Genomic DNA, 144,179 nt, shown 5'->3' with positions numbered 1-144,179 from the left:
AAGAACATGACTCTTTTAAATCCTTGGTTTTGGACTTCCATCCAGCTCAATTTTCTGATGGATTGGGTGATGTTTGTTTTGTAGTTTAGTTGTAATTTTTTGCAGTAGCTGTGCATGGAGGGGAAGTGTGTCTACTTATGCCTACATCTTTGCCAGAAGTCTCTTAATCTGCCATGGCTAGCTGGGTAGTCTGGGCAGTGGCCCATCGCATGTACCATGCTATCAAGGTTATTATTGATAGGTCCTTATTCATTGCCAATTTTTCCATACCTGTGTTCCTCTCTCTGTCTCTCTTTCTTCTTCTTATAGCATTCCCTCTAGCATCTCTTGCATTGCTGGCTTGGTGGAGATGTACTCTTTTAGCTTTCTTTTGTCTGGGAAAGTCCTTATTTCATCTTCCATTTTAATTGAGAGCCTTGCTGGGTTGAATATTCTTAGTTGCAGGCTTTTGCTTTTCATTACTTGGGATATATCTTGCCATTCCTTTCTGGCTTGTAGTGTTTCTGTTGAGAAATCATCTGATACCCTTATTGGAGCTCCCTTGCATGTTATTAGCTGTTTCTTCCTTGTTGCCTTTAAGATTATCTCTTTGTCTTTAAATTTTACCATTTCAATTATAATGTGTCTTGGAGTGGGCCTCTTTGGCTTGATCTTGATTGGGACCCTTTGTGCTTCCTGAATTTGCATGATTTTCCCCCTCACCCAGTAGTTAAAGTTTTCTCTCATTATTTTTTCAAACATGTTTTTTATCCCTTGCTAGTTTTCTTCTACTTCTGATATTCCTATGATCTAAGTGTTGTTACTTTCATATTGTCCTGAAGCTCCCTTAAACCATCCTCATTATACTTGAGTCTTCTTTTGTTTTGTTTCTCTGACTGGGTATTTTTTTCTACCTTGTCTTCCAGTTTGCTGATTATGTACTCTGATTCATCTAGCCTGTTTTTAATTTCTTCTAGAGTATTCTTCATTTCAGATATTGTATTCTTCATTTCTTCCTCATTCTTATTCATAATTTCTATGTCCTTTTTCATGCTACTGTAGTTACCTCTATGTTCCTTGTAGGTCCAATAAAGTTGCTTGTATTTCTCACTGAGTTCCTTGATCATCTCTATAACCATTATTTAGAATTCTATGTCTGATAGATTGGTTATCTCACTTTCAATTTTCTATTTTTTCCTGGGAATTCCTCCTTCCCTTCCAATTGGGGGTTTCGTGTCCCCATTTTAGATGACTTTGTTTGTTTGTTTCTGCATCTTGGATTGCTCTGACTGCCTGTCTTCATTGGGTGGCTTTATGTGTTAGGAGCTCTGTGGGTCTTAGTAGTGCAGTCTTTTTTATCTCCTCATCTGGATGCTTTAAGGATGCCCTTTAGCATTCAGTTTATGTGGACTGCCTTATTGTGCTTTGGCTTTAATTATTGATGGCTCATTTGTTGGTGGGTTCTCCCATCCATCTGTCTGATTGAGAGTCACAACTCCTGCCACGTCTTATATGCTGTTGTCAGGTGCTGATTTACAAAGCAGTACTACCCAGAAAACTAAACCCTCACCAGAAAAAATACCCCTGTACCACATCAGCAATATCAACAGCTAATGAGCAAAGATTAATAAAAGTGGAAAGAGTTGAAGAATATGAGGTTTGAAATAAAATTTAAAAATAGTATATAATCCCAGCAGTGGAATTGCTGGGTCAAAAGGCAGGTCGATTTTTATTTTTCTGAGAAAATTCCATAATGTTTTCCATAATGGTTGTACCAGTCTGCAATCGCACCAACACTGGACTAAGGACCCCTTTTCCCCACAACCTCTCCAACATTTGTTGTTTGTTGCTTTGTTTATGATAGCCATCCTGACTGGTGTAAAGTGGTATCTCATTGTGGTTTTAATTTGCATCTCTCTGATAGCTAACGATATTGAGCATCTCTTCATGTGTCTCTGAATGTTCTTTATGTCCTCCTTGGAGAAGTGTTTGTTCAAGTCCTTTTCCCATTTTTTAATTGGGTTGGGTATCTTCTTAGAGTGGAGTCGTGTAAGTTCTTTGTATATTTTGGAGATTAAACCTTTGTCTGAGGTATCATTGGCAAATATGTTTTCCCATACAGTTGGTTGTCTTGCTAATTTAATACTGTTTTCTTTAGCCATGCAGAAGCTTTTTATTTTGATGAGATCCCATTTGTTTATGCTTTCCTTTATATTCCTTGTCCTAGGGGACATATCAGTAAAAATGTTGCTGAGTGGAATATCTGAGATTTTCTTGCCAATGTTCTCCTCTAGGACTTTAATGGTGTCCTAAAACATCAATATCAAAGGACCTATGCACCACAATGTTCATAGCAGCACAATTTACAATAGCCAAGAGTTGGAAGCAACCTAGGTACCCATCAGTAAATGAATGGATCCAAAAATTGTGGTACATATACACAATGGAATTCTATGCAGCAGAGAGAAAGAAGGAGCTACTACCCTTTGCAACAACATGAATGGAACTGGAAAGCATTATGCTGAGTGAAATAAGCCAGGCATTGAAAGACAAATACCATATGATCTCACCTTTAACAGGAAGCTAAACAACAAAACAAACAAGCAAGCAGAAAAAAAAAACCAAAGACACTGAAATAGAGAACAAGGGGACAGTTACCAGAGGGGAGAAGGAAGGGAAGTTAAGGGGAAAAAGGAGGAGGGATTTGGAGGAACAAATAGGAAGGACACAGGGATGAGAACTAAGGGGGTGGAAATGGGAGGGAGGTGGGGAGCAAGGGGCAGGGGAGGCTGGGATGGGAAAAATAGACAAAAAACTGTACTTGAAAAATAACTGAATAAAATTAATTAAAAAAATAGTGAACCAGCAGGAACAGAATTAAAGAAAAACCACAGCAGGGTCAATAACAATGAGAGATGAGCAAAGATTCATAAAAGTGGAAAGAGAATAAGAATATTATAAGAAAGTAAAAAAAAGAATATTATAAGAAAGTGAAAAGAGAGTATGACATGTCTATAGAAAACAAAAATGATTTTGAGAGGATAGAGAGAAGAGAAATAATAAGAGTAAGGAATAGAATCCAGGCTAAGAAAGGGAAATGGTAGAATTCCAAACTCAAATAAGCAAAGGCAAGATGAAGGCAAAATGGAGTAAAACAGGGAGAGTAACTTATGAGATCTGAAATAAAAAAATAATGAACAAGAATACAATTGAAGAAAAAACAACAATAATTGTAATATCTGTGCCAAACAAGCCATAATGAATAAAGGTAGTAAGAAAATATGAATATGATAAGAAAGGAAAAAAGAATGTGAGCTGACTAAAGGAAGGAAGAATGATTTTGAGAGCTTAGAGGGAGTAGAAATAGTAAGAGTAAGAAATAGGAGCAAGGTGTAGAGAAGGGGAAATAAAATTTACAATGAAAATAAGAAAGGGCAGGAAGAAATGCAGAATGGAGTAAGACAAGGGAAGGGTACAATGTGAGATTTGAAATGAAAATAAAATTTAAAAATACATACATCTAAATAAAAAGAATGAAAATAAAACATGAAATATAGTGAACTAGTTGTAATACAACTGAGGAAAATGAAAACATGTTAAAAGGCTATATGAGAGAAAAAATATAATGCAAATTCTGAAGAACAAGGTGGAATTTGTCTCAGTAGAGGTTGGTGTTTGTCTTCTTTCTTCTTCTGGATCCCCCTCTGACTTTTTATCAGTCCAAGTGTGAGTCACCCAACACTTGCAACACCCTGTGTACCACCTTTGCCTGACTTTAGAGGGAGCTTCTATTGTGAGTGAGGGGGTGAGACACCTTTGTGTCCCCTTGGAGGCACTGTTCAGTCTTCTGGGGAAAATCGTGGTTATGTTCCCCTGCCCCTGTGCCACCTGCCTTGGTCTGTCCCAGCTTATTTGCAATAATGTATAGTTTCTGATGAACTAGCTGCCCACTTCAAGGGAGGGTCAATCTGTGTAAGAGGGTCAGCAATTTCCTGCTTGGTGCTGATGGCAACTCTGTATGAGAGCCAAGTCTGGGCAGGGTCCTGATTCTTTCTTGCTGCACCAATATCTGATCTCCCTGCCTTGTTGGCCTTGGTGGAATTGGGGTCCTAGGAGCCAATGTATTTTTGTCTGCCTGAGATAAGTTCAAAATGGGTCTTTTTTGGAGATTCTGTTCCCTTTTTTTCTTGTGGATATGAATCCTATAGGGGGTTCTTGAGCCTGTCCTGCCTGTTCTGTAGAACTTTTCCATTGGATGTGGTGCTTGTAGTTCTGCAGGATGTAGGGGCTGGGTAAGCCTTTCCCTTTCCAGAGATTTGAATTCTGCCAGGGAAGGGGCTTCTGCCTAGCTATAAATAATCTCAGGTGCTCAACTCTTGCCTGACTAATTCTCAACCCACTGCCCTCATAGTAAGTACAGTGCCGAACTCTCCATTTTGCATAGCCCCCTGGCTTGCTAGCTAAGTTGGGCTGGGGCCAGAAATCCCTTTGCACATTTCTGATCTTCCTGCCTAGCTGTACTCAGTAGGATCAGACAATGCTTTCAGTCTTATTTTTTTGTTTTCAGGGCATCTGTGCACGAGGTCCCTGCCCAACATGTTTCAGGTCCCCTTTTAAAAAGCCCGTCTGTGGCAAACCCACTGCAGCACCAAGTCACTGTCCAGCTTTCTGTGCACATCACCTTTTCAAAAAGCCAGATTTCTCTCATGGTTTCAGCTGGCTGCAGCCTGCGTCCACCCAACTCAGGTGCAGAAAAAGTCCCTTTCTCTTTCTGGCACTGTCCTGGTTGGTTTGTGGTGCTGCAGCTATGGACACGCTACTCACTGTCTGTATGTAGACTGGATCTCCCCAACCTCACTCACCCTCCCCAGTCAGAGATCCTAAAGGTCTCTGGTCTCCCTCCTTGGGACTGGGGCCCCCTGCCCTTAGAGGGGAGGGAGTCACAAAGCTGCAATTTCTGATTAGTCTGTCTGGAGCTACAGGTGCCAGATATGGGCTATTTCTCCTTCAACTTGTAAAATCTCCTTATCACCAGTTGTGAAGCATCTTCTATACTCCTTGGTTCAAAACTTCATATCAGCTAAGATTCTGCTGATTGTTCAGGTTATTTGGTGTAAGATCAGCTGAGAATTTGAGTTGGGGGCAAGAGCAAGTGGACTCAGCTTCTATCTACTTGGCTGTCATTTTTGAGATCCTGCATGTTTGGTTTTATAAGCAACTGCCAAACGGTTTTATTTTTCTCCCAGAGGTGTTGTAGCATTTTGCATTCTCACCAGTGTGTGAGTAACATAGTTTCTCCACAGCCTCTTCAGCATTTGATGTTGTCACTATTTTTTATTTTATCCATTCATCAGAATGGTTACACTACTAAGGTCTGCAGTGATATCTTATAATGTTTTTTAAAAATATTTTATTTATTGCTGAAAGATAGAGAGAGAGAGAGAGAGAGAGAGAGAGAGAGAGAGAGAAACATGAATTTGTTGTTGCACTTATTTATGAACTTATTGGTTGATTTTTGTATGGGCCCTGAGTGGAGATAGAACCCACAACCATAGCATATTGAGATGACATTTTAACCAACTGAACTACCTGGATAGGGCCTCTTATGGTGGTTTTAATTTTGCATTCCCTGGTGGATAATGATACTGAGCATCTTCTCATGTACTTATTTATCATCTGTGGATTATCTTCTCTGAAATGTCTTTCTATACCTTTTGAAAATTTTCTTATAAAAATGAGCTTTTTTTTTACTGTTTGTATTTGAGAGATCTTTATATATTCTAGATACAAGATCTTTGTTAGATATGTGGTTTGTAACTATTTTCTCCCACTTTGTAATTTCTGTTCTTATCATCTTAACAGGACCTTTCACAAAGGATTTTATTTTGATGCAATTCAATTAATCTTTTTTTATTGTGGTTTTGGTATGAAAACTAAGAATTCTTCAAGCCTTAGGTTCCAAAGATTTTCTATGTTCTCTTCTGAAATTTCTAATATTTATATGCTTTACATTTATATCTGTGATCCATTTTGAGTTCATTCTTATATTATACGGTATGGAGATTAAATCTAGATTTATTTATCCTCCTTCCCTCCTTCCCTCCCTCCCTCTCTCTCTTCCTTCCTTTCTTCCTTCTTTTTTTTATTGATTATGCCATTACAGTTGTTCTATTCCCCCCCTTCATTCCCCTCCACCCTGCACACCCCCACCCCCATCATTTCCCCCCTTTAGTTTATGACCATGTGTCTCAAGTTCTTTAGATTCTATATTTCCCATACTATTCTTGCCCTCCCCCTATCTATTTTCTACCTACCATCTATGCTACTTATTTTCTGTACCTTCTCCCCCCTTCTCCTCCTCCCACTCCCCTGTTGCTAACCCTCCATGTGATCTTCATTTCTATGGTTCAGCTCCTGATCTAGCTGTCCTTTTAGTTTGCTTTTGTTTTAGGTGTGGTTGTTAATAACTGTGAGTTTGCTGTCCTTTCACTGTTCATCTTTTTTATCTTCTTTTTCTTAGATAAGTCCCTTTAGCACCTCATATAATAAGAGCTTGGTAATGATGAACTCTTTGAATTTGATCTTATCTGAGAAGCACTTTATCTGCCCTTCCATTCTAAATGAAAGTTTTGCTGGATAGAATAATCTTGGATGTAGGTCTTGGGACTTCATGACTTGGAATACTTCTTTCCAGCCCCTTCTTGCCTGTAGGGTCTCTTTTGAGAAATCCGCTGACAGTCTGATGGGAACCCCTTTGTAGGTGACTGTCCCCTTATCTCTTGCTGCTTCTAGAATTTTCTCCTTCATTTTAATCTTGGCTAATGTACTTATGATGTGCCTTGGTGTGTTTCTTCTTGGGTCCAACTTCTTTGGGACTCTCTGAGCTTCCTGGATTTCCTGGAAGTCTATTTCCTTTGCCAGATTGGGGAAATTCTCCTTTGTTGTTTGTTCAAATAACTTTTACACTTGTGGCTGTTCCTTTCCCCCTTCTGGTACCCCTATAATTCAAATGTTGGAGCGTTTAAAGATGTCCTGGAGGTTCCTAAGCCTCTCCTCATTTTTTTGAATTCTTGTTTCTTCATATTTTCCTGTTTGGTCATTTTTTCCTTCCTTCTGGTTCGCTCCCTTGATTTGAGTCTCAGTTTCCTTTCCATTACTATTGGTTTCCTGTGCAATTCCCTTCATTTCAATTAGTTTAGCCTTCATATGTTCCTCTAATTTGTGACTAAAATCAACCAGTTCTGTGAGCATCCTGATCACCAGTGTTTTGAACTGTGCATCTGAAAATTTCAGTATTTCTTCGTCGCTTAGAGTTATGGGCTCTGGGGCTTTGAGATTTTCTTGAGCCATTTTTGGTCTGTTCACGCCTGTTAAGTATGAGGAGTGGAGGCTTAGGTGTTCACCAGGGCGGGGCTTCCCAGGTAGCTGGGTTGTGATGCTGTATGTGGGGGTAGGGTCAGAGAGGGGGAATGGCGGCCCCCTCTGCTGCCTCCCACTGCTGTGGCCTGCTAGGTCCCATCTCACTGCCCACTCCTTTGCCGGTCTATCTGTGCAGAAATGAGTGACCACAGTCAACCTGCTGCCCTGTGCCCTCGCTGGGTCTGTTGGTCACTCACTGGGTCGCTCACTGTGTCTACCCATTGCAACCCCATGCCTGGGATCTGCATGCCTGAGTCCATCTGACCAAGTTTTCCTGTGCAACCCCGCTCCGCCAGCTGCTGGCTTTGCCCCTCTTACTGGTCAGGCTGAAGAATTCATTATTATCAGACTTCCGAAAAGTTCAATTTTCTGTATTATGGCTGTATTTTCTGTTGCTAATATTTTGTTGTCTCTAAACTTGATTGTGTGAGAAAGCACAGCATGTCCACCTACTTGGTGGAAGTCTTCACCACTAACTCCCTTCCTTCCTTCTGATGGGTGTCCACTTGCTCCAACATATTTTTTGAACAGACTGTCCTTCCTCCATTGAACTGCTTTTGCACTCTGTGAAAAACTTGTTAGATGTATTTGTATGGGTCTATTTCTAGGTTCCCTCTTCTTTCCATTAATCTATTTGCCTATCCCTCTGCCCAAACCACACTGCCCTGATTACTATGGTTTATACAATAGACCTTAATATTGAGCAGAGTGATTCCTTCTTGGTTTTTCTTTTTCAAAATTGCTTTAACTATTTTAGTTCCTTTAGTTTTTCATGTAAATTTAAGGATCATGTAATTTATAGTTACAAAAAAATCCTGTGGGGATTTTGATAATAATTGCATTTAACCTGTATATCTGTGGGGAGTACAGACAACTTTACTGTTAATCTCTGAGCACTCTATGTCTTTCCATTTATTTAGAACTTGAGTTTCTGTCACCATTGTTATGTAGTTTTTAATATAAAAACATTATATTTGTGTCATTAAACTTATAGAACTATTTCTTTTTTGGATCATAAATTGTATTGTGTTATTTATTATAGTTCTTATAGGCATGTTGCTATTATATAAAAATAAGATTGATTTTTGTGTGTTGAACTGGTATCCTGCAACACTGCTGAACTCATTCACTACTAATTTTACCAGATACCTTAGGATTTTTTTTACATAATCATAAAATCTTCAAATAAAGGTGGTTTTATTTCTTCCTTTTTTATATATACATATGTTCCTAATACCTCCTTTTCTTGTCTTATTGAGCTGGCTAGGACTTTGAGCACTATGTTGAATAAGTTTGATTTGTTCTTGATCTTAGAGGGAAAGTATTCACTCTTTTACCATTAAGTGTGATGTTAGCAGTAGGTGTTTTGTATACGCTCTTTATTGAGTTGAGAAAATTCCCCTCTGTCTTAGTCTGCTTGGGCTGCTATAACAGAATACCATGGGCTAGGGGACTTAAACAGTAGACTTATTTTCTCACAGTCCTTCAGGCTATAAATCCAAGATTAAGGTGCCAACAAGGTTGGTGTTTGGTGAGGGCTTTCTCCTTGGCTTGCAGATATCACCTTCTTATTGTGTTCTCATGTAGAATTTCTTCTGAGCACATGCCAAATAGAGAGAGGGGGGAGAGAGATGAGAGAGAGAGAGAGAGAGAGAGAGAGAGAGAGAGAGAGAGAGAGAAAGGAAGAGTAGAGAAGGGAAGGGAAGGGAAGGGAAGGGAAGGGAAGGGAAGGGAAGGGAAGGGAAGGGAAGGGAAGGGAAGGGAAGGGAAGGGAAGGGAAGGGAAGGGAAGAATCTGGTGTCACTATTTTTATAGAGACATTAATCCCACCATTAGATAAGGGTCCCATCCTTATGACCTTATTTAATATTGATTATCTCTTTGAAGGCCCTTTCTCCAAATGTAGTCACATTGAAAGTTAGACCCTCAACATATCAATTTTAGGGGGACATAATTCAGTCCATAGCACCCTGTATTACTAAGTTACTGACAGTTATTTTTTTAAATCATGAATGGCTGCTGCATAATTTTTTGTATTGATCATTGTGATTTTTTTCATTCTTTAGCCTGTTGATATGGTTTATATTGATCACAAATATTGAACCAGCTTTGCACAGAGAATAAACCCTACTAAGTGACAGTATATATTTTTATGTATTGCAGAATACATAAAATTGCTAGTATATATTTTAAAGAGTATTTGTATCCACATTCATGAGGGATATTGGTATGTAATTTTGTTGTTTGTACTGTCTCGGGTTGTGATACCAATGTAAGACTGACTTCATAAAACGAGTTTGAAGTTTTTCTCCTCTTCTATTTTCTGGAAGACACTGTGTATAATTTGTGTTAATACTTGAATCCTTTGGTAGAATGCACCAATTAAACCATCTAGGTTTGGGACTTCTGGCCAAAATGGAGGTGTAGGTGGAAACACTGTACCTCCTCGCACAACCAAAATTAAGGACAACAAAGATTTAGAAACAAAAACATAACCAGAACACACAGAAAATTGAACTGTATGGAAGTCTAACAACCATTCGATCAGACCAGTAAGAGGGGTGGAGTTGGAGACCAGCAGAGAGGAGTCACAGCAGGAAAAGGCGGTGGCTGCAAGACCTGGAAGCGTAGATGGTGTGGGGCTGACCGTAGTCACACATTCACATGCAGACAAACTAGGCAAAAATGGTCAGTGAGACAGACTGCACAACCCAGGGCCCCAGCAACAGGAAATAAAGCCTAAAAGAACCAATTGAAAAGGTGCCAGGAGAGACTCCCGGGCTCACAGGAGAGTTTGTTGGAGAGACCCAAAAGGTCCTAGAATGTACACAAGCCTACCCCCCAGGAACCAGCACCAGAAGGACCCAATTTCCTTGTGGGAAGCGGCAGAGGTGACTGAAATCCCAGAGAGAGCAGAATAAGTGCCATTGTTCCCTCTCTGACCCTGCCTGCACATACAGGATCACAACCCAGCCACTGGGTTGCCCCACCCTGGTGAACACCTAAGGCTCTGCCCCTCATACATAACAGGCACAACCAGACCAAAAATTATGGCTCAAACAGAAGAACAAATCCAAGCCCCAGAGCCAATGCTTTTAAGCAACCAAGATCTAGCCAACCTATCAGATGCACAATTCAAAACACTGGTGATCAGGATGCTCACAGAACTGGTTGATTTTGTCACAAATTAGATGAAAAAATGAAGCCTACACTAAGCAAAATGAAGGAAAATGCACGGAGAACCAATACTGATGGGAAAAGAACTGGGACTCAAATCAATGGAGTGGACCAGAAGGAAGAAAGAAGCAACCCAACAAAAAACAATGAAGAAACAAGAATTCAAAATAATGAGGAGAGGTTTAGGAACCTCCAGGACATCTTTAAATGCTCCAACATCACAATTATAGGGGTACCAGAAGGGGGAAAGGCACAGCCACCAGTGGAAAACTTATTTGAACAAATAATAAAGGAGAACTTCCCCAGTATGGCAAAGGAAATAGACTTCTAGGAAGTCCAGGAAGCTCAGAGAGTCCTGAAGAAGGTGGACCCAAGGAAGCACACACCAATTACATCATCATTACATTAGCCAAGATTAAAATGAAGGAGAGAATTCTAGAAGCAGCAAGAGATAAGGGGACAGTCACCTACAAAGGAGTTCCCATCAGATTGTCAGCGGATTTCTCAAAAGAGACCCTCCAGGCAAGAAGGGGCTGGAAAGAAGTATTCCAAGTTATGAAATCCAAAGACCTACATCCAAGATTGCTCTATCCAGCAAAGCTTCATTTATAATGGAAGGGCAGATAAAGTGCTTCCCAGATAAGGTCAAGTTTAAGGAGTTCATCATCACCAAGCTCTTATTTTATGAAATGTTAAAGGGACTTATCTAAGAAAAAGAAGATAAAAAATGAACAGTGAAAGGACAGTAAACTGACAGTTATTAATAACCACACCTAAAACAAAAGCAAACTAAGAGGACACCTAAAACAGGAGTGGAGCCACAGAAATGGAGATCACATGGAGGGTTATCAACAGGGGAGTGGGGAGGGGGAGAAGGTACAGAGAATAAGTAGCATAAATGGTGGGGAGAAAGTAGACAGGGAGAGGGCAAGAGTAGTATGGGAAATGTAGAAGCTAAAGAACTTATGACACATGGACATGAACTAAAGGGGGGGAATATGGGTGGGAGCAGGTGTGCAGGGTGGAGGGGAATGAACAGGGGAAATAGGACAAGTGTAATGGCATAATCAATAAAATATATTTAAAATGCAGGTAAACCATCTGGGTTTGGAGGTTTATTTCTTAGGTTTTTAAAAATATATATATTTAATTTCTTTAATGGTCATATGGCTATTTATATTATCTGTTTCATGTTGGGTAACATTTGTTAGTTTGGTTTTTCAAGGACTTGGTTCAATATATCTAAGTTGACAAATTTATGTATGCAGAGTTGTTATTCTTTTGGATGAATGTGGCATCTATAGTTATATCTCCTATTCCATTTCTGATATTGGTAAATTGTGTCTTCTCTTTTTGTCTATTAGTATTGCTGGATGTTTTTCAACTGCAGCAGTATTTTCAGAAAAGTAGCTTTTTATTTCACTGATTTTGTCTTAGTTTATGTTTTCAATTTCATTAATTGCTCTTATTTCTCCCTTATGATTTTTTTAGGTTTATTTCGCTCTTCTCATTTAAGTTCCTTTTAAAAAAATATTTTATTTATTTTCTGTTTAGAGAGAGGAAAACGTAAGGAGAAAAACAAGAAGAGAACCATCAATGTGAGAGAGAAATATCAATCAGTTGCCTCTCACATATCCTTGACTGGGACCTGGTTTGCAACCCCGGCATGTGCGCTGACTGGAATCAAACTTCAAACCTTGGTTCCATGGGATGACATTCAACCAACTGAGCCACACCTTCCAGGGTTTTCTTAGGTTCTTAAAGTAGGAATTTAGACTATTTGTTCAAGACTATTCTTTTTCTCTAATATATACACTTGATGCTATAAATTTCCCTCTGAGTACTGCTGTAACTGTCTCACAAATTTTGATATGTGTATTTGATTTCTACTTTAATACCATTGTGGTCACAGCATGCATTTCACACATTTTCAATTTGAAATTTGTTTAGGTTTGTTTTATAGCTCATAATATAGTCTATCTTGGTGAATACGATTAAGACACTTGAAAAGAATGCATATTCTGCTGCTGTCATGTGAAGCATTCTATAACTGTCAAGTAATTCATGGTGAGTGATGGTGTTGTCGAGTTCTACATCCTTGTTGATTTTCTGTCTAGTTTTTCCATCAATTATTGAGAGATGGCTGTTAAAATTTCCAACTATAATTATGGATTTGTCTATTTCTCTAATTGATTCTATCAGGGTTTTTTTTCACATATTTTGGAGTGCTATTGTTTGGTGTTTAAAGATTTAATATTATAATGTCTTTTTGGTGGATTGACCCTTTTAATATTATATAATATTCCTTTCTCTCTTTCTCTCTCTCTCTCTCTGGTAAATTTCTTCATCCTGAAGTCTACTTTATCTGATATTAATATAGTCATTCTTGGTTTTCTTTGATAAATGTTTGCATGATGTTTTGCCATCCTTCTATTTTTCAACATGCCTATACTGGTATATTAAAATGAGTTTCTTGTAGACAGCCTATAGTTGAGTCATATTTTTCAACCTACTCTGTCAATATCTGCTTTCGAGAATTCCATTTTGGCCCTGACTAGTGTTGCTCAGTGGGTTGGGGCATCATCCTGCAAACTGAAAGGTCACTAGTTCAACTCTCAGCCAGGGCACATGCCTGCATTGCAGGCCAGATCCCCTGTTGGGGGTGTGTAAGAGGCAACCAATCAATGTTTCTCTCCTTCCCTTTCTCCCTCCCTTCCCCTCTCTCTAAAAATAAATAAATAAAAGCGTTAGAATTCCATTTTGATTTATCTATAATGGTTTTGAGAATATCTATTTGTATAGCTTTTAAGTGGTTGTATTGCCTTCTACTGGGGTTAACACTTTACTAGTTAAAGTAAAATGGAGAAACCTTACATCCATTTATGTCTCTTTGCTTTCCCTCACTTTATAGTGTAGTAATCTTAAATATTTTCTCTGTATATGTTTAGAATGTTATCAGACAATATCATAACTTTTGCTTCAATCATGTAACATAATTTAGAAAATTTAAGAAAAAAATTTTTATTATTTTTACTTGCATTGTTATTCTTTCTGCTGTTCTTCATTCCTGGCCTTCCAAGTTTTCTTATTCTATCATTTATTTCTCATTTAGAGAACTTCCTTTAGCCATCTTTTAGGGTATGTCTGCTGGTGGTATATTCTCTTAGTTTTCTTTCAACTGAGAATTTGTTCATATCATTTTCATTCCTTAATATTATTTTCTTTGAGTATGGGATTCTAGGTTGACAGTTCTTTTCTTTAGCACTTGAAAAAAATGTGCCACCTCCTTCTTACCTCCATAATTTCTGAAGAGAAATATTCTGTACTGCAAATCATTGTCCTTTGCTACGGACTGAATGTTTGTGTTCTCCCCCACAACCCATTCATCTACTAAAATTATAATCCCCAATGTGATAGTATTTGGAGGTGGGGCCTTTGGAAGGCAATTTTTTTCATGAGGTTAGAACCCTCATGAATAAGATTAGTGCTTTTATAAGAAGAGACATGATATAGATGATGTCTCCCTTCACCATGTGAGAACACAGCAAGAAGACAGCCATATGCAAAATGGGAGCAGTGCTCTTACTAGAATCCAACTATGCTAGCACCCTGATCTCAGATTTCCTACCCACTAGAACTGTGAGAAATAAAATTCTGTTGTTTAAGTCTTCCTGCCTTTAGTATTCCGTTATAATAGCTTATGTATACAGAGACATACCTTTATAGGTAATGATTTATTTATCTTTAGTTATTTTTTAAAAGATTTTATTTATTTATTTTTAGAGGGAAAGGGAGGGAGAAAGAGAGGGAGAGAAACATCAATGTGTGGTTGCTCCTTGTGCAGCCCCTACTAGGGACCTGGTCCACAATCCAGGCATGTGCCCTGGCTGGAAATTGGATTGGTGACCCCTTGCTTCTCAGACCCACACTCAATCCATTGAGCCACACCAGCCAGGGCAATTTTTAGTTATTTTTAAGATTTCTTTTTTGTTTGGTTTTCGGAAATTTTACTTTAATATGTTGGCATAGATTTATTTGAGTTCATCATGCTTACATTATGTTTAATTCCTGAAATTTGTAGCTTTATGTGTTTCACCAAATTTGTTTTTTTATACATTATTTCTTCCAATACTTTCAGTTTCTCTCTCTTCCTCTCTTTCCCCTTCTGAGACTTTGATTATATGAATGTTAGTTATTTTTATAGTTGCACATGTTCCTGAGTCTGTTCATTTATTTAAATTTATTTCTATAGTTCAAATTAGGTAAATTTCTACAGCTCTATCTTCAAATGTACTGATCTCTTTCCTCTGTCTCCTCCATTCTGTTGAGCCCATCTACTGAGATTTTGATTTCTGTTATTGTATTTAGCAGTTCTAAAAAGTGATTTGTCTTTCTTTGGTCTTCTATTTCTTTACTGAGACTTCCTATTTTTAATTTGTTTCAAGAATTTCACATTTTCTCATTAAAACATTTTTACTAGGGCTACTCTCAAATCTTTGTCAGATAATTCCAACATCTTTGTTGTCCAAGTGTTGACATTTGTTTATTTTCTTTTCTCATCTAACTTATTATATATCTGGTTTTAGGTATTACAAGTGATCTTTGGCTATATCTCAGGCATTCTGGGTGTCACGTTGAGAAATTTGGGATCTTATGTAATCTTCATCTCTGGAGGCAGTCACAATATTGAGGCATACTATGCAGGTCCTGTGGTGGTGGATGCTCTGTTCCCCAATGGGCCCTGATAATACCATACTTGCCAAAGCAGAGTGCCAAGTTATACATTTGCATTGGCTTGTTGCCATCAGGTAGGAGCGAAAGTTCATCTTCTTGCTGGATCCCACTGACTCTACCATGTCTGGGAAACTGGAGTGCCAACCAACACCACCATTCACTGTCTCATTCCACCTCTTTTTATTGGGTAAAGACATAAATTCTGCTCCCCACTTGACATTGCTGACACAGCATGGAGGGAGTAGTTTATCCTTCCTTGTGTGGCTTAAGTAGGACAGGTAACATCAAAAATATTTCTGTTTTGTTAGGTCATCTTTTCCAGAGTTTTTGGCTAGAGGGAAAAGATTTTTTCTTGGGTTGCTTTGTCTGTGCCTATTGAAAGTTTCAGGTTGAAAGTATCTAAAGCATTCTTTCTGGGATATATGGGATGCAGTAAGGAAACCCAGGGAACTTTGCTTTCATGTTATCCTTCAAGTTCCAAGTTCCCTACATAGTGTTCTTTTTTCTTTTCACATTTTGGAGCCTTCCTATGTTTGTTGTATTATGTCCAGGGTCCACTGCTTGTCAGAGATAGGATCTTGGAGAAATAAGGCCATTCCCCCTTGGCCAGACCTTGAAGTCCTTATATTTATTAAAGTAATGACAGCAACAATAAGAATAATAAAATCATATTAAATGTTTAGTATAGACCACATACTCTGTCTTCTATAAGCTTTCTGTATATCATCTCATTCCATCCATAGAACAATGTTATGAATCAAATATTAGCATTCCCATTTGACAGATGATAAAACTGGGTCTCGGGGTTGAAATGACTTGCCCTGGTCACAGAGGTAGTACATGACCTAGAGCTATCTGGCTTTAGACCTCTGTCAGTCACCTCAATGATGACAGGTTTCTTAGATCTAAGAACAAGCAAAGCACATTTGGAATGTAAAAAAGGTGGGATTAATAATTCTTGAGAAAGGAGTAGTCAGCAAAGGGAATGGGCACAAAAATTTATTTAGCATGTACTTCAGCACAAGCATTGTATTAATCAGTTTACATATCATGCCATCAGGGAAGGGTTTTTAAAGGAGTTGGCCTTAACAGATAAGTGGGATTTATACAGGCATAAAATCAAGTGAAAGAAATTACAGGTAGAAGGAATAACATAAGCCAGGTCAGATGGTTTGGAAAGCACATAGAGAACTGAAGGAATGGAGACCAATCCTGGCTGGGGTAACTGAAACATGGCGGGGGGTATAGTTGAAGAAGTAGGCAGGGTCACATTACAGATGGCCTTTATTGCAAGGCATAGATAGGTGCTTGAGTTGGGTACATCTGGACAATGGGAAGTAAGGATGAGTCCTGGTCAAATGCAAGGTCAAGACAGTCTTGTGGGCAGCCTTATGCCTATTTTCTTGCCTGTTTCTTCTATGAAGTGCATTTTTGTTTAAACTGAAGAATTTAATGCTGAATATTAAAGCTTTGAGTAAATCTAATAATTTCAGATTACTGAAAGAGAAAGCCCAAACATTGGGAAAGGCGTGATTCCTAGAGACAGGAGTAGAGAAAGGGACAGCAAGTCCATCTGGGAAGGTTGGGCATTCAGATTGCTCAACTCAGAACCCAACCAAGAGTGAGTCAAGATCTGCACCACCTCATTCTCCAATCTTTCACATGCTGTTACCCCAAGGGAGAGGCAGAAGGTACCTTCAAAGAACTTGAAGTCTCTGTCCCAGCCAAAGGTTTTAATTCAATCCAGAAAGGGTAACTCAGCTGCTCTCACCTCTGCCTAGAATCCTCTACCTCTGTGGGTATGGGGCATATCTTCTCTCACAGAAACAATGGAGGTGTAAGAGCTGGATGGATTCAGCTAGGAAATGTCCCCAGAGCCCAGCCTAGTGTATGTAGAAGGGGCTCAAAAAAGATTCCTTGAGTGACTTATTAGTTAATTGCCCCTCAAACTGGCAATATGTAATTCCATGCACAGCACATTTCTCTATCTTTTGAATTCTCCCCACAACATGTCACACAGTGTTTCTAGTACCACTTCATAAATGAGAAAGTCAAAGCTACTCATCTGCAGGAAGGGGCTGGATTTGATGCAGCTGAGCCTCTCTGACTTTTGTTTTTTTGTGTACACCTAATAAGACCTCCTGCCCATTTCAATGTCTCCATTGGACACTTTACCTTGCCTGCCCACAAGGTCCCTAGCCTCTGCTTTCTTGCCCTCCAACCCACCTTGGGAGAGATAACCAGTTATCATTGGTTCCTTACTTGGCAAAATTACATCCTCTTGGCTTCTCCATACTCAACATCTTTGCTGCCCCCTGAGCTGCTTGGTGCTATACTTGCTGATGTCTTGGGTGATTCCTGCATTTGGTCCATGAGAGGATCTCAAATGTAGCTCCTTACTGTTCCTCAGCATTAGGATGTTCTCATGATGAGGTTTCAGTAGGCCTGCCCAGTCTAAAAACAGCCCCTGGAACCCATCCTGCAGTTACCACTGACCAACCATGGTGTAGTGGAACAAGTCTTGTTTTTGGTACCAGACAGACATGGGTAGAATTACAGCTTGGCATCTTGGTTAATCATTGTACTCAATTCCTCTGAGCGTGGTTTTCAGAGAGGACCACAAACTACAAGACATTTAGGTACCTCCTGCTCTGAACCTCATTCCTTCCTGGAGCCATTAAGTAAAGAGAGCAGCTGATGGAAGAATCAGCTGTGGCCAGTGGGGTCTTGTTCCACCACCACCTCCAGAAGTCACCTGAGAGACATGTGTCCAGCTAGTGTGATATTCCAGTGTGTGATCAGGACACAATGTAGTAAGTTGCTCAAATGATTAGATAGTAGCATGCATTATGTCCATTCATTTTCTATTTCAGGCACTATAGATGGTTTGCCCAGCAGAGTTCCTGATTACCTCTCAGATTCCCAGGGCAAAGGCACTGAGACCCCTAGAGTATTTGATAAGTGTAGGAGGGGTAGAGAGAACAAGAGGAAGGGACTGCTGCCAGAAACCCTTTCTGGGAAACAAGGCAAACTAAGAAAGGAGGTGGGCAACAAGAGGGGCTATAGAACCTCAGAGATGAGGCCTGATGAGGCCCCAGACCTGGAGGGCAAGGTGAGTCCTGCTGTAGCCCCTCACCACCCCCAGCACAGAGCTTCACCAGACCTTCTCTGTAAAAAGAGTCATCTTCTCCAGGAATCAAACAGGAAAAAAATCCCTCATTCTAAAAGAACAGCAGACCACTGGCTGGTGTGGCTCAGTGGATTGAGTGCTGGCCTATGAACCACAGGGTTGCTGGTTGATTCCCAGTCAGGGCACATGCCTGGGTTGCAGGCCAGGTTCCCAGTGGGTGGTGTGCGAAAGACAACCACACAATGATCTTTGTCTCCCTCTCTTTCTCTGTCCCTTCCCCTCTCTCTAAAAATAAATAAATAAAATCTTTAAAAAATAAAAGAACAGTAGAGGTAAAATCTGAAAAGAAAAAATATTTTAGCAGATCTGATGTGGGTTGTTTGAGCTGCTAGCTGATATCTGTAAACTAATTTCCAAACAAAGAGAACAAAGAACCAGCTGGGCTCCCAGGAACACATATATTTTATAACTAAAAAGTACATGAAGTTGGATGAAAGTAAACAGATGCACAATCACAGCATGATCATGAGCAAGGCAGGAGAGGTACAGGTTCACAGGGGTTGTGGACAAGGAGGGAGGTCATTGTCAGTAATGGGTATACCTGGCTCTTTGCCTCTAAGAACTGGTTATTTTCTAAATACTCCCTTCCCAATGTTTCTGGGTTCACACAAACAAGCACCCCGACGAGGAGTGCTTGACACATATTGGCAGGGCAAATTGGGCCAGAGACCTGGCTGCGGTGTTTGAATACTTGGAAGTGAACCCTGACTCTGCCATCCCTTCCCTTGTCCCGACTAAGCTGTGTGACTTTGGTAGGACTCTAGACCTCTGTACTGGATTCCACCCTTTCAATCTTCCAGGGCTTTGGTAAAGAGCAGAGGAATAGAAGTTAGTGACATATTGGAAGCTGAAAGGGCTGTGCCCTGATATACAAGAGCTTCATGAGTATTTATGGTTTCATAAGAGCAACCTGCAAAGTACTCCACAAGTCTACACAAAGCCAGTGCTGCTTTTCCTACCCATTCAACCAACAGAAGAGCCATGTTACCTGCAGCATTTCCAGAGTTCCCCTCCAACACTTCTGGTTTGGGAAGGCTTGCTCCTCCAGCTTGTCCTGCACATTGCAGCCAAGGTGTGCCCCACCCATAGTCCTGACCATGTTGTTTCTCTGATCCAAACCCTACCATGGGTTCCTATTGTCCTTAGGATAAATTCCAAGCCCCCTAGAACAGCATGCAAGACCCTGCAGAGTTTGACCCTGCAACAACTTGGCCCTTGTGGCCCACCACCTGCCTACCAAGCTACCCTGGTCATCTTTCTTTAGTATTTTTCTCATGTTTCCTACCACACTATTGGGATAATATGTTCCTGTGGTTGTCTCCCCCATTAGACTTTGAAATTTGATTACAATGACTGACTTTATTTCTGCCTGGATCCCTCTTTGCCTAGCATGGAGATAAAGTAAGTACTTAGAGCAGCTTCTTTGTGGAATGGATCTCAGGGACCATGTTTCCAGATGGACACAAATTGGACACGAAGCCCATTATAGCCTATGCCACCAAGGGCCTGCCGTTTATATCACCTCTTCAACCCAAGGGACTCAGGACCTCATTGAGACATATGAAATTTGGATTCCTGGAACCTGGATCCCCTGGGCTTGTGAGTATCCCATTTAAGAAGCCTGCTATTGTGCCCTGCAAGAAAGACAAAACCTTAAAGGCACCATAAGTGACTCCTTGTGGATAATCCAGTTGTTATCCACTCTGGGGTGGGAACCTCTACCAAGTGCTTGTTCACCAACACACTGGGTGGAGTGCTGTGCGCTGTTAACATTTCTGCCATCCTTCCCTTTCCCCTCTGACTTTGGTCAACATTGGTTAGTGAAAAGTAGGTCCTTTTTCCAAGAGGGCTGGCACCTTCAGGCCACCATGGGATAGCCTCTGGGAGAAATCTCTCTTGCCTTGAGCATAAACCCCTTAAGGCTTGATTCCTGTCTGTATTCTGTTAGCCTGTAGGACCTAGTGGATGCTGACCCTTTCAAATGCAGACTGACTCCAGTCATTGAAACAAATTGCTATTAGTTACCAACCCAAAGTGAAGGTGATGCATTTGTCCAGGGATAATAATTACCCTATTTGGGGGTACCATACAAAGACAGCCATATGGCAGCACATTCAACTCTGAGCCAAAAAGGCCAGGAAGACCATCAGCCCAGCTTAGGCAGAACTATGCCTCTGTAGCTCTGCTTGAACACTGAGCCTTAGGCTTGGTTACCAAATTGCTCTTAGAAAAAGTCTTATGAAAAATCTTCTGAATTTGCTCTGAAATTCTTGACAGGTGATCCGCTGAGTATTTTAACTCCAAATATCCAGGTTAAAAAAATGCCTTACTGTCTGAATTTGGGACCATTAAGGAAAAAAAATGTCCCTATGAAGATAAAAATATCTTTTTTTTCTGATGATGAAAACTCTGGAGTTCTACATGTTTTGTTTTGTTTTATTTTTTCTTTTTCAGTCTGGCTGCCAGTAAGCTGCTGGCTAAATTTTATGTTTAGTCCCCAAATTTGTTTAATCTTAGAAGTATCAAATTTGTTTCTTCCCTTTTCCTCCATTTAAAAATTTTTCTCAGAGTTCCTATTTTAACATAGGACAATGCCCACCCTACCCTCCAAACTTTCATAGAGTCAGGATAAGATTATATAAATAATACCAAAAAGTCTTTCTAAAATAATAATCATGACTCAGGTGTGTGCTCATGGAGTGGGATTCTAGGGGGTCCCCTTAGAAAAGGTGGCTGACTGACTGAGACACTGGAAGCTTGAAGCATTGGCAAAAAGACCAATACTCTCCCTCTTCCTTCCCACCATACAGTTGGGGAAACTGACCCTGAGGGAAAAGAGCAGACTTGTCCAAGGTGATGTCAGAATTAGAATGAGTCTTCTGATTCAGTTACCACTGTATCTCATCACAGCCCACTTGCCTTCCAGTTTTCCAAATAGTAAAAAGGAGGCTTAGAAAAAGTAAGTAGCTGATTGTAACTTTCCTTAGCCACAGAGTCCTTGAAATCACAAATAATGTGCAAATTTTAATATAACCCTGTTATGTCACTGATGTATGTGTTGCAAATGGGAAAGGAAAGGATGTGTTCTGTTCTGTAATGAACCATGCACTGGTGTAGGTAGGGACATGGTTTAAACTATGAAATAGCCAATGTAGCCTAGTGAAGTGTTTATAGCAGCCAAATACAAGCAGGGTATTCTGGGAAATCATCAACAATAGATTTAGGGTCATTAGCTTCAACTACTTGGGAGCCACTGCCTGAATCAGCCCTCCAGCTTGTCTTGGTGCTAAATATAAGACATTCTAGGTTGTCCTATTCACTCCTGACTCAACAGCATCCCATATTTATCTCATCAGATAAAGTCAGCTATGCCAACACCCGTCTATCCCAGGCAACAGACCTCAGCAATGTATCTAAACACTTTCTGGGATTCTAGCTGGGGCCTTGGCAAATAGAACTCATTCTCTCCCCGCATTGTTCTTGTTCTAATACTCAGCTAGAAGAGTATTTATATCTCCTGAAGGATCCCAAACACAGGGAAAGACACCACCAAAACTGGGAGTGGACTTTGGCACTGGAAAATGGAGACTCTGTAGTTTACTCCATTATAATCTAGGAAAGAATTTATTTCCAGTGATTAGCTGGGTCTATTTATAGACTATGAGGCCAGAACTGTGATATTTATAGAATGTCATTGCATTTAGAAGTAATAGCACAATTACATGCTTATGAAGTAATAGTTTTGCATTTTTCCCTAGAATTCTCTGACAGATCTGGACATTTTACATTTTAACAAGCGAAAACAACAGCTATTTATTTAAGGGTGAACAGTAAAAATCGTCTTCTCTGTAACTCCTTTTACTCCAAGAACCTGCAAATCCCCCAATTCATTTTGTTTTTACATATGAAATAAGATGATGTATAGAGAATAATATATCTATTTTTTTGTGGAACTCTGATTTCCTTTTTAAACAGTGCCTTTCATTGCTTGGGATTCTTACATCCCTGAATCTTCCTCCTTGGAATTTGGTGTTGTCATGTTTCTCCTTTTTCCATTATGATCTAAACCCAGCTAAAAGGCCAACAGATGTGTTCACCATCCAAAGTACTATAGTGGAAATGAAACGAGGTCCCATACACTGGAAAAGTTCCTCTTTGCCTAACTCATAACTGAAAACTTGGTGTGGCAATTGGGGGAAGTGGAAATTCTCTTTGGGTTATTGACCTCAGCAGTAAACAGCATGACCAGTTGGGTGTCCCTGGAGTAGGTGCTAGAAATACTTTCTAAGGCCAAATACTGAGTACTAACCCTCAGATCCTTTCATCATCTAATTCCAAGGTGGAAATTCTGCACACACAGCTGACCATAACTTACAGCACCCTAGTAGTGGGCACAGCCTTAGGTGCTGAAAGATGAGTGACCTGGGGCCAGCGATGTGCTGGTAGCATTTGTAGATTTTCCTGGTATAAATACCCACATCATTGTTGATTTCAATCTACTAATATGACTTCAACTGTCAAGTGGCTCCATAATTTTTGAAAATCACAGGATCATCTTTGAGAACCAGTACAGACCAGCTACAGTACACCACTTTGTGAGGCTAATGGATGAAATGAAAAATGCCCCAGGCTATGAAGCAGGAGTTCCAGGTCCAGGGCCAGTTTTATTGAACTGGATTCATTACATCATCCTTGTGAACTGGCATTTCCTACCCTGAACCTCAATTTCCCCAGCTGTCAAATGGTGAAAATAAGCCTTGCCCTGCCTGCCTATAAAACACTAAGATGTCAGGAAACAATGGCCAATATGGTGCTAGAAAATGTGGGTACTCTGCACATGGGAGAGGCTTCTTTCTTTCTCCCATCTCCACTCTGGACACCCTCAACAGCACCCTGTGTCCCTTATTAAACTTGCCCACATCTAAAGATGGCAAATTGTATCACTCTATTATCAGCAAGCACTTTTTTTTTAATTTTCTGGGTGTCCCAACATTTAAAACATGGATATTGTGAGAAATAACTATAAGATGCTTGACCATGGAGGACTCAGACCTGACTGGAAGTTTTAAAGAGTTGTTTTGGATCATAGAGGATGCTTCTGGAGGTGGAGACAGGATCCAGGTGTTCAGCTTCCTTGGTCTTCTACAATGTCACCTTGGGCAGGGCATTGTGCATCCCACTTTTGCACATCACACTGTGCATTCTCACTTGGTAATTCATCAACTGATTCACTTGACCTTTGCCCAGGAACTGATGTGGACATTTCAACAAATTACCACCTCCTCACAGGGGAAGTAAGGGTTAAAAATGGCAAAATCTTCTGAGTCAGTGGAAGGGTCCTCTGACCCATGGGCCAAATGTTGTAAATACTTTCCATGAGTAGGCCTCTCTCTTTGTGGTACCTGATTGTTTGGTGCCTATGTGAGAGCTGATGAAGATGCTGCAGGCTTCCCTGTACCCTACCACCTGCCTGTTCTGGGCATGGGGTATTGGCTATGAACGTTTTTTCCCACAGGAGTGCCCACAGGCCCCTTACAGTTAGCAATATCCCCTTCTGCCTGTTTCTTCTCAAGTGCTCACCATCTCAGTAAATGGCTCCTGCTTCATCCTGTCACTCAAGTTAAATACCTTGGAGTCATCCTTGACTTCTCCTTTGCCCTCATTTCCCACCATCAACCAGTCATCAAGTTTGGTCCACTCTACTCCTTCATGTCTGGGAGCTGTTTCTTCCTTCCCAGCCCCAATGCTACCACCATCTATGTAAACTCCTGACTGGTCTCCTGCAGTATCTCTCCCTCTGATTCATCCTCCACATTTCATGACATGACATTTCTAAATTACACATACAATCATGTTGCTTGCTAGTCTGAAACTCTTCTACTCCCTGCTGCTCTTACTGTACCTGAGCAGTTTCATTCAGTCCCATGATTTCAATTAATATTTCCTCTGCTTATTAATGACCTCCCCCATCTTTCTATCCAGCTCTAAACTTCTGCTCTAAGCCACTTCCCTGATGCTCTCTCTGGGGGAGCAATGGGTGCTTCCAGCCCTGCAACCTGACTGCTCTTGGGCAGATGCTCCTCTGGACCCCCAAATGGCGATCAAACTTACTTGAGTTCTAATCACAGCTCTTTCTCTTACCAGCTGTACAACCTGGACTCATTAGCCACTCATAGCCTCAGCTTCATCCACAAAATAAACAATTATTATTTTGGCACAAGATGAGTTTTGGTTTTAGAATAAATAATTAAAATTTCATAAAATTATTTCAATATGCAATGATTAGACACCTACTCTGCTAGCCAGGCTGTGGGCAATAATAATCATTAATACTGGTTGGGTGGCAGCTATTTTATGTGTTCTCACCAGTGCTAGGAGGGACATACTGTTTTTTCCTCATGTTATGTATGGACAAGAAAACCAAAGCACCAAGAACTAAGGTGACTTGCCCAAAATTAAACAGCAGATGGAGGGCAGAGCCTCTATGCCACAGAAACTGTCTCTTCTTCCTACTAACCCTTTGTGGCTGGAGGAGGACCCAACTGGCTGTAGGTCACAAATAGTGTAACTACCCTGCCAGCTTAGGGAGGAAGGGCACATGGGCAGCATCTTTTTGACAAACACATCTGTAGTCCAATGGACTGAGCTATGTGATCCTTCTCAATACTCTTGAGAACAATGGGCAAAGGAACAGACAGATCTCAGGATGGCTCCAGGCCACTTCCTTCTCCTTTGGTCCCACATGTAAGATCCCATGGTGATCACTTTAGTCATATCTAAAAAGACCATCCACTCTTCCCCATCCTCCTCCTGGCTGCTGCCTGGCAGATCCTGTGTCCGATGTGGTGTTAATGATTAACATGCAGTGGTAGGATTTCAGAGTTGCTGAGAGTCCTGTGTCTAAGAATGAACTGCATTGCAAAATCAGTGAAGATAGTTGCCAAGGTAACCCCCATGTAATCTATTTAACCAGCTCCCTAAACACCAATCAAGGTCAGATAAAGCACTCGAATACCACATGAACACATTCAGATGGCATCAAGATTTTTAGCAAGACAGCAGAGAAGGAAGAAACCTCATTAAGAAGAAAGAAAGAAAGCACCCTAAGTTTCATTTTGAAAAGTGTTAGTTGGGAATATAGTTGGCTTGGATATGGGCCAAGTCTACCACTTGGGACATGTTCTAGCCACAGAGGAAGTCACTGTGGGCCATGTTAGAAGCTGCTAGTCTACTCACTTAGGATTGAAACAAAATGTATCAGGCTAGACTAAATTACCCATTTAAATAAATGTTTTATTAATGCAAAACTTTTATGTACATTTGAGCCTAACGGTGATTTTTACTCCTTTTAGAGGTCCCTTATCTGTCTTTCCCATTGAAGCAATTACTCCTTCTCCAGCACTTCTGAATAGGTCTTTTAAATTTCTTAAAAGGTTCTGAGAAGGCACTGAAATTGATTTTTCTATTCCCTAACCCCATCAACCTTCACAAAGAATGACCAGGGGGAAAAGTCTACTTTGTAGACTTGGTGTATAATGCCGTTTTATTTCCTCTATCTTCTATTTTAAAAAGGTCCTGGGCAGGAGGGGAGGAGGGATAAGGTGAGACATGCAGTGGGTATATGCTCCCGTCTCCAGAAGAAGATTTCAATGACAAGCCACAGTCATGTTACTCATCCCTGTCCTGAGATGGCACTGGGAAAGAAAGAATAAAAGTGTTTTGCCTCAAAAAGCATGCCTGAATCAAATCTCCAAGGTGCTTATTTATTTATTTTTAGAGAGTAGAGAAAAGAGGGAAAAAGAAAGGGAGAAAAACATCAGTGTAGGAAAGAAACATCAATTGGTTGCCTCTTGCACGCCCCCAACTGGGGACCTGACCCTCAACCCAGGCATGTGCCCTGACTGGGAATCTGACTGAAGACCTTTCAGTTTGAGGGAAAATGCCCAACCCACTGAGCCACACAAGTCAAGGCTAACACCCGACTTCATAAACTTTCCTATGCTGGTATCTGCCTCTTTCTCTTCCCATCATTGGACTTTATATATTGAAGGGCTCCACTTCAGAAACAACATAAATGTCCATGGACAGATGAATAGATAAGCAAAATGTGGTCTATCCATACAATGGAATAGTATGGATAGTCTCTTTTACTCAGCCTTAAAAAAGACGGAAATTCTGCAATAAGTTGCAACATAGATGAACATTGAAGACACTATGCTAAGTGAAATGAGCCAACCACAAAAAGACTAATACTGTATCAACACACTTTAATGAGGTATCTAAAATAGTCAAATTCATAAAATCAGAAAGTAGACATTCATATGTGGAATATGAAACTGAAACTCATAGACACAGACAACAGTATGATTGTTGCCAGAGGGAAAGGGACAGCAAGTTGAAGAGGTCAAAGGGAGCCAAATATATGGTGACAGAAATTTTGACTTTGGGTGGTGGGTACACAATGCAATATACAGATTATGTACCATAGAAATGTACACTTGAGTTCCAGGAAAGATGGAGGCATCAGTAGAAATGTTGTGCTTCCCTGCACAACCAAGGGAAGGATAACAATGAATCTGAAAACAATAAACAACCAGAACTGCCAGAAAATCAAACTGCATGGAACTCAGACAACTGAGGAGTTAAAGAAACATTCACCCAGACCAGTAGGAGGGGCCAAGTGGAGAGGATACAGAGGAAGGCTGGCTGAATGAGAAACTCGAAACTAGCTGTAAATTACTGCAGGGGTTGCCATGGTGAGAGAAACTCCCAGTGTCACATGTGAGAGTTCTTTGGCAAGTGGGGCTGGACTGGAGTGAGAAAGCAGTGTTGTTCCTTCTCTGACCCCTTCCCCACAGACAGCAAAACAACGCACCAAAGAGGGTTGCATTGCCCTGGCGAATACCTAAGGTTCTACCCCCTTACAACATAATGGGTGTGCCAAGACAAATAAATATGGCCCAAATGGAAGAAGAAATCAAAACTCCAGGAAAAGCGCTAAGTGATGAGGAGATAGCCAACCTATCTGATGCAGAGTTCAAAACACAGCTAGTCAGGATGCTTACAGAACTGACTGAGCTCGGTCACAAAATGAAGGAAGAAATGAAGGCTACTCAAAGTGAAATAAAGAAACATATAGAGGGAATCAACAGTGAAAGGAAGGAACATAGGACTCAAATCAGTGACGTGGAACAAAATGAAGAAATAAACATCCAACCGGAACAGAATGAAGAAACAATAATTCAAAGAAATGAGGAGAGGCTTAGGAACCTCTGGGATCACTGTAAGCACTCTAACATCAGAATCATAGGGCTCCCAGAAGGAGAAGAGGAAGAGCAAGAAGTTGAAAACTTATTTGAACAAATAATGAAGGAAAACTTCCCCAATCCGGTGAAGGAAATAGACTTCCAGTAAGTTCAGGAAGCCCAGAAAGTCCCAAAGAAATTAGACCCAAGGAGGAACACACCAAGGCACGTCAACATTAAGTTACCCAAATAGAGAATCTTAGAAGCAACAAGAGGAAAGGAGAGGGTTACCTACAAAGAAGTTTCCATAAGGCTATCAGCTGATTTCTCAAAAGAGACCTTACAGGCAAGAAGGGGCTGGAAAGAAGTATTCCAAGTCATTAAAGGCAGGACCTACATCCAAGATTGCTCTATCCAGCAAAGCTATCATTTAGAATGGAAGGACAGATAAAGTGCTTCTCAGATAAGGTCAAGTTTAAGGAGTTCATCATAATCAAGCCCTTATTATATGAAATGTTAAAGGGACTTATCTAAGAAAAAGAAGATAAAAAACTATGATCAGTAAAATGACAATAAACTCACAACTATCAACAAGTGAACCTAAGAAACAAAAACTAAGAAAACAACTAGAACAGAAATAGAACCAGAGAAAGGGACATCACATGGAAGGTTTTCAGTGGGAAGGGGGAGGGGAAGAATGGGGGGAAAAGGTACAGGGAATAAGAAGCATAATTGTTAGGCACAAAATAGGCAGGGGGAGGTTAAGGATAGTATAGGAAACAGAAAAGTGAAAGAATTTATATGTACGACCCATGGACATGAACTAAGGCAGGGGGAATGCTGGAGCATGGAGGGATGGTGCATGAAGGAGATGGATAAAAGGAGTAAAAAATTAGGACAACTCTAATAGCATAATCAATAAAATATACTGAAAAAAATAGAAATTTCCAGTACAAAACTTTGCAAATCACTCCTGACACATTTGATCAGTCACTGCACCTTCTTTATACACTGCACAAATCTATTTTTGCATTTCAGTTGCATTTTTACCTTTCATGAAACAATAAAGCATAAGATGCTGAAAATGTTGTGTATTTTCTTCCATCTTCAATGTTAAAATGGCTATGCAGAATTCACCAATTTTGATTTTTTTGAATGCATGCTGATATGACAGCTGCTAGGATACAATGTAACAATATTGTTTATTTTTAAAAATATATTTTATTGATTATGCTCTTATAGTTTTCCCATTTTCCTCTCTTCATTCCCTTTTATCCTGCACACTCCCTCCCACCCACATTCTCTACCTTCAGTTCATGTCCATGGGTCATACATATAAGTTCTTTGGCTTCTATATTTCCCATACTGTTCTTACCCTCCCCCATCTATTTTCTACCTACCATCTGGGCTACTCATTCTCTGTACCTTTTCCTCCTCTCTCCCTTTCCCACTCCCCTGTTGATAACCCTCCATGTGATCCTCATTTCTGTGGTTCTGTTCCTGTTCTAGTTTTTTGCATAGTTTGTTTTTGTTTTGGGTGCAGTTGTTAATAATTGAGTTTGATGTCATTTTACTGTTTATATTTTTATCTTCTTTTTCTTAGATAAATCCCTTTAACATTTCATATAATAAGGGCTTTGTGATGATGAGTTCCTTTAAATTGACCTTATCTGAGAAGCACTTTATCTGTCCTTCCTTTCTAAGTGAAAGCTTTGCTGGATAGAGCAATCTTGGATGCAGGTCTTTGCATTTCATGACTTGGAATACTTCTTTCCAGCACTTTCTTGCCTGTAAGGTCTCCTTTGAGAAATCAGCTGACAGTCTGATGGGAACTCCTTTGTAGGTAATTATGTCCTTTTTTTTTTTTTTTGCTGCTTCTAGGAATCTTTCCTTCATTTTAATCTTGGGTAATGTAATTATGATGTGCTTTGGTGTGTTCCTTTTTGGGTCCAACTTCTTTGGGACTCTCTGAGATTCCTGGACTTCCTGGAAGTCTATTTTCTTCAACAGATTGAGGAAGTTCTCCTTTATTATTTGTTCAAAGAACTTTTCCACTTGTTGCTCTTCCTCTTTTCTTTCTGGTACCCCTATAATTCAGATGTTGAACGTTTAAAGATGTCCTGGAGGTTCCTAAGCCTCTTGTCATTTTTTTAAATTCTTGTTTCTTCATTGTTTTCTGTTGGGTTGCTTCTTTCTTCCTTCTGGTCCATTCCATTGATATGAGTCCCAGTTCTTTTCCCATCACTATTGGTTCCCTGTACATGTTCCTTCATTTCACTTAGCATAGCCTTCATTTTTTCATCTATTTTGCAACCAAAATCAAGCAGTTCTGTGAGCATCCTGATCACCAGTGTTTTGAACTGTGCATCTGATAGGTTGGCTATCTTTTCATTGCTTAGTTGTATTTTTCCTGGAGCTTTGATCTGTTCTTTCATTTGGGCCATTTTTTTTGTCTTGATGCACCTGTTAGGTAGTGAGGGGAAGAGCCTTAGATATTCATCCGGAGGGGTAACTCATGTTGCTTTATTGTGACATTGTTTGTGGGGGAGCAGTCTGAGAGGGAACAGTGGTTCTTTATCCACTCTTTGCTGGCTTTCAATCGCTTCCCCCACTTCCCACAAGCAAACTGGGCCCTTCTGGTGCTGATTCCCAGGTGGGTTGGCTTGTGTGCATTCTAGGATCTTATGGGTCTCTCCAACAAACTCTCCTGTGAGGCTGGGAATTTCTCCTGCTGCTGCCTCAATTCCCACAGGTGTTTTTAATCAGTGGTTTGAGGCTTTATTTCCTGGCTCTGGAGCTCTGGGTTGCATGGTCTGTCTCGCTCCCCAATTGTTCTTCCTGGTTTATCTGCTTGAGAATGTGGGATAGTCTGCTCCAACAGCCACTGCAGTAGCCCTGCCAGTCAGCTGAAGTCTTGCACGCCCCACTCCACAATGCTGCGTTGGGTCCACCAGCTGCCACCTTGCCTGCCCTGGTCCTTCACAGCTGCTTTGCTGTGAGTCCTCTCCACATGCCTGTCTCCACCCCTCCTACTGGTCTGGATGAATGTGTATTTTTTAACTCCTTGGTTGTCGAACTTCCATACAGTTCCATTTTCTGTTAGTTTTGGTTGTTTTTTGTTTTTAAATTGTTGTTGTCTTTCTTTTGGTTGTATAAAGAAGTGCAGTATGTCTACCTATGCCTCCTTCTTGGCCAGAAGTCCACAATATTGTTTCAAATGAACTCAAAGACAGCTAAGCACTGCTAGAGCCATCTTACAGAAAAAAACATGAACTTTTTGGCTCACCCAATAAGTGAAAAATAAATCCCTGAGCCTCAGCAATTATTCAACCAAATACTCCAGAAAGAAGAAAGGGCAATGCTATCTGTAGATAAGTATTGTTATTGTGTTTTGACTTTACAAGTAAGAAAACAGAGACACAAAGAAAGGAATTAATGTGACAAGTGTTTCTACCCAAACAGACTCCTCAGGAGTTACTTGTAGAGTAGGGACTACAACCCAGGACTTCATACCCGGGCTCTTTTTTCTATACCCACTGTTTCAGGACCATTAAATACTTCTGAACAAACTTGCAATGGCACCCTGACTGGTGTGGATCTGTGAACTGAGTGCTGGCCTACGAACCAATGGTTTGCTTGTTTGATTCCCAGTTAGGACACATGGCTGGGTTGCAGGCCAGGTCCCCAGTTGAGGGCACACGAGAGGCAACCACACATTGATGTTTTTCTCCCTTTCTTTCTCCCTCCCTTCCCCGTTCTCTAAAAATAAATGAGCCCTGGCTGGCGTAGCTCAGTGGATTGAGTGTGGGCCTGTGAACCACACGATCTCGGTTCGATTCCCAGTCAGGGCACATGCCTGAGTTGCAGGCTAGTTCCCAGCAGGGGACACATGAGAGGCAACCATACATTGTTATTTCTCTCCCTCTCTCCTTCCCTTTCCCTCTAAAGATAAATAAATAAAATCTAAAAAAAAAAAGAAAAAAATCTTTAAAAAATTGTAATGGCAAATAGAGGGGCTATTCTGAAAAAGCTGAAAGGAGTAATCCTGCTTCTTTCATTATTGTGATCTAATCAGGTCTACTCCCTAGAGGATGGGATGGGAAAAGGTCATGATCACAGTGCCCCTGTGGGGTACATGGTGACAGGCTGTGCTCAGTTGGGCCAGCCCTATAAGTGGCTGTGTCTAAAATACCTGAAAACTCACCTCTGCTGTGATTAACAGGGGGAAGCAAAAAGATGTGGCCAGGCTGGCTGGCTGGAATTGAGAGAACTTTCTGTGCCCAGTTTGGCCTTTATCTTATACACATCAGAAATATGAGATGCTCCATAGGTGGCATCACTCTGGCTGCCGGCCATGAGGTCCTCATGCATATAAGTTCTACAACCTTTACCAACAGAACACAAAAAAATTCAGGGGACCTTGGGATGAACCTCCAAAGAGAACATGGACTCCTTAGAATAAGGCCATCTCAATGTTGACTAAGCATGCTAGTTACTCACATGTTTCATAATCCCTTTGGTATTTTAAAACAGAAGGAAATAAGACAAGGATATTGCAGTGTTTCTATTTCCCTTTGCCACATTTAATACCAGAATCAGCTGGGCCCCTTTGCCTCATCCTTGACTGCTTCTACAGCAGCCATTTCTGTCTTCCCTTCTTTTTTTAAAAATTTTTTATTTAGTTATTTTTCAAGTACAGTTTTCTGTCTATTTCTCCCATCCCAGCCCACCCCTCCCCCATGCACCCGACCTCCCTCCCATTTCCATCCCCCTTAGTTGTTGTCCCTGTGTCCTTTATACTTGTTCCTCTAAATCCCTCCTATTTTTCTCTCTTCCTTTCAGTGCCCCCAATGCCTCTGGCACCCAGGAAACTGGGCTTCTCCTCTGGCCTTCCCCAATATTAAGTTCTCCTTGTTGGCCCTGGCATCTGGACATGTAGGTAGTGATCTTGCCTACTGCAGCCTGCCCCAGTTTTGGCTGATTTTGGTTCCACCCTTATATCTCTGCTTCTCCCTTCCTGGGACTCCCATAGCAAAGAGTACCCTAAGCCCTCTTACCTTGTTGCCAGAACACGCATAGACATCCCAAGGGAAGGAGTGGTTGCAGTCCAATTGGACCTCCTTATCCAGCCCAGGGTGAGAGGGGATCCCCAAGATACACACCATCACCATTTAACCAAGGCAAATAAAGATCACTGATTTGCTATTTGAAGCAACTCAGAGATAGTAAAAAAAAAAAGGCAACAATTGCATTTTGTATAAGTGATTTAACTGACTTTCAAAAAGTGAAAAATATTTGGCATCTCATCAATTCATGAGGCTCAGACCTTTAGCCTCAAAGCATCTGGCCCTGTCAGCTCAGTGTCCACACTGCAGTGTTGTCACACATAACATGTTCAAATCAGAGATGGTAAAAGCAAACTTTGAATTATTATCAGCAGGCACCACTGAACTGCAAACAAACCCATTAGATGTGTAAAGTCAGCCCCTTATTTACAGCAACCCCAAACCGGAAGTGAAAGAATCTGAGGTTCCAGTTCAGTATATATCCTTAAATTAACATTGATCATTTTAGAGTAGTGTTCCCTTAATTGATTAAAGTAAGGATGGCAAACAAGTGCTTTGCCCTGCTTGGAGAGGTACCCATTCGGCCACACTGTGGACTTTCTAGGATGAGACACGAAGTACTAGAAATGACCCAATGGCTGAATTCCTCCACAAACACGCTAATTATTACAAAGTCAAAAGGAAGAAGACTTGTGGAAGTATGGTGTGTCAGACACCTTTTAAAAAGTGGCCCCTTGCTTAGTGGCACTGGACTATAAGCAACTCATTCTGACCTCTGCACCCCACAGTCAGAACAGGACCCCAAGCCAGTGGTCTCTAGTAGCTTCAATTTACCTATTGTGCTCTGCTCCCTGCATTCTCACCAATCCCAACCTGACATCAAGTTTCATAAAAGAAACATTTAAAATATAAATAAAATGTGTGCCTGAAAAGCCATGTTACCCCAACACCAGACAAAAAGAAGAAAACTTGATTTTAATCAAGGTTTTGCCTCATCATAGAAGAAGCACCATGGAAGCTGAGGATGAGACAGCAGTGTTAGGGATGGAGACTGGCCCTCACAAAGGAGCCCCCAGTGTTCTTCATTCATACTGTAAGGCAAGAAAAATAATTTCTCTCTACCCTTCTAGGTTCTTGGTGGAGAGCTGCTCCATAATAAAAGACAGATTAACACAAGAAAAACAAACAGGAATTATGAACATGAATACCTCCTATATACACAGGCGAAACCAGGGAAAACTAAGTAATTCCCTCAAATGGCCCAGGCCATCACCTTAAACACCATCTCCAGCTAAAAACAAAAAAGATGGTGGTGGTGGGGAAAGCCAACAATGGGAGATTACTAAGAAAAAGATCAGTAAACAAAGGAATGGCTAGTATGCAGATTTATGTCCTGTGTTTTGCCTCAGTAAGAGTTTCTGGAGAGAGTGACATCTTCACAAATGGTGATTTCCATTGTAAATGTAAATGTCCTACAAAAGGGTAACTTCTACTCAGTTTTCAGAGGCTCTCCTAAATCTGCTGTTTCTTAAAATTAACCAGTGTAAAATAATTTTAAACGAAAAGGCATATTTTAGGATGACATATTTGATTCTCCTTCAATGTCCTGTGCATTCCCAGGCTTTGGAGCCTAGGTGTCCCTGAGAAGGGGAAAAGACTCATCCCCCAGGAAATGCTGTCCCAGAACATCCTGATTCTAGATAAGGCAGCTGCCCAGGACACTGTGTTTCATGGCTGGACAGTCCCTGCCCTCAGGCCCTACCTCAGAGATACCAAAGCAGCCAGGCCTTCACCACAGACCTTATGGGTTTGGGCAAAGGTGGTGAGTGGGCAAGTTTTTTTTCTAGATGTGGAGTTTCAAGTCAACAGAACTCAAACAACTGTCCCAGTTGGCAGAGGGCATCCACAGCCCTCCCTGTGCCTTTGTCTGAAGCACGATTTAGCTTCTACTCTTTTTTTTGTTTATTTTTTTATTTTTTTAATAATTAATTTTATTTAGTTATTTTTCAAGTACAGTTTTTTGTCCATTTTTCCCATCCCAGCCTCCCCCACCCCTTGCTCCCCCCCTCCCTCCCATTTCCACCCCCCTTAGTTCTCGTCCCTGTGTCCTTCCTATTTGTTCCTCCAAATCCCTCCCCCTTTTTCCCCTTAACTTCCCTTCCTTCTCCCCTCTGGTCACTAGCTTCTACTCTTAAAGGACCTAAGAACTTATAAAACAATCCCATCATTCCCAAGGGAGCAGCAGTCATGAGCAAAGCTGAGGTTAGGAATATTCTGAAACAGAGAACAGCTTGCCCAAGATCACACCAGTAGGAGGAAGAGAAGCCAGAGTTATACCCCAGCTTTCTGTCTCTCAAAGACAGGGTCTTCTCTGCTCTGCTTAGTGTATGACTGAGAGATGTTGAGCTCCATATTGGTCCTTGCAGTCTAAGGTGTCACATATCCTCACTCTTTAGCAAGAGAGAAGAGGCACTGGGTTATTTGTTTTTTTTATCTGAGGAAGCGACTGGAAGGTTAATTCTGATGACCAGTAAGAAGGAGTGGGCTCTAGGCTCCCTCAGTCCTTTCCACCCACCTCACTGCTCTGCACCTAGCCAAGAATAGGTTGAAATCCTAGCCCCTTATTTTCTAGTTATGTGACCAGGTCTGAGGCTCAGTTCCTTCATGGGGAAAGTAGGTTTAATAGCTTATGCCTGGTAGAATGGATATAAGGCTCTGGAAGAAAGCATGTGAAATGATGGAAGGATGGTGAAGTCCTGTAGGTGTGTCTTATGGCATCCTGACTGTTAGGTATGTCCTGAACCCACAGCTGTGTGTGCGTCTGTGTGTGTGTGGCTTTCAGTGGGAGTCCCTTCAGCTGAATTTGGAAGCGGGGTATAGTGAAGTCTGCATGGGGCACTGGGCAGGGAGTGCGCTGGAGAGCTCAAGAAACCTGAGAATGACCTCTTTCAATCTTCACCTTGTCAGAGCATTGCTTCTTGGTCTTTGAGGCCCAACTTGTTTGGGATTTTGCCCGCCTTTGCAAGTGTTTACTGAGTTCCTGCTTTGCACTGGGAATCCAGTGGGAAGTAAAGCAAACCTAGACTCTTCCTTCCTAGGACTTCCAGGCTTGGGGTTTCTGTGCTCTGCCTGCTACACACCATGCTGAGATTTGGAGGCTTCCCTGCTAATCTAAAAATCATCAGGTAGCAACTGTGCCCTCCCTTCCGTGGGCCCTCCATGCCTTGCTCTACACAAGTCTCTGTAAGAAATAAAGCACCCAGCCCTCCTTTTTAGGAGGTGAGTGGCTGAGGAAAGTTTGTCATCAGCAACTGAATGCCTACTCTTTGCAGTGTCCAGGCTGGGCACCAGATATGGACACTAAGATAGAAAACACAGAAAGTATGTGTGCTTTGTCCACACTCATGTCTTGAGCTGGTGGAGCAGATGGAGAGCAGACAGAAGTATGGCTACAACAGAGGGCCCACCAGCAGTAGCAACAGTGGAGTGCCGGCAGAGCAGTGACAGGGCCGAGGTGCAAGGTGTTCTGAAGTTTTCAGGGTGGGAAGGGAACACATGACAGTGTGGCCACGAGACCCCACAAAATGCAAACAATTTGTTTTGTTCTTTAACTCACTGATATTGAAGCTGCTTTCCTATTTTTTTTTGCAGGGGTTTTTCTACCACAGCTTGACTTCTCCCCTACCTAATGTGAGGGTCCAGAACAAGTCACCCTAAGATATGCCTCTGTAGTATGCAAATTGTTTTGAGCTAAAGGCAATTTTAACCACAGGTTCAGGAGAAAGTTCTGCCGCCCACTCATACCTGCCTAGAAGAATTTGAATTAGAAGCCTTTGCCCATAAGAAATTATCAGAAGTAACCCTTTTCCCTCACCTACGTGGTAGGGCAAAATTTTATTTACTAAACATGTTCTTATCACCCTGCAAGGACCCTTTGAATCCCCCAAAGTGCATTATCACATCCCTAGTTCAGGATGTCTTATATACCACAATCCCTCTTTCTATCTCGAAACCTCTCCTACATGTGGGGTCTCTGACTCTCTCATTTATGTAGAGTTCACACACATATGTATGTATTAAATTTGGTTATTTTCTCTTGCTTATCTGTCTCCAGTCTATTTGATTATTAGATCAGCCAGAAGAGCCTTGAAGATAGAGGAAATTTTCTTCCTTCCCCATACCAGAATGCTTTGTAACCACTCTCTCTCCAGCAGATTGGGAATGCAAACTTAAATAACAATAAGAATGTCCCACTTCCTAGCTCACTGCCTTCCCTTTCCTTGAAAGGGCAAGCCCTGGTCAAGGGAGGAAGACCTCACAGAGGCACAGGAGCAGCCCTCAGAGCCTTGGGTACTAACCTGGGTTGTACTCCCAGGTCACAAGGCAGTTTCCTGGGCTGAACACTGTACCCATAGGAAAAGCTGAAATTTTTTTCTCCTAGAAATCCAACTGCTTAGAGTGAAGGTAAGGAGTATCCACTCAAATTTACCTCCTGCCCATGCCCACTCCACACAGAAGCAGGGAGGAGCTGGCCTCTCACTTTACTCTACACTGCCTTTGGAGATTGAATGAAGGGGACAAATGCCCAGGCACTTCACACACTCAGGCAAGTTTAGGCCAGAAAAATAGCCACATTCCTCTCCATTTCATTTACATTCCTTTGGGGGCCCATCTCCTCTGTGTTTGAAGCAACGGATGTGAATTTCCCTGCTTTTGTTAATGGCCTGTAGGTTAATGGCCTGCAGGTTTATGACCTGAAAGGCAAGAACTGCAGTCACAAGTAACAAAATGGACTTGGGGGAGGGGAAGGCCTGTGGACTTTTGAGCCACTTTAGTGTACCCTGTATTCAGTTCTCAGCCACTCTGCAGTTGTCATTAACTATGCTTCCCCAGTGGGACATCTGAAGCTCATGGAAATTCAGCAAACTTGCCCACAGTTGCAGAGCTAGTAAGTGGCCAGAGATTGGAGTCTAACTCAGACTGTTTCACTTCAAAAGCCCATGTTCTTTCCACAGCTCTACCATATATCCCTGGATGGATAATTCAAATCTTCCCTATCAAACCTCCCCTGGGAGTCAGCACATATTTATCTCAAACCAATTACACTAAGCAGCTACACTAGCCAGGTCAGGGACCAGAAGCAATATTAGACCAGAACTTGTTGATTGTTATCTTCCTGCACTAGAATATGAGCCACATGATAACAGGCATTTTTTGCCAGATTTGTTCATTTTCACTCACTATTGTTTAAAATTGTACTGCCCCATCTGATAGGTGCTAGTTACATGTGTCTACCTAAATTTAAATTAATTAAAATAAATAAAATTAAATATTTAGTTCCTCAGTTTTAATAGCCACATTTCAAATGCTCAAGAGCCACATGGTGGTTGTGCTAGAGAACTGTGCAGATATGGGACATGCCTGTCATCACGGAAGGTTCTATTAGACAGAATAGCTCTAGAACAATGCTTGGTGCACAGTAGGCACTCAATAGAGCTCTCCTAAATGTGGACTGAATAAAAAGACTTTGAAAGATATGGCTTTGCAAAATAGTAACTGGGGGAAGCACCATTCCAGGTCAAAGGAACAGCATAATGGAAGCTTTATTGACTTCTACTTCTGATAATTCAGATCATTCTTCTCAATGAAAGAACTAGAAAAGCTGGATAAAAGAATAAATTTATAGGTAAACATAAATGAGCACAGGTTTTATAAAACAATAAGAAAGCTATTTATGGGGGCTTTAAAGTATATATAGAATTAAAATGCACTTGTACATGGCATATAAATTGGAAAAGGGAAAGTAGAATTAAAGTATTTTAAGGTACTTGCATTGTGTGGGAAGAGAGTAAAGGTACAAATTAACATTACACTGTGTTATAATTTCTGGAGAAGTGCTTCTCTGTATGTAGTGTGGGGACACCCAGAGTCTCTAAGATGCTTTCAGCCTCTGAGAGATTAAAATTATTTTCTTAATAATAGTAAAATGTTAGCTGCCTTTCCCACTCTCCTCTTAAAAGGCTATGTGATGTGTGATACCACAACAGATCGAATGCAGGAGAAGCTTTCTTCTATTAAGCTAGAAATTAAGGACTTTGCAAAACTGTAAAACAATATCACTTCTCATTACAATTTTGTTTAGAAAAATATAGTCCTTTTTATAAAATAAATGTTACTCTTGTTGACATGTAATGGTGTGTTAGGGTTCTGTAGGGATACAAACCAATAGCATAAATATTTCTATTTCTATCTCTATCTGTATATCATATATCTGTCTGTGTATGCATGTATGCACACACAGGAGAGACAGAGAGAGATTGATTTACTGTAAAAAAATTGGCTCGTATGATTATGGAGGCCAGCAAATCACAAGATCTTCAGTGTGAGTTGGCAATCTGGGGACACAAACATAGTTCCAGTCTGAGTCTGAAGGTTTGAGAACCAGTAGAAATGATGGTGTGATTCTAGTCTGAAATCCAGGAGGCTCAAACTGAAAAGATCTACCTTTCAAAAGGCACTGCTAAGAGAAGTAAAGACAAGTCACCACCTGGGAGAAAATATTTGGAAATCATTTATATCACAGGTGACAAACACAAGGCCTGCAGGCCAAATCCAGCCCTCCACCTTGTTTTATTTGGCCCAGCACCTTGTTTCTACCCTGAAGCAGTGCCGAGTTCCTTGACCCTAGTCAAGGAGTAGTTACATTTATACAGTCCTAAAATTACATTCAGTCCTTTGAAGGGAACTGAGAGGCTGATGTGGACCCCGGTGAAAATGAGTTTGGCACCTGTGATTTATATGATAAGGGATGTGTATCTCAAACATATAAATAAGTCTTACAAGTTCTTTTTCTCTTTCTTACCTTCTTTTAGATTATTTTTATTATTCCATTCTCTCTTCTACACACTTATCAATCGGTGGTTATAGCTGTATGTATTTTTGCTAGTAGTTACCGATCTTCAGTTGAAGCTTGAAAGCAGAGAAAAGCCTGTGTCCCAGGTAACAACAGTCAGGCAGGAGGAATTTTCTTACTTGGGGGAGGGTCAGTGTTTTCTTTTATTCAGGTCTTCAATAGATTGGATGAGAGCAATCAACATTAGAGAGGGCAAACTGCTTTAGTCAGTCTACCAATTTAAATGTTTTTAAATCATTTTTTATTGTTGTTGGAATATAATTATCTCCACTTTCCCACCACCACTTTCCCCTGCCCCACCCATCCCCACCCTCAATCCTTCCCACCTTTGGCTTTGTCCATAAGTCCTTTATACATGTTTCTTGACAAGCTTTCCCTTCTTTCCCCCTTATAACCCTCTCTCCTCCCCTCTGGTTACTGTTAGTTGGTTCTTTATTTCAGTGTCTCTGGTTATATTTTGTTTGCTTGTTTCTTTTGTTGATTAACAATAAATGTTAATCTCATTCAAATTCACCCTCACAGAAACACCCAGAATAATGTTCAACCAAATGCCTGGGCATTCAATGGCCCAGTGAAGTCGACATAAACTTTAACCATCATAAATGGATTTTTAAAAAATAAATAGATAAATGTTTTTATTGGTTTATTTTTTAAGATGTTATTTATTTATTTTTAGAGAGGGAAAGGGAGGGAGAAAGAGAGGGAGAGAAACATCAGTGTGTGGTTGCCTCTTGTGTGCCCCCTATTGGGGACCTGGCCCTCAACCCAGACATGTTTCCTGACTGGGAATTGAACCAGTGACCCTTTGGTTCACAGTCCTGCGCTCAGTCTACTGAGCAACACCAACCAGGGCCATAAATATTTTTAAATGATCTCAGTTTTAATTTCTGGCATATTAAATATTAATAGATATGATGATCATAAGAATGTAAAGGGAATCCAGAGACCACAATATTTGAGAACCTCTGTTCTAGGGTAACCACTATTATTGGGGATGAGTAGAGATTAATCCCCCATCCTGACATTTGCCTCCTTGTCTATGAATCTCAGTTGTGGAGGCACAGCTTTATTTCCTGTGAATATGAGGCTCTGTCCTACCACTCTTCATGGCAAGATAGGAGGAATGAGAAGTGTGGAGAAAACGCCATGGCCCCCTAAAAGACACTTCCCAAGGTACCCCAGCCCAAGAGAGCTCTACTTGCCAGTGGATTATGATTGTACTAGAACAGCCACCTTCAATTCTCTCGTTTTATATGTGTGTATATATACATAGATAGCCAGAACCACATGGAGCATTTCAATCAAACATATACACAGTTTGAAGGTTGATGTTTTCAAATGGAGGTAGCAATATGATCATTTGCAATGGTGCAGCGGGGTCATGAGTTTGTTACTAGCGTAGTAAATAATTGTACAAAATGTAGTAAGGGCAAAAAAGTAAGCATTTAAAATGGCTGCCTTCCTCCAGCCTTTTGAATAATGTTAGGGTATTTTATTTTTTATTTTTATTGATTGATGAGAGAAAGAGAAACACATCAATTTTTTTTGTTCCACTTATTGGTTGATTATTGTATATGCCCTGACCTGGGATCAAACTCACAACCTTGGCATTATCAACCATGCTCTAACCAACAGAGTTACCCTCCCAGGGTGTAAATGAATTTTAAAGTGTCAGTGGAGCCCTGGAGGTGTGGCTCAATGGAATGAGGACCAGCCTGCAAACCTAGAGGTTGCTGGTTTGACTCTTAGTCAGACCACATTCCTGGGTTGTGGGCCAGGTCCCTGGTTGGGGGCATGCAAGAGGTAACCTATTGTTATTTCTATGCCTCTCTTTCTCCCTCCATTCCCCTGTCTCTAAAAATAAATAAATGAAGTGTCATTGGAAAAATGGAAATGCTGCTGAGGTATAAAGGTTTTGGAGACAGAATTCAAAATACAGCCAGCTCTTTAAGAGCTTCCAGTTTACACAGTAAAATTAAGGCAGATGGTACCTGGACAAACAGTTACTTGGGAAGAGACATAATGGAAGAGACATAATGGGCCCCACACCTGTCTACCAATGAGCTCTCCAGTTGCTTCTTTGAGATTCATACTTACTTTCCTAACACCATAATTTCCTTTGCAAACAATAAAAAGTCCTTATGTCTGCACAGAGCTCAGGGTTCCTAAAACATTTCTCCATCCATCTTTGCATCTGGACCTCCCGACAACCATGGGAGTTGGTAGCACAGCTATTACTCACAGCTCTGTCTGTGGGTGGGGAAATTGGCATAGCCAGGGCCCATGACTAGTGAGAGGCACCCATGAAGGGACTCGCACCCAGGGTTTCCTTCCCTTCTTGTCTCCTGTGATATTTGCCTGCTATATACTTACAGTTAAAAGAATTCTACCTACAGGCAAAGTCCATTGTTCCTTCATTAGACAGAAAATTAATGGTGGCTCTAACCACTTAACTCCTGTTCACACTAAAATGTGATCAACATAAACTGACACTCTGAATTTCCAGAGACAAGAATTAACAGAAGAGAGAGACCCCTCTCTCTGTCTGCCTGCCTCTAACTCTGTCTGTCTGCCTCAAGCCTCAGATGACAGGCTGGCAACCTGGATCTTCTTCAGCTCACTGACGAAGCAAGCTCTTTACTGCCAGAGGACAGGTAGTTGCCCTGCAGCCAAGCCAGCTCTGGCAGCCCCAGACAGCCCTGCCAGAGCTGGCTGTTTTTCATCTAGAAGCCAGGTCTTGGTTGGCCCCAGGTAACTTTTATTCCCAATGAGCATGTGCAGTTTAGCAACCAGACTCTTTCTGGATTATGAGTGAGAAAACAAATAACAAATAAACTGCTAGCATGTGCCCAACTAAAATGTGGCTGGCAAAGGCTTAGCAACCACATGCATGGATGGTTGGGGACCCAGTAGGCTTTCCTGCCAGCTGCAATAGCTTACAGAAGAGATGCTTCTGGGTGAGATGAAATGCCAGGGGCCTGGGATAGATAAGTGGAGAGGGATTTGGTGGCTGAGGGGCAATGCAGAAGACCACCTGATGCTTTTACTAGGAGTTTAAAGCCCATCTTAGCTGCAGCTCAGGTAGCAGCTCCCCTGCCAATCTTCTCTGATTATTCCCCTTCCTCCATACATGTACACACACAGAGACACACTCTCACAGACACATGTCGTCTTGTACAAGGTGATATACATGCAGGCATATGACCCCAAAGGTACCTCAGTTCACAGGGACACATAGACCCATGCTTACGCTAACATGCACCAGCTCTGTTCTCTCACAACCTGGGCCCATAGTCCAATGGCTTAGAAATGTCCATTCTCAGCACAAGTGCCATAATTCCCTTAAGAGAAGGCTCAGAGAGAGGAGGGTCAGCACATATCTCCCAGGCTCCACCTGCCATTCATTCAGCCCTCCCTCCTTCTGTGTCCCCTTCTCCCAAAGCCAGCCCCTGGTACCCAGTGTTTCCTAGCAACCTCTGCTCTTGCTCCACACTATCCTTATGAGAGGCTGTAGGGGACCAGTTTATTTTGGTCTGGAAAATGTGACTCAGCTCTGTATGGAAAACCTACAGAAGCGAAGTGGTGGGCAGGAGCCAGACCTCCAAACCCAGTTTTCCCATTTTCTAGGAATCAGGCCTAGAAAATGCATACAGATTGTTATGGCTTGCTCTTGCTGAAACTCCATCACCCTGGTCTAAAACAACAAGTGTGTATTGTCTATCTTCAAGGTAATTTCCAAAGCCTCTGTGAATTTTTCCAAGGACAGAGCTAATCAGTTAATCGCCATTCCCTTCTGCATGTCATTTTCATTTCCTTGATTATAAACAATAATATTCTGTATAATAGATAATAAATCTTTCTCTGATGTAAGACCCGAGGAAAATAATAAAAGCCTATCTAGGCAAGGGTCGAGACACTCCCCTCTTGAGGGAGTGGCCGAGGCATCCATAGGCACTCTCCCCTTGAGAGAGTAGTCGTGCTGTTCCCTTTTTCTCCACAGGATTGTTGTCGCCTGGGCATTCATTCTCCTTGTCAGCCACAACAGGCAGACTCTGCAGGTCAGGGTCCACCACAAGAGGCCTTCTCTGCACTGTGGTCCGGGGCCTCTGGTGAAAAAGGTCTGTCCCAGGCAGAACACTGCTCACAGGCCCAGCCTGGATGGAGCAGTTAGCTTTGTTTCACTGTTGCTCTCCCACGCCAGGAGGGGTCCCAAGAACTTCTGTTCATATTTGAGGCTAGTTGAATGGTATGCCCCACCCAAAAGATATTGGAGTCTTAACACTCAGTAACTATAGATGTAACTTCATTTGGAAATAGGGATTTTACAGAGTTAATCAAGTTAAGGTGAGATCGTTAGGCCAAGCCCTAATCCACTGACTGATGACCTTATACAAGGGGGAAATTTGGACACAGAGACAGATGTACATAGAGGGGAGACTATATGAAAACAGAAATAATACCATCACATGTTAAGAAACACCTGAGGCTGCCAGAAGCTAGACAAGGGGTCTGGAGCAGATACCTACTCGAAGTCTGTTTTGATTTCAGACATCTAGCTCCCAGGTGGAGCTCGGCATGGGCCACCTTACTGGTGCTACCCTAGTGAGTTGCCTTGAAGTGCTAGGCAGGGACCAGGTTTTACTGGCTCAGGCCTGATAGCTCTATCCCTCCTTCTAGCTGGTGGAAATTGTTCCTGAGGAACCTGCTTGACTTTCCCTATCATTCATCCGGTCTATCCAGTAACCTTTAGATGTTCACAAATGCAACACAACTTCTTCCTCAGCTTCCAACCCTTTTGCTACTCATGATCCTCAGATAAAGCCCAATCCCCTGCCATGGTCAGTGGAGTTTGCCTGGCATGGCTCCTTCCCACTTGTACAGCCTCACCCAGTCATTTACCTTAGGAATCTAGATGTCATTCTTTGCTCTTCCTTCCCTCTCCCTCATGCCAATCCACAACCAAGTCCTGGCCAGACTCTCTCCAAGTAGCTCACCACCTGTAGCTCCATACCCACTGCCACCCTCACCTTTGGTGTATGCTTCCTCCACTGCCTGGATAGCTGTACCAGCTTCTGCCCTGGCCTCTTCTCTTCCAAACTGTATGCTTTTCATTCTGCACAGGGAAGCCAAAAGGATCCTTCACAAATCTGACCACACCTCTCCACTACTTCCAACTTCTGGTTGGCACCTGGTAATACTGAGCATAAAAGCCTAGCTCCTTAGCAAGGCCACAGGCTCTGTATCATCTCAGCCCCACCACCCTCCCTAGAATGGTTTTCTGATTTCCTGCCACCTGCTATTATTGGTCCAGGAAAGCTCCCAGGACCCTCTGGAATGGTGGCATGGGTTCTTCTAGAGAAAGAACCACTGGCTTGACAGGTGAGCTGGGAAGCCAAGGGAGCCACTGATCCCATTGCTTTCTTAGGAAAGGAAGGAGAGGCTTATCCAGCTGGTTGTCATCACTAAGAGTTCTAGGGCTGAGGTGAATAGGGAGCATGTATTATGCTGACTTCTCAAGACTTTCCTTACGCCACAGATTTCTAGAAAGTGCCCATTGTGCTTAGCAGTAAAGATAGCTTTGTGGAAGTGAATGAGTGTGAGTGTGTACATACATGTTCATTATATATGTGTGTCTGGGTATGTGAGTATGACTGTGTTAAAACATTTGGATATGTATGTACACCCTCCACATAAACATACATATCTGTTGTGTATTTTATTCATATATATGTATGTATATGTGTACATGCTGTACATGTATTATACATGTGGATGTGGATGCTTATTTATATACATGTATGTCTGTTTATGTGTGTGTTTATGTCTGGGATGATGGTATGGGTAGATATGCCATTTATATATGGGTCTGTATGCATATATAAATGTTTGTATGTATTGATGTGTGTACGCATGTGCATATATATGTATATAGATGTGTGTGGGTGTGTATATAGTATGGATGTCTATGGGTATGTGGATTTGTCTAAGTTTATTTGCACAGGTGTCAATGTGTGTATATGTGTCTATAGGTATATGAGTACATGGGGTTATGTGGGTGTGCATATACATGTTTGTATTTCGATGTGCAGATGTGTGTTTGTATCTGGATGTATCTGCATCGGAGTAGGTGTGAGGAGGAGATGCAGCTATGTGTATGGGTGTGGATATGTGTGTGAGGCAGATGTATATGTGTGTATGAATTTGTGTCTGCATCAAATGCATCTTCATAAGTGTGGGTATGGAGTTTACAATTTGTGTTGGATGCAGATATGTATATGTGTTTGTTCATATATCAGTGTATTGAGGTTTGCATGCATGTATGGGAAAGTATGGGTATGTATGAGTGTGTAGACTTATGTCTGTGATTTATGACTGGGTGTATCTGTACAAGTGTGGATGTGGGGAGAGTGTGGGGGTGTAGGGTGTAGATATGTATGGGTGTGTGGAGGTGTGTCTATATCCAGGTCTATGTGCACAGGTATATGTATGTATATTTGACTGGGTATATGAAGGTTATGTATTTCAGTGCATGTATGTAGACATGTGTGTTGGGAGTTCAGTTGAGTGTGTAAGTGTGTGTCCATATCTGGGTGTATCTACACAGTGATGTGGGTGTATGTATATTTACATGTATGTACGTGTTTGAAGTGCAGAAGGGTGTGTGGATCTATGTATATATCTAGGTGTATCTACATAGGCATAGATGTGGGGAAAGTATATCTGTGTGTGTGTGGAGGGCATGTGTCTGTTTTGTGGTGGTGTGGTGATGGTATCTGCTGAGGTGCTTGCTTTCCACAGCCCTCTAGGCCGCTCATTACCCCTTTTTCTTTTGCCTAGCTTTCCAAATGTGTGAAATAGAAACGGCAACAGTTCCTATCTCACATTAAATTGGCTTTCCCAACATCAGATCTCTTCCGAAAGACCAAAGGAGAGCCCTTCCTCAGATTCCTGAGAGTGAAGACTCTGACTTATTTTGTGCTTATAAGATGATGCAAGCCAAGGCAGGGAGACTATGGTCCTGAGTTCCCTGTTTTGGGTACCCTGGTCCCCATCTCCCTTCAGTCTGATCTTCTCAGCCTGAGTTCCCTGTTTTGGGTACCCTGGTCCCCATCTCCCTTCAATCTGATCTTTCAGGACCTCAAAACTGGCTTCAAAACCATCAGGACAGTACAGCTCCTCAGCCATCAACTTCTGTAATTAAGCATGTCAGAAGAGGCTGAGAGAAGATAAAGCAAATACAATGAAGCACAAGGAATTGGGAGAGCTCTCTAACCCAAATCAATCCTAGATGTATTTTTAATTGAGTTATAGCCCTTGTGATTAGAGAGTGTGAATTTCATTACTGTGACTATTTATCAAAGAGTGTGCCTGCTGAATCTTTCCAATACACAGGGAAAAATACTTTTTATTTTCAACAACACCAAGTGCCCTGCTTGTAACTCAACTGATGGACTCATCAGGGAGAATTGTCTCCCCTCCCAAGCTGCCACCCATTTGGTAATGACAAATCCATGGCCACCAACCCTCACATTGCTTGTCAATAGGCCAGTGCAGATGTGTGAGAAACCTCTGATTCTGTTCACCTGTTCCTCTAACCCCTAACCCCTAACCCCTAACCCTCAACCAGGCAGCTTCCCTGCTGCCAAAGTCCAGCCTAGGCCTCAGGAATCAGGATGCATAGAGCAGGGAGCCTAAATAGTCTCAAAGGTTGGGCCTGGCCTGCCTTGAAACATGCTCTGTTTCAAATGTTGTCCTGGACACAGCTTATGGGGCTATACTGATGAATGAGGATTGGAGGGGTGGAGGAAGGACAGGGGTTACCATACTGAATATAGGCAGTTGAAATACCACCTCAGGGATTGTGTCTGAGGTGAATAGGGAGAATGTAGTTTCCAGATGTCTGTGTGTGTATATGTTCTTTATGTTTTTCAAGACTGTTTTTACTGTTACATACAGAAATATACCCAGATCATGTGTGTGCAGGAATTCTTTATATATTCTATATAGTTTTTAATATATATTATATTCTGAACATATATTACAAAGGACTATTCAGAATATATATTTAAAAATTTCTACAAATCAATATGAAAAAGACAGACACTTCAATAAAAAATTTGGCAAAGGACCTAAATATATATATTGCAAATATCTTTTCTCCTCTCTAAATATTACCTTTTCCCACTCTATGTTTTTTTGATAATCTAGAATTTTAATTTTAATGTTGTCTAATTTATTATATTTGAATATGGTTAATACATTTAGTGTTCCATTAAAGCTATCTCTGCTCACTATAAACTCATGAAGATGTTCTTCTATGTAAAAAAAAAAGTAAAAAGAAATTACTAGAATTGGTTTGGGTATATGGCATGAGATAGTAGTCATAGTGTATTTTTTCCATATGATAGTCAATTGACCCATAATCATTTATGGAAGAGACAATCTTTCATCAATCAGGTGATAACATACATGTGGGTCTGTTTCTGGACTGTTTATCCTGTTTTATTTTCAAATTGATTTTTGACTACCCTTGCACCAATATCACATTGTCTTATTATAGCATTCTTGATGTCTAGCAGTGTAAAAAAAACTATTTTTTAAGGCTGGCTGGATTTTTATTGGGATTGTGTTGAATCCATGAATTAATGTGAAGAAAATTTATATATTTACAAAATTTGGTCTTCCAGGTTAATAAATGATATATTCTTCTTTTTATTTAGACTGTCTTAACTTGTCTTGATGTTTTCTTATTTTCAGTGTAGAACTTTTGCAAATTTTTCATTCATTTCTGGGATTTATTTCTAAGTATTTGATGATTTTTGATATTATAAGTAGTATCTTTTCTAATTTTACTTTCTATTTGTTTGTTGCTAATATATAAAATGTAACAATTCTTATATATTGATTTTGTAACCTGCTCCTTTATAAATTCTAATAGTTTGTGTGTAGATTCTATTTGATTTATTATATATCCAATTATGTACTTTGCAAACAGCAAACTGATTTATTTTTGGTGAAACTAGATTAGATCTCTGGTATAATGTGGAATAGAAGTAATGATAACAGGCAACTTTTTCTCATTCTTAATCTCTGGAGAAAATTTTAATATTTTATTGTTGATTATGAGGATTGCTGTAGTTTTTGTAACTTACTTTATTAGATTAGAAAGTTTCCTTCCATTCTTAGTTTGCTAACAGATTTTTGTTTGTATGTGTGCACGTGTGTGTGTTTATCATGGAAGGCTGTTGAGTGTTGTCAAATGCTCTTCTGCATCTATTTAAATAATTGCATGATTTTCTCCTTTTCTCTGTTAATATGTTTAATCACATTGATAAATTTTCTAATATTAAACCACCCACTCATTCCTGGAATAAACTTCAGTTGGTTGTAGAATTAGGTTGTATTTCCCCAGAAGCAGACACTAGGTAAAGATTTGAAATATAAGGAGGTGACTCCTAAAAACATCAGAAGGAATATGAACATGAAGTTCTCTCTCCCTCTCTCTCCTTCTCTCCGTACATACGCACACACCTGAATGGGTGATAAGTATATATAAATATATATCTATGGACATATATATGAATGGAGTTTAAATGGAGGATAGAGCTATATGTATATATTATATGTGTGTATGTAAACAAATACATTATATATATACACACATAAACACACTCTATTTTAATCAGCTAACATTTTTTAAGGATTTGTAAAAGTATGTTCATGACAGAAATTGGTCTATAATGTTCCTTTCTTGTAATATCTTGTCAGGTTTTGAAATCAAGGTTATTATAACTGCATCAGAAAAGGAAGTGCTCCCTTCTTTTCTATCCTTTGAAAAAACTTATATAACATTAGAATTATTTCTTTCTTAAATACTTGGAAAAATTCTCAACAAAATATATCTGAATCTAGGGGGTCTTTGTGGGATGACTTTTAATTAATACTCAATTTGTTTAATAAACATTGGACTATGTAAATTTTCAGTTTCTTCTTCTGTCAGCTTTAGAAGTTTTATCTGTTTTGTTTTTTAAATACAAGAAAACAAAACCTCTAAGCACATGAGAGCATCAGCCTTGAGATATCACATGAGATAAATGACTGTGCAGAGATGTGGCTATTTTCTTGACTTTGTAATGGGATGCAAAACATTAAGTTATATTTATGATAGGAATGGACTTACCAAGTCTTCCTAAAGTAAATAATAATAATAATAATAATAATAATAATAATAGTAATAATATTTTTTACTCCCCAGAGTAAAAAACTATCTGGAGGCAAATGCTAATGCATTGACTCTAAAGCATATCTGTGTTATCAACAGCCCTCTATGATTATGTAAATTGGAAATAAATCAATTCACATTTACAAATGTGCCTCAGAGCACACATGGATCACTAGAAAAGCACCAAGGAAGCCAGTTGTAGAAGGCAATTGTAACAAATCCACAAAAATAATGACTCTCAATTAATAGTTAATGATATATATCAGGGACGGTGAAGAAATTGAGCCTCTTCTCTTCCACAATATGCTCTTCTTTCTCCCTTCAGCCAGTCCTCCTGCAATGCTGAGCTCTACTGACCCACTGCCAAGACTGAGAAATTGAAAATTGCAGATCATGATGCCACAAAAGTCTACAGCAAAGGCAGACTTAATAGCTCCCTTCTCAACTTGCAAATGGGATGGAAGAGCACCAGCAAGAATGCTCAGATGTCAAGCTTGTTTAAAAGCTACAATACTTAATGAACACTCAGCTGCTGCCCTTTCATCACTAGCACAAACCCTCAGTTAAGTACCCAAGTCTAAGCCCCTCCTTTCTCATCTTTGGGTAACAATTCATAGAAAGTGCATGTCAATCCTGCAGCTCAGACAATATGATGTCTAGAACATATGGCACCAGTGCTATTAAAATTAAATGAAGTTTAATGAAAAGATCCATGGAGCATGGAGACAATCCTTTTTAGCAATCTGTGCATACAGGTTATATGGTGGTGATGTGGAACAAAGCATTAAAGAGAATTACCTGGTGTGTGTAAATTTCAGGCACTCTTGCGCCATGAGATATTCTGTGTGGGTGGATGTGTTTAAATAAGCTTCCACTCCTGGAATGCAGGAGCAATTCAAATAAGTGAGGTAATATGTAACTGAAACCTCTCCTGGAGAGGGCTGTGGTAAGAGTACTCACCCTCTTCAAGAACCTGCAGTTTAATGATGAGCTTTGTTCAATTTTAATACCTTTTTTTTTGCCCAAAGAGGGTCTTTAGGCAGTCTCCAACACAACTTCTGTTATTTTAAAGCCTAGATCCTAGTTCTGTTGGACCACTGTCTTGTTGCATGGCCTAGGTGAGGTTCTCCCCTTCATCATAATTCTTCCAGGTGGTAGTTGGGTAAATGCCCTTGTGGGTGAAGAGCTAAAACCCACTGGTGGTGCAAGTATTTGGTAGCTGGAGAAAGTATGTTAGTGTTGGTTCATTTAGGTCTTTGCCCTTTAGCCAAGTCCCTGAAGCTTTTGACAAAAAAAAAAAAAGGCTAGAAATTGAGACTTGGATCTTCTGAAGACCTGAATTGAAGTCCCGTTTCTGTCAATAAATCACTAGGTGACCTTGGGCAATTTCATGCCCCACATTGTGTCCCTGAATGTCCAGTGAGAGGGTGCTCAATTTCTAGGATAGCAATTCTGAAGTTTTATGGCTCAGGGCCCTTTTACACTCTTAACAATTATCAAGGACTCCAAAGAGTGCTTGGTTAGATAGGCTCCATCTATTGATATTTACAGTTTTAGGGATTTAAACTGAGAAAATATAAAATATATATTAACTCATTTTAAAATAACAATAACAAACCCATTATATATTAACATAAATAACTATATTTCTAAAACCAGTGATCAGTGAGAAGAGTTTTACATTTTTACAAATACTTTTAATGTTAGGTTTAATAGAGGACAGGTACGTGGATTCTTAAACCTGCTTCTGCATTCAATATGTTGTGATGTCACATTGTAATGGGGTACAGACCATGGGCCCCTGAGGGCTGGGGAGCCCCACATTACCCCCAAATCCTGCAGTGGGGCAGGAAGGGGCAGGAGAGATGCCCACAGAGTGGAAAGTATTGCATTTAAGACACAGTGCATAACAAAGGCAGGTTAACAGCCCATACCTTCCTCAAAGGAAGATTTCAGAAGCTGCAGAATTGTGTTCGTGACTGTGAGAATGTGCAGTGACTCACGACATAGCCAGGTGGGTACTTCATACAGCACCAATGTGAAATATGGGGGTGAGGACAGATGCCCTCCCCGGATGCCCGTGTGGCCCTGGGAACTCTTGCCATGACTAAAGATGGCAGCCAAAAAGAGTTAAAGACACTGGGGACCTGACAAAAAAAATGCACCATAGGAAGAACCAGATGTTAGATGATGCAAGAAGTTGTACACCAAGCATTTAAAGTTGGAGCAAAAAGTCAGAAGGTCAGTCAACCATGAGATCTGTAGAAATGTCTGTAGAAAGATTTGCAGAGAAGGCCACCATGAGGTGTGGAGGTCTGCTTGGAAGTCTGCCTGCAGAAGACAGCTGCAGAGTTGGAAGTGCAGTGGGGACCTGCCCAGCCACCCAGATTTGTGAAAGATGCTTAAAGCTGAACTGTGATTGGAAATGCTGAGCTGCAGACTTCTGCTTTTCTAAAAAGCGGTACCTGAGTGGTATATTCCGAAACTAGCCTAGTTTGGCAAAGGAAGGCAGAACTATGTATTTTGGGATGTTTTTAAAGGGAGTGTGACTTAATGGCAGAAATCCACCATTATTCTAAATCTATATAACTTTTTAAATAAGATTTTATTTATTTATTTGTTTTTAGAGAGGGGAAGAGAGGCAGAAAGAGAGGGAGAGAAACATCAATGCATGTTTGTATCTCACACACCCCCTACCAGAGACCTGGCCTGCAACTCAGACATGTGCCCTACACTGGAAATCAAACTGGGAACCCTTTGGTTCACAGGCTGGTGATCAATCCACTGACCAACTCCAGCCAGGGTTAAATATATATAACCTTTAAGTAAACAACCCCCTTACTTTTTTACCAAAATCTTGCCTTGGGAGTCATGCTTCTTGGTGGTGAGCACTGCTCCACCAATTCAGATCAATTTCTGGACCAGGTATGCTACTCCTAGCAAGGTGTCTGTACATTGGTGCTTGAGCTTTTTCTGGAAGAGGGCAGCATCCCCACCTTCAGATCCTGAGGGAGATGAGTTCTTTTATTTCCAGAATCTTTACCTGTATTACAGATGGGCCACAGAAATGAATGTGTCCACCTACCAACTCAGGGTCTGTAACTGGTGCCAAGATGCCTTACACAGTTCATGAAGAAAAAAAATAGAAATAATCTAACAAATATGCAGAAGGTGTATTCAAGTTCCTGTTCTAGAAACAAAATACCTAATTCATACATCAAGGTAATTTGGCATGTTACATTGAGTGGACCTTTGAAATGGTGGGGTTACTCTAGAGTACAGTTGTATTCAGAATGCATGCAGAAGGAGAGTAAGCCAATAATGCTTTAGCCAACACTGCTGTGTGGCCTCCTGCATTTGGAGAAACAGAGAGTACTTCATCAAGTACTAGACTATGATCTAAAGACTTAGGTTTGGGCAGGGGGCAGTGAGCTGCTGGGTACAAGTATGTGTGCATCCTGGGTAACTTAATTCCCCCTGATTCCAAACCTCCATCTATAAAATGGAGGAGTGTCATCGAGCTGCTCCTATTTAGGGTTGTAGGGTACCCCAGAAGCAAAGCTGGCTAGAAAAGGCCCTGAGAAATGGTAGTATTCTCTGATGGTGTCAAGGTAATCTCAGAAAGAGGCCACAAACCAAGACTGGAAAGCTGCCAGCCTGGCTGTCTTGGGGAATAATAGCCAAGTTACCCCCACAGTTCTCCTCCATCACCCCTGCTTCACATGGATCCAGTCTCCATACTGGCATGATGAGGGTGTGACAAGGCCATGTTCAGAAAGGGCCTTTCTGTTCTCAGTTTCTCACATGCTTAGCTGAAGCTCCACCTCCTACCCCCACCACAAGGTAATAGCAGATGTGATTTTCCTGGGTTTGAGTAGAGAGACAACTGATTTACTTTGGAAGCTTGCTGGTAATCTCCATGGTCTTCAACAAGCCCCAGGAATCAGATGTGGCCTTGAGTTCAGGTGGTTTTGCCAATATTTCTATTTGGAGATTTGTTGCCCCTTACCTACCTCTTATCAGCTTCTGAACAATAATGATGACCTGCCTGCAGGTCAGTTGGCCAACTGACATTGATAGTAGGGCCTGATCCATCAAAGTGACTGTGGAAAGCAACTGGCAGAGGGCTGGAATGGCACCAATTCCAAGGCTGCTTGTTCTAATCTTATGATACCTTACAGAGGAAGAAGTAAATGATGGTTCCTTCTAGAGGTAGCAAAAGGGGGATGAGCACAAACTGCTTTAACTGCTACTCAGAAAATAATCACTATGGGTTATTTCCTCTGTTCCAAGCACTGTGATGAAAACTTTATACTGATAATCCTATTTACATACACATGTATCTCATTGTAACCACAACACAGCCAAGTGGGAACGGAAATATTAGGCAATTGAGATGATCACTAGCTTATGCCTGGGATCAAAGCCAGAATGGCTGCTACCCACCCAGGGACATTCCACCTTCCAGTGTCACTCACTGGGACAGGGTGTGAGGAGAGAGTCAGCTTAAGGACACGTTCAACTTGGAGAGCACTTATCAAGACATGCTGCAGGAGGGCCTTGGAGTCAGAGTTCCTGGGTTGTCGGTGAGGAAATCTTGGCTTCATAGGAAGTGCAACAAGAACCAGCCTCAGTGGTGAGGTTTTTACTCAGCAACCTACAAAACACCATGACATCTACCATTTCCCTGGAACTTCCACTAAGTCCAAGAGGTTAGCAGGGCAGAATCCTCATTCCTTTTGTAAAATGAAGAAACTAAGTTTCAGATAGGTGTGGTGACTCAGTTTCCCAAAGACCCATACTTGAGGTGGGAGGCTGAATACTGGCCCACAAAGATATCCATGTCATAGTCTTTGGAACCTGTAAGTGTTGTATTCCAAAAGAGACTTTGCAGATGTGATTAAACTTAGGATCTTGAGAAGAAGAGATGATCCTGGATTTTCTGGATGAGCCCTAAATGCCATCGTAAGTGTCCTTATAAGAGGGAAGTAGAGGGGGATTTGACACAGACAAAAGAGAAGGCAGTGTGATGTCAGAAGCAGAGATTGGACTGATAACACTTAGAAGTTGAAGGAAGGGTCCACAAGGCAAGGAATGCAGGTGTCAGTAAAAGCTGGAAAGGGCAAAGAAATGAATTCTTCCCTCAAAGTCTCTAATAGCAACCAGCTCTGTTGATAACTTGACTTTAGCCTTGTGAAACTGACTTGAGGCTTAAGCCCTCCAGAACTGTAACAAGAGTAATTTACATTGTTTTAAGCCATTAAATTAGTGGTCATTTTTTTTTACAGCAGCCACAGATAACTCATATAGGTGGCTAGTGGCAAAGCTGGGACAGAGGTAGAAGCCCGCCTCCACCCTTGGAAAAGTTTCCCTAGGGCCTGCTTGTGTGGGAGTTGGGAGGTCAACACATGGTCCTCCCTGCTCCCATGACTGAGGCCTAGTCAGAGAATTTCTGGCCAGAAGGAATGTATATTGTTTTGGGAATGGATTGTAACTCATTCTTTGTCTCCTTTTGGGAGAGGCTTCTTGTCCTGTGACTGCTTCTTGACCATTTCCCTCTGCACTACACACTGATATAGTATAGCTCTGGGCCACACATAGGTTTGTGCAACCTGAACCCGCGCTGCCTTTGTCTGGGATCCCTTATAAGGAGCCTCAAACTGGAGGAGCATCAACCTGCCATCATTGGTGCACTCCCCTGTAATGTGAATAATAAACGGCATGTTCACATTGGTTAGCCTATCAGATGTTTTTTTTTCCCCAGGATATCATGAAAAATTAGGTAGCTCACTGCTTTGGAGCTCCCATGCTATAATCGGCATCATGAACAACATGTTTAGGAAAATAACCCTGCCTGGTGAACTGCATGTGATGACGTACTGGGTGGGGGAGTCCACCCATGGGTAACCCTGGAATTAGCAGGGGGAATCCCAGAATGATGTACCAGTATTGGGGTGGATGGTCCCAGTCTTCCCACAGGCCTTTCAAAGGACCTTCATGGGGGAAAAAGAAAGAAGTAGCTGAAGCAAATGTATGGCAGTTAGAGAATAAGCTTATGTTAGAGAGAAAAATAAGGACATGAGATTCTAAGTTTAGTCCTAATCTCTTCTTGAAAATTTATCTTTGCTTTAGATTTTGTCTTTGTTTCTGTTTTGGAAAGGAGCAGCTTAGGTTGCATTTTAGACTTATTACACTTGTTTTGCCAAGGGTCTAGTATATGGGGTAAGATTTATGCAATGTATTCATGAATTTGTCAATCTAAAGAATGCTAATTACTGCCCTGGCTGGTGTGGCTCAGTGGATTGAGCACCAGCCTGTGAACCAACGGCTACCAGGTTAATTCTGGGTTGGGGCACATGCCTGGGTTTTGGGATGGGTCCCCAGTAGGGAGCATGCAAGGGGCAGTTGCACATTGATGTTTCTCTCCCTCCCTTCCCCCTCTCTATAAACAAATAAATAAAAAATCCTTTAAAAAAGAATGTTACTTGCTTACATTTCAGTTGGAAAGAAATTGTATGGTTTTAATATTAGGAAGCATAAGGGATGGGGATGCAGTTTTGAAGGCCAAGGATTGAAAGTGCATTATTCTAAAGATGTTTATTTCTGAATGGATAATAAAATTTGTGAAAGTTGCATGAAGGTTGTGATTAAATTTGTAAAGAGAAAACCTCTGTCAGGTTCCATTACCCTTTCCTCCACCTAATTTCTCTCTGGGGACATTCTTTGACTTGGGTGGGACCTAGAATTATTTTTTATTACTGCAACACCATGTCCTTTATATGCAGCATTTATCTTTTGTCACCAGGTTTCTTTTTTTCAAGTATATTTTATTGATTATGCTATTACAATTTTTCCAATTTTTCTCTCCTTTATCCCTAGTCCACCCTGCACCCCCCAAACCTCCAGCATTTCCTCCCACCTTAGTTCATGTCAATGGGTTGTACATATAAGTTCTTTGAATTCTGTTTTCTATACCATTCTTAACCTCTCCCCATCTCTTTTATTCTGACTAGTTATGCTTCTTACTCCCTGTACCTTCACCCCTCCATTCTTCCATGCCCCCTCCACACTGAAAACGCTCCACATGATCTCCATTTCTCTGTTTCTGTTTCTGTTCTAGTTTGCTTATTTTTTGTTTTTTAAGCTTGGTTGTTGATAGTTGTGACTTTGTTGTCATTTTACTGTTCATAGTTTTTGATCTTCTTCCATTTCTTAGATAAGTGCCTTTAACATTTCATATAATAAGGGCTTGGTGATGATGCACTCCTTTAACTGGACCTTATCTTAGAAGTGCTTTATCTGCCCTTCCATTCTAAATGAAGGCTTTGCAGGATAGAGTAATCTTGGATGTAGGTCCTTGCCTTTCAAGACTTCAAATACTTCTTTCCAGTCTCCTCTTGCCTGTAAGCTTTCTTTTGAGAAATCAGCTGATAGCCTTATGGGAACTTCTTTGTAGGTAACCCTCTCCCTTCCTCTTGCTGCTTCTAAGATTCTCTATCTTTAATCTTGGGTAACTTAATGACAATGTGCCTTGGTGTGTTCCTCCTTGGATCCAATTTCTTTGGGACTTTCTGGGCTTCCTGGACTTCCTGGAAGTCTATTTCCTTAACCAGATTGGGGAAGCCGTCCTTCATTATTTGTTCAAATCACTTTCAATTTCTTGCTCTTGTTCTTCTCCTTCTGGCACCCCTAAAATTTGGATGTTGAAGCACTAAAAGTTGTCCCCTAGATTACTAAGCCTCTCCTCATTTGTTTGGATTCTTGTTTCTTCATTCTTTTCTGGTTGGGTATTATTTCTTCCTTTTGTTCCAAATCATTGATTTGAGTCCCAGTTTATTTCCCTTCACTGCTGGTTCCCTGTATATGTTCCTTTATTTCACTTTGGGTAGCCTTCATTTCTTCCTTCATTTTGTGACCAAGCTCAGTCAGTTCTATGAGCATCCTGATTAGCAGTGTTTTGAACTCTGCATCAGATAGGTTGGCTATCTCCTCATCACTTAGCTCTTTTCCTGGAGTTTTGATCTGTTCTTTCATTTGGGCCATATTTATTTGTCTTGGTACACCTGTTATGTTGTAAGGGGGTGGAATCTTAGGTATTTGCCAGGACGGGGCAACCCTCTTTGCTGCGTTGTAGTGCTCTCTGTGGGGCAGGGGTCAGTGAGGGAAAAATGATGCTTCATTGCTCTGCTCTAGCCCCACTTTCCAACAAATTCCCCTGTGAGACTGGTAGTTTCTCCTGCCATGGCAACCCCTGCTAGCTTTGAGTTTTTAGTTTCTCATGCAGCCAGCCCCACCTCACTCTTGCAATCCAATGCCTTGCTGCATCCTCTCTGCTCCACTGCCTGTCTCCTATCTTCACTCCTCCTATTGGTCTGGGTGAATGTTTATTTAACTCCTTGATTGCTGGAGGTTCACACAATTTGATTTTCTGACACTTCTGGTTGTTTACTGTTTTTAAATTGGTTGTTGTCCTTCTTTCGATTGTGTGAGGAAGTGAAGCATTTCTACCTATGCCTTCATCTTGAGAATTGTCACCAGGTTTCTGACATTTCCAGAGTTCAAAGAGCCCTACCCAAGTTTCACCCTGCTGCTTGATTCCTTGGATTGAAGATAAGACTTTATTTCCACCACTCTTTCACAGTCTTAAAATCTTTCACTGAGAGTCTCAACAGGTCTTCTTGCTTGGCATTTAGCACCTTCCATTCCCTTTCTAGTCTTCTTAAAAGTTGCCCAAAGCAAATGAGAAAAATCTTGTTCTTTCTCTAAAAATTAGTAATTCATTTTTTAAAAGTATATTTTATTGATTATGCTATTACAGTTGTCCCCATTTTTGCCCTTTGTCCCACTCTGCCCTGTACTCCCCTTCCCTCAGCATTAGTTCCCTTAGTTTGTGTCTATGGATCATCTACGAAAGTTCTTTGGCTATTCAATTTCCTATACTATTCTTAACCTTACCTATCTATTTGTACCTGCCAAGTATGCAACTTATTCCCTGTACTTTTCCCACCATTTTCTCCCTTACCCCTCCCCACTAATAACCCTCCAAGTGATCTTGATTTCAATGATTCTGTTCCTGTTCTAGTTGCTTGCTTAGTTTGTTTTTGTTTTTAGATTCATCTGCTGATAGTTGTGAGTTTGTCATCATTTTAATGTTTATAGTTTGGATCTTCCTTTTGTTAAATAAATCCCTTTAACATTTCATGTAATAATGCCTTGGTGATGAAGAACTCCTTTAGTTTTACCTTTTTTGGGGGAAGCACTTGATCTGCCCTTCCATTCTAAGTTTTTTTTTTTAAGATTTTATTTATTTATCTTTAGAGGGGAAAGGAAGGAGAGAGGAAGAGAAACATCAATGTACGGTTACCTTTCGTGCATCCCCTGCTGGGAACTGGCCTGCAGGGAACCAGCCTGCAACCCAGGCATGTGCCCTGACTGGGAATCGAACCTGTGACCCTTTGGTTCACAGACTGGCATTCAATCTACTGAGACATACCAGCCAGGGCAGTTTTCAATCTCTTGCTCTTTCTCTTTTTTTCTGGCACCTCTATAATTTAGATGTTGGTATGTTTAAAGTTGTCCCATAGTTTCCAAAACCTCTCCTTGTTTTTTTGAATTCTTGTTTCTTCTTTCTATTCTGGGTGAATGTTCGTTTCTTCCTTTTGTTCCAAATCATTGATTTGAGTTCCAGTTTCCTTCCCTTCATTGTTTGTTCCCTATATATATTTCTTTTTTTGCTTTGTATAGCCTTCACTTCTTACTTTATTTTGTGGCCACACTCAATCATTTCTCTGAGGATCCCAATTAGCAGTGTTTTGAACTCTGCGTCTGATAAGTAGTCTGTCTCCTCATTATTTAGTTCTTTTCCTGGAGTTTTGATCTGTTCTTTCATTTGGGACATATTTCTGTGTCTCCACAATTTGGCAGCCTCCCTGTGTATCTGTATATTAGATACTCCTTCCCCCTCCTTCCCCTATAAAAATAAATAAACAATATCTTTTAACTATTTTTTACTAAATTGCTTATTTATTTATTTATTTTTAAAAATTTATTTAATTATTGTTCGAGTACAGTTTTCTGTTTTTTACTCCCATCCCAGCCCACCCCCCCCAATGCTCCCCACCTCCCTCCCATTCCCCCCCACCTTAGTTTTTGTCCATGTGTCCTTTATACTAGTTCCTGTAAATCCTTCCTCTTTGCCCCTGAAATTCCCTACCTTCTCCCCTCTGGTCCTTGTGAGCCTGTTCTCTATCTCAATGTCTTTGGTTGTATTCAGCTTGCTTGTTTGTTTTGTTGTTTAACTTCCTGTTAAAGGTGAGATCATGTGGTATTTGTCTTTCAACAACTGGCTTATTTCACTCAGCATAATGCTTTCCAGTTCCATCCATGCTGTTGCAAAGGCTAGGAACTCCTTTCTTTCTGCTGCATAGAATTCCACTGTGTATATGTACCAAATTTTCTGATCCATTCACTTACTGATGGGCACCTAGATTGCTTCCAGCTCTTGGCTATTGTATATTGTGCTGCTATGAACATTGGGGTGCATAGGTTTTTTTGGATTAGTGTTTTAGTGTTCTTAGGATATAATTCCAGCAGTGAAATTGCTGGATCAAAAGGCAGGTCCATTTTTAGTTTTCTTAGAAAATTCCATACTGTTTTCCACAGTGACTGCACCAGTCTACAATCCCACCAACAGTGGGTTAGGGTCCCCTCTTCTCTATAACCTCTCCAACACTTGTTGTCTGTTGCTTTGTTTATGATGGCCATTCTGACTGATGTGAGGTGGTATCTCATTGTGATTTTAATTTGCATCTCTCTGATAGCTAGTGATATTGAGCATCTTTTCATGTGTCCCTAGATCCTCTGTATGTCCTCCTTGGAGAATTGTCTGTTCAAGTCCTTTGCCCACTTTTTAATTGGGTTGCTTATCTTTTAGGGTGGAGTTGTGTTAAGTTCTTTGTATATTTTGGAGATTAAACCCTTGTCTGAGGTATCATTGGCAAATATGTTTTCCCATACAGTTGGATCTCTTTTTATTTTAATACTGTTTTCTTTAGCTGAGCAAAAGCTTTTAATTTTGATGAGATCCCATTTAAATAAAATGTTTTTAAAAATCCTTGGCTGTTGGACTTCTATACAGTTTGATTTTTTCTGGCAGCTCTGGTTGATTTTGTTTTATATATGTTGTTATCCTTCTTGTGGTTGTATGAGGAGACAGAGCCTGTCCACCTACACTGCTGTCTTGGCTGAAAGTCCTCAAATGGTCTTTACATGTTTAGTCTTCATGTGTATGGTCTTCATGCGATATATGTTTGTCTGTACATTACATGTGGTATGTTTTCTGCCTCTGGATGGCATACCCAGGGGATAATATTTTATTGGCCTAAAGATATTAAGTATGTATATAACTTAAACAGGATCCTGTGGTCTGGACAAATTATTTTATGTGAAAACCAGTTTTAAATTTAATTAATGTCTCTTGAAGTTATTACTATAAAAAGTGTGTTGTTTTACAAAAGTTTACATAATATTCTTTTGGTTACGTTTGTTTAAAAGCCTTCCCTAAATTTATATTTTAAGAGACTTTTTAACTGAGAAATGACTTTGAGTTATTCCAGTGGGCCCCTGGAATACCTCAAGAACTTGTTTTTCCTTTTTAAAAACTTTTTTAATTTAGCCCTGGCTGGTGTAGCTCAGTGGATTAAGCGCAGGCCTGTGAACCAGAAAATCGCGGATGGATTCCCAGTTAGGGCACATGCCTGGGTTGCAGGCCAGTTCCCAGCAAGGGACACGCGAAAGGCAACCATACATTGATGTTTCTCTCCCTCTCTCCTTCCCTTCCCCTCTAAAGATAAATAAATAAAATCTTTTTTTAAAAATTAAAAAAATTAAATTTAATTACTGTTCAAGTACAGTTTTCTGTCTTTTACTCACATCCCACCCCACCCCTCCAATGCTCCTCACCTCCCTCCCATTCCCCCCACCTTAGTTTTTATCCATGTGTCCTTTATACTTGTTCCTGTGACTCCTTCCCCTTTTCCCCTGAAATTTCCTCCCTTCTCTCCTCTGGTCCCTGTCAGCCTGTTCTCTATCTCAGTGTCTTTGGTTATATTTGGCTTGCTTGTTTGTTTTGCTGTTTAGCTTCCTGTTAAAGGTGAGATCATATGGTATTTGTCTTTCAACTACTGGCTTATTTCACTTAGCATAATGCTTTCCAGTTCCATCCATGCTGTTGCAAAGGGTAGGAGCTCCTTCTTTCTGCTGCATAGAATTCCATTGTGGAAATGTACCATAGTTTTTTATGCATTCATTTACTGATGGGCACCTAGGTTGCTTCCAACTCTTGGCTATTGTAAATTGTGCTGCTATGAACATTGGTGTGCATAGGTTCTTTGGGACTGGTGTTTCAGGGTTCTTAGGATATACTCCTAACAGTGGAACTGCTGTGTCGAAAGGCATATTCACTTTTAGTTTTCTGAGAAAATTCCGTACTGTTTTCCATAATGGTTTTACCAGTCTGGAATCCCACCGACAGTGAACTAAGGTCCCCTTTTCCCCACAACCTCTCCAACATTTGTTGTTTGTTGCTTTGTTTATGATAGCTATCCTGACTGGTATAAAGTGGTATCTCATTGTGGTTTTAATTTGCATCTCTCTGATAGGTAGCGATATTGAGCATCTTTTCATGTGTCTCTGGATCCTCTGTATGTCCTCCTTGGGGAAGTGTCCGTTCAAGTCCTTTTCCCATTTTTTAATTGGATTGCTTGTCTTCTTAGAGTGGAGTCATGTGAGTTCTTTGTATATTTTGGAGATTAAACCTTTGCCTGAGGTATCATTGGCAAATATGTTTTCCCAAACAATTGGTTCTCTTCTTATCTTAATACTGTTTTCTTTAGCCATGAAGAAACCTTTTATTTTGATGACATCCTATTTGTTTATTCTTTCCTTTATGTTCCTTGCTCTAGGGGACATATCGGTAAAAATGTCGCTGCGTGAAATATCTTTGATTTTCCTGCCAATGTTCTCCTCTAGGACTTTAATGGTGTCATGGCTTATATTTAAGTCTTTTATCCACCTTGAATTTATTTTGGTGTATGGTGTAAGTTGGTGCTCAAGTTTCATTTTTTTGCACGTAACTGTCCTGTTCTCCCAACACCATTTGTTGAAGAGGCTATTTTTACTCCATTTTATGTTACTGCTCCCATTGTCAAATATTAATTGCCCATAGAGACTTGGGCTTATTTCTCTGCTCTCTGTTCTGTTCCATTGGTTTTTGTGCCTGTTTTTATGCCAGTACCAGGCTGTTTTGATTACAGTGGCCTTGTAATACTGTTTGGTATAAGGTATTGTAATTCTTCCTACTTTTTTTTTTTTCTCAAAATTGCAGCTGCTATTCGGTGTCATTTATGGTTCCATATAAATTTTCGAAGTGTTTCTTCTATGTCTGTGAAACATGCCATTGGTACTTTAATAGGAATTGCATTGAATCTGTAAATTGCTTTGGGTAGAATGGACATTTTGAGAATGTTAATTCTTGCAATCTGTGAACATGGTATATGTTTCTATTTGTGTCTTCCTTGATTTCTTTCTTCAGTGTTGTGTAGTTTTCTGCATAGAGGTCTTTTACCTCCTTGGTTAGGTTTATTCCCAGATATTTTATTTTTATTTTTGCTATATCAAATGGTAGTTTGTTATTGATTTCTGCTTTTGCTATTTCATTGTTAGTATACAAAAATGCCTTTGATATCTGGATACTGACTTTGTATCCTGCTGTTTTGCCAGATTCATTTATTAGGTGGAGCAGTTTTTGGGTAGAGTCTATAGGATTTTCCATGTACACCATCATGTCATCTGCAAACAGTGACAGTTTTGTTTCCTCCTTTCCGATTTGGATGCCTTTTATTTCCTTTTCTTGTCTGATTGCTGTGGCTAAATCTTCCAATACTATATTGAATAGAAGAGGTGAAAGTGGAGAAAAATTAGTTTTAATATCAAGACAGTATTTCTAATGGGCACTTCCATGTGATTTCTTTAGGTTCCTACTATTCCAAACTAAGACCCAGTTAAATTTTGTGAAACTCAAGCTTTGCATTTTGGCAATATGCTTTTCTCTAAATTTCACAATGCAGGGAAAATAGTTTACTTCCACTGAGGATTGATTAGGATGGAAATATCATAGAGCCTGCCAAGCTAGTCTTTGAAATGTCTCAGCACTTGGCATGCATGCACCCACTGAGCATATTTCAGACATTCTGAGCACTTAGATGGTACAGCAGGTAACTTTAAAAGTGCCCCCTTTATGAGGAAACAGGCCACTTCCCCATCTCCAGCAACTGTAAAAGGTACAATTTCTAAAGTACTTCCACAAACTTATTTTGTTTTTCCCATCACCATTATTCTGGCCATTATCCAGGGCAATGTTCCTATTCCACTACATGGGTGAAAGACATTCCCAGGGCCTCCCAATCTTCAGAGATTACTGTGTCAACCTTCTTTTGTTCTATATATGTGGCCACTTAGGCCCCAAAGAAGGAATAAGACAGAGAAGTTGCTGATGTCTCAGCAGGACAGGTACTCAGGTCTTGCCTGCCCTACTCCTCCACCCCCTTCATTACCCCTCCCTTCCTGGGACTGAGGCATTAGGTAGGCCACTGTGTTTGTCTTCAAAACAAGTGACAGCCTGGGAAGCAGTTACATGTTCTGCCTTTGTGAAACTGCCAGGGCATGGTAAAGAAGGGGTGTGTGCTTGCGAGCTAGGAGAAAGATGGCTTGTGTCTTTGGCATACAAAACATCTTGGGGCTAGGAGGCAGGTCAGAAGTCATTACAGATGGGCTTGTTTTACACAACAGAGCACACTATGGATGAATTGTGGACAAATCACTGTTTTTTTTAATTGAATCTTTACCTGCCTCCCTCTCTTCCCTGCTTCAGAGCTCCATCTATTGCAGCCTCTGGGAGAACTTTTATAAAGCAAAGGGTCTTCTTGTAATGCAAATCACCACTCTCTAATTGTTCTGATTTGGTGACACCAATTGCTTTAGGGGTCCATGTCCTTTTGTCACCAAGAGCACCTTTTAATTTTGTGTTTTACAAGACTGGGAAGGTGCCATGGTCAACTCAGACATTGGTTAACTCATACCTCATTGCTTCTGTCTTTAGCCTGGGAGAAATCCCACCTGGACTATGGAGCAGACCTCCTTAGTCTGCCACCTCCCCTCCCCCAGCCCATGGAGATTTGCATGGAGCAGTTAATCAGGAAGCTGGGAGTGCAGGTGGCACTCTGTACCACCTGGAGCTGTCTCCCACAGAGTGACTGCATCCCCGGAGGCTGGGGAAGAATACAAATTGCACGGTTACTGGCCCCCCTTGGGAACACACAACAGGAAATTAAAAGGCATATACACGCCTGGAATAAAGGGTTCTCTTCTTGCAACTAATCACCAAAATTGGTCACTGGGTTGTCCCCTCCTCCCTTTGGTGAAAGATCATGGTCTTCTGTTCTGTTCTGTCATTACCAGCTCAGAAACATGTAAAAGGGGGATGCTAAACTCTGCATGGGCTCCCTCTCTCCTCTGGACTTTCTCCTCAGGGGCTGTTTTTCTCAGCACAAGGGCATTGAATTTTCATATCTAGCACAGGAGACAGATCAATCCCAGCCCCAAGACTACACAAGTGTGAGGAGTGGCCCACCATTTCTATGAATGCCTGTAGCAAGGACCTTTGCAGGTTTTGAAAGCAACCACTTCCCTCTCTGCATATATTTCACAGCCACATCAGTTTCACTGCTGCCATTTTACCTCAGTGAAGTGGTCTGAAGTGACAAATTGTTATTAGGGCTCAAACCTAGAACTTAAGGTCCAGAACCAGTCTGAGGACCCTCTGTGTATCAGGGTCAACTGCCTCCTGCTGGTGTGTGTCTATGATGGGCAATAGGAGAGCCCTTTCACATCCCCTTAGGGAAATCTGGGCAGCAGCCAGGGCAGCAGCAAGAGCTGAAAAATACCTGTGACTGCTGGGAGAGGTCTACGGGTCTTTGCTTAACATTGTGTACCAGCACCGAATACTGTCCAGGTACACAGAAGATGCCTTTCAAAACCTGTTGAAAGCACTCTGGCTGGGTAGCTCAGTTGGTTAGAGCATCACCCGGATATGCCAAGGATTCGATTCCTGGTCAGAGCACATACAGAAATCAACCAGTGAATGCATTAATAAGTGGAACAACAAATAGATGTTTCTCTCTGTGTCTCTCTCTCTCTCCTTCCTTTCTCACTTTAAAATCAATAAATTAAAAAAAAACTGAGGGAAGTGCCCCAGCTGGTGTGGCTCAGTGGATTGAGTACTGGCCTGCTAGTACTGACATGCTGAAATGTCGCTGGTTTGACTCCCAGTCAGGGTACGTGCCTGGTTTGCTGGCCAGGTCCCCAATTGGGGATGTGTGAGAGGCAACCAGTTGATGTATCTCTCACACATTGATGTTTCTCTCCCTCTTTTTCTCTCTACCTTCTCCTCTTTCTGAAAGTAAATAAATAAAATCTAATAGAAGAATATATTTGCTCTAAATTTAAAGAAAACAAAGAAATTGAGAGAAGAGCCTGGAAGCCTCCCTTTCCCCTGACAGACTACTGATGAAATTGAGTCACCTAATCTACAGGGACAAGTCTCCCTTGAATTCTGGAAATTTGATATAAGATGTGGTCTTGCCTCTAGTTATGGCTATTGGAATTTAGCTCTTGGAGTGTCCTACAGGGGCCCAACCTAGAAAAAATGCAGATGGCATGGCTTGTGATCCTGTGGTTGATTGGAAACCCTAATATTCATACTGTAGTGTTTTTAATTGTGACCCTCAAAAGATGTTCATCTGGAATCTATGAACATGACACTATTTGAAAAAAGGTCTTTGCTGTTATAATGAAATTAAAGATCTGGAGATGAGATATTCTGGATTATTCAGGTGGGCCCTAAATCCGGTGACAGGTATCTATATAGGAGAAAGGCAGAAGGAGATTTGAAACACACAGCAGAGAAGGTGATATGAAGATGGAGCACAGATTGGAGTGATACAGCCATAAGCCAAAGAATGAATAGGGCCATCAGAATCTGGAAGAGGAGAGGAAGAATTCTACTCTAGAGCTCTCCAAAGGAGTGTAGCCCTGCTGACACCTTGATTTCAGACTCTAGCCTCCAGAACTGTGAAAGTATACATACATACATATTATAAATTTCTGCACAAATTTCTGTTGTTTGAAGCCACTGATTTGTAGTAATTTGTTATGGTAGCCACAAGAAACCAATACATATACCACAGCAACAATACCAGTGAAAGGGAAAAGGAAGAAGGGAGAAGGAAAAGGAAGAAAAGAGAAGAAACCATAAGCAGCAGCAAAGCTACCACTTCCTGAGCATTTACCAAGGGCCAGGTAGTCACTGTCTTGGGGGTCTCAGAGCACAACACCATTACTCCATTCCACAGTTGTACCATGGAAGAAAGCCCTTCCCTCAGCCTTACTGCACAGGGGAGATGGAGCCAAAGTTTGGAATCCTAGCAGTGAGACTGCAGGCCTTGCCCTACCCACCCCGACAGGTGGGGGTCACAGCAGGGCTGCTGGGAAGCTTTACCAGAAGTCTGCATAAACTACACACTATCAATGCTAAAGGGAAGGATCAAGGTTCTAAGAGAAGCACAAACAGCACAAGGTCTCTGAGAATTTAGGAGAGAGACCTGGAGGAGGTGGCACTGGAGTTGGCCCTTCAGAGTTGGAACATGGATAATCCAGCTGAGCTGCCCCTCCTCAGTCCCTCTGCAAATACCACAGAGATGGCTGCAGAGGAAAATGGAAGCCTAGTGCATAGTCAGTGCTCTGATGGATCCAGTCCTGATTGTGGGCCTTCTGGACATCATAGTTTTCTCTCCTGGTGCATGTGTTTCAGTAATCAGCAAAAAAGCTAAGCATGCCACTGAACCCCCTAATCTTTTCTCTCTCCCCAGCCTCTCAACAACCAATCCTGTCAATTCACTTCCTAAATGTTTTTCTCATGTTGATAGCTTCCCTGCCACTGCAGTTTAGGCCTTGGACCCATCCCAGGGACTGATGTGGCTGCTCCTTTCTCTTGTCCCCTTCTTGCACATAAGCATTTCTCCTGCTGGGAATCCCTTGGGACAGAAAAGTGTTACCAGGATGGTCCAGTTGAATTACCTACACAGCTTACTCTTAGTGATGACATGATGGAAGTTGGGAATGAGGCTACAGGGGTGGGGAGGGGAAGGAAGTGTTGTTGCCTGTCACTGATGGATGAAATAGGTTGTGATAGCAGAGTGGCTGGCTGAAACTCAGGCCTCTGGTGCTTGGGAGCCAGGCTGCAAAGAGACTTTATGGAGCCACATGGTTTCCCACATGTTAATGCTGATACTCACTGCTCTCCATGAACACCTTCAATACAATTTTTCTTCTTTATTTCTTCCTGAAAAACCTTCATTAAATCGTTTTCATCTTATCAATCACACTATCTTAAAATTGAGATATGGTATTTTGATGGTTGAGAACCTTGATTTTTGGCTTTATGTGCTGTTCAGGATTTTGGAGCAGCTGATTATCTTAGCTTGCAATAGCTGAAAAAAGTGACACCTATTTTTAAATCTTTCTTATTAAAATCATTGCAGAAAAAAATGTTTTTTTATTATAAGTCCAGAATTCTGTAGTCCTAGCCCCTTGCTGTGTTTTTATAAAATAATGATTGAGAAGGGGAAATATTTGGGAGCTCAGCCATCACATCAGATCACAGCACAACCTCACATTATATCCTTAGTTTTCCTGTCATGCTTATTTGCATGGCTAGCACCTCACTTGGGACCAAGCTGTGAGCTTCTGGAGGGCAGGGATTCTGTTCTTTACATGGCTGTATTCCACCATTGGCTAGCATTTAGTAGGCCTGGCCCCATACATGCTCCATAAGGATTTTTTCTTTTTTATTGAGTAAGTAAATGAATACATTCATTGGGAACTCAGGCTCAGAGCAGGTCATAAGCTAGTAAAAGACAGAGCTGAGACAGGACTCCCCAGGCCAATGTCAGAGTTCAGGCTTTGTCTCCTCCCCCACCATAATGATGGCAAGATGGAATCCTTGGGCTGACACTCTCATGGGAGCAAGTGTGAAAAGCCTGAGGGGGTGAGAAAAAGCTGTTGACAAAGACAGCAGGTCTCTGTCTCTGGGTAGGATGATGGGTAGGGTGGTTTGGTGCCTAGGGGGCTATACTTACAAGGGCCAGTAAATCATGGAAGATCTGGGGAAAGACTCCAGGGATGTTGTTTAGTTAGGGTTTGGCTATGATATCTAGCTAGCTGTGGGCTTGGGGGTGAGGCTTACATTCCCAACAGCCAGGGGAGCAGAAAGGAATAGATCTGGTCTTGGCTAATGGAAGGAAGAAGCAAGCAAAAAAAAAAACAGGAAAGAATGTGGGGAACATCTGCAAAAACTGAGGCAATCTGAACAATATCTACACTTATTTTAGGTATTGACAAAATGAATACCAAGTTTCTATGGCCAGACAACAGCAGACCTTCAAAGAATAGGCAAAGGGGATGCCTGAGAGACTCTGGACCAGGAACACCCTGCAGGAAAGGGATAGCAAAAGAGGCCAAGGCAGGATTCAGAATCTTTAGAAGCCATCTTCTATGCTGGGTGACTCTAGACCTCTGTTCCCTGCTGGTTTCCCGTCCCTCTTCCTGCCTTTTGGAATTGGTTAATTTCCTTGCCAACTAAGCAAGGAAGGAAGCAATAATATGTACACATCCCTTCAATTCCATTTAACAAAAATCCATTGTATTTCTTACTATGTGGAAAGTGTCAGGGACTCCAGGACAAAATCAACTCCACCCCCTAGAGGGAAAAAGAGGCACCTGGTTAAGTGAGTTTGCCACCAGGCCAACAATAATTTGATGTAGGTCCCGGAGAAGGGACTAGAGCAGAGAAAGGGTGTCATTTTCAGCTGTGCCAGGCTGAGAAGGCTACTAGGAATTGGTGGGATTTGAGCTAAGCCTGGACATGTGTAGAAAAGAATGCAAGATAAGGAAGAAATGAGCAGAAGACTGAGGGTAGAGGAGAGCAGGGTATTCTGTGGGAAAGGGGCCAGGCTGAGATAAAAATGTGTGTGGAGATGGGTTGGGGGTAGGGAAAAGAGAGCTACGGAGGTAGGCTGAGTCCATGTGACCCTGAGTGCCACACTGAGCAGTTCAGCAGCATATCACAGGCACCAGACTTGGCATCAAAGGCTTGTCAGCAAGGGTGGAGCCAAGCTGACCTTTGGGCAAACACATCTGGTGCTTAATGAAGAAATATACACATGTCTTCTATGAAACATTTTTCTTCTTTCTCTTTTTTTTTTACTCTTGTTTTTCTTTTTTCTTTTCTTTTTTTGGCTGGGGTGTGGCTAGAAGAGAAAAATAACCAACTCAGAGGAAATGCACATTCCAGTCATGAAAAAATTCAGGTGACATATGGATTGCTCATGCCACAAGAGCTGTGTGGCAATAGGGCCTGGTCAAGCAGTAGCAGCAAGCTCTAGGAAGACTTGAGTAGTGGAAACTGTGTGTTTCCCAATGCTTTTTTTGGACTTCTCACATCTTTATTTGAAAGGCACAGCTAAGCTCACCATTGATACAGCATTTTCACTTCTATGTAGGGTTTAAACAACTGAACACAAGAGCTGACAGTCTAAAAGGTGTGGGTGTTCCTTTTATAAAAAAACACTCAGCTCCTTTCTTAAAAGACAAACTAGTATATTGGAAAAAGAAAAAATAAAATAAAAAAACAAAACAACTTGAGTACTCTCATCTTTACCCAAGAAAGAGAGAAGGGGGATCGTGTGTTGTCCAGTCCCCCATGCTCATCCTGACTGGACCAATAAAGATCATGTGGGCATGAGTATCTGGAACTAACAGAGGCAAATTGGTGGGAGGTAGAAAGAGAAAAGCCTGCCTAGGGCAGAAAGGGGCAACTAGCATGGTGTTTGCATGCAGTGCTGAGGTGGGAAGCTGGTGTGTGCCCTGAGGAGGTCCAGTAGGAAGATTGTCAGTTATATGTGTGTGAAATGGGGAAGTGCAGGGCATGTTAGACTTCTTGAGGTTTTTTATCCCTTTTGTCCTGGCGTCTCGTTTTTGTCTTCAAGCCTCAGCTTCCCTTATCTGTGGTACAAACAGGTATTCACCCATTCAGGCTGCAGGGGAGAGGAGGAGGAAAGCCAGGAACCAGAGACAAACTGGGAAGGGACACACAAGCAGGGCTAAAGCTCCAGGAGCTACCAAATACTACCAGGAGTTTAGGCAATACAGAGCTATACTGTCTTACTGTGAGTATTTCTCTCTCTCTCTCTGTGTGTGTGTGTGTGTGTGTGTGTGTGTGTGTGTGTGTGTCTTGTCTCCTTTTTGTCCCCCCACCCTTCCCATTCTGGCCACCTGCTACTCCAACTTCTTGTCATCCTACTTCTTGCTGTCAACCTCCTGGTGGTGCCTGTTCTTGCTTTCTTTGAAGAGGTAGGCCTGGGAACCCAGCACAGACAGCGAGAGGATGCTGGTGCCTGTGCTCAATGTTGGCAGTTAAGGCGAATGCAGTTCCACATGTAGTGGGCTCAGCAGGAGGGCCAGAGCCTGCAGCTGGAACAGTTGGTGGACTTGGAACTGCTGTCAAATGATGGAGTTCAGCTCTGGAGCCATGGCCTTTTTAGCTCTCTCAATGGCTCCCTAGACTTGCTGTTGGTGCTCTTTGGAAAAGTAGGGGAGGACCTTGGCACAGATCCCATTCAGCCTCTTCACAAGTTCAACCTGTTTGTGAATCTCAGTGTTCAAGCCATAGGACATCTCTAGTATATCACATAATGATGCTGCATCTCCAACTTCTCGCTGGCCAGCTTGTCACATTTGAGCTTCAGGATGTGGTACTGAGCATGCAGCAGATAAAACTTGTCTTTGATGTGGTCATAGGAGTCCTAGATGGTGAATTTCACTTGCTGCAGTAGGTGTGACCAGCCAGTACCAGGAGCCTGAATGCCTGCTTTGTGGAAACATTGTGTCAGTTGCTGCAAGGGGGCTCTGGCTACGCCTCAGCTCCAGTGTCTCAGTCTTGTAGCCATGCCATTGTCAAGGCTCGGATCTGTAGCTCTTGAAGTTGCCACTGCGGCAGCCACCATAGCCTCCCGTGCCTAGCCTTTACCACTTCCTGGGCTGCTTCCCAATGCTTTTAATGCTCATACTACAGTACAGTCAGTTGTTGCCCCCAAAGACATGCCCACCTAGACTTGTGCATGTGTCCTTATTTCAAAAAGGAGTCTTTGTAGGTGTAATCAAGGTAAGGATTTCAAGATCAGATCAGTCTGGATTGTCCAAGTTGGCCCTAAACCTGTTACAGGAAAGTGAAGCAACCAGACACTGAGGGATTCTGGAGTACGAGGTTTATTAATGTGTACGGGCCCATAGGAGTCAGTCTCCAAAGTCTGAGCCCCGAACAAAGGATTCTTGGGGTTTATATAGTCTACGAGGTCTTCCTGTCTACGTAGCAAAGCAGGATACAGAAGCAGAATGCGGAAGTTAGTTCTAGCTACGTGTCAGAAGCAGAGTAGAAAGGCTAAATGCAGAAATTAGTTCTAACTGCGGGGCTGCTAATCCTAGCCCTTGTGAATATCCTGCTGTTTGCTTTCCCAAACGGCCTCCTAGGGTGCTTGGGGTTTGGGTAAACAAAGGTTCTTCAAAGATTGCCATATCAAACCCAATAACAAGAGTCCTAAGAAGAAGAGAAATGCAAACGAGAAGGGCACGGGAAGATGGAGGTAGAGATTGGAGTGACACAGCAAAAACCCAAGGAGCACCTGGAGCTACCAGAAGCTGAAAGAGAGGAGATACGGAAGGATCCTCCCCTAGAGCCTTCAGAAGGATCATGGCCCTGCTGACACCTTGATTTCAGCCCAGTGGTATTCACTGTCTTGAAAGACATGCATGGTTCTGAAACTGGAAGAGACAGCGGTATTCATGCTGCCTGTCATGTACCAGATCCAGTAAGCAGAGTCAGGGGTTGAATCTTTATGGGCGCTTTATTCAGATGGCCGGCAATCTGAGAAGACTGCGGGTTCACACACTAAAAAAAATGTCTTAACATTTTCTTTCCAAGCCAGCCTTTTATAACAGGGAATAAACAAGATGCTGTGAGGGGTTTTAAAATTCAGGGAAAATTAGATGAAAGAAACTACAGTATTCTTGTCCTGGGCTATTAGCTGTTCTCAGGGATGGGTGGGGTGGTCATCTGTCTCAACCTGGAACACAGTGGCCTCCACTTGTCCCCAGGCAGTAATCTTTAGCAGTGCCCCAAGAGGTTTGCTCTCTCTCCTAGGAGCCAGGATGGGCCTTATCTGTAGTTTCTGAAACAATAGCTTTAACACATGCATTATTTACTAAGATTCTAACTATTTACCTTAAACTAAAATTTTCCAACTCTTGAGTTACCTTATTAGTTCCCCATCTGCATCCCGTAGTATACTATGCACTCTCAGAAGTTAGGGGCCATGTCTCAGTCTTTGTTGTAGCCCCAGCATCCAACAAAGGCCAGGCATATACTGGGGACTCAGTAAATATTGGCTGAGTGAATGAATGAGGATAATATTCTGGGAATTCACTGATCCATGTATATACAAAGCGGAGCCTATAGATGGATATGCCTTCCATATTCATATAGCTGTTTGTCCTTTTGTTTCCTTGATTGACAAAGTATCACTGGTTGTAAAAGTACTATTGCTTTTACAAAAGTGATACTTTTTTACAACTAGTATCACTAGTTGTGAAAGTATTGATTATAAAAGTATCACTAGTTGTTATTATGTGTAGTGTGCAAAACATTTTGATATTGGAACAGAAAGGTGACAATGGCAGATAAGGAAATGAGGCCCAGCCCTGTGATTCTTCTTTACTATCACAGCCTGTTTCTAAGCCAAACTGGAGAAGAACCAAGGCACAGTCTTCTTCCAGTGCAGCATCAATTCAACCTAGACCCTGATCAGAGACTCTTAGTCAAAGCAGTGCACAAAGGCAGGCAGTGGTGGTGTTGGTGGCAACAGGGAATAGGAAACAGTTGTCCTGCAGACACTCATCAGCAGGGGCCAGGGAGGAGCCTAGTTAGTTAGAAAATGTCCAAGGAGTCTCCAGTCCCATCTGGCCACTTCCTCATCTTCAGTCCCCTGGTGACAAGGCTGGTCTGGGAGTGTGGGGGTAATCTAATAAAATAAACCTGTTCCCCAGAGCTTTCCCCATATTCTGTCCAGAGATGTCTTTGCTCTCTGCCCAAGGTGATAATTTGTAATTTGCCTATTAAGTCTTCCTTGCATGTACAGTTCCCAGAAGAGATTCTGAGGACAAGCTTTTGAGAGCTGCATGAGTCCCTTACAGGTCCCCAAGCCAATGTGCTGGCTAAGAATACATGGCTTTGATAGATTGCCTTACATAATTTGGCAAGTGAATCTCTTTTATTTATTCATTTGGGATATTGCAGCTAAATAGCTTCTTTGTTTCTTGGGATTTCTGTCACCAGCCAAGGTAAGACATGGGGACTGACAGGGCTAGGCCTTAGGAGAGAGGGAAGGGTAACACAAGTTGCCAAATTAAGATTGTTACAGAGCAGAGGTCCAAGAGGGCAATATCTGGCCCACTCAGGGATGTAAAAAAAACTGTTAAAGAACAGATATACCTGGCCCCAGACTCCAGAGGATGGTATATTAATACCATCTAGACCACCCTACTGGGCCTGATTGTCCATCACCAATTGGAAAGACATCTTTCATTGCCAGAGATTTGTGAAAAGGAAACGAAATGTTTATTTAATGCTATTCAAACCTAATAATGCCTTCATTAAAATATCAAAGTCCTTTAGGGTATACACCTACACACACACACACACACACACACACAGCGCTCCCTTCTCTCACTGTCCCAACTCCAGGTACAATAAATCAGGAAAAGAGGACACGTCCATGTTTCCATGCCACTAATATCATCAGCTGTGTTGACGTCCAGGCAGGATTTTCAATTAATCCAAAGTCATGCGGCACCTTCCACTGGCAAGAGTTCTTTTTAATATATATTTTTAATTTAGATATTTTTCAAGTACAGTTTTTTTTGTCTATTTCTCCCATACCAGCCCCCTCTGCCCCATCTCCCCACCTCCCTCCCATTCCCCCCACCCCCACCCCAGTCCTCACCCCTGTGTCTTTCATATTTTTTCCTCAAAATCCCTCCCCATTTTCCCCTTAAATTCCCTTCCCTCTCCCCTCTGGTTGCTGCCCACTTGTTCTCTATTTCAGTGTCTTTGTTTTTATTCTGTTTGCCTGTTTATTTTGTTGTTTAGCTTCCTGTTAAAGGTGAGATCATATGGTATTTGTCCTTCAATGCCTGGCCTATTTCACTCAGCATAATGCTTTCCAGTTCCATCCATGTTGTTGCAAAGGGTAGTAGCTCCTTCTTTCTCTCTGCTGCATAGAATTCCATTGTGTATATGTACCACGACATTTTGATCCATTCATTTACTGATGGGCACCTAGGTTGCTTCCAACTCTTGGCTATTGTAAATTGTGCTGCTATGAACATTGTGGTGCACAGGTTCTTTGAAATTGATGTTTTAGGATTCTTAGGATATAATCCTAGCAGTGGAATTGCTGGGTCAAAAGGCAGGTCTATTTTTATTTTTCTGAGAAAATTCCATACTGTTTTTCATAGTGGTTGTACCAGTCTGCAATCCCACCAACAGGGAACTAAGGACCCTTTTTCCCCACAGCCTCTCCAACATTTGTAGTTTGTTGCTTTGTTTATGATAGCCATCCTGACTGGTGTAAAGTGGTATCTCATTGTGGTTTTAATTTGCATCTCTCTGATAGCTAACGATATTAAGCATCTCTTCATGTGTCTCTGGATATTCTGTATGTCCTCTTTGGAGAAGTGTCTGTTCAAGTCCTTTTCCAATTTTTTAATTGGGTTAGATGTCTTCCTAGAGTGGAGTCGTGTAAGTTCTTTGTATATTTTGGAGATTAAACCTTTGTCTGAGGTATCATTGGCAAATATGTTTTCCCATACAGTTGGTTGTCTTTTTAATTTAATACTGTTCTCTTTAGCCACGCAGAAGCTTTTTATTTTCATGAGATCCCATTTGTTTATGCTTTCCTTTATATTCCTTGCTCTAGGGGACAAATCAGTAAAAATGTTGCTGCGTGGAATATCTGATATTTTCTTGCCAATGTTCTCCTCTAGGACTTTAATGGTGTCATGGCTTATATTTAAGTCTTTTATCCACCTTGAATTTATTTGGTGTATGGTGTAAGTCTGTGCTCAAGTTTCATTTTTTTGCACGTAGCTGTCCAGTTCTCCCAACACCATTTGTTGAAGAGGATATCTTTACTCCATTTTATGTTACTGCCCCCTTTGTCAAATATTAATTGACTTTAGAGAGTTGGGTTGATTTCTGGGCTCTCTGTTCTGTTCCATTGGTCTATGTGCCTGTTTTTATGCCAGTACCAGGCTGTTTTGATTACAGTGGCCTTGTAATACAGTTTGATATCAGGTATTGTGATCCCCCCTACTTTATTCTTCTTTCTCAAAAGAGCAGCTGCTATTCAGGCTCGTTTATGGTTCCATATAAATTTTTGAAGTGTTTGTTCTATGTCTGTGAAATATGCCATTGGTACTTTAATAGGTATTGCATTGAATCTGTATATTGCTTTGGGTAGTATGGACATTTTGATGATGTTAATTCTTCCAATCCATGAACAAGGTATATGTTTCCATTTGTTTGTGTCTTCCTTGATTTCGTTCTTCAGGACTGTGTAGTTTTCTGCATACAGTTTTTTACCTCCTTAGTTAGGTTTATTCCCAGATATTTTATTTTTCTTTTTGCTATATCAAATGGGATTTTTTCCTTGATTTCTGCTTCTGCTGATTCACTGTTAGTATACAAAAATGCCTTTGATTTCTGGATATTGACCCTGTATCCTGCTGTTTTGCCAAATTCATTAATTAGTTTGAGCAGTTTTTTGGTAGAGTCTATAGGATTTTCCATGTATACTATCATGTCATCTGCAAACAGTGACAGTTTTGTTTCCTCCTTTCCTATTTGGATGCCTTTTATTTCCTTTTCCTGCCTGATTGCTGTGGCCAAAACTTCTAATACTATATTGAATAGAAGTGGTGAAAGTGGACATCCTTGTCTTGTTCCTGATCTTAGTGGAAAAGCTTTTAGTTTTTTCCCATTGAGTATGATATTGGCTGTAGGTCTCTCATAAATGGCCTTTATTATATTGAGGAATGCTCCCTCTATTCCCACTTTGCCAAGTGTTTTTATCATAAACGGGTACTGTACCTTATCAAAAGCTTTTTCTGCATCTATTGATATGATCATGTGGTTTTTGTCTTTGCTTTTGTTTATGTGATAAATTACATTTACTGATTTGCGAATAGTGAACTATCCTTGCATCCCTGGGATGAATCCCACTTGGTCATGGCGTATAATCTTTTGAATATATTGTTGGATGTGATTTGCCAATATTTTGTTGAGGATTTTAGCGTCTATGTTCATCAGTGATATTGGCCTGAAGTTTTCTTTCTTTGTTGTATCTCTATCTGGTTTTGGAACTAGGATGATGCTGGCTTCATAAAAGGAGTTTGGGAGTTTTCCATCCTTCTGGATTTTTTGAAATAGTCTGTGAAGAATGGGGGTTAGCTCTTCCTTAAATGCTTTGTAGAATTCTCCTGTGAACCCATCGGGTCCAGGGCTTTTGTGTGATGGAAGTTTTTTTTATTACTGCTTCAATTTCTTTTGCTGTTATTGTTCTATTCAGGTTTTCTACTTCTTTTCCATTGAGTTTTGAAAGATTGTATTTTTCTAGAAATGTGTCCATTTCCCCTAGGTTTTCAAATTTCTTGGCATACAGTTCTTCGTAGTAATTTCTTACAATCCTTTCTATTTCTATGGTATCAGTTGTAATCTCTCCTCTTTCATTTCTGATTGTGTTTATTTGTGTTCATTCCCTTCTTTTCTTGATGAGCCTACTTAAAGGCTTGTCTATTTTGTTTATTTTTTCAAAGAACCAACTCCTGGATTCATTGATCCTTAGAATTGTGCTTTTAGTCTCTATGTCATTTAGTTCTGCTCTGATCTTGGTTATTTCCTTCCTTCTACTTGCTTTGGGCTGTTTTTGTTGTTGTTGTTCCTGGTGTTCTTGCAGGCGTAGAGTAAGGTTGTTTGTTTGAAATGCTTCTATCTTCTTTAGGTAGGCCTGTATTGCTATAAACTTCCTTCTGAGGACTGCCTTCACTGTGTCCCATAAGTTTTGGGTTGTTGCGAGATTGTTTTCATTTGTTTCCAGAAACCTTTTGATTTCTTCCCTAATTTCATTCTTGACCCATTCTTTGTTTAATAGTGAACTATTTGCGAATAGTGAACTATCCTTGCATCCCTGGGATGAATCCCACTTGGTCATGACTGGATACTATTCAGTCTCTATTATTTTGGGTGTTTTGGTTTTTTTCCTTTGGGATTGGTTTCCAGTTTCAGTCCCTTTTGGTCAGAGAAAATGCTTGGTATGATTTCAATATTTTCGAATTTGTTGAGGCCCACTGGCAAGAGTTCTTTGTACCAAGTTCCAGTCAAAGTCTCTCCTGCTTTCCAGGCCACGTGGCCAAAGGGGGCACTCCAAAGCTGCGTGAGCCTCTTCTACCAAAGCTGTAGGGGTCCACACTCCACCAAAAGCATGTGTCTTTCTTCTTCACCTGGCTGCAGGGATCTCCATTCTGCCAAAACCACAGGGCTCTCTCTTTCACTTGGCCAAGAGGGTGTCCTCACTCTGCCCAAAACTGCATGGTTCTCCCACAACAGCTGCCATGTCTGGGTTTAAATCCCCATGGCAATCTTCCTCTGTACCCCTATTTCCGACTCCTCCCACTATCAGTTACACCTGCCAGTATTTTTGTATTATTACAAGTTTACTGGGCTGCCATCATTAGTCTGGGCAGTGATCATCCCATGTCCTGGAGCCAATCTTCTCCAAGCTCCCACGCAGGTGCTGTAACTTGGGGGACCTGCCCCCAGTTACATCTTGGGGGAAGTGACTTCATCCCCCTAGCTCCAAGCCTGGCCACAGCCATTTAACATATCCAAGTGACCCGCCAAAGGCTATAGATATGTTAATGACAATGCCATGGATTAGTTGCAAGGCTGTGGCTGTACAAAACAGCCCTGCATGTTGCTGCTCCATGTGTCCCTTCCCCTAACTCACACCTGTGGGGGGAATGGGTGAGGACATCCTAATATGTCTCTCCAATAATTCCTATACACTTTGAGTTCTGGATACCATTCCAAATCTTTTTTGCCCCCCCTTGGCTACACCCTGTATCAATATCCCTCCTTTCATATATACACCCACTTTATAATCATATAAAGGAAAATGGACAAAGGTCTCATTTTTTTGTAACAACTTCTGGCTGGACATGGACGTTGTCCTTCCTACCCCTGGGTCAGGGGTGCCCTGTAAGGGGGGGGGGTGCAGTACACAGGGAGTCCTTCGTGTAAGGGGAAAGACCGTACAGTGTCCTGGTCAGTTGGCTGTCACCCAGACGTCACAAGCTTGGTGTCCAAAGGCTGGCATTACTGGACTGTTGGCATTCTGGTCAGGTCATTTTCTGAAGGGGACAGATTAGGCAAGAAATTGGAAGCACAATTAAATTATAACCATTAATTGACAAAGGCAGGGACTTCAGTAAAGAATGGCTTATCTAGTGGAAGGTGAACAAAGCATACTACATCTATCCCGGACTCTTGTGGCCCACTACACTTCACTCCGGTTGAGGGGAATACATTAGGATTTCTGAGTCCTTTCTGTCCAAGCTATCAAGACACAAAAGGGAAAATCAGTTCTAAAGTGAAGCCCGCAGACTGCCCCAACCCTTTATCAACTTAACTAATTACTTCAATCAAACCGTTGAGTCTCAGAGGGCAATGACAAAGATGGGCTCCTTAAGTGAGGCCTATATTGTAACCAATTACTCATAGGCATAGGCAGGTCACAGGCATACGCCCTATGAAAACAGAAGAACACACAGGTTAATTCACACAACAGTCCCCAAACCAGTCTCTGTGTCTGTGAGACTGTCTTTTGGGAGGACATTCCATTGCAAGGTCCTTCCTGCAATGACATTTAACAGTGGCAATTTGACAGGTCCTTTGCACCTGTAAATTGTACATCTTTGGTGACATCACAAACCTGGTTTCAACTCTTAAATGAAAATAAACTTTCAAGACAGTTAGTTGTGCCATTCTGATGTCCAATACTGAGCATTGTGATTTTTCTTGAACTACAATTTTTTTCCTTAAGATCACCTTCACTGTTATTACAGGGACTACTTTGGGTCCCGCCTTTGATTTTGACTATTTGTTTGCATAAACACACCAAGAGCAGCCTGGATCACTTAAGATCCTTAAGTCCACTTTGCTGGAACTCACACAGGGAACCCTTTTGACTTCTCATTCCGCCCCTTGGGACACAGAAGCAGAAGCACACATCTGCCATCTGGCTTCACCTGTACCAGTCATTTCACTCAAATCCTTGAGCCTCTATTGTGCCTACAGCTTCCTTTTTAGCCATCTTTTAGGAAAGCAACCTTCATTCCTTCCCTGGAAAGGCTGGCACAAACTGCACGACCAACCAAAGTACCAGGCTTTTCTCATGGGCTTTTGCTAGCTTCACAAGTCAATCCCAGTTTCTCAGGGCTTTCTGGTAATGACCAGAACCCATATATGCCTCCTTCAGGCATGACATTCCAGTCAAAGTCCTGGTTAACAAAACCACTATTAATGACTGGTCTTATCTCTTTTATGCAAAGAAACCTACGTCATCACTCATTACCTCAGAATGCCAAATTGTGGAGGGCTCAGGTAGGGAGAAAAAAAAAACAAAGGGTGATGGAAAATCCTTTTCCTTCTGATATTCACCAAGATGGCATCTCCATGCCTTATACCTTTCATTACTAACCCCACATAATTCCTTTCTAAAACTTTCACAAACTTCTACAACCTTTTACACACCCTCTTCTATCTGCAGCTTCCTGCAGACCTTCAGCAACATCCTAAAAAAGTTCTACATCCTTTTATACACTTCTTAATTTACATATCTTACACTTTCCCTTGTTCACTCTCCTACAGACTATAAAGTTTCAACCTTTTCTGGAATCCTCAACCTCCTTTTCAGAGCAAATTACAAAACAGAGTTCTGAAACAATACACAGGTAGAGGCATTGTCTTGCACCAATGGGTCCACTGGTGCCTTGCAGAGGCCTGCTCCTTCAGGCCCAATCTCATGGCAGATACATGCTGCTTTGCCTCAGGCTGAAACACTTATCAGCCCCAAATGACCCTTCCTGGGTCCTGGGTGGCAAAAGCATCCTCTCCAACCGGCTACAGTGACCTTCACTAGGTCTTACAATACAGGTTTCTGATCAGAAACAGAACCACATGTGAGAATTTTGCTCTTTTCCCACAAAATCAGAAAACTAGTTGAGGTTTCCTTTACTCCAGGTTTAAAACTGTCACATCTTTTACACGTATTTCTACTCATCTAGATGTAACCATCATTCTCTTTTACTCTTGGTTCCTTTCCCACATGGGAAGGATTCTACTTAAACTCAGTACTTAAACCCAGCATCTGGCAGCCAAAAGTTCCCAGCTTTACAAACATTTGCATGACATATCAAACATTGTCACCCTATATTTGGGTTAGCTGTCTCTTTCTGGAAGAGGAATTTCAAACCTTCCTCTGGAGTGCAGGCCCAACTTTCCCTTTCTGCCTCAACTGCAGCAGTAGGGTCTGCATCTCCCTTAGGCAATGCCCATTTTACCCGTGTGTGGTGTGAATCCAGGGCTTAATTCCCATCAGCTTCAGGGAGGAATGTGTTGTCAACAAGACATCGTAGGGACCAGTCCATTGTTCAGACAGCTGCTGCTCAGGGCATTGGCTCTTCCAGGTCTTTAGTAGGACCTGGTCCCCTGGCTGGACCGGGTGCAGAGGCTTGTCAGAGGGGTAGGCAGACCTGCAATGAACAAACTTGTGCAAAATGGTTAGTGTTTGCCCTAAGTGCTGTACGTACTGCTTAATTCATGCCTCATACTCCAAATCCAGAGAGGGTGTACCTAAAACAGAAACTTGGAGGGATTTCTCATAAACTATTTCAAAAGGGCTCAGTTTAAGCCCACCTCTGGGTGCCACTCTGATTTGGAGCAAAGCAATGGGGAGTGCCTGGTCCCATTTTAAATGTGTTTCCTTGCATATTTTTGCCAGAGTCTTCTTTATGGTGTGATTCATTTTCTCAGTCTGTCTTGTGGACTGTGGTCTTCAAGATACATGCAGTTTACACAGTAAATCTCAGCCCAACAATGGAATGGGACAATCAGGCATATACGAAAAACTATGTGTAAGCTTCTGACCCCCAACCTCTGGCATTCCAGAGGTTGCAGGAATGTCTGTTTTTGTACCTGGACAGACATACCAGTAACCATTACTTCATTTGAGCTTTTTCCAGTCAACTTTGTGTTCAACACTGAGTATGTGGCTCCCGTATCTACAAGAAAGTCAATTGACTTGTTCCCCACAGTCACTTGTACCTGGGGCTCCTGTGGGGAAATAGTGATGGGTTGGGAGATGTCCAATGGAGCCCCTGGGCCTCCTCATTCATTGTCATTCTCTGTTCCCTGCTTTACCATCATTCGACCTGGATTCTTACTCTTACTTTCCCTTTTGTGACACGGGCACTCATTCCTCCAGTGTCCCTCCTCCTTGCAATAGGCACACTGATTAATGCCTATTGTGCCTTTCTTCTTCTCCTTAGGGCCCCTTTTGCCACTGGCACGGTGGTGGGCACCTGATGAGTTTCCTTTCTCTGCCCTAGGGTCCTGCTTCTTTTGGCTTCCCTGGGCTATTTCCAAAAACACTGTGGCCCATTTTGCCTTCCCTACTTCCCATGCATTGTAGACTTTAAATGCTATGTCCACTAGCTGGAAGCAGCTCATTCCCAGTACTCCATCTACACACTGGAGTTTGTTCCTGATATCCAGGGTACTCTGTCCAATAAAAGTCATGTTTATCATCCTCTCATTTTTCTGGTGCCTCTGGATCAACATCAGTGTATTTCCTATATGCTTGTTAGGTCCTTTCTAAAAATCCAGAAGGATCCTCATCTGGCTTCAGCTGAAGAGTCTGTATCAAGTTCAGACTCTTCTTCTTGGGCATTCCTTTCCTAAGTCCTTCTAATATACATCTTCTATAGTGTCCCAAAGAGGCTAAGCTGTCTCTGCTATTTGGGTCCCACTTAAGGTCCACCTGAGGAATTGTCTCGACTAGATTGAGGATCCCCTTGGTGTCGTCATCATGGAGACACTGGACCTCCCGATCAGCCCTATTTAGAACCAACCGTCTTTCGTCTGCCATTAGTAAAATGTTCAGGAGGGCCTGTATGTCTGCCCAGTTTGAGTGATGAGTGGCAAAAATACAGGCAATAAGATCTGCCATCTTCTGAGGATCATTCCTATATGAGGGATTGGCATTCTTCCAGTTCAGTAAGTCTGAAGTGGCGAACGGTGTGTGGGCCCAATAATAGCCAGCGGGCTGAACCTCTTCATTTATGCCCCCTATTGGGTATTGTCTCAAAGGGTACTGGCTGGCTACACCTTTGGAGGCTCCCCAGTTATAGGAGGTACCCTGGGGAGTTCTCCAGGGTGAGACACATTTCTCAGGTGGGTGTAGCAGTTGGCTTATCAGTCTCGGCTTCAGGTGCAGTTTTGGGAGGGGACAGTACTGAGCTGGCTCCCACCACCTGTGGTGGGGGACGCATCACGGCAGTGGCAGTTCTCATTGCTTGTGGGGCTGGAGATGTAGAAACCTCCACCAGCTGTGAAGGCGGCAACCCCATGGAGGTCCCTCCCACCTGAATGGGGTGGTGCCCCAAGGCTTCACTTTGCAGAGGGGGCCAAGCCACTCCCACCTGTGAGGGGGGCGGGCCCTTGGAGATGCCCCCCCATGCCCAGGGGGTGGGGTGGAGGCAAAACGCAGGCTCCGCCCACCTGTGAAGGTCGGGGACTCCGGTTTCAGGAGTCCCTGAGGCTCCAAAGGCTCCTCTTACCTGGGGGCATGGGGGCACTGCAGAGCTGCCCTCCACCCATTGGGGGCGGTGCGCTGAAGCTGCAGTCTCCGATGGAGCAGAACGCAGGCCCCACCCACCTGTAACAGTAGAGGAGCCTTGACTCCTTCTACTCACTGGGGTCGGGGTTCCAGGGCCACAGGCCCATGCGGACCACTAGCTCTGCCTTCCTGCAGGTTTGGGGGCATCTCAGAGCCACCCTCCACCCATTGGTGGTGGTTCACTGAGGCTGTAGTCACTGGTGGAGGCGGGGCAGAGGTCCCGCCTACCTGTGAAGGCAGTGGAGTGGGAACTCCCCCAACCCACTGGGATTGGGTTACTGAGGCCCTAGGCCCAGGAGGAGTGCAGGGTCCGATCACCTGTAAGGGTGGCAGAGGTGGGACTCCCTGACCCACTGGGGTCTGGGTTTCCAGGCCACAGGCCCTGGACCATAAGCTCCGCCTACATGCAGGTGTGGTGGCACTGCAGAGCCGCCCTCCATCCATTGGGGGTGGTGCGCTGAGGCTGCAGCCACCATTGCAGGTGGAGAGCAGGCCCTACCCACCTGTGGAGGTGGAAGCCCTAGGGCTCCATTTTCCGGAGTCAAGGATACTCCTCCCAACCCCTGGTGTGGCGGGTGAGCAGAGCCCACTTGCAGGGGCTGGGAATCCATGGTGGAGAGTTCTCCCACTTGGAGGGCAGGAGAAGCCACAGTGGGCCTCACCTCCCCAGAAGGCAGCGTCACCACTGGAGTTCCTGCTCTCTGGGGTCCCCCATTCCTTGGGTTCAAAGCATTAATGAGGTTTCTTTCCTCATCATCTTTCTCCTCCAGTGATCTACTATCAGGGAGAGGTTCTGAGACCCCTTTCTCCTTCTGGACCATTACACGCTTCTCTGTCTCTGGCACAAGGCTGTTGTGCAATATTATAAATGCATTAAGATAGTGTAACTCTTCCGAGAGTTCACACTGCCGGCAATATTGTTTCAATCTAGCAATGATGCAGTAACTCAAAGAACCATTCACGGGTCATCTCAGCTCGTCACTCAAAACATAAGTAGGCCACACGGTGTTATAATAGTAAATCATTAACTCCTTAGTCAAGGCATTCCAGTATGTCCACTTAGCATGATAGCTCTTCCAATCTCTTAGGATTCTACCCAGTGGACTCCACTTAGGCACCGGCTCAGAACTATTCACACAGTTCCAACAAAGCAAACAAAGATTCAGAGCAAAAAGAATACAGATGGCGTAAAGACCAGGTATTTCCCCATGCGATCGCCCACAATTCCAGTTCCATTATTGCCAAAGAGCAGTCAGAAATCAAGTTTTCAACCCAAAACACTTTCGCGTCTCTGCTCCCGCCCTGCTTCATTTCCTTTTCACCTTTCTGGGCGTGACTAGGCTGCCGATACCCTCAAGAGCACAGAAAAATCCTCAGAGACAGGGGGAAAATTCCGAACCCTCACTCTCTCGCACCTGAGAGGGTCGGTCTGCCATGGACAACTATCCTCCCCATGGAGTCGCCAAAAACTGTTACTGAACAGATGTCCAAAGTTGGGGGGGCAATACTTGGCCCACCAAGGGATGCCAAAACCTGCTACAGAACAACGGGGGCCCCTCCCAAGGACAGTATACTAATATCTACTGGGCAATCTGTCTACCGCCTATTGGAAAGATGTCTCTCAATGCTAGAAATTTGTGAAAAGGAAGCAAAATGTTTATTTAATGCTATTCAGGCCTAACACCTCCATTAACATATCAAAGTCCTTTAGGGTATACATCTACAGACACAGTGCTCCCTTCTCCCACTGTCCCAACTGCGGGTATAGTAAATCAGGAAAAGAGCACACATCTGTTTTTCTAGGCCGCTGGCACCATCAGCTGTGTCGCCATGCAGGCAGGATCTCTCTCTAGTTAATCCAAGCACCCTCTCGCTGTCCACTGGCCAGAGTTCTTTGTACCCAGCCCTACATGTTGTTGCTCCATGTGTCCCTTCCCCCAACTCACACCTGTGGGGAGAAGAGGTGAGAACATCTTATATGTCTCTCCAATATTCCTATACACTTTGAGTTCTGGACACCATTCCAAATCTTTTTTTGCTCTCCCCTGCCTTGGCTGCACTCTGTATCAAGAGGGGTGGCTTGGGACAGGCAGGTGCTGATTCTGCTGTGCCTGTGACCTGTGGCTGGAGTTGTTTGGCTGCTGGGCCCTCACCCTACTGTGCTGGGTGGAAGGAATCACCTTAGGCAAATGCATTGTGAAACGAAGGCTGAAGGAAGAAAGGTACCCCTAAGGCACTAACAGTTTCCTAGGGCAGGAAAGCTCCTTTAACATATCTCTGCTTGGAATTGTATTCACTTTCTTGTTTCACAAGCTTCCTGTTCTCACCATGTATTTACTGTGATAACATATCTGATGAAAGAAAAAAAACGTCTATACAAATTAACAATATTTTCATTTAGTTTGTTTTATGAGTGTGAAAGGTTTATACAAAGCATCCAGATTACATGGACTAATCAGATGATTTACTTTAAAAATGCAATAAGTTGCAGTTTGTAATACTCAGCAGGCCTTGATTTTCTGAAGCAAAGCTAAAGACATAAACAGTAAACTGATTCTATATGCAAATGTTTGCCTTTAGATTGTCATGTATGGAGATTTAGCCATAAAGTGTGGGCTGGAGATGTTAATTGTGCTAAACCTGAGCTTAATCAGGCGCCAGGGCAGAATGGGCCTGAGGGGCAGTTTGGGGCTTCCTTCCTTTCCTCCCAGTGTTATCAGTCTAGGCAGAGCAGGCTGAGCAAGCAAGACCATTAAAATTGTCTGACTTTCCCAACCCCCCCCTCAGGAATTGAAATGCATATTGTTGGGTCCAATTAGCAAGGCAAAGAGCTCTCCTGGGAGGGGGGCCAGGTTTCAGTTGCTTTTCTCCAGTTTTGTTTTGAAACCTAGCCTTGCTCTAGTAGAAACTCAGTTACATCTACACAAGTCTTTAAACTCTCCCATTAGCAAGCTGCAGAGGGGGCAGCCAGTGCTCCTAAACTATGAGCAGGCTGTTGTAAATTGTAAACATGCTTATTGATAAGCATCCCCAAACATCACCATTGTAACACATTAAATACAAGGGTGCGAAAATACAAACAGGTTGCAGTGGAAACAGATTAACATTTGCAAGTTTCTAGTTTGCTTTAAAAAAACAAACAGTTACCGAACAACAAGAGGTCCGAGGGAGGGGCAATACAATATTTGGCCCACCTAAGGATGCCAAAACCGCTATACAACAGGGGCCCCTCCCAAAAAAAACCAAAATACTAAAATCTACTGGGCCCTTCCGTCCGCAGCCAATTGGAAAGACATCTCTCAATGCCAGAGATTTGTGAAAAGGAAACAAAATGTTTATTTAATGCTATTCAGGCCTAATGCCTCCACTAAAATATCAAACTCTTTTTAGGTTGTACACCTACACCCACACAGCGCTCCCTTCTCCCACTGTCCCAACTCCGGGTACCGTAAATCAGGAAAGAGCACACGTCTGTATTGCAGGCTGCTGGCACCGTCAGCTGTGTCACTGTGCAGGATCTCGAGTTAATCCAAAGTACTGTGGTACCCTCTCATGGTCCACTGGCAAGAGTCCTTTGTACCCAGTTCCAGTCAAAGTCTCTGTTGCTTTTCAGGCCCCACTGCCAAAGGGGGCACCCCAAAGCCACGTGGGCCTCTTCTACCAAAGCTGCAGGAGTCCGCACTCCACCAAAACCATGTGGCTTTCTTCTTCACCTGGCTGCAGGGATCTCCATTCTGGGAAAGCTGCGTGGTTCTTCCCTTTCACCTGGGAAAGAGGGGGTCCACACCCTGCCAAAACCACGTGGCTCCCTCTTTCACCTCACCTAGAGGGGGTCCTCACTCTGCTGAAACCACGTGGCTCTCTCCCATCTGGCCAAGCGGGGACCCTTCATGTCTCGGAGCCAGTCTTTTCCAAGCTCCCACACAGCGGCACCCTCCCTCAGGGGCGCAGCCCCTCATTACCTCCTGAGTAAAAGCCCTTCTCACTCAGGAGTCCAGACCTTAGTTGCATCCTCCTGAGTCCCAGTCTTTCTCACTCCGGAGAGCAGCCCTTAATTACATCCTGAGTCCCTAAGCCCTTCTCACTCAGGAGTCCAGACCTTAGTTACATCCTCCTGAGTCCCAGTCCACTACCTTCTCCTTCCGGAGAGCAGCCCCTCGTTGCCATCTTGAGTCCAAGCCCTCCTCACTCAGGAGAACAGCTCATAGATCCCATCTTGAGTCCCAGCTACTACCTTCTCCCTTCTTCCTCGGCCCCAAACTTGGCCACTCCTATAACATATCTATGAAACCAGTTAAAGGTTATACATATGTTAAATAACCATTCCAGAGGTTAGCTCCAAAACTGTTGCTATGCAAAACAGCTGTCAATGGCCTGGCTCTGATACAGGGTGCAGCCAAAGGGGGCCCCCCAGAAAAAGATTTGGAATGGTGTCCAGAATTCAAAGTGTATGGGAATGATGGAGAGACATATAAGATGTCCTCACCCCACCCCCACAGGTGTGAGTTGGGGGGAAGGGACAGTTTTGCACAGCCACAGCCTTGCAGCTAATCCATGGCATTGTCTTTTAACATATCTATAGCCTCTGGCGGTCACTTGGATATGTTAAATGGCTGTGGCCAGGCTTGGAGCTAGGGGGATGAAGTCACTTCCCCCCAAGATGTAACTGGGGGCAGGTCCCCCCCAAGTTACAGCGCTTGCGTAGGGGCTTGGAGAAGATTGGCTCGAGGACATGGGATGATTACTGCCCAGACTAACGATGGCAGCCCAGTAAACTTGTATTAATACAGAATACTGGCAGGTGTAACTGATTTTGGGAGGAGTCGGAAATAGGGGTACAGAGGAAGATGGGTGCTGGGATTTAAGAGCCAGGCACGGCAGCCATTGAGAGAGAGCCACGCGGTTTCAGCAGAGTGAGGACCCCCGGTTGGTGAGGTGAAAGAGGGAGCCACGTGGTTTTGGCAGAGTGTGGAACCCCTCTTTCCCAGGTGAAAGGGAAAAACCACGCAGCTTTGCCAGAATGGAGATCCCTGCAGCCAGGTGAAGAAGACAGCCACATACTTTTGGTGGAGTGCGGACTCCTGCAGCTTTGGTAGAAGAGGCCCACGCGGCTTTGGGGTGCCCCCTTTGGCCGCGGGGCCTGAAAAGCAACAGAGACTTTGACTGGAACTGGGTACAAAGGACTCTTGCCAGTGGACCATGGGAGGGTACCACAGTACTTTGGATTAACTCGAGATCCTGCACAGTGACACAGCTGACGGTGCCAGCGGCCTGCAACACAGACGTGTGCTCTTTTCCTGATTTACGGTACCCGGAATTGGGACAGCGGGGGAAGGGAGCACTGTGTGGGTGTAGGTGTACAACCTAAAGAACTTTGATATTTTAGTGGTGGCATTAGGCCTGAATAGCATTAAACAAACATTTTGTTTCCTTTTCACAAATCTCTGGCTTTAAGAGATGTGTTTCCAAGTGTGCGGCGGACAGAAGGGCCCAGTAGATTTTAGTATTTTGGTTTTTGGGAGGGGCCCCTGTTGTACAGCAGTTTTGGGCATCCCTAGGTGGGCCAAATATTGTATTGCCCCTCCCTCGGACCACCTCCTCCTGTTGTTCGGTAACAGCTCCATTCATCCCTTCCCCCTGGGGGGGGCGGTGAGGACATCTTATATGTCTCTCCAATATTTCTATACACTTTGAATTCTGGACACCCTTCCAAATCATTTTTTGGGGGCCCCCCTGGCTGCACCCTGTATCAAAACTAGCTTTAGACCATTGACAATGTCCCTAAGTCTGAGCTGGGCTGGAGGCATCCCTTCCTCAACCTCTGCTGCCCACCCCCAGCCCGACCCCTTGGAAGCCTCACTCTGACTTGTCAGCCCTACTGGGAAGGCAGTTGCAAAATATGGGTAGATTTGAGCTGGAATGACCCCCTCTCAAAGAGGATTATCCACTCCCCCTTCCAGCACCAACTCCACAGGGGCCTTTGAGGTCCAGAGACTTGAGTGGCCTTGGTCTGGCAGCTGCCTAAGGGGAGCTGGGATAGGGTGGTCTGCTCCCTAGGGATGCTTCCAGGGGCTGCGGCCTTGGAGAGTGGAGAGTGGGAGAGTGGGATTTTAGGTCTGGGAATGCCACCTTCCTGCAGAGAGGGAAGGAATCCCCGTCTGGCTGTGGCCCCAGGCTAGTCACTTCACCATCTATAGCTGCTGAGGTAGGGGTGAAAAGGAGTCCCATTTTCACCAGGTGTGAAATGCTTTTGTGATTTCCCAGCCACATTTTCACAGTTTGGTTTTTTTTTTTGCTTATCTTGACTGACTACCTTGACTTACTCACCTCCCTACCAACAGCCCAATTAACATGACAAAATGCAGACCCTGCAGAGCTGCCCGTAGCTATTCTTCATGCCTCTCAGGGCCACTCCCCAACCCCCAGCCTCCCAACCCTGGCTATGAGAGACCTGTGACTACTAATTATTTCTTACTTTCAAGGCTGGAAATGGACCAACTCTTTTTATCCAGGGATTCATGGCTGTCTCTGAGGGTTAAAATATAAATAGCAGTTTCTGAGCATGCTAATAAATAGATGGAGTCAAGCAAACAATTTCTCCACTGGCTTCCCAGACTCTCAGTGGACTTGTTGGGCTGGCCATCCTGCTAACGTGCCCATCAGTTTCCCTGAGCATGTTCTTGTTCTGCCAAGTCCAGAAGAGAGCTGGCAAAGTGGGCTAAAAATAACATGAGCAAGAGCAGAAAACAGCCAGCCACCACCCAAGCAATAGATACTGTCTGCTCACAGATCAGCCGTCTGCTCCAAGAGGCCACACTCAGTGGTCCAAGAGGAGTTTTATCTCCCACTGAGGTGTGCCCACACTGGTGTTGTCTTGGTGGGAGGCAGGACAAGCTGTAGACAGTACTTTATCATCCTGGTGGTGGGAGAGAACCCTGTCCCTTGAGTTGTGATAGGACTGAAGGGATAGGGACAGAAGGGTCCAAGGCTGTCATGGTCTCCCATCCCTGTGAAGCAGGCAGCCAGTGGTCTAGGGGCCCTTGGTGCACCTGGATCCCTGATCTGGTCAGTTCCTGAGAGCCTATGGGTGGGACAGGAAGGGCTCTTCAGGTCAGCCAGACCCTAGACCCAACCTGTTGAGAGATAGAGAGACTAGACCCTCAGGATCACACACAAGGTCACATACAAGTCAGGGCCTACCTGGGGTATCTGTGTGCTTGGTCAGGACTCTCAGCAGGGCCTCTTCGGGTTCCCATAGGCTCTGGAGGACCCAGCAAGTGACATCAAATTTCACCAGGAATAACAGGCAATATTCCTGGTGAGGGGCTTTCATGAGATTTTCTCTTTGGGGACTCATGGTCTGCTCTGGTAATTCTGGTCAACTGCTGAGGTGAAATCCACTAGGCACATGATCCCCAAGAACACAGGACACATCTCAGAAGCAGCTACCCTTTAGAGTTGGTTCTAAAGCTGGCTGAAGGGGCATTTACAATGGGTGTGCAGGGAAGCCATGGGTGACCTTTTCCCTCCCTCCCTTTCTCCTTCCTTCCCAGGCTGTCAGAGGGCTTGCTCCACCCCAAGCACAAGGGCACTCCATTTGCAGGCTAGTGGCTTTCCCAGTGTCCCCAGGTGCTGGTCTCCTCAGCAAAGGATAGTAAGCCACATTAGTTGCTGGCTCACAGGCAGGTCCAAGCCTAGTGATGGTACTTACAGTGCTTTTTATGTAAGCAGCCACAGCTCTAGTGGCAGAATCCCATACTACCACATCTCAGAGATAGCTCAACTACGTTCCCAACCATTACAGAGACACAACCTGCAGATCAGGCCTCTCCTCCCCACCAAGCTCTCACCTGGCCATCTGAGGGAAGATAGCAAAAAGCAGGAGCTGCAGGACAGAGGACAGGCTTTAGAAAATGAGATCTCCACAGGATGCTTTTAAAAATACAGGCACTAATGCAGGAAGAGGCTGGCCTGGCAGGGGTCCCTGGGCCCCCCTACGAGCAGGCAGTGAGGCCCCAGGACTTCTCCAGAGCAGTGGAGGGACCTAAAAACCTAGACACAAGGCTCTAGTAGTCTGGAGAGGTTCAGTTGAACCCAAAACCTCATGGCCACAGTGACAAAGGAGAGGCTGAGGGTGAGAGAGGGAGCCATCACTTCCTTGGGCTCCCAGCACAACCTCATTAGCCCTCCCTCTCTCCTGAGAACTAAAATGGTATATCCAATATTACTTAAGCTCCTCCAACCTATTATGGCCAACCATGAACTTCAGCCCTCCCTGCCCCTTCCCCCAACAAAAGACCACTGAGATGATGCTTGAAAGAAGTCTGCCAATCTCTGTCTGGAGCTCAGAACTCTCTTCCAAACTCCTTCCTGGCTCCACTCACAGGATGATCCATGGGCTCCTCAGTCTTATAGGGCTCTTCAGCTGGATATTTTGCCTTATGCCTCAAATCCAATCTCTGCTCCCCATCTAGCAGTGGCACCACCAGCGCCAGTACCAGCACCAGCACTGATCTTGTGGGTCTTGGCCTCCTCTCTCTCCTCCCACCCCCTTACATCTTATCCCTCTGCACTGATGAGATGTTTTGAATTTCAGTCTTTAAAAAAATTATTGTACGTTTGTTCAATTACAGTTGTCTGCATTTACCCCGACCACTCCCCCTTGAATTGCAATCTTAAACACATTGATTGGCTTTGCTGGGCCTCCCTGGTGTTGGTGGTCTAGCTTGAACCATGCTATAGTCACACTTTTAAGGCAGTGGAATTCAAAGTATAGAAATAACAAATTAGAGCTCATTTGAGGTGTATATTTATTCTATTTATTATGACTACTTCTATGATTTCCTAGTAATAGTGGTTTGACTGGCCATAGACCTTTTCCTTAAGCTGATTCCTTTCTGCAGGAATAACTGCAGTATTGGGAATAAGCCTAATGCCATTAACATACTATGGGCCCCATTTGCTTACACCCCAAAAAGGTAGCCCGACTGAGCTTTTTGGAATGGGAGCCTCCCTCTCAGCTGCCTGTGGAATTGACTTCTATGAAAACTGAGTCTTGTTTATGACAAGAATGATGCCATAATCCATTGGACTACAGCTCTGTCTTTCTTATTTGCTTTTTGGCAAGTGAAGTTTGGAAGGAACATGGTCTTTGATTTATTTTTAGCTTATAGGACACATCTTCTTCACAATGCAGAAAGAAAAGATCGGGAACCAAACACCAGATCCTTATCTGTGAGAAGGCTGCTGTTCTGCATTTCTGAAAGAGCTGTGGACATCTAGAAGCAAATAAGTCCTACAAGAAACAATAGGGTGATGCAAGCTCTATGGATTTCCAGTGCATTCCTTTTTAACTGCCTCAGTGGCAGCTGAATCACCAGCCCTGGGAAGTGAAATTGAACCCAAGGATTTCCCCAGATATCTGGAATGAAACTTTCACTTCTATAATTAGGATCCCAGAATGTCAGGGCTGCTAGGGCCTCTAGGACCAGCTGGCCCACCCCCATCATGGGATTCACAGCCCCATGAACTGGGAGGTTCAGCTTGAGGTTTACCCCATACTTTTCTCCCTGATAGTGCCCTTTCTTCTATAGCTTTTGCTACTAGTTATTTTCACCACCTTTGTCTTTTCTCACAGATACAGTAGGTACTCACTATGTCCTTGGTAAAAGGAATTAGAGCTCTTCTGTATTCTCTCAAGGTACAGGCCTTGGATTAGTTAGCCTTTTCAGTAAGTGAATGTCAAATTTGTTTCTCTAGACACCCCAACACTTAGAGGAGAACAAACAGCACCACCACCTGGCTTTGGATGCACCTGGCTTTGAATGCTCTGGTGATTTGGTCTCAACCTTATCTGGCACTTTTCTCACCTCGTGTTCTACATTCCTCTATGGCTGACGATTATGTTCCCTGAACACACCATTCAATCTCCCACGGTCCCAGCTCCAGCTGTTCCCTCAGACCAAGATGCTATTCAATTCTAGCTGTCTACCAAGACCTTTTTCTTTTGTCAGGACCCATCTTTAGGATTCTCCCCTCTGTGAAGCATTTTCAAAGAGAGCTCCAACAATGTTCTCCCTCCTTCCTTTACAATTTACTCATTTATATCACAGATATTTTCCCTGGCACCCATCATATGCCAGGCACTGTTCTAGGCACAGGAGATACATCAGTGAGCAAGATAGAAAAACCTCTGCTCTCACAAAGCTGATATTCTAGTGGGGGGAAGAGAGGCAATAAAAGAGACAGTTAAATGATGGAGAATTTTAGAAATGAAGTGAACTTTTCCTTCTGGACTCCCTGGATAGTCTTATCTCTGTGTTGCCCTATTTTTTTCTTCCCTGTGGTGTGGTTACTTTGCACTTCTGTTACGTGATCACTAGGGGGTGAACTCCATGAGAGTAGGGCCAAGGCCTGTTCTGCTCTGCAGCCCCCTCAGCACCAGAGGTACAGAAAACTGTCAAGATAATGTTTGTGAAATGAGTAAATGAATAACAGAGTGAGTGGATGGATAAGTGACTGGATGGATGAATGAGTAAGTGGGTATCAGGAATGAGTATCTAAGTTCAGAACACTTGTGTGTTTTGGCTTTTGAAACAAAGCTTCTACGTTGGAAGGTTGGGCAGCATAGGATTTCTGAGACCCAGGAGAAAAGTCAACATTGGCTCTCATACCACAGAACAAATGAGAGATGGCTATAAAAACTCAAGATCTCAATTTCATGGCCTGTGCCACACTTGAGCCTCATTTGACTGTGGACTGAGTCTCACAGGGGAAGATGTATCCAAGGGTCTAACCTTACTGACTCAACCTCTAATGCCAAGGACATAATCACACAACGCCTTTGATTTCTTCTGCAAACATCAATAGTATTCAAGATGAGAAACTTTTGTATTTTCATATAGCAGAAAAAAGTAAATTTGAATTCTTCCCATAATGCATTCTTTATTCAACATGAGCTGAAATTAACTGGTTATTATGTTGCCAAATTCTACTTAACTATTTGCCAAAGATTTTCATATAATTTATAACCCACTGAATTTTATCCTAAGTCTTAATTTTCTTTCATGTTTATGTGATTATGGGAATGATTTTATGACCTAAAATATGAATGGGCTCTTATTTGTAAAAAAAGTATATTTTATTGATTATGCTATTACAGCTGTCCAAATTTTTTCCTCTTTGACCTCCTCCACCTGGTACCCTACTTCCCTTCAGCAATCCCCCCACTTTAGTTCATGTCCATGGGTTGTACATATGTTATTTGGCTTCTCCATTTCCTGAAAGATTTGACACTTAGCAGCAGCAGTAGGTGATTGAAAAGAAGGTTGCTACATGTATTTAAACGTACTAGTCTGACAGAAAAAAGCATTTACAAGTATTTACAAGAATTCAATGTACCCTTTAAATATGCTTTATGGTTTTCCATTAATTGGCCTAGGTTTAGCTGTTTTGTTTCTTTGTTTTTCCTTTAGTTTGCTCACTATTTTTGTTGCTGTTGTTTTAATTTGTTTTTTAACTGTGGTAAGGGCAGTTGCTTACTATCAAATTGTGTGTTTTAAGATGTCCTATGATCCAAGCCCTGGCTGGTGTAGCTCAGTGGATTGAGCGCAGGCCTGTGAACCAAACAATAGCAGTTCGATTCCCAGTCAGGGCACATGCCTGGGTTGCAGGCCAGTTCCCAGCAGGGGACTCATGAGAGGCAACCATACATTGATGTTTCTCTCCCTCTCTCCTTCCCTTCCCCGCTAAAGATAAATAAATAAAATCTTTAAAAAAAGATGTTCTATGATCCAACTGGATTCAGACTGCAAAATAGACCCAACCAATAATGCCCAAAGGGGCCCAAATGCAACTCAAAGTCCTGCTTGAACTCTCAAAAGACCGAAGTCATAGGTGACATGTCACTGTTGAACAGCCTAGCAGAGCAAATCTGTGTGCAGTCAGGACTACTCTAATTGTCTGGAACATGAACTGAACTTTCAGAATTGAGTGGCAGAAAACACACTCCCCTAATACTTTAAGAGACTCTTTCATCAACCTAGAGTCAGTCCATGGACTGACTCAGTTTTTGGACTGGAAAGCTTGAAATCACTTTTCAGTCTCCAACATCATTTGTATTTCACTGACTCCTAACAGATTTCCGTCAATTCAATTTTCTCTTGTGAATGTCTCTTGGCTACATACCTTCCTTTCTGTTTCCACCACTACTTCCTTTATCTAGGACCCTAACCCTAACTCTAACTCAAATTTTTCTCAAAAGTGGAAAGCAGGTAAATGGGAAGCAGTCAGCTCTTATGAGCCTTCATTAAGAAAAATACTCTGTGTCATTTCTAACCTGTAAGTATGATTCAAGTTTTGCTGTCTGTTTTACTTTTCTATATTTTGCATCTAGTTTAAGGTCAGGGATCTGAACACATAGAATTGATAAAGGGCTTATATTTCAAATATATTTTTAAAAATGTTTAATCATTATGCTATTACAGTTGTCCCAATTTTCTCCTTTTGCCCCGTGCCACTGGTAGCCCTCTTCCCTTAAGCAATCTGTCCCCTTAGTTCATGTCCATGGGTCATGCATATAAGTTCTTTGGCTTCTCCATTTTCTACACTATTATTAACATTCCCCCTATTTGTACTTACCAACTATACTTTTAATCACTGCACCTTTTCCCCCTTTCTCCTCCTTCCCCCTCCCTGCTGATAATGCTCCGACTGATCTCCACATCTATGATTCTGTACCTGTTCTCTTTGTTTAGTTTGATTTTTTTAGATTCAGTTGTTGATAGCTGTGAATTTGTTGTCATTATAATGCTCATAATTTTCATACTCTTCCTTTTCTTAAATAAGTTCCTTTTATATTTCATATAATAATGGCTTGGTAATGATGAACTCCTTTAGCTTTACCTTGTCTGGGAAGCATTTTATCTACCCTTCCATTTTAAATGATTGCTTTGCTGCATAGACTAGTCTAGGTTGCAAGTCCTTGTTTTTTTAATCACTTTGAATACTTCTTTCAGCCCCTTCATGCCTGCAGAGTTTCTTTTGAGAAATCAGATAATAATTTTATGAGCATTCCTTTGTAAGTAACTCTCTGTTTCTCTCTTGCTGCTTATAAGATTCTCTCTTTCTCTTTAACCTTTGGCATTTTAATTATGATGTGTCTTGGTGTGGTCATCTTTGGATCCAAATTGTTTGGGATTCTCTGAGCTTTCTGGACTTGTATGTCTATTTCCTTCACTAAATTGGGATATTTTCTTTTATTGTGTTTTCAAATGAGTTTTCAATTTCTTGCTCTTCCTCTTCTCCCTCTGTCATCTCTATGCTTTGGATGTTGGTACATTTGGAGATGTCCCAGAGAGTCTTTATACTATCCTCTTATTTCTAATTTTTTTTCTTTCTGTTGGGTTGAATGCTTATTTCTTCCTTATGTTCCAAATCATTGATTTGAATCCCACCTTTCTTCTCTTCACTGATGGTTCCCTGCAGATTTTTCTTTACTTCACTTAGTGTAACCTTCATTTCTTCCTTTATGTTGTTGCCATACTCAGTGAGTTCTTTGAGCATCCTGATCACCAGTGTTTTGAACTCTGAATCTCATAGGTTGGTTATCTTCATTTTCTTTGGTTCTTTTTTGGGGTTTTGTTCTGTTCTTTCATTTGGGCCATATTTCTTTGTCTCCTCAATTTAGCTGCCTTCCCTGTGTTCGTTTCCGTGTATTAGATAGAGCTGCTTTTAGTCCCTGTCTTAGTAGTGTGGCCTATTGTAGAAATGGCACATATAAATTGTATGGGGTGGAAGCTTAGGTAATTGCCAGGGCAGGACAACCTGCTTTACCACTTTGTAGTTCTGTGTAGAGGGGGGACTCAGAGAGGAGACAATGTCATTGCCTGGCTTCTCACTCTATTTCCAGTCACTTCACCCACTCCCTACATGTGACTGCTGCTCTTCCAGCTGTTGCCCCGATGCTGAGTCCCAGAGCAGGTGGATTTGTGTACATTCTAAGACTGTGCTGGCTCTTTAAGTGGAGCCTCCTGAAAATCAGGTGGTTTCTTCTGCAGCCCCAACCCTCACTGGTTTTCACAGCCAGAATCTACAAGGATTTACCTTACTAGCACTGGAACACTTGGCTACGCAGTCTGGCCTGTGGCTGAAATCACTCGCATCCCAAGGTATCCATTACGATTTTTTGTTTTTGGATTGGTAATTTTTATGTTTGTTATTCTGGGTCAATAACAATATAAAACATATGGATACCAACAAAAAATAAACTCTCATTAAGCACTTAGTACTGAAACTTATAAGCACATCACATAGCCCATCTTATTCAATAATAGCAACAGAAAAATAAACTAGGTACAGCATAGTTGTTTATGCACTATTAACTTACTCAAAATAAAAAAAAAACATTTACTCAACAAATAATAAATTAAAGCAAAAAATATGGTAATAACATAAATGTAAAAATAATCTGTCCTTACTCTACAAATGAAAAAGAAGCCCTGGCTGGTGTGGCTCAGTGGATTGAGCGCTGGTCTGCGAACCAAAGGGTTACCAGTTCGGTTCCCAGTCTAGGGCACATGACTGGATTGTGGGCCAGGTCACCAGCAGGGGAGGCACAAAAGACAGCAGGGATTGTCTTTCTCTCTTCCTTACCCTCTCTAAAAAATAAATAAATAAATACAAAATTTAATAAATAGAAGAAAAACACCATTCAAATATGTAGATCGGGACAAAATACCAAATTTCATTTATATTTGACAGTGTACTGTAGCATAAAAAAGGTACTAAGGTAGCATAAAAAAAGAAAAAGAAAGTTAAATATATTAAAATCTAGATAAGATTCATAGTTGCAGCTAATAACAGATTTTTTTGGTTGTGTATGTAGCAAACTCCAAATAATCCAGAATGAATAAGAGAGTTTAGCAAAGTTGACCATTTATCAAGTCAGTTATATTTCTATACAAAAGCAGAAATAGTAAAATGTAATTTGGGGGGGGGGAGAATTTTTTTTATTGTTGTTCTTTTCCAGTTGTCCCAATTTTCCCTGTTGCTTTCCACTGTCCCATCTGTCACTGCTCCCACAGTCAATCCCCATCCTATTGTCCATGTCCATGGGTCATTTATACTTCCTCTGTGACTGGACCCTTCCCATTATTTCCTCCCTTCTCCCCCTCCCTACTCCCCTCTAGTCACTGTCAGTCTGTTCCTTGTTTCCATGCCTCAGTTCTAATTTGCTCATTTATTTGTTTTGTTAATTAGGTTCTACTTATAGGTGAACACACATGGTATTTGTATTTCACTGCCTGGTATATTTCACTTAGTGCAATACTCTTCAGTTTCATCTATGCTGTCATGAAAAGTAGGAGCTCCTTCTTTCTTTCTGCTGCATAGTATTATGTAAATATACCAGTTTTTTGATCCACTAATTAATAGTGGGTAATTAGGCTGTTTCCAGCACTTGGCTATTATAAATAATTCTGCTATGAACATAAGGTTGCAGTTTCTTTTGAATTGGTGTTTCAAAATTCTTAGGGTATAATCTCAGCAGTGGAATTGCCAGGTCAGAAGTCAGTTTCATTTTCAGTTTTCTGAGGAAATTCCATACTGTTTTCCACAGTGGCTGTACCAGTCTGCATTCCCACCATCAGTGCACTAGGGTTTCATTTTCTCCAAAACTTCTCCAACACTTGTTTTTTGTTGATTGGTGTACAATGGGCATTCTGATTGTTGTGAAGTGTTATCTCACTGTGGTTTTAATTTTCATCTCTCTGATGGCTAGTGATGATAAGCATCCTTTCATATGTCTTTGTGCCCTTTGTATGCCCTCCTTGGAGAGGTGTCTTTTCAGGTCTTTTGCCCATTTTTAATTGGATTGTTTGTCTTCCTACTGTTGAGTTGTGTGAGTTCTTTATATAATTTGAAGATAAAACCCTTGTCTGAAGTATCATTGGCAAATATGTTTTCCCATTCGGTTTGTTCCTTTTTCATTTTGATGATGTTTTCATTAGCTGAGCAGGAGCTTTTCAGTTTGATGTAGTGCCATTTGTTTATTTTTTCCTTTATTTCTCTTGCCCTAGACAAAAACACTGCTGCATGTGATATCTGAAATTTTATTGCCTGTGCTTTCTCCTAGGATTTTTATGGTGTCATGACTTATATTTAAGTCTCTTATACATTTTGAGATTATTGTAGTGTATGGTGTAAGTTGGTGGTCTAGTTTCATTTTTTTGCTTGTACCTGTCCAGAACTCTGAACCCTATTAACCGAAGAGGTTACTTTTACTCCATTATATGCTCCTGTCCCCTTTTACAAATATTAATTGACCATGGAGACATATGTTTATTTTGGGGCTCTCTATTCTGTTCCATTGATCTATTTGCCTATTCTCCTGGAAATGCCAGACTCTTTTGATTACAGTGGCTTTATAATATAATTTGATATCACTTATTGTGATCCCTCCCACTTTGTTCTTCTTTATCAAAATTGCTGCAGCTATTTGGGTCATTTATGGTTCCATATAAATTTCTGAAATGTTTGTTCTATATCTGTGAAATATGTCATTGGTATTTTAATAGGATTGTGTGGAATCTATAAATGGCTTGGGGTAGTATGGACATTTTGATTATGTCAATTCTTCCAGTCCATGAGCATGGTACCTGTTTCCATTAGTTTGTGTCTTCCTTAATTTCTTTCTTCAGTGTTGTGTAGTTTTCTGAGTACAGGTGTTTTACCTCCTTAGGTAGGTTTATTCTTGGGTACTTTATTTCACTTGTTGTTGTATCAAATGGGATTTTTCCCTGATTTATGTTTCCCATATTTCCTTGTTGGTGCACAAAAAAGCCTTTGCGTTCTGAATATTGACTTTGTATCCCTCTGTTTTGCCAAATTCACTTATTAGGTCAAGTAGTTTTTTTTTGTGGAGCCTATAAGGTTTTCTATGTACACTATCATGTCATCTGCAAAATTTGAGATATGAAATACAAAAATAGTGAAGATAAAGAAATAAAATTGAAGAAATGCAACAACGACAATCATATAAGAATCAACAAGCAAAGGTTGATAAAGATGGAGAGAGAATAAGGGTATTTAAATATAGGAGAAAGAATGTGAGGTGACTAATGACAAGAAACACAGTTTTGAGAGGCTACTGGAGGGGGTGGCAATAGCAAGAGTGCAGAGTAGAAACAAGTCATAGAAAGAGAGAAAATAGAATTTATAACAAAAATAAGAAGAGGAGGTAAAAAGGTAAAATGGAGTAAGAGAAGGGAGGAGCAAAATATAAGATTTGAAATAAGCAATAATATTAAAACTTGTGATGTAATAGGGAAAAACTTAAAGGAAAATGTTAAAAAGGTATGTGGGAGAGAAAATAATGCAAATCATGAAGATGACCATTGTGGAATTCATCTCAGTAGAATCCAGTGTTTACCACTGTCTCTCTGGATCCACCCCTGGTTATATCAGATGGTGTCCCAGTCTGGCCTTACGCTGCTTGTTCAAGGCTGCAGGCAATCCACAGTATGTCACAGTCTCCTTCAGATTTGGCTGGACCCTATTATTCTACCCTGCCAGGTTTCCATCAGTCCTAGGCCCAGGAGTGGTTCTCTTAATCATTCAAGAAGACTGTCATTACCTTCTACCTGCCTCCAGAGGGGTCTCTGGTGTGATCGGGTGGGTGGTAACTCTGGGTCTCTCCTGTGGGGCACTATTCAATATTCAAGGAAGATGGTGGGAGTGTTTCCCCATCCCCTTACCACAAACCTGGTTCTGTCCCAGATTCTTTCCAATAATGTATGGTTTCTGGTGAATTTGCTGACTGTCTTCTGCATGGGGCCAATTTCTGTAAAAGGGTCAACTCTTTCCTGCTGCTCTGTCTAGCAGCTCTGTGTAGATGCTGAGGCTGGGTGGGGCCCTAAACACACTTGTTGCACCTGTCTTTAATCTCTCTGCTCTACTGGGTTTAGAGCAGGGGTGTCAAACTCATTTTCACCGGGGGCCACATCAGCCTCCCAGTTGCCTTCAAAGGGTTGAATGTAATTTCAACTCCTTAACAGTAAAAGAGTAGTTACATTTATGCAGCCCTAAAATTATTTTGGGCCTTTGAAGGAAACCATGAGGCTAATGTGGCCCCTGGTGAAAATGAGTTTGACACCTTTGGTTTAAGGCCCAAGAAACAGTGTAGTTTGTAGTGCTTGGCTAAGGGCCCTTTCAGAGATTTTCCTTCTTTCCCTTGTGGAAATGTACCCAGTAGGATTCTCCTGACCCTGGCCTCTCTGATCTCCAGAGCCTGTAATCTTACAGGTGTGTGTTGGGCTTGCCAGTCTGTGAGGGAATCTGGTTGGTTACAGCAAATCTCAAGCATTCAGTTCCTGGCCTTTCCAGACCCCAGCTTGCCAGTCTATTGCTGGAGGATAGGGCCTGATTTCTGCACTCTGAACAGTTCCAAGCTCACCATCCATGCTGAGTGGGACCCACAGTCCTTCATTGAGCCTCTATTCCTCTGAGTTCTTTGTTAGCAGAGCTGCTTCACCCATGCAGATGCTCATGCATGTCCTGGGTCCATGCCAAGTCTTGGGTCTTGCCTCAACTTCCCTTTTAAAAGAATTTCTGTGTGGCCCCCACATGCTGCTGAATTGAGCCCTGGGGGCCTATTCCCTATGCACTGTCCCTCCCCCAAAATCAGTCTCTCACCGTCACGACCAGCCACCACCTGTCAGAGCCTCTGACAGTTTTAGATAAAGTCTGTCTCTGGATCTTTCCTGGATGTCATTGGGCAAAACCCCACAGCTATACTATAACACAAGGTGATGCCAGGGTGCTTTGTGCAGTCCTGCTCCTACCATGCAGTTTCTGGAGCCAGAACCTCTCCAGTTGTCTCTTTTCTCCACTTGTGCTCATGGCTCCTGCATTAATCTGCAGCTTCAGCAACTCTGTGGAGCTAAGAGTGCTGATTTGGGCTGCAGTAGAGTGCTTGCTCTGCTTGAAGAGCCTGGGCCACCTGCTCCTGGTTGCCCTGTTAGGTAGACAGGCTCTGGCCCAATCCTGTGCACTCTCCACACTCTCTTCTGTGTATGTGCTCACTCACTCATGCTTTCTTTTTCTACACTGGATTTTCAAGTTGATTACTCTCCCCCTGATTTTTTTAATTTTTATTTTATTGATTATGCCATTACAGTTGTTCTATTCCCCCTTCATTCCCCTCCACCCTGCACCCCCCCACCCCTACCATTCCCCCCCTTTAGTTTATGACCATGTGTCTAAAGTTCTTTGGATTCTATATTTCCCATACTATTCTTTACCTCCCCCTATCTATTTCTACCTACTGTCCATGCTACTTATTTTCTGTAACTTCTCCCCCCTTCTCCTCCCACTCCCCTGTTGCTAACCCTCCATGTGATCTTCATTTCTATGGTTCTGCTCCTGACTAGCTGTCCTTTTAGCTTGCTTTTGTTTTATATGTGGTTTTTAATAACTGTGCATTTGCTGTCCTTTCACTGTTCATCTTTTTTATCTTCTTTTTCTTAGATAAGTTCCTTTAGCATTTTATATAATAAGGGCTTGGTGATGATGAACTCCTTGAATTTGATCTTATCTGAGAAGCACTTTATCTGCCCTTCCATTCTGAATGAAAGTTTTGCTGGATAGAGCAATCTTGGTTGTAGGTCTTTGGTTTTCATGACTTGGAATACCTCTTTCCAGCCCCTTCTTGCCTATAAGGTTTCTTTTAAGAAATCAGCTGACAGTCTGATGGGAACTCCTTTGTAGGTGACTGTCCCCTTAGCTCTTGCTGCTTCTAGGATTCTCTCTTTCATTTTAATCTTGGATAATGTAATTATGATGTGTGTTGGTGTGTTTCTTCTTGGGTCCAACTTCTTTGGGACTCTCTGAACTTCCTGGATTTCCTGGAAGTCTATTTCCTTTGCCAGATTGGGGAAATTCTCCTTTATTATTTGTTCAAATAAGTTTTCCACTGGTGGCTGTGCCTTTCCCCCTTCTGGCACCCCTATAATTTGGATGTTGGAGCGTTTAAAGATGTCCTAGAGGTTCCTAAGTCTCTCCTCATTTTTTTGAATTCTTGTTTCTTCATTCTTTTCTGGTTGGTCATTTTATCCTCCTTCTGGTCCACTCCCTTGATTTGAGTCCCAGTTTCCTTTCCATTACTATTGGTTTCCTATGTATTTCTATTCATTTCAATTAGTTTAGCCTTCATATGTTCCTCTAATTTGTGACTGAAATCAACCAGTTCTGTGAGCATCCTGATCACCAGTGTTTGGAACTGTGCATCTGAAAGTTTGGCTATTTCTTCATGACTTAGATTTATGGGCTCCAGGGCTTTGAGATCTTCTTGAGCCATTTTTGGTCTCTTCGCGCCATTAAGTATGAGGAGCGGAGCCTTAGGGGCAGGGCGAGGTGGGGCCTCCAGGGCGGGGTTGCTGGATTGTGACTCTGTATGTGGGGGCAGGGTCAGAGCCTGGAAATGGAGGCTGTCTCTGCTGCTGCCCGCTGCTGGGACCTCCTGGGTCCCATCTCACTGCCCACTCCCTTGCTGGTCTATCTGCACAGGAATGCGCCAGCACAGTCAACCCGCTGCCCTTCACAGTCACCAGATCCGCTGGACGCTCACTGGGTCGCAGTCACTAGGTCGCTCACTGGGTCAGCCCTCTGCAACCCCATGCCTGGGATCTGTGTGCCTGAGTCCGTCTGACTGAGTTTTCCTGTGCTAACCCGCTCCTCCAGCTGCTGGTTTTGCCCCTCTTGCCGGTCAGGCTGAAGAATTCATTGTTATTGGACTTCCGAAAAGTTCAATTTTCTGTGTTCTGGCTGTGTTTTCTGTTGCTAATATTTTGTTGTCTCTAAACTTGGTTGTGTGGGAGAGCACGGCGTCTCCACCTATGCCTCCATCTTGGTGGAAGTCCCTCCTCCTGATTTTTATCCACCACATATATACCACACTGTGTCCCCACACCTGGGTAAAGTAGCCTTGGTTGTAGGCCTCTGGTTCTCATTACCTGGAATATTTCTTGCCATTCTCTTCTTGCTTGGAGTGTTTCCATTGAGAAGTCAGTAGCTATCCATATTGGGGCTCCCTTGTATGTTATTTCTTCTTTCTCCCTTGCTGCCTTTGAGATTCTCTCTTTGTCTTGGAATTTTGCCATTTTAATGATGATGTGTCTAGAATGGGCCTCCTTGGGTTCCTCTTGAATGGGACTCTGTGTGATTCCTGGATTTGTGTGACTTTATCGTTTATCAAATTAGGGAAATTTTCTCTCATTACTCTTTCAAATATGTTTTCTATCCCTTGTTCTTCTTCTTCTCTTTCTGGTATTCCTATTATTTGGATATTATTACCTTTCATATTGTCTTGCATTGCTCTTAATCCCTCTTCATTCTTTCTGAGCCTCTTTTCCCTTTCCTGTTCTTTCTGTGAGATGCTTTCTACTTTGTCCTCCAATTCACTAATCCAATCTTCTGTTTCATCTACCCTATTTTTAATGCTTTCTACTGTGTTTTTCAGCTCCGAAATTGTATTCTTCATTTCCTCTTGTCCCTTGCTAATAGTTTCCATTTCCTTTTTCATGTTGATATAGTTTGTGGTGAGATCATTATAGCTCCCCTGTAGTTTTGGGTAGCTCATTGTGAGCTCTTTGAACTTCGTAATAACCAGTGCTTTGAATTCAGTATCTGATAGTTGACTTGCCTCTATTTCATCTAACATTCTTTCTGAGGGCCCCTTCTTTCCTTTCATTTGGGGATTGTTTCTTTGTCTTCGCATTGTTTATGAGACTCTTCTTGTTAGCGTCAGCTTCTTAGATTAATCTCTTTTGACACCCTGGGTTTATGGTGTAAACTTCTGTGGTGGAATGCCTGTGAATTTCAGTGGTGCAGTCTCTTTTGTTTATCCTGTCGTTCTCTGCTTCCACCTACTCAAATATGCAGCAACTTTTGGCTTCTCTTCTACAGAAATGTGCAATTTGTCTCTCTGACTCTATTGGGAGGCCTCTTCTATGGGTCCAGCTCTGGTCTTTTCATATTTTCAAGTTGATTATGATCCTTGTGGGTAAAAGAAAGAAATGACAAGGAAAGAAATAAAAGGAAGAAGGAAAAGAAAAGGGTAGGGGAATGGAAGAAAGATCAATAAGTTTAGAAAGAAAAGAGGAAGAAATAAAACAGAAAATCCAAGAACAGAGGACAAAAGTATCAAAAGATGAAACAGTAATAAAATTTAAAACAAATAACACATTGCTTTAAAAAAGGAAAAAGATAAAGAAAAGGAATGGAAAAGGAGGAAAAGTGAAAAAAAAAGAAAGAATAAAAATAAAATAAAGTAAAATAAAAAAAACCAAGAAACAAAAAACAAAAAAACACACAAAGAAAAAGAATTCCCCAAAAACAACAACAAAAAAGGAAATGTCACTTGTTGGCTTCAAACTAGCCGAACTGGTTTTTCTGGTTGCAGTTGGCTGAAGGTCGATTGTTGTGATTTTTTCAATCAGCCCCTCTCAGGATCCAGACACTTGGTGCCTCTCCCCAGCTCCCTACAATGGGGAACTAGGACTTCCTCACAGCACTCCACTCCCAGGGGTTAGGGCCATGGGCTGGTTTGCGGTGTTTGTGGGCACCTGCACCGGCCTAATTGCCTGGTTCCCTCAGGATTGAGCACAGACCTGCCCCCATTCTGTGGGGAAGCTCTAGGCCCTCTACCCAATCTTGGGTTCGCTGCCAAGCTGGGTGTGGAGCAGACCAGGCTGTTGTGTCTATTGGATTCAGAGCCCCAGGCTGCACATCTCAGTTCTCCTCAGCTGGCAACCACAGAGTCTTTGGTTGGGGCCCTTTGTCCTTAACACCCTCTCCACAAACTCTATCAAACAAGTTTCTCCTGGCACCCCACCTTGCTTGGCCATAAAGGGAGGGGGTTGAGTGTCTCAGCTCTTTCCCCAGGATCCCTCAGTGCCTGGGGCTTCCAGATAGTCTGAGGGGGGTGGAGTGGAAGCCGGGAGCCGATCTGAGGACTGGGCGCTGACCTAGAAACTCTGTGCGCATGTCATGGCACACTGAGTGGTGTGTACTGATCCCCGAACTGTGCATGTGCTGAAATCCCTTCTGCTCCTGTGTTTGTCTGGGTCCCCTGGCCAACCTCAGCAGAAAAAACCTAGGGATGGAGCAGCACCACGCCAGGCGCTGGACCCAGAACTGTGCTCAGGCTGAAATCTCCTCTGCTCCCTTCTGGTTGGGCCTCTTGGCAGGTCCTGGCCCAAAAATCCTAGAGAGGGAGCTTTCCAGGCCCTGAAGGTTGGCCTAGGCGCCATCATGCACTCGCCCAGATACACTGTGCTTCGGGCGACTAGTCCCCCAAATTGTGCGCAGGGTGAAATCCCTTCCACACTTCTTTGCCTGGGCCACTTGGCCGGCCCGGCCGAAAAATCCCAGGGAGGGAGTCATCTGGGCGCTGAATGCTGTCCCAGGCGCCATTGGGCTCTTGCCACTAGGCGCTATTTCCCTAACCAGGCACTGGCAGCGATCCCCACTGTTTTTCTTTGCTCTGTCCCTGAGACTACTGTACCGCTGCTGTCTCCCTACCGGCTGGTTCCTCCATGACCGTGGAGGTTTCTGGTCCCTTATTTTCATATATGCTTGGCAACTGCTGGCTTGCTGGTTTATCCTCCTCCGATCGGACCAGCTTCTCTCTCTTTTGTACTAGGAACTGGTATCTGCTCTGTCCTACTTCATCGCCATCTTGAAAGACCCCCTAAATAAAATATTTTAAAAAATAAAACAAACGATCCATTTAAAAATGGTAAACAAATCTGAACAAATACTTCACTAAAGAAGATATACAGCACTGGCTGGTATGGCTTGGTTGGAGTGTTGTCCCATGCTTGAAAAGGTATATTCCTAGGCTGTGGGTTTGATCTGGTCAGGCAAGTGATCTATGTTTCTCATACTGACCTCTGTCTCTCTTTCTCTCTTCCCATTCCTGTCTTTTTAAAATCAATAAATATATCCTTGGGTGAGGATTAAAGAAAGATATACAGATAAATAAACACATGAAAAGATGCTCCACATTGTATGTCATTAAGGAATTGCAAATTAAAGGAACAATGAAGTACAATTATGCACCTATTAAAATAGCTAAAAGTCAAACAACTAAAAAACACTAAATGAAAGCAAGGATGCAGAACAACAGGAATTCTCTCATTCACCTCTGATGGGTATGCAAAATAATACAGCCACTTTGGATGACAGTTTGGTATTTTCTTATAAAACTAAGCAAAATTTTACCATATGATCCAGCAATCTCACTCCTTGGTATGTACCCAAAAGTTTTAAAAACTTAGGTCCACACCAAAATCTCCTCATAGATATTTATAGCAGCTTTATTCATAATTGCCAAAACTTGAAAGCAACCATGATGTCCTTCAGTAGGTGAATGCATAATAATAATCTGTGGTATATGCAGATAATGAAATGTTTATTCAGCACTAAAAAGAAATGATCTATCAAGATATGAAAAGACATGGAAGGACCCTAAGTGTATTTTACTCAGTGAAAGAAGCCAATCTGAAAAGGCTACATACTGCATGATTCAAACTACATGACATTCTAGAAAACATAAAAGCGTGAAAACAGTAAAAAATATCAGTGGTTGCTAATGTTCTGGAGGAGAGAAACACTGCACTAAAAATCCTGTGTTCTAGCCCTGACCAGATTGCTCAGTTGGTTGGAGCATTGTCCCTTAAACCAAAAGGTTGAGGATTCGATCCCTGGTCAGGGTATGTATAGGAGGCAACTGATTGATGTTTTTCTCTCACATCTCTCTTTTCTCTGATCTCTCTCTCTCTAATCAATAAACATACCCTTGTTGAATTTTTCAAAAATCCTATTTTCCAACTACTCATAAAAACTCTTCTCTATTATATTTAAAATGGCATTATGCTTTTGTCAAAAACCCATGGAAGTGCACAACACAAAGAATGAACCCTAATGTAAACTGAACTTCAGTTAATGATGATATATCAATACTGGTTTATCAGTTGTAACATACCACACCAAAGCAAGATGTTAGTGGGGAAAACCATGATCAAGAGAGAAGAGAGGGGAATATATGGAAGCTCTGTGTTGTTTACTCAATTTTCTGTAAACCCAAAACTGCTTTAAAAATTAAGCCTATTAATTAAACAGAAAAGTTAAAGACAGGATGAAGTACTAGTATATGTTACAACATGCATGAATCTTGGAATAATTATGCTAAGTGAGAGAAGCCAGTCACAAAAGACTACATATTGTATGATTCTATATAAATAAAATGTCCAGAGTATGTAAATCTATGGAAACAGAAAGTAGATTAGAGGTTGTCTAGGGCTGAGGGGACTTAGGAGAAATGGAGAGCAATCGCTAATGGCTATGGGGTTTCTTTGTGGGTTTTGAAAATGTTCTAAAATTTATAGTGGTGATAGATATACAACTCTGTGAATATATTAGAAACCAATTTAAACAAATAAATTATATAGTAGTTATATTATATCTCAAAAGGCTTCAATAATATTAATGAATTTGATATCTTAATTAAATGGATAATTTTCAAGGAAACTTAGCAAATTGGAATTACAAAGAAGTAGAAAATATGGGGGGAAACTATGCTGTTAAGAAATATTTCCTCCAATGATTACAATAGTGCCAAGATAGTTCTTTGAGCAAAATTTTTTAACTTAAAAGGAAGAAATAATTTCCATGCTCTAAAAGTAGTTTCCATTGTAAAGGAAATAAGCTCCATTCACTTCTTAAAACTAAAGTTATCTTATCCACAAAACATGATGAACACAGATAAACACACAGAAAAAGAAACCTGAAGAATAATGTCAGTTACAAATGTAGATGTAAAATAAAATACAGCAAATCAAGCCCAGCAAGACAAAGCAAATACAACCAGACGATCGCGGTTTGATTCCCAGTCAGGGCACATGCCTGGTTGCAGGCTGGTTTCCTGCAGGCCAGTTCCCAGCAGGGGATGCACAAAAGGCAACCATACATTGATGTTTCTCTCCCTCTCTCCTTCCCCCCTTCCCCTCTAAAGATAAATAAGTAAAAAAATATTTAAAAAAAAAGACAAAGCAAATACTATACCAAGAGAAAAGAGGGATTATTCCAGTAGTGCAATTTAATATTAGGAAATCTAGACATACAGTATAGTTCATCACAAGTAGCTGAAGAAAACATTTATGAAAGACAAAAATTAACCTTTTTTTTTTAGTTTTTCAAGTACAGTTGTCTCCATTTTCCCAACTCCCCTCTCCCTGCCCCACCCATCCCTGCCTACCACCCTCAATCCTACTCCCTTTAGCTTTGTCCGTATGTCCCTTATACATGTTCCTTGATGACACTTCCCCTATTTTCCCCATTATCCCTCTTCTCCCTCCCCTCTGGTTACTGGCAGTCTGGTTTTTTTTAAATTTATTTATTTATAGACAGAGAGAAAGGGAGGGAGAAAGAGGGAGAGAAACATCAGTGTGTGGTTGCCTTTCATGCCCCCTACTGGGGACCTGGCCTGCAACCCAGGCATGTGCCCTGATGGGAAATTCAACAGGTAACCCTCTGTTTCACAGGCCAGGCCTCAATCCACTGAGCCACATCAGCCAGGGCTGGCAGTCTGTTCTTTATTTCAGTGTTTCTAGTTCTATTTTGCTTGCTTGTTTGTTTCATTGCTCACATTCCACTTATAGGTGAGATAATATGGTATTTGTGTTTCACTGTCTGGCATATTTCACTTAGCATAATACTCTCCAGATCTATCCATGCTGTCGTGAATGGTCAGAGCTCCTTCTTACTTTTGTTGTGCAGTATTCCATTGTGTAAATATACCATAGTTTTTGATCCATTCATGTACCGATGGACACTTATGTTGCTTCCAACATTTGGCTATTGTAAATTGTACTGCTAGGAACATTGGGGTGCATAGGTTCTTTTAAATTCATGTTTTAGGGGGATGCTGGGAAGATGGGGATGGAGTAAGATGGAGCTGATGGTAGCTCCTGTACTCATGGGTGAAAATCCTGGCAGATCTATTGAGAAACAGCACAATAAACCATCGGTTACCCAGCATTTATGAAATTAAAAGACCAGAGATTGTGACCGATGCTGAAACACCAGACAGCCGCAGAGTCAGCTACTGGAGCTGGGTCTCACGCAGACCCTGTGCTGCGGCCGGAGCAACAGGCCTGGGAGCCGGGGAGTCAGGTATGGGAGCCGGACACTCCAAGCCCCTGTGACGGTCCTGGGAGACACAGGAGTCAGGAACCGGAGCTGGGACATTCTCAGCCCCGGTACCAATGCCATAGCTACTGGCCTGGGCAACAGAAGGGTCAGTTGCAGGAGCTGGGACACCAAAGGCCCCTGTGACTCCACCATAGAGAGAGGCCTGGCCCCTGAGGAGCCAGCTATGGGAGCTGGGATATTCTCAGCTCCTGTGCTGCTGCCATAGTCACTGGACTGGACGCCGGGGAGTCAGGTACGGGAGCCAGGACATTCCCAGCCTCTGTGTCGCTGCCGTAGTAACAGGCCTGGGCCCTTGAGGAGGCGGCTACTAGAGCCGGGACATTCAGCAGTGGTAGGCGACCAACACAGAGACCAGAGCGAGGACCAGCCTGAGAGTAGGTGGAGACGAAGAACATAAAGAAACTTCAAGGAGTCTGCACCACTGAACTTCACAAGGATCATACCACAGAAGTTTACACCATAAAACCAGGGTTTCAGAACAGATCAATTTTAGAAGCAGAGATTAACAAGAACAGTCTCAAACAATGGGAAGACAAAGAAACAATCCCCAAATGAAAGAAAAAGCAGAAACTTCAGAAAGAATGTTAGATGAAATAGAGGCAAGTCAACTATCAGATAGTGAATTCAAAGCACTGGTTATTACGAAGTTCAAAGAGCTCACAGTGAACTACCAGAAACTACAGGGGAACTACAATGATCTCTCTGCAAACTACAGCAACATGAAAAAGGAAATGGAAACTATCAGCAAGAGACAAGAGAAAATGAAGAATACAATTTCGGAGCTGAAAAACACAGTAGAAAGCATTAAAAATAGGGTAGATGAAACAGAAGATTGGATTAGTGAATTGGAGGACAAGGTAGAAAGCATCTCACAGAAAGAGCAAGAAAAGGAAAAGAGGCTCAGAAAGAATGAAGAGGGATTAAGGGAAATGCAAGACAATATGAAACGTAATAATATGCGAATAATAGCAATACCAGAAGGAGAAGAAGAAGAACAAGGGATAGAAAACGTATTTGAAACAGTAATGAGAGAAAATTTTTGTAATTTGATAAGAGAAAAAGTCTCACAAATCCAGGAATCACACAGAGTCCCAATCAAGAGGAACCCAAGGAGGCCCACTTCAAGACACATCATCATCAAAATGGCAAAATTCCAAGACAAAGAGAGAATCTCAAAGGCAGCAAGGGAGAAAAAAGAAATAACATACAAGGGAGCCCCAATATGGATAGCTACTGACTTCTCAATGGAAATACTTCAAGCAAGAAGAGAATGGCAAGAAATATTCCAAGTAATGAGAACCAGAGGCCTACAACCAAGGCTACTTTACCCAGCAAGGCTCTCAATCAAGATAGAAGGCCAAATAAAGAGCTTCCAAGAAAAAAGAAGCCTAAAAGAATATGCCTCCACCAAACCAGCTCTACAAGAAATACTAAAAGGACTGCTTTAAGGGAAGGAAGGATAAAGATGGAGAAAGAGAGGAACACAGTTACAAAAATGGCAATGAATAAGTACCTATCAATAATAACCTTAAATGTAAATGGATTAAATGCTCCAATCAAAAGACACAGAATAGCTCAATGGATAAGAAAGCATGACCCACACATATGCTTCCTACAAGAGACCCACCTCAGGACAAAAGACCATCACAGACTAAAAGTGAAAGGCTGGAAACAAGTTTTCCAAGCAAACAGACAAGAAAAGAAAGCTGGGGTAGCAATTCTCATATGGAACAAAATAGACTTCAAAAAAAAGGCCATAAAGAGAGACCCAGAAGGTCACTTCATTATACTCAAGGGAAGAATCCACCAAGAAGACATTAACATTGTACACATATATGCACCAAACATAGGGGCACCCAAATATGTCAAGAAAATCTTAGAGGACTTCAAGAAAGATATTGACAGCAACACAATTATAGTAGGGGATTTTAACACCCCACTATCAAAAATGGACAGATCTTCCAAACAAATTATCAACAAAGATATTGTGGCATTAAACAACACCCTAGATGAAATGGACTTAACATATATATAGAGCCCTTCATCCCAAAGAAGCTAAATACACATTCTTTTCAAATGCACATGGAACATCTTCAAAGATAGACCACAAAGATAGGACACAAAACGAGCCTCAAAAAATTCAAGAAAATTGAAATCATACCAAGCATTTTCTCTGACCACACGGGTCTGAAACTGGGAACAAAACCCAAAGGAAAAAATCCAAAGCACCCAAAATCATGGAGACTGAATGGTATGCTATTAAACAACGGATGGGTCAAGAATGAAATTAGGGAAGAAATCAAAACGTTTCTGGAAACAATTGAAAATGATCTCACAACAACCCAAAACTTATGGGACACAGCGAAGGCAGTCCTGAGAGGGAAGTTTATAGCAATACAGGCCTACCTAAAGAAGATAGAAACATTTCAAACAAACAACCTAACCCTACGCCTGCAAGACCTCGAGGAACAACAACAAAGACAGCCCAGAGCAAGCAGAAGGAAGGAAATAACCAAGATTAGAGCAGAATTAAATGACATAGAAACTAAAATCACAAGTCTAAGGATCAATGAATCCAGGAGTTGGTTCTTTGAGAAGATAAACAAAATAGACAAGCCTTTAAGTAGGTTCATCAAGAAAAGAAGAGAGAGGACACAAATAAACACAATCAGAAATGAAAAAGGAGTGATTACAACTGATACCACAGAAATAGAAGGGATTGTAAGAAATTACTATGAAGAACTGTATGCCAAGAAATTTGAAAACCTAGGGAAAATGGACACATTTTTAGAAAAATACAATCTTCCAAAACTCAGTGAAAAAGAAGCAGAAAATCTAAATACACCAATAACAGCAAAAGAAATTGAAGCAGTAATCAAAAAACTCCCATCACACAAAAGCCCTGGACCAGATGGTTTCACAGGAGAATTCTACAAAGCATTTAAGGAAGAGCTAACCCCTATTCTCCACAGACTATTCCAAAAAATCCAGAAGGATGGAAAACTCCCAAATTCTTTTCATGAAGCCAGCATCATCTTAATTCCAAAACCAGATAGAGACACAACAAAGAAAGAAAACTTCAGGCCAATATCGCTGATGAACATAGATGCTAAAATCCTGAACAAAATATTGGCAAATCTCATCTAACAATATATCCAAAAGATCATACATCATGACCAAGTGGGATTCATCCCAGGGATGCAAGGATGGTTCACTATTCGCAAATCAGTAAATGTGATATATCACATAAACAAAAGCAAAGACAAAAATCACATGATCATACCAATAGATGCGGAAAAAGCTTTTGATAAGGTACAACACCCATTTATGTTAAAAACACTCAGCAAAATGGGAATACAGGGAGAATTTCTCAAAATAATAAAGGCCATATACGAGAGACCTACAGCCAATATCATACTCAATAGGAAAAAAACTAAAAGCTTTTCCACTAAGATCAGGAACAAGACAAGGTTGTCCACTTTCACCACTTCTATTCAATATAGTATTGGAAGTTTTAGCCACAGCGATCAGGCAAGAAAAGGAAATAAAAGGCATCCAAATAGGAAAGGAGGAAACAAAACTGTCACTGTTTGCAGATGACATGATAGTGTACATGGAAAATCCTATAGACTCTACCCAAAAACTGCTCAAACTAATTAATGAATTTGGCAAAACAGCTGGTTACAAAGTCTATATCCAGAAATCAAAGGCATTTTTGTATACCAACAGTGAATCAGCAGAAGCAGAAATCAAGGAAAAAATCCCATTTGATATAGCAAAAAGAAAAATAAAATATCTGGGAATAAACCTAACTAAGGAGGTAAAAAACCTGTATGCAGAAAACTACACAGCCCTGAAGAAAGAAATCAAAGAAGACACAAACAAATGGAAACATATACCTCATTCATGGATTGGAAGAATTAACATCATCAAAATGTCCATACTACCCAAAGCAATATACAGATTTAATGCAATACCTATTAAAGTACCAATGGCATATTTCACAGACATAGAACAAACACTTCGAAAATTTATGTGGAACCATAAACGAGCCCAAATAGCATCTGCTCTTTTGAGAAAGAAGAACAAAGTAGGAGGGATCACAATACCTGATATCATACTGTATTACAAGGCCACTGTAATCAAAACAGCCTGGTACTGGCATAAAAACAGGCACATAGACCAATGGAACAGAACAGAGAGCCCAGAAATCAACCCAACTCTCTATAGTCAATTAATATTTGACAAAGGGGGCAGTAACATAAAATGGAGTAAAGATAGCCTCTTCAGCAAATGGTGTTGGGAGAACTGGACAGCTACGTGCAAAAAAATGAAACTTTAAAGTCCTAGAGGAGAACATTGGCAAGAAAATCTCAGATATTTCACACAGCAACTTTTTTTACTGATATGTCCCCTAGAGCAAGGAATGTAAAGGAAAGAATAAACAAATGGGATCTCATCAAAATAAAAAGCTTCTGCATGGCTAAAGAAAACAGTTTTAAATTAGCAAGACAACCAACTGTATGGGAAAACATATTTGCCAATGATACCTCAGACAAAGGTTTAATCTCCAAAATATACAAAGAACTTACACGACTCCACTCTAAGAAGACACCCAACCCAATTAAAAAATGGGAAAAGGACTTGAACAAACACTTCTCCAAGGAGGACATACAGAACATTCAGAGACACATGAAGAGATTCTCAATATCGTTAGCTATCAGAGACATGCAAATTAAAACCACAATGAGATACCACTTTACACCAGTCAGGATGGCTATCATAAACAAAGCAACAAATAACAAATGTTGGAGAGGTTGTGGGGAAAAGGGGTCCTTAGTCCACTGTTGGTGGGATTGCAGACTGGTACAACTATTATGGAAAACAGTATGGAATTTTCTCAGAAAAATAAAAATCGACCTGCCTTTTGACCCAGCAATTCCACTGCTGGGATTATATCCTAAGAATCCTAAAACATCAATATCAAAGAACCTATGCACCACAATGTTCATAGCAGCACAATTTACAATAGCCAAGAGTTGGAAGCAACCTAGGTGCCCATCAGTAAATGAATGGATCCAAAAATTGTGGTACATATACACAATGGAATTCTATGCTGCAGAGAGAAAGCAGGAGCTACTATATTTTGCAACAACATAGATGGAACTGGAAAGCATTATGCTGAGTGAAATAGGCCAGGTGCTGAAAGACACATACCATATGATCTCACCTTTAACAGGAAGTTAAACAACAAAACAAAGAAGCAAGCAGAAAAAAAATACAAAGAAACTGAAATAGAGAACAAGGGGATAGTGACCAGAGGGGAGAAGGAAGGGAAGTTAAGGGGAAAAAGGGGGAGGGATTTGGAGGAACAAATAGGAAGGACACAGGGATGAGAACTAAGGGGGGTGGAAATGGGAGGGAGGTGGGGAGCAAGGGGTGGGGGAGGCTGGGATGGGAAAAATAGACAAAAACTGTACTTGAAAAATAAATAAATAAAATTAATTTTAAAAAATAAAGAAAGATAGAAATTCATGTTTTAGGATTCTTAGGGTATAAGCCCAGCTCTGGAATTGCCAGGTCAAAGACGGTTTCATTTTTAGTTGAAAGACAAAAATTAATATCTTAAATTTATTTTTAAAGTTCCTTAAGAAAATATGAAAAAATATGTATACCAGGATAGAAAATTGGGCAAAAAAGTAAAGAAAATAAACACCAATTTTAAAATAAGATACTAATTGTTTGCAATCAAATTGGCAAAAACTAAGTGATATCAAACATTCAGGCAAACAGGGCTTGCACATATTCTGCATCTAAGATGAAAATTATTTTGGGGCTATTTAGCAATGCCACATCAAAAGCCTTAAATATGGGCATACATATGGAACCAAGAAGTAAATAACTAGGAATTTATTTAAAGGAAGCCATCAAAGACTATCACAAAGACTTTAGCCACAGAATTCTCATCTCTGTATTTTTTGTTGTAGGGAGAAACAAAAATAACCTAAATGTCCAATGGTAGTGAGTTGGACAAATAAATTGTGGTACTTTTATACAATGAAATGTCATGCAAACACTGAACTTTAGAAGAATAATGAACTTAAAAGAATGCTCAGATTATATTAAGTAAAAAGCTTGTGGAAGAATATAGAGAAAATAAGATTGAATAAGTATAATAAAATGTTAAAAATGATTACCTGACTGGTAGGAATATGGGTGACTTTTATGTTGTTTCACTTTCCCCTTCTTGTATATCAGTATTTTCTACATGGTCTGTAATAAAGATATATCACTTTGCTAAAAAGAATTTTATTAAAATAGTACTCTTTATTTATTTATTTTTAAAGGAATATTTTTTGTATATTTTTATTTTAATTGTTGTTCAAGTACAGTTTCTGCCTTTTACCTCCAGCCCTCCACACCTCCCTCCCATTTCCACCTCCCTTGTTATTGTCCATGTGTCCTTTATACTTAATAGCCTATAATTTTTAACTCAGAAGTTCCACTTCTACAAATTTATCCTTATAAGCATACATCCCTATGAATATTTATGTACATGAACAAAAATTATTATAATAGCAAAAGAAAAAAGACCAACTAAGTATCTAGCAATAGTAATTATAAAGCAGGATAATAGCTATCACTGTAGCTATAGGATGCAATAATGGGTAACCATTAATAATCATGAAGTAGAAGAATAAATACATTAAAAATTCAATGAAAGAAGGGATTATAAAACATTAAGTACAATGCAAAGCCAATTTTTAAAAAAAATTTTGCAGAAACAGACTGGAAGGAAATATACCAAAAAGAACATCAACTCTGGTTCTCTTTAAATAATAAGGCCACAGGTGATTTATTTTCATCTTTCTACATTTTACATTTTTCCACAAGGTACCTTAATTGTAAACTCCAGAAAAAAATTTGTTTGCATTTGAGGAGCAAGGAGAGAAGAGAAGTAGAACAACATAAAAATAAGTTGAAAACTCTGGAAGCCAGTTGTTTAAAATGGTTAATTCTTATTGGTAGGAACATGGGTGGTTATGTTTGTGGATATGATTTTGTATTATTTTTATTTTAAGAAAATAAAAACAATAAGATAAATAAAAACAAATGAGAGATATTTCTACTCATTGGTTCTGGAATGGTGGGGACATGTTTGATCTTCTGTCCCTGAGACTATGGGACAGTAGGTTTCTGGATTGAAAGAGTGCATTCATGGCCACTGCTTTCCTCCCCTGGTCTCTGAGACTGAACATGGGAGCACTACCAGTAAAATAATATAAGGATGTTAGTCTCTCCACTCCACTTCATGCCTGGGAGCCCCTCAAGCTATACCAAAAGCTTCCATCAGGGTAACGTACCTCTAGGTCTTCAGAACTTAGAGGTAGAATCTCCAGTCAGAAGCATCTCTTCCATGCCATGGCCCCCTTAGGCCATCTTCCCTCTGCTTCTAGACTGTGAGCTACTGGAAAGTCATACTGTGGTTTATGTCAAATCTTGCATTTGTGCCTAAAACACAGCACTTGCATAAAATAGAACAGACATTAAATTAATAACACCCATACCATGAAAAGTAGGCAGGTATGGGACAGCACCTTGGTGCTCGACATAAGAGTAGAGGAACAAGACTATCAGTAACCCAGAAGCATTTCATCCTCATAGGAAAACACAATGCAGCCGAGGGCTTAGGCACTACTTACAGAGTACTGTAGTAGTTTCAAGTGTAAGATCACCACCTAGTGGAATGGAGTTTGCATGGGCAGTGATGAAAGTGGGTCAAAATCAAAATGAAATGGTTCAAACACATCGTTGAAAAGGGGGTTGGGTGGGAGAGAGTGGTGGAGGGAAAGTGGAGAGAACTGTACTTGAAAAAACATTAATTAAAAAAATAAAAAGAATACCCCCAAAATCATCACAATAAGTGGAACAGTGGGGACCAGATGAACTGTCTGTGTAAGGAGATGGCAGCATTAAGTTGATATGGCATCAATATACAAATTTACCTTTGATGTGATAGGTTTCCTTTGTTTCAAAGTAAAGGAGCACATCCCATCTCATTGCCAAAGGCTTATAAATTAACCATAAGGGCCAAGTTTCATAATGGTTACTCAATGTGTTCCTGGTATAATGTGGTATTCCCAGAACTTTAAAGTTATTCAACCATTTCAGCATTATTTCTCTTACTTGGTGGAGAGATGATGGAATTTATTTATCATGAAAATTATATTAAGTGAGAAATTACCTTTGTTAAAATTTCATACAGTGAATTGTATGAAAAAAATAAACTTTTTCATTAAAACAAATTAGCCCTTTAAATATTTGTTGTGTGTTCCAAGCCACAGAGTAGTGTTTTAGAAAAACAAAACTTTTAGGAACAGAAAACTGAGGTCAAAATTTTGCAGTTCTTATATTCCCCCCTTGAAATATAAGCCAAATAATGGCTGTCAAACTGAGCACAGGGAAATGACCCAATTTTCTCTAACATCAGAGTACAACAAGGCCCAATTGCTCAAGCTCACACTTACCACCCCTGAAAGCATATGTGGGTTAAATAGCTCAGAATTGGTCTGTGTCAAGTGATGTTCTTTATTTCAATGTAATAAACTAGAGGCAGTCAATCTGGACTTGGAGCTTTATAGAATCAAATAGACTTCATGATGCCAAGAGTACTACACTATACACAATTTGAGAAGCCCCTTCTGTATAAGTACCATTGAAGGGCAAGGCAGAGGATCATTTTTCTATTTGTGCAAGGAGAAATTATAAGTAGCATAATTAGAAAGTCTGTGGAACGTAACAGGTAACACTTCACCTGCCTCTAAACCCCATCACAATAACAGAGCTCACAATAAAGTGGGACAACCTTCATAACACATTTCCTCTAGATTGTTGCAAGTTTATGACCTAACACTCCATATTCACTTGTCCTAATTTAGCCAAACCTACATATTTTTGCCATACTAATATTCATAATGTCTAATTATGGAAATTTCATATTTCTTCTCCAACCCCTGTTCAGAAACCTTCAAATTCTCTAAACTGGCTACTGAAAAAATTTAAACAATTCATTATAGTGTTGGGAACCACTCTGCCTGGTTTCAGGAGCTCTAAACCCCCCATGGCTAAGGCTGAGTGAGCAACCTTCAGACCATGAGCCACTAAGGAGACAAAGCTTATCTCCCTGGCAGGAGCTCTGCTTCTGCTCCTTTTTTCATAACTGGCCCCCAATGCTTGATCAGTTAGTCAATGATGGGTAAGATTCCCCAAGAGGGGAGACCTAAGACAGTCATGATCATGTGGAGGGCCCAGGGAAGGACTTTGGGGGCTATAGAGAAAGGGGGTGATGGACATTCGCCCCTTGGCTTTGACAAAACCTGAGTCCTAAGTCTGTCTGCGAGAAGTCTCCGAGAATTCCTTGGCTATCTGCCTCCACTCCCTGACGTAAGCCTGAAACAATGACAGAGTGTGGTGCAGCCCTGTTCTGGAAAGGGTGAGCTCCCCAGGTGATCAGGCCTGAGAAAAGATATGTAAAATCCTGTGAAGCCTGTTTTGCTAAGGATGCTCTTAGGTAAATGATAAAGGCCTAAGCAGGAAATGAGTTTGTTTTCTGAAAGTTTTGTAGCCTTTTAGCTGATTGACCCTGACTTAGAAGAAGCCCTAATAGTTCCTTGTATGCTACCTACTGTTTGACCCTTATTGTCTGACAATGATTAATAAGTTGTACCTGCTCAAACAAACCAATAAAAGCCTGTCTAGGCAACGGTGTGCAGTGCTGTCCCCTAGAGAGAGTGGCCTGCCCCTTTTACTCCACAGGTAATCCGTGTGAATTTGTCTTCATTTTCCATCCATAATGCTGCAGGTACTGCAGGCTAGTGCACACATCAGTATGGTATCAAAAATGTGGCCCCAACCTAACCTCCCAAACATGTTTGATATAATTCTCCCATGATAAGCCTGTGCTCCAGCCAACAAAATTGCTCACTGTTAGCAGAGATGAAAGATGGCAGCAGAGTATGTAGAAGTTACACTCCCCTCCTCTCAGGAACAAACTGAAATTACAACTAAAATATAGAACAATCAACCTGAATAACCAATTGAAGACTAGCTGAATAGAAGTCTTATAACCAGACTTCCGCCAAGATGGAGGTGTAGGTGGAAACACTTTGCTTCCTCACACAACCAAATCTAAAAACAATAAAGTTTTAACAACAATAAACGTAATCAAACCACAGAAAATTGAACAATACAGAGTCCAAAAACAACAAACCACTCAGCTAAACCAGTGAGAGGGGCGAAGCCAGCAGCGGAGCCCCTCGGGCAAAAAAGATCACCCGACCGAGCGAAGGCAGCTGAGGGCACGGATCCCAGGTGCAGGGTAGCTACTGGCAGACCCAGGGAAGGCGCTGCGCCACTGTCTGTGGTCGTGCATTTGCACGCAGATAAACCAGTGAAGAGACGTGCATTGAGACAGACCACACAGGCTCCGGAACAGGGCCGCGGGCTGGCACATTTGCACTCAGATAAGCAGGCGGGGGTGAGCAGTGAGGCGGACTGGGCAAGTGGAGAGGACCGCCATTGCTCCCTCTCTGACCCCACCCCCACATACAGCGTCACAAACCAGCAACCTGGGTGGCCCCGCCCTGGTGAACACCTAAGGTGCCTCTCCTCATACATAACAGGCACAAACAGAGCAAAACATGGCTCAAGAACAACTCAGAGCCCCAGAGCCAATAAATCTAAGCGATGAAGAAATAGCCTAACTTTCACATGCACAGTTCAAAACACTGGTGATCAGGATGCCCATAGAACTGGTTGATTTTAGTCACAAATTAGAAGAGCATATGAAGGCTAAACTAATTGAAATGAAAGGAAATGCACAGGAAACCAATAGTAATGGAAAGGAAACTGGGACTCAAATCAAGGGAGGGGACAAAAGGAGCGAAAAAATGACCAAACAGAAAAATATGAAGAAACAAGAATTCAAAAAAATGAGGAGAGGCTTACGAACCTCCAGGACATCTTTAAATGTTCCAACATCCGAATTATAGGGGTACCAGAGGAGGAAGAGTGGAAACCTTATTTGAACAAATAATAAAAGAGAACTTCCCCATTCTGGCAAAGGAAATAGACTTCCAGGAAATCCAGGAAGCTCAGAAAGTCCAAAAGAAGTTGGACCAAAGAAGGAACACACCAAGGCACATCATAATTACAGTAGCCAAGATTAAAATGAAGGAGAGAATTCTAGAAGCAGCAAGAGATAAGGGGACAGTCACCTACAAAGGAGTTTCCATCAGACTGTCAGCTGATTTCTCAAAAGAGACCTTACAGGCAAGAAGGGGCTGGAAAGAAGTATTCCAAGTCATGAAATCCAAATACCTACAACCAAGATTTCTCTATCCAGCAAAGCTTTCATTTAGAATGGAAGGGCAGATAAAGTGCTTCCCAGATAAGATCAGATTCAAGGAGTTCATCATCACCAAGCCCTTATTATTATATGAAATGTTAAAGGGGCTTGCCTAAGAAGAAGAAGATAAAAAACAGTGAAAGGACAGCAAACTCACAGTTATTAACAACCACACCTAAAACAAAAGCAAACTAAGAGGACAGCTAGATCAGGAGTGAACCATAGAAATGAAGATCATGTGGAGGGTTAGCAACAGGGGAGTGGGACAAGGAGAAGGGGAGAGAAGGTACAGAAAATAAGTAGCATAGACAGTAAATAGAAAATAGAAAGGGGGAGGGTAAGAATAGTAGTGGAAATATAGAATCTAAAGAACTTGAGACACGTGTTCATGAACTAAAGGGGGGAGTGGTGGGGGAGGGGTGTGCAGGGTGGAGGGGACTTAAGGGGGGAATAGAACAAATGTAATGGTATAATCAATAAAATAAAATATATTTTTAAAAAGATTCAAATTTCAAAAAAAAGAAGTCTTATAACCAAAGATTTACGTAAGAAACAACGTTGAGATTGGTAGAAAGGGCATGAAAAGGGCTGGCCCTGCTACCATAGGCAGAGGGATATATCAGTTGCAAAGGTTTCTTCAGAGGAGCAAGGAGTCTCAAGCCTAGGCTAGGCTCCCCAGCCCAGAACATCAGAGCCAGAATGGCGCATCCACATAACCTCTGGCTGTGAAAATCTGAGGGGATTCTGACCATTAGGGAGAGGTGGCAGTCTGCTAAAGACACAGACAACCTCTTAAAGGGCCAGCACACAAAATCTAGTTCACAGCCACTTACCCTGGGATTTGGTGGAGGTAGAGTGGAGCTAATGAGAATCATGTGAGGGGAGAAAGGATTTGTGGTTCTGGGGAGAGAGCTGAAGGGAGAGCTGCAAGGGCCCCAGTGCTAAGTATCTCTCCCACACCACAGATGTCATATTCCTTGGGCAGAGCACTCCCCTCCTTACAAGCAGTCTGGGGGAATGCAGTAGCCCCATCCTGCAGACTATGTCTCTCCTCCCTGTAGAGCTTATGCCCTATGAAGGAGTCAGCTACCTGGGCATGAAATATAGAGATCTGATCAGACAGAAAAAGTTGATAACTGAGTTTGTAGTCCTGGGGCAGGGGCCATTACCCTTCAATTTCTGAGAGCCTGATTAGTACCTCCCTTATATGGGAAATACACTAGCCCAATACTTTGGACTCATGGTGGCCCCACCCCCTGCACTTCAGTTGGCTCACCCTGCCACTCTCAGGCTCACAAGGAGGTCTGGGCAGAATCTAGGACACGCTGAGTTGCATAGTTCTAGGACTGAGGCCATTTTTCTCTCATATGCCTGACCAGTACAAAGCTCTCCCTTCACATGGCCAAATTATGGTCTTTTTTGGCCTGATAAACTCTGCTGCCTACACTTTGATAACACTCAGAGACTCTGCCCACACAAAGGTCTGTGGACACTTGAAAGTTGGCAGCTGCCCTTGGTGTACCCTGGGGTTTTGCTTAGTCCTCTCAGATGTGTCACTGACACCAAGTTTGAACCTGTATCAGCCAGGTGAACACAACTCACCCCATACCTGGTAACTCATTGAGAACCTACCTTATGCAAGTCAATTACCACCAGAGATTCTTTCAGTGACTGAGCCTAATATGCAGCCAGCAGGTAGATGCAGGCAGAGACAGAAGGAGGCAGATCTCAAGGTGCTTTAGGTCTTTTGTTGACATGTTCCCAACTTAGTGCTGGTAGAAACTGGCCTTGGTGAACAGCTTGGTCTTACTCACACATATATAGGCTCTGCAGAAGCAGACACAAATTGTGGATAACACTGTAGCTCCAAACAAGTTTCCCAGGGCCAATCACAGGCAGGGTCTCACATTGTTTTGCACCAGAGTCCATCCCAAGAGGTCCCAGAACTAACATACCCAGTGCCAACATTAACACAACATCAGAGAAAGATCAAATTAAGGTGATTCAAAAACCTATTTACATCAATGGATACATCTTCCAGACAGAAAGTCAACAATGAAACAGTCACCTTAAATGACAAAAATAGATAAGATTAATTTAATTGATATCTTCATAACATGTCACTCCAAAGCAGTAGAATACATGTTTTGAAATACAAATGGAGTATTTTCTAGAATAGACCACATATTATGATATGATATAACTCTCAATAAGTTTAATAAGATTGGATCATACCAAGCATCTTCTCTGACCATAATGTTATGAAACAAGAAATCAATCACAAGAACACTGAAAAATACACAAAAAAGAAGGCTAAATAACATGTCACTAAACAACGAATGGGTTAACAGTGAGATCACAGAAGAAATCAACAGACAGCTGGAAACAAATGAAAATGAGAACACAACCAAAATCTATGGGACAAAGAGAAAGCAGTCCTAACAGGGAAATCCATAGCATTATAATCCTACCTCAAAACAGAGAGAGAGAGAGAGAGAGAACTCTCAAATAAACAATCTAACCTTACACTTGAAGGAAATACAAAAAGAACAACAACTGAAGTCTGAAGTAAGTAGAAGAAAAGAAATAATAAAAATCAGATCAAAAATGAAGAAAACAGAGGCCAAGAAAACAATATAAAAGATCAATGAAATCAAGAGCTTGTTCTCTGAAAAAATAAACAAGATTGACAACCCTTGAAAAGAAAAAAGAAAGAGAGGACTCAAATAAATAAAATAAGAAATGAAACAGGAAAAGTAAAAACTGACACTATAGAAATGCAAAGGATTATACTAAAATATTACAAACAACTATATTCCAACAAATTGGACAATCTGGAAGAAATGGATAAATTTCTAGAAATATAAAATCTGACAAAACTGAATCAAGAAAACACAGAAAACCTTAACAGAACAATTACAACACATAAAATTGAAACAGTAATAAAAAAACTTCCAACAAACCAAAGTCCTGGATAAAATAGGATGGCTTCACAGGTGGATTTTATCAAATATTCAAAGAAGAACTAACACTTATCCTTCTCAAACTATGCCAAAAAATTCAAGAGGAAGAAAGACTCTCAAGTTCATTTTACAAAACCAGCATTATTCTAACTCCAAAACCAGATAAAGACACTACCAAAAAAAAGACAATTATAGGCCAATACTTCTGATGAACATAGATTAAAAAATCCTCAACAAAATATTAGCAAAATGAATCCCACAATATATGTAAAAGATTATACCCTATGATCAAATGGAATTTATTCCTGAGATGCAAGCTTGTTACAAGATCCACAAATCAATTAACGTGATGTACCACATAAACAAAATGAAGGATGAAAACCATATGATCATATCAATAGATGCATGGGGCATTGGACAGAATCCAGCACTCATTTATGATAAAATGTCTCAGCAAAGGGGGAATAGAGGGAACATACCTCAACATAATGAAAGCCATGTATGACAAACACACAGCTAACGTCATATGCAATGGGCAAAACTACAACAGAAAATGCATACCCCTCAATTCCCCACATCACTAAGCAAACAAATTCAAGTAATTAGTAAATGCAGAATACTACTGGGAAAGGAACAAAAGAGGAAGAAGAACATACACAAGATGATCTGAGGCAGTGTAAAAGGAAGACCTAAAGATCAGCATTGAAAAGACATAGCTCTGAAAAGCCAACACTTACTGTAAGCATAAGGAAATCAGTGCAGAAATTTGAAGGTTGTATTGCACTGAGGGTAGACACACCAACAACAATTCAAACCCAGTTCAACTCCTAACTAGCTTAACCCAATACTCTGCTCTAAAGAGCTGGCAGGAGGGAACATGTATCCATTTCCAGACATGAAAACAATGTACTCAGTCCCTACAGTCTTACACAAGGTGTTTGGCTTCAAACAAAAAGATATTAAGCCACAAAAAGCCAAGAAAAATCATACTTTCAAAAACCGGTGCAATAATTGGGACCTCAATTTGATATCATACAGACATAGGCACTACCAGACAAAAAATTTTAAATAGTTATAACAAATATGTTAAAGGCTGGCATGGAAAAGATGGACATTGTACAAGATCAGCAGGAAACTGAATGAGAAAAACACAAACTCTAAGAAAGAGCCAAATGGAAATGATAGAAATAAAAAACACAATAACAGAGAGAAATCATTCCTTCAATGGGTTCATCAGTAATTTCAACACAGACAAAGAAAGAATCAGTGAACTTGAACTTCACTCAATAGAAATTACTCAAATTGAAACACAAAAATGAAAATAGAAATAAAAAATAAAAGAATAACCAACATAATATTAAAAAGTCTAATATGAGTATACAGTGATCCCTCACCTAACATGGGAGTTACATTCCAGAGGCCCCTGCGATAGGTGAAAATTCACAAAGTAGCAGCGTTATGTTTAATATATATATATATTTTTTAAGGCTTTATAAACCCTTCCCACACTCCTATAAACCTTTCCCACACTCTTATAAACACTTCATATGCTCTTAAACAGTTTCTACACTCTTAAACCTACGTAATTTTAACACCATATAAAATTCTATATGGGTACTCACCAGGGAAATATACAGTTGTCCCTCGCTATATCGCGGTTCACTTATTGCGGCTTCAATAAGTGAACTGTGATATAGTGAGGGACGACTGTAATTGAAATGCTAGACAAGGAGAGGATGAGAGATTATTTTATTTTATGAAAACATAGGGCGTGAATTCAGGCTCCAGCCAAGATAGAAGCATAGGTAGAAACCCTTTGCTTCCTCACAAAACCAAGAGGATAACAACCAATCTAAAATCAATAAACAGTCCAAAGCTCAAACAGTGTGGAAACTCTGACAACCAAGGGATTAAAGAAAAAATCAGCCAGAACAACCAGACCAGTGCACCAAGACAAAGAAATAGGGCCCAACTGAAAGAACAGAGCAAAACTTCAGAAAGAGAATAAAGCAATGAGGAGATAGCCAGTTTATCTGATGAAGAATTTAAAGCCCTGTTAATCAAAATGCTCACAGGTCTGATTGAGCTTGGTTGAAAAATGAAAAAAAAAAAAAAAAAAGAAACATACCAAAAATGAAATAAAGCAAAATATTCAGGGAACCAACAGTGACAGGAAAGAAACGAGGACTCAAAGAAACAATTTGAAACAAAAGGGAAAAATAAACAACCAGGAAAGAATGAAGAAACAAGAATTCAAAAAAGTGAAGAGAGACTTACAAGACTCTGGGACAACCTGAAATGTTCCAAAATCTGAACTATACAGTGCCAGAAGGAAAAGAACAGCAGCAAGAAATTGAAAACTTATTTGAGAAAATGATGAAGGAAAACGTCTTGTTTATTTCAGCTTTATCTTTTTTTTTTAGATAGGCCTCTAATGCTATCAATTTCCCTCTTTGTATTGTTTTTCCAGTGTCCCACAGAATTTGGATTATTGTGTCCTTATTTTCATTTGTTTCAAGTTATCTTTTAATTTCTTCCTTGATCTCATTGTTCACACATTCATTGTTTAATAACACATTATTTAGCTTCCATGTCTTTGCGTATTTTTCAGTGTTCTCTTGTGATTGATTTTAGTTTCATAGCATTGTGGTCAGAGAAGATGTTCGATGTTATTTCAATCTTCTTAAATTTATTGAGTCTTGTTTTATGTCCTAACATGTGGTGTATGCTAGAAAATATTCCATATGCACTTGAAAATATGTATATTCTGCTGACTTGAGGTAAAATGCTCTGAAGATATCAATTAAATCCATTTAGTCTAGTGTGTCATTTAAAGCTGCTGTCTCCTTGTTGATTTTCTTTCCGGAAGATCTACCAATTGAAGTCAGTGGGGTGTTAAAAATCCCAAGTATGAATGTATTTCTGTTGATTTCTCCTTTTATATCCATCAAGATTTGCCTTACATATTCAGGTGCTCCTAGGTTGGCTGTGTAAATGTTTACCAGGATCATACCCTTTTTTTGTTTGTTCCCTTTATCATTATGTAGTGTCCTTCTTTGTCTCTTATTATACCCTTGGTTTTGAAGTCTATTTTTCCAGATATCATTACTACTACCCCAGCTTTTTTTCTTTCCATTTGCATGAAATACCTTTTTTCCATCATTTTACTTTTAGTCTGTGTGTATCTTTTGATTTGAGATGTGTCTTGCATACACACACACACACATATATATGCACACATACACACACATATAAAATCTTGTTTTCTTATCCATTCAGCTATCTTATGTATTTTGGTTGGACTTATTGCTTCCTCTCAGACTGGTACTATTTGGAGGGGAGTGCTTTGCCTGAGAAAAATGGCTTCTGTAATATGGGGGATGACTTGGCACAGATATCCTGGAAGATTTTGATTTAGTTCTCTTTCCAGATCCACCAAACCCTGATTCCCCTTAGGTGTCTTTAGTCCTTCCTGCCCTCCCACTGCTGAAGCCCAGGGTAAGTGGCTGCAAATGACATTTTGTGCATTGGCCCTTTAAGAGGCTCTCTGAGTCTACAGTCATCTTTTCCTGGCCAACAGAAACCCTGTTGCTTTTCGCATCTTGATGTTATCTGGATCCCTTTCCAGCTCTGGTGCTATAGGCTGGGGAGCCGAGCTTGGGATTTAGATCTCACACTTCTTAGCAGGAATCCCCTGGCCACTGAAATATCCCCCTGGCACCTCAGCTGATGCCCACGGGAGTCCAGCCAGTCCTCTCGCTCGAATCTCCTCCACACTCCATATCAGTCATATTGTGGTGAAGTAGTTTCCTCTGTCTGTCCATGGTTATAAGGCTTCTCTGTCTGTCCATGGTTATAAGGCTTCTCTACAACCTGTGCTCAATTGGTTATTCAGGATGATTTCTGTACAATTCAGTTGTAATTCCAGATTGGTCCTGGGAGGAATTTCATGTATCTTCCCTTTACTCCTCCACCATCTTGGATCCACCCATTAATGTTCGATTTCTTAATGTAAATGCTGGTTACTGTTGTGTTAACTCTGTGAATATTTGTTAATCTGTTTGCTTAATATTTTTGCATTTTTGTTTGCAAATTACACTTCCATTTTTAAAGTTTTAAAAGCAAAATATGTATATTTTATTTCCCTTTTTTAAAATTTAGGTTTGCTGATCAAATATTCTCTGACTCTAAAGGGAAGAAGTGAAAATTATACAGATAAACATTTGTTCCTGATTGGACAAAGGAGGAAAGCAACTTTTGATCACTTGCTCTATCATGAATGGTGCAAGGGCTTCCCAACAACCTGGAAAGGTCAGTATTTAATATCTATCTTTAGAGATGGGAGGAACCAAGGACAAAAAGAGGAATGGCTTAAACTATGATTGCATGATTCAGCATTTGTAGAATGACAAACTCAGGGAACATCAGAGAAAGAAAGGCTTCTAAAGAGCATCTAGTACAGTCCTTCTGTTTTACAAAAGAAGACGTGTCCCTGAAGGGAAAGGACTCATCCAAGATTACCCACCTACTGAAAAAGAAAGAACTAGTTCAGTCTCCTAAGTGCTGTCCAGTATGTGGCCAACACATCATGACCATCATTTACAGATATTTCATCAAAGTGCTTTATAAAATGGAGGGAAAAGAGCATTAAATTGGGAGTTGGAAGATATGCATCCTGCCCCAGTTTTTCCAAGTAAGCTTGACTTACCACTTTGGGTTTTCATTTCCTCACCTGTGAAAAATGGAGTGATAATAACAAAATGAACAAGAGGTGGCAAGTCTTGAATCCATGACAAAGGCAGATTCAGTTTTTGTGGGGCTTGAAGCTTATAACAGTTTGGGATCTGTTTAACAAGAATATAAAATTACCAATACAAAATTAGGAACAAATGTGAATATGTAAAATGAGAAAATAAATATAATAGCGTATACATTTAAAGAGTCAATAACTGTTATAAACATCTCAGAATTCAGTAAAATTGATATAAGAGCAGCATATTTTCATTAATTAACCACCTGATACCTCTGTAATATATTATTTCTACTTTTCCTGTCTTGTATAGTTGGAGACTCACTGGACCTACTCACTGATGTACTGTGGGTACACTGTATACTGTTGTACCCACAGCTAAGATTTATTATGACAATGTAGTAAGAACATGTAGATGGATTACAAGGGGAAAAAAACACAGGCAGAGCCTAAAGGAACCCATGTGCAGTCTTCTTTATGTTCTCTTCCTCCCATGAGAGCCACATACAAGTCACTCTTCTCTCAGCAATGAAACTACAGTGACATGTGTGTGATCTTTTTATCCAAGGCAGCCCAGACTCAATGTTCATGGTTTTTATTGACAGCTGGGCATATAAGCACCTTCTGACTAGTGTGCACCATAATACCAGACACCCAAAAGTAAAGCAGAGGTTCAAACCACATTGTTTGTAAAAACAGTCTAAGCACAAGTGTTCCAGTCTCATTAATTTTATGTTACCTGGGTGACACTCAGATGCCAGCAGAGGGCCACCTCAGCCCTGCTACATTAACTCTTTTCTGTACACTACTCAGTGTTTGCAGTCCTGACGTGTCTGAGCTTCACAATCACAATAGTTCTCAAGAATGCCATCTCACACAACCCACATCCAAAGTTAATATAAATCCATGTTGTGTTTATAATTGTGTACACTTAACACTGAGTATATTTCTGATAAGAGAGAACTTGTATTTATGAATTTTACATATCTGATCATGACCAGAAGATTTTTCTGCAGGCTACCTTCTGGCTGCTTACATTGTGGGACACTATACAAAGACCCAAACTAAGAGCTGTATTTCTTCCATGACTGAAGTGAGAGGTATAACATGAAGTTAGGTCGACACTGAGTGGACGGGAGAAGGAACTAGTATAGAGGAGTTAGTCTTCCCATGCTGCATGGGCACAAAATTGAATTGAGCAATCCAGAAACCAAAGAGACAGCTAAGAAAGACAACCTTTTAAATTGGTCAATACTGAATTCACAAATGGTACAGTTACAGTATCAAATGTCTCTCAATCATGAAGGGGCCTTCTAGGTACCATAGTCTACCTCCCACTCTTTGTAGATAGAGGAAGAAGATGGCCATAGTTAGAGTCAGAAGGACTGGTTGAGTACTGCTTCAGTCAGTTCCTGTGCAAGCTGTGGTAAATCACTTCCTCTTTTTGAATCTCAGCTGCCTTATTTCTAAAGTGAAGAAAATGATAATGCAGTCCCAGGAGACTGGGGAGAATCCAGTATAGTATGAAGATGAGGAAAAGGACCTGGAGAGGCATTCTTGACACAGAATGCTGACCCATACAATTCTGTATCCTGACACGGAATACCCAGACCCATGGCCAAGCATGCTGTGAACTGAAAATTCTTGCAGGAATGTTAGCTTTTCTTACTACCATAGAGACAATGCACAAGAGCCATGCCAAACTACCTCTCTGCACATAGTAGTGATGCTCAAAACATGCAACTTTCACTAACTCTTCTCTCTCCCTATTGTACAAACAGTTCAAAGCAGTGGTCTATCTCTATTTTAGAGGGAAATTGACAGCACTACTTTGGCATTGATTTGATATGAATAAAAGGCATTTTACAAAAGGATGTACAAAAAGTAGTTTTGCCAGAAATTGAGAAGAAGGAAGGGAGAAGGGGGCATAAACATCAAATATCTGAAAGACAGAGAGGAAAGCAATGGTATATTTTCTGTGACTACAGGTGATAATTGCACTTCATCATCTCCTTACTAGCCCCTATTCAAGCTCTGTTCTATCCTAGTAGGAACAGGTATATGGAAGTAATTGGCAGCAAAGTAAAGAAGTATGTAGTTTTTAAAGCTGCATGGCCTTAGACCACACAGATCCCCAGAGGCAAGTGGCAGATTTGTTGGAAAGTTTGATACCACAGGTTATTCTGGAGAATCCATCAGCAGGACTCTCAAGTGTGGGGCTGAATGTATATGCCAGATTTGGCAGTTCTCAACTGCAGTATTAGGGACGAAAATTTAAGGATGGTGTCTTGGGAAAGCTGTGAAGCATAGCAGGTCTTTAAATCTCTTCTCTGATTCAGCCTCTCTTTGCACTCAGGAGAGTACCAATGCCAGGTGAATAAACAAAGATGACTCTGGTTGCCATCATAAAGTATATTTTTGAGATGCATACTCATTTGATTTAAGCGCAGTAGCCTCTCCTGCACTCTGAAGAAAGATGTGAACTGCCTCAAGGACATGCAATGTGATTCTAAACCCTTAATTGCATTGCAGCAAGGCTGGAGTGATCAGTGAAACTGAGCTTCCTGCTTTGCAGATGGGAAATGAGATGTGTAGCAAAAAAACTTGGCTAAGAACACATGCAGGGTCCAGGACCAGCCCTATACTTTAGGAGCATAGATCAGGGCAACAGGCTCAGAGTTCCTATTCTGTGTTCCCAACTTGTTTGGTGGCCACAGGGACTCTGTGTTGGCCAATGCTGTGCTTGAATCCCAATTCCACCCCCCATCTAACTGAGAGAGCTAAGTCCAAGTCTTTCAGCTCTCAGTTTCCTCATCTGTCCAGTAGATCTAACAGTACCTATTTTGCCAGGTTGATTCAAGAATCATAGGAGATTAGATGCGGGGAGGTTTTTGCCCCTCTTCCTTTGCCTGGGCTGTTCTTATTGTCTCTGATCTCCTGTCCTCCTGCTTAAATCTGATTTCTCAGGAGTAGATTCCTGTATCACCACTTTCAAAGTCCTGCCCATTCTTCAGTGTGAAGCTCAGAGCCAGCTTCTCTCAGAAGTATTCTTGCTCTCCCAATGATATGTACCCTGGCCTTTCCTGAGGCCTCAAATCATTTCAGAGATAGTTTTGTGGATGGTGTCTCAGCTGACCTCAAATGAGTGTTACTGACATATTTGTCTTTAATATTCAACTAGCACTAGCATGCACTGACTCTAGGCCAGGGCCCCTCACTCATCTGCCAATGTTTCCTCAGAGGCACTCTGGTGTAGCTGGGTAACAGACACCTACATACACAAAATGTAAGTTGCCCAGTGTAACCTTCCACAAAAGGAGTACTACAGACCAGGTTCCGAGGTTGTCATGAAGAAGGAGCAGTCTCAGAAGCCAGCTTCAGAGACTTCATTAGGGCACAGGAAGTGAGGAAGCAGGGGATCTGCCATTAGAGAGCAATGTGGAGGGTGAATGTACCTAGTGCTGGGAAACTGGGAAAGACCCTAGGCTGTGGGAGTGAAGAGGGCCACAATGACTGAGGAGGCAGGATAACGCTATCTTGAGTGAGGCTATATTGTGATTAAAGCCTCATGAAACTTATAGTATGCTGGCTAAGCCAGGGCCATCTTGTACTTGTAGTAACTCTATGACTTGAGGATTGCATTTATTGTCCTCCTTTGCCAGATTAACAAACCGAGACTAGGGAAGTTCTGGAACTTGAATACCAAGCACTGAGAATCAGTTTAACCCCTAGAAACAATTGTGCTTTAAGAAGCATGGTTATGGGACTTCCGCCAAGATGGAGGCATAGGTGGATGTGCCGTGCCTTCTCACACAACCAAGATTAGAGAAAACTAAATATTAGCAACAGAAAACACAGCCAGAACACAGAAAATTGAACTTTTTGGAAGTCCGTTAACAACAAATTCTTCAGCCTGACCGGTAAGGGGCGAAACCAGCAGCTGGCGGAGCAGGGTTGCACAGGAAAACTCGGTCAGACACACTCAGGCCGGCGGAATCCAGGCACAGGGTCAGACCTAGTGAGCGACCCAGCGAGCAACCAGGCGAGCGACCGCGGGGGAGACAGCCGGGCCTGGGGCTGCGTGTTGACTGAGGTCGCGCATTTGTGCGCGGGTGGACAGGCGAGGGAGTGGGCGGTTCGACCGGCTGGCAGGACCCCACTGCAAGCGGCAGTGGAGGGCGCCGCCATTTCCCTGCTCTGACCCCACCTCCACATACAGCGTCATAACCCAGCGACTCTGAGCGGCGCGGCCCAGATGTACCACCTAAGGCACTGCTCCTCCGCACCCAGCTGTGAGAAGCGGCAGAGGGGGTCGCCATTTCCCCGCTCGGGCCACACCCCCACATACAGCGTCACAACCCAGCGACCTGGGAATCCAAGGCGCCGCTTCTTAAAGGGCCCGAACAGACCAAGAATGGTGCAGGAAGATCTCAGAGCCCCAGAGCCAATAAATCTAAGCGATGAAGAAATAGCAAAACTCACAGACGCACAGTTTAAAACATTGGTGATCAGGATCCTCACAGAACTGGTTGATTATACCGACAAATTAGACAAACATATGAAGGCGAAACTAATTGAAATGAATGGAATTGCACAGGACACCAATAGCAATGAAAAGGAAACTGGGACTCAAATCAATGGAGTGGACCAGAAGAAAGCAAATAATGGCCAAACAGAAAAGAGTCAAGAAGCAAGAATTCAAAGAAATGAGGAGAGTCTTAGGAACCTCCAGGACATCTTTAAACGCTCCAACATCCGAATTATAGGGGTACCAGAAGGGGGAAAGGAACAGCCACCAGTGGAAAACTTATTTGAACAAATAATAAAGGAGAATTTCCCCAATCTGGCAAAGGAAATAGACTTCCAGGAAATCCAGGAAGCTCAGAGAGTACCAAAGAAGTTGGACCCAAGAAGGAACACACCAAGGCACATCGTAATTACATTAGCCAAGATTAAAATGAAGGAGAGAATCCTAGAAGCAGCAAGAGCTAAGGGGACAGTCACCTACAAAGGAGTCCCCATCAGACTGTCAGCGGATTTCTCAAAAGAGACCTTACAGGCAAGAAGGGGCTGGAAAGAGGTATTCCAAGTCATGAAATCTAAAGACCTACAACCAAGATTGCTCTATCCAGCAAAACTTTCATTTAAAATGGAAGGACAGATAAGGTGCTTCTCAGATAAGATCAAATTCAAGGAGTTCATCATCACCAAGCCCTTATTATATGAAATGTTAAAGGGACTTATCTAAGAAAAAGAAGTTAAAGAAACATGAACAGTGAAAGGACAACAAACTCACAGTTATTAACAACCACACCTAAAACAAAAGCAAACTAAAAGGACAGCTAGATCAGGAGTGGAAACATAGAAATGAAGATCTCAAGGAGGGTTAGCAACAGGGGAGTGGGAGGAGGAGAAGGGGGGAGAAGGTACAGAAAATAAGTAGCATAGACAGTAGATAGAAAATAGAAGGGGGGGCAAGAATAGCATGGGAAATATAGAATCTAAAGGACTTGAGACACATGGTCATAAACTAAAGGGGGGGTGATGGTGGGGATGGGGGGTAGGGTGGAGGGGAATAAAGGGGGAATAGAACAATTGTAACAGCATAATCAATAAAAAATTTAAAAAAAAAGAAGCATGGTTATGCCACAGAGGAGACCAGGATCACAGAGGAGGGGGTGGGGGCTGGGTGGAGAGGGGTTAGAAATCTGCTTGTGTCATGTGAGCAAAGGCCTCAGCTTTGAGAGAGCTCAGGAAATGCCAGAAAAACAGGATATTCTTCCAGAAACTTTTGCTTAATAATTCTATCTGTGATGCCTCTACATATCACTACTGATTTTATACCAGGGGTGGAAAAGTAAGTGGGAGAGTGGTGGCTGGGAAAAGAGAACCTTGTGCTTTGTAAAAAGTGTCCAGGGAAGGCTCACATGCAGGCCTTCCACATGTACCTGTGGTGAAATGGATATTAGGGGGAAGTGAGAAGAATGCAGTGCACTCCATATCAGGCCTCCCCCAGTGCTGGCTTCACATCTCCACTAGGAGATTCTAGATTCTTTGAATGTTGCCTTTCTTAAGGCCTCTCACATTTTCTACATGTCTGTGACCTGTGAAAAAGTTCCAAGTCTTCTCCATATTTATAGATCCAATGCCTGGCACAAAGGAGGTGCTCAGACACTGAAGAGTAAAGAGGTCAAGGAATAAAGGAAAGAAGGAATGAGAGTCACTGATGGCCACTGATGGTGGTATTGATGGACCAGTCACTAGAATGTCAACTTTTTAAAAGGAAAAGTTAGGCATATTCCTGTGTTCCTCACATGCTTGATACTAACTGAGCCCACTGACAAGCTCTAAGAACACATATCCACTAAAATATTTTCTTTGCCAACCTAGCACAAAAGGAAAACCTTTGTGTTTGATTCCCACCTACCTGAAATTTCATATTCCCATAATTTCTTATATGGTGCACATATTACCTCTGCTCCCATGAAAAAGCTTTCATCCTTCTTAATGAAAGGCTGGGGCAAAGTCACAATAAACACTTGGCTATTATGTCATATTTCACATAGGAAAAGTGACATTTAAACACATTGGCCACTGTAGCAACTCAGTTTTCTTTGTCTCCTTGTTAAAGTGGGCTTCCCATTTTAACCATGACATTACTGACCTGAATCAAAAGACTGATAAACAAGTTGCTACAATCTGTCAAAGCATCAACTGGTCTTCTGGACACACACGGGTGACATCCCAGCAAAGAATGCAGAAAACAGACTACTCTACCAACATTGAACTTGGGGCACTCAACTCAGCATTGAATAGAAAGGATGGAGGCCATTTACAAGAAATCTTCTTTCTAGGTGCCATATCATTAAGGTTATCAAGAAAGTACACTAAGACTTCCAGTCGAGATGCAGGCATAGGTAAACACACCTCACTTCCTTGCACAACCCCAGTAAAAATAACAACTAGACTACAAAACAACTATACCCAGAATTGTCAGAATATTAAGTTGTATAGAAGTCTGAAAATCAAGGAATTAAAAAAGTCACGTTTACACAGATAGGTAAGAGGGACAAAGACCAGAGACACATGGAGAGGCATGGACACAAAAAGGGTGATCCCATACCCACATGTGGTGGATAAAAACCGGGAGGAATACCTAAGGAACAAGGGATACCCACCCCACACCAGACCATCCAGCCCAGGGTTCCAGTGCCAAGAAGATAAGTCCCCACAACTCTGGCTGTAATATCCAGTGAGGATTGTAAAGGAGGAAGAAACTCTTAGATTCTCTGGAGTCTCCTATTATATAGCCCTCAACAGACTCAGGACTTATGCAGAATCACACCTCTGAGCTCCAGCACTGGGGCAGCAAGTGGAAGGCCACCAGAGGCATACAGGGAGAAATTGAAGTGTCTGGAACCAGGGTTCAAGAGACAGCTTCCTCCCAGAAAAAAAACCCAGAGGGAAGGCAGCAGCATTGTCCCCATTCTGAGCCCCCTCACACACAGAGCCATAGAGCAGCAACCCCATATCTGAGACTCCATCGACCTGGTTTATACAGGTTTCCCCACCCTGGCAATTACCTAAGGCTCCATCCCATCCAACTTACTGGTGCACTTTTCTACAATAGGCCACACTACTAAGAAAGGGAGTCAAAGAAGCTCTATCTAATATTTAGAAACAACACAAGGAATGAGGAGCCAAAATGAGGAGACAAAGAAATATGGCCCAAATGAAAAACAGAGCAAAACTCCAGAATAAAAATTAAAAAATGGAGATAAGCAATCTAACAGATGCAGAGTTCAAAACAGTGGTCATTAGGATGCTCAAGGAACTCACTGGGTACTTCAACAGCATAAAAAAGACCCAGGCAGGAATGAAGTTTACAGTAATTGAAATAAAGAAAAATTTACAGGGAATCAACAGTGGAGTGGATGAAGCTGAGAATCAAATCAATGATTTGGAACATAAAGAAGAAGAAGAAAACATTCAATCAGAACAAGAAGAAAAATGAATTTAAAAAAACAAGGATAGGCTAAGGAGCATATAGGACAACTTCAAATTTACCAACACTTGAACCATAGGGGTGCCAGAAGGAGAGGAGAAAGAGCAAGAAATTGAAAACTTATTTGAAAAAAATTATGAAAGAAAACTTCCCTAATTTGGTGAAGGAAATAAGACATTCAAGTCCAATAAGCACAGAGAGTCCCAAACAAGATAGTCAGAAAGAGGACCACACAAAGACACATCATAATTAAAATGCCAAAGGTTAAAGAGAAAGAGACAATCTTAAAAGCACCAAAAGAAAAGGAGATATTTACATACAAAGGAGCTCCCATAAAACTGTCAGCTGATTTCTCAAAAGAAACTTGTCAGGCAACAAAGGACTGGCAAAAAGTACTAAGTGATGAAAAGTAAGGACTTACAACCTAGGTTACTCTATCCAGCAAAGCTATAATTTAGAATGGAAATACAAATAAAGCGCTTCCCAGACAAGGTAAAGCTAAAGGAGGTCATCATCACCAAGGCATTATACAAAATGTTAAAGGGACTTATTTAAGAAAAAGAACATAAAAGCTATGAACATTAAAATGGCAATAAATTCATAACTACCAACAATTTAATCTAAAAAACAAACTAAGCAAATAAGCAGAACAGAAACAGAATCATAAATATGGAGATCATTTGGAGGTATACCAATTAGGAGGGGGAAGGAGGAGAATGGGGGAAAAGGTACAGGGATTAAGAAGTACAAATTGGTAGGGCCAAAATACACAGGGGGAAGGTTAAGAACTGTATAGGAAATGGTATAGCTAAAGAATTTACATGCATGACCCATGGACACGAACTAAGGGGGCAATTGCTGGAGGGAATGGGGTATGGGTGGAGGGGTCAAAAAGGATAAATTGGAACAACTGTAGCATTATCAATAAAATATATCCAAAAAAAAGAAAAAACCAAGAAAAAAAAGTACATTGATGTCAGATATACTGACAGCTATCTACAATTCTAAACCTTCACTTAGACTTAAGAGCATGGAGGCAAGCCTTGGCCAGAATCTGAAAGCAGGTCACACTTGTTTCTGCCAGAAACTCCCTTACAAAAGTGTCCATTACCTCTCATAATTAGACATTGTTAGGATCCAGATTGCAATCAAACCAAAGTGCAACTTTCCCTAATTGCATGAATAATTCAACAGATTCTTAACCAAAGTTGTATTCTTCACAAAATACTTTACAGATGCTTTACACATTCAAAGTTGGAGGAGAAACAAATACTTGCCATCTCTCTATGTTCCAGAAGGTTAGTTTCCACATCTGCATAATCAAGGATTTTGCCTTCAATAGAGACATTCATTCTACACAAATTTTCAATTTATGATATAATCAGAGCATCAGCAGGCAAAGAACTCAAAATCAGAGGCTATGAAGGGTAAAAGGTTTTCTGAAGTAAAACCCTTGCTTTCCAAAATGCTATCCATGGACCAGCCACCTGGGCATCATCTTGGATGTAGTTTAAAATGCAAAATATCAGGTCTCCCCCAGAACTGGTGAATAAGAGATTCATTTGACAAGATTGCTAAAGGATCTGAATGCACATTAAAGTTTGAAATCCATGAATCTAGAGCACTGGTTTTCCAATTGTCTCATGTGGCTTGCTTTATGGGCTTCTCTGAAGAATGGGCCATGAAGAGATGGGAAAGGGTGTGAGGATCAGACCTTGCTTCAGCTGAGCAGCCTACCTAAATATATGTTTGTGAGGTTGAACCTATGCCCAGAAGAAGATATTCCATAATCACAAAGGTTTCAGAACCACTATTCTAGCCAGTCATCTAATTTTTTAAAGATGTTATTTATTTATTTTTAGAGGTAAGGAAAAAGACAGGGAGATAAACATCCATGTGCGAGAGATACTTTGATTGGTTGCCTCTCACATGCTCCTCAACTGAGGACCTGGCCCACAACCCTGGCATGTGCCCTGACTGGGAGTCAAATCAATGACCTTTTGGTTTGCAGGCCAGTACTCAATCCACTGAGGCACACCAGCCAAGGCCATTTCATTTTTCCATGTTGTACAACTGAGATCTTCCAATGAGGATAAGGGACTTTTGCCATAGTCCCTTAAACACTCTTAGAAAACTATGAAATTTACAAAGCCTGGGAATCAGGAAAAATATTCATATTCAGTGTTGCTGGAATTACCTCCAACCTACAAAAGTAGAAACAAAGACTGAGAACCTGAGCTCCACCAAGAAAGTATATGATGTGTAAGGCTGTGCCCCAGCAACTGCCCCACGAGATGTGTGGCATCTGTGCCACTTGATTTATAAGAGAGGACAGAGAGACATGGAGATAGTGAGTGCCAAGACCAAATAAAAAGAGTGAAGCTGGCATCCAAACCAAGGTCCCAATGCCGCAAAGATCATGCTCTGGACCCACCATCTCACAGCCACACACCCTCCTGCCCTAGCCCCACTGTGGGATCTACATATTGTTCCAGCCTATAAACTACACAGACACATGTCCACTCAAAAAAGGGAGCACTTCCATTCTCATGGACTCATGAGATTCAAACAATGCACTGCCATGCCAAAGCCTGGGGTCTTCATATAGTTCTTTCTCAAAGAAAATGCAAGCTGAGTTGCTAGATTTTCATGGTAATGTATTAGAAATCTGATTGTTTTAATATCCATCATTCTACAACTGACATAACTATGCCTTGGGAAAGTTAGAAAGATCAAGAGGCAGGAATTGTCAGAGGAGGGAAAGCAGAGAAGAGATAGTGTACAATATATCAACATATTAATTTTAACACCTTGTTTTTACACTCTCACCCCTCAAGCACTGCATGCAGCTTTCTGCTATGGAAGCTACTCTTTGATCAAGCCTCTGATCACCTACCATGCTTAATTGAAAGTGAAGTTGCATGAATCAGCCCAGTACATGCCACAATAAGAAAGCAGCACATTACTGCTGTCAACCCTAGTGTCACTTCATACACACAGAAGGACATTTTCCTCAACCTTCCTGAAATATCATTTTTGAGAACACTCTAGTTGGTTAATACAACATGCCAAAGAGACTCCCTCATCATCTAGTCTTCACCACCTATATTCCTTCTTCAAAGGCAGCATGTTCAGAGGTAGTGATTGAGGGGTCTGCACTGTCAAACTCCTCCTAGCCGTGGACATTGTTACAGCTCAGGCCATCTGTTAGAAAGCCTGGGCAAATCCACACTACACCATTTTTCTATGGGTCATCGGCAGCCACTGCCCAGTCAGGACAATTCAAGGTTTTGAATGGGGCAAATAAACTTTCTTGTGGGGGCCAAGATGATCTGGCCTAAGACACCCCCAACAATAATTCTCAGAACCTAAAGACCTAATGTCATATCTCTATATTTCCTTCTAAAGTCGGGAACAAGAATTGGAAACCTCATCACAAGCCAGGGGAATAAGGCAGCCTTCAAAGGAAAAAGCCCTATATGTAGATTAGCAAGGATAGAAGCATGCTGTAGGAATCACTGCTCATCCATGAAAGACTGCTCTTGGACAACACAGGGATGCAGCATATTCACCTGTGTGCACAGTATCTACATGTTGCCTGTCCCATCAGAGGCATGCAAAGTTTTACCAAATGACTGACTGACCAAATGAGTGAATCAAAGAATTCCTTTGAGAGACAGATGAACATGTTTGCCATTAAAATGGTAAGTGAGGTCAGGGAAGATGGCAGCGAAGTGGGGGGAGCTGAACTCACTTGCACATGCACCCAACTGGGACACCTAGCCAATCTATCAAAAAAGCAGGGTGAACAGCCCACGGAATCCTAGCTGAGATGAAGTTCAGAAGTCAAAGTTTGCAGAAGATACCTAAAAATGGATGGTAAGGAGATTTTGTAGGCCGACAAGAAGGTCCCTGAGCCCTGTACTGGAGACTAAGGCTGCAACTGGAGCACTGGAGGAGAACCAGGTCAGTGATCACAACTTTAGCAGCACCCTCCCCTCCCAGAGCAGGGAAGTCACAGAACCACACTAGGAAAGACCGTTGACTCTTAAAGTCACTGCGGGGATAAAGAGGCAGCAAAAAACATACAGCTTAGTTTACCCTGGCTGGAGCAGCCATCGCCAGCTGGGACAGCACCATAGAAATCAGGGAGCAAGGTGACATCTGGAGCTGGGGAAAGAGATGGGCTGTGACTGGCCAGGACCCAGACAGACTGTGGACTGGTCAGACAATTGGTCTGTGTGGAAATCTGGGTGCCTGTTAGGAATGGCCAGCCACAACCAAGGAGACTTCTCTCAAAACAGGATCTCAGCTCCTGTGCAAGGATCGGGCATGCACAGAGACCTCTGGAGCACAGGGTCCTTGTGGTGCACAGCAGCCAGACTAGCAAAGAAGGAGGAGGAGGGGTATGATTTGCTCCCACTCAGGGTACCTCACAGACTGATCAAAGGGGGGCACCAAGGGCTCAGAGAGACTTCTTTCAATAGGGGAACTGTGATGCCTTGAAGGAATTTCACATGTGTGCATTGTCGATGCCAACAAAAGTGGGGGCCACAATTTTCTCCCACTCAGTGCACCCCAGGGACTGATCAAAGGGTTGTGAAATTAGGTGGATTATCAGCACCAGCCTGGCACACATGTGCAGAGTAGAGAGTGCGGGCTTCCCAGGCTCTTAGGGCATGGGCTGGAAAGTGGGCACCTGTGATTATTGTAGCCCAGACTTAGCCCCCATCCCCAAGGAACCACAGGAAAAGAGAAAAACAAAGCCTGGCCTCCCTCACCCTGCAGGATCCAGCATGACAAGCAAAGTCCACTTGGTAGGTTTATAGTCAGCAGGAGGTTTTCTGTTTGTTTGTTTTTTGTTTGTTTTTCCCCTGAAGAGTAAGACAATAAGACCTGGAACAGTGAGAAAACCAGAGAGATTCAGAAAGAAGTCACAAGGCGAACACCAACAGCTGAGACAAATTTTACTTTGCTATCCTTTGGAACTTGCATGTTTTATTTTTATTTCTTTTCTTTTCATTTAATTAGTTTTTCTTTTGTTTGTTTGATTTCATTGTTTGTTTTGTTTTCTTTCTTCTCCCTTTCATATTGCATTTTAATTTTTCTTCTTTCACTCCACTCATATCCCAATAACTCACTATTCTTGTTTTTTTATTTTTTATTCAGATTATATATTTCTTACCATACTATTGTTATTCCAAATCCCACTCAAAACCCTTCCCTGTTCTTAATCAATATCATCATCTTCCTGAACTATATAACTGTTGTGGTTAACTTTATTTTCTTAGACACTACACCAAGAATCTATGCCTTACTCTCACTATTTCTCCTCCACCTATGGTAACTTCGCATAAGTGCTCTACTTGCTAAAGTCAGCTCACACTCTTTCTCCCTTCTAATAAGAGTCTTACCTCTTTTCCACCTTTTATAAAAAGTGGCCAGCTGGGTGAAATATCATGGTTATTGCTGTACTTCATCAATGGATCTTCTATTTGTTCACTACTTGTAAGTACTTTCAATCCCATAACATATTCTCCCACTGTCCTATTTTGTTTTGCATTCATCCTAAGCCCTGATCAGTTCAGTAAGGAATTT

General features: G+C 41.7%; 1 pseudogene; it reads right to left on the bottom strand.

Moving 5' to 3' along the window:
* Positions 1-71,416: 71,416 nt before the first annotated feature.
* Positions 71,417-72,001, bottom strand: LOC119055207 (TLE family member 5-like; annotated as a pseudogene).
* Positions 72,002-144,179: the final 72,178 nt, after the last annotated feature.

Source organism: Artibeus jamaicensis, unplaced genomic scaffold (assembly GCF_021234435.1).
Source record: "Artibeus jamaicensis isolate MK-2021 breed Jamaican fruit bat unplaced genomic scaffold, CSHL_Jam_final contig_554, whole genome shotgun sequence".
Taxonomy (NCBI): domain Eukaryota; kingdom Metazoa; phylum Chordata; class Mammalia; order Chiroptera; family Phyllostomidae; genus Artibeus; species Artibeus jamaicensis.
The sequence above is the reverse complement of the archived record's forward strand: the minus strand, read 5'-3'. Positions and strand labels throughout refer to the sequence as shown.